General features: G+C 43.1%; 4 protein-coding genes across 7 annotated transcripts; 2 read left to right on the top strand and 2 right to left on the bottom strand.

The window, feature by feature from the left end:
- Positions 1 to 12,374: 12,374 nt before the first annotated feature.
- On the bottom strand, positions 12,375 to 13,055 carry ATP6V1E2 (ATPase H+ transporting V1 subunit E2). Its single transcript, XM_049870155.1, has one exon. The coding sequence runs from the start codon at positions 13,053 to 13,055 to the stop codon at positions 12,375 to 12,377; it is 681 nt and encodes a 226-aa protein (XP_049726112.1).
- Positions 13,056 to 35,080: 22,025 nt separating this feature from the next.
- On the top strand, positions 35,081 to 82,333 carry RHOQ (ras homolog family member Q). Its single transcript, XM_049870513.1, has 5 exons — positions 35,081 to 35,338; positions 35,920 to 35,978; positions 74,196 to 74,360; positions 74,847 to 74,942; positions 79,006 to 82,333. The coding sequence occupies exons 1-5, from the start codon at positions 35,197 to 35,199 to the stop codon at positions 79,159 to 79,161; spliced, it is 618 nt and encodes a 205-aa protein (XP_049726470.1). The 5' UTR covers positions 35,081 to 35,196; the 3' UTR covers positions 79,162 to 82,333.
- Positions 79,555 to 120,211, bottom strand: PIGF (phosphatidylinositol glycan anchor biosynthesis class F). 4 transcript variants are annotated; one of them, XR_007515559.1, is made up of 7 exons: positions 119,745 to 120,108; positions 117,732 to 117,980; positions 116,553 to 116,644; positions 114,666 to 114,782; positions 95,403 to 95,511; positions 88,983 to 89,077; positions 79,555 to 79,685 (listed from the first exon to the last, which is right to left on the bottom strand). XR_007515559.1 is itself a non-coding variant. In XM_049870512.1 (6 exons), the coding sequence occupies exons 2-6, from the start codon at positions 117,957 to 117,959 to the stop codon at positions 79,572 to 79,574; spliced, it is 660 nt and encodes a 219-aa protein (XP_049726469.1). In that variant the 5' UTR covers positions 117,960 to 117,980; positions 120,121 to 120,211; the 3' UTR covers positions 79,555 to 79,571. The 4 variants fall into 4 exon arrangements, 3 of the variants coding, with proteins under 3 accessions (XP_049726469.1, XP_049726467.1, XP_049726468.1); XM_049870512.1 differs by lacking the exons at positions 88,983 to 89,077; positions 119,745 to 120,108 and adding an exon at positions 120,121 to 120,211; XM_049870510.1 differs by lacking the exon at positions 88,983 to 89,077.
- Positions 120,212 to 120,371: 160 nt separating this feature from the next.
- On the top strand, positions 120,372 to 131,967 carry CRIPT (CXXC repeat containing interactor of PDZ3 domain). The gene is made up of 5 exons (XM_049870514.1): positions 120,372 to 120,478; positions 125,253 to 125,318; positions 126,409 to 126,463; positions 130,953 to 131,056; positions 131,328 to 131,967. The coding sequence occupies exons 1-5, from the start codon at positions 120,463 to 120,465 to the stop codon at positions 131,390 to 131,392; spliced, it is 306 nt and encodes a 101-aa protein (XP_049726471.1). The 5' UTR covers positions 120,372 to 120,462; the 3' UTR covers positions 131,393 to 131,967.
- The last annotated feature ends 12,212 nt before the right edge of the window (positions 131,968 to 144,179 follow it).

Genomic DNA, 144,179 nt, shown 5'->3' with positions numbered 1-144,179 from the left:
ATCATGGTAGCAGGATGGTAAAATTACACCTGATTTTTAAAACTTTTTTGAACTTCTATAATGTTTTTCAATTTCTCAAACAGTAATAAAAAATATTTTCATTGAGTCACTGGTTCAGTATTTATAAAAATCGCATGGACCACATGGGGATCTCTTTTACCCTTTGGGATGTTTTTTGTTTTATCTCATTTCATTGCCAAAACATCCTAATGAGAGGAGATATTTTCTCCCCTGATTCACCCATAAGAAAGTTAAGGCATCGAAGGCAAATGAGCTACTTGGGGTAAACTAGGAAATGAATGGCCACCCTGGAACCAGAACCTAGGCCTGCAATTTCCCACCCCAGGGCGCTGACCTATAAACCACCTCATTTCCTTATCTAAAGGGCTGCACTGCACTGCCTCCAGAATACAAATTGCTATTATTAAGACCCCAAACTCTGAGACCCTAGTATGGATTTTCTTCAGTGGGTGAGAACCTGGAGGCAGGAAGCATGCCCTATTTGTGGACAGCTCTTTCTCTTCAGCGTGGTAACGCCTAAGGCACCCTCCCAGCACTCCACGCATACACACGTGATACTCAAGTCTCTCAAAGCAGACTCCCTGGGAACTTGCCCTGGCTTTGGATGGAGAGAGAAGTCAGTAGATTTGTAGCTGATCCTCCCATACCCTATCCATGGCACAACCCTGCCCACAGCCTAGTAGGAGGAGCTGGGACCCCAGGCCAGCTGTGTGCCAAAGGCCACCAGCAAATCAGGCAGGCAGCAGTAAAACAAACCTGGAAAGGGGGATCCAAAGAGGCCTAGAGTCAGCTGGTGAAGCTGGCAGCAGGGAGTGTAGGCCAGGGAGCCTCAGGGAATTTGATCATCATGCCATAGTCTCTCGTTTAATAGAGATATGTCTTGTCCAGGATCACACAGCAGCCACAGAGAGTAGGGAATGAGCCCGCTGCGTAGCCAGTTGGCCAGGCCAAGATTCATGGAGCCATGCTGCATTCATTCCTTCAGGATATACTGAGGGCCTTCGCTGCATACAGACACTTCTGGTTCTTAGGGAGCCAGAGCCAATACCCCAACTTCCACCTCCTTAACTCTTGCTGGAGCCAGGCAACCCTCCTGGTTCAAGGTGGGGAAAATCAGGGGAGTCACAGGCAAGGGGGAGGCTATGCTTCCAGAGAAACAAACCTAAACTCCAAGGCACATGAAACAAACCAACAGACCTAGATTCCAGGGTGTGACCTAGTCTAAGGATTCCCAGAGCCCAGGGTGGGGGGTGGGGGATCCATGCCGACAGGAGTCAGGAAGATGTGGGACTGGAACTGGCCCAAAAAGATGAGCGTTCTTCAAAAGGCTAACAGAAAACCTAAAAGACTCTGCAGGTGTGGTAATGGCACAAGAAGTTAAGAGGGGGAGCTAAGCTTGGGGTTTCCCTGTCTCACTGGCAGGGGAGGGTTCCTGATAAGGGAAAGAGGAGCTGAGAGCGCTTGGATAGGGTGGTGTGCTTAACACTGGGACTCTTGAAGGATTTCTGTAAATAGTGCATTTAAGTGTTTGTTCCCACCTTGGAGCAGGAATGATGGAATAATTGAGTGTTAGCAGTTCCTGTTATTAAAGATAAAGGTGATGAAAGAGGCTATGATTGGTTATTTACAGGGACTTCTCAGGAAAAAAAAAAGCGTTACCTATAATGAGACCTATTGATTTGTCTGCTCAGGCTGATGACTGGGTATTAGTGTTCTATTTATGTGGGATCAGTGAGATTTCTTTAGAGCAAGGAAGAGTATTCGGGACCTAACAGAGAAGCTGGCACACAGTAAAATGAGGTCTCATCCCTCCGTGCTTACAAGTTGTCTTCATTATCCAGTACTGCTATAACAGAAATACCACAAGTGGATGGCTTTAACAAAGAGAAATTTATTCTCTCACAGCTTAGGAGGCTAGCAGTACAAATTCAGGGTGCCAGCTCTAGGGGAAGGCTTTCCCCCTAAGCTGATACTCAGGAAAGGTTCTTGTCATCAACCTTCTCCAGGCGAGGAGTTTCTCAGCACAGGGACTCCAGGTCCAAAGGATGTGTTACTCTCCTGGCTCTTGTTTCTTGATGGTATGAGGTCCCCACATCTCTCTGCTCAGTTCTCTCTTTCATATCTCAACAGAGATCAGTTTAAGACACAACCTAATCTTGTAGATTGAGTCCTGCCTCATTAACATAACTGCCTCTAATCCTGCCTCATTAAATTCATAGAGGTAGGATTTATAAAACAGGTAAATCACATCAAATGACAAAATGGTGGGCAATCACACAGTACTGGCAATCATGGCCTAGATAAGTTGACAGATATTTTGCAGGGACACTATTCAATCCATAACATTCCACCTTTTGGCCCCCCAAAATTCATGTCCTTGCCACATGTAAAACACATTCACCCCATCGTATCATAGCAAAAATCTTAAATCAACTCCAGGTTCAAATTTCAAAAATTCTTCTTCATCTGTGAAATCTAGAATACAAGTTATCTGCTTCCAAAGTACAATGGCAGAACAGGCACAAGGTAGGCGTTTCCATTACAAATGGGAGAAATTGGAGGGAAAGAAGGCATAACAGGTACCAAGCAAGTCAGCAAAGCACATTACATTAGCCCTCAAGGCTTGAAAGTAATCCTCAGTTCTCTGAGACCATTTAGACAATGGCCCTGTCCTCCAGCCTCTAGGTACTGGACACACTCCCCAATTCTGAGTGGAGGCTCCTTAGCCCTGGGCTTCAACTCAGCCTTCCAGACCCACTGGAACAGCAACTCTGCTCCCTCGGCTTTAGGCGGCCCCATCCTCCTAGTCCATCTGAGTGGCGACTCCACCCTTAGAAACTCCAGGGGCCATGGCTCCACCCTTTGAGACTGAGGCAGTTCAGCTTCCTGTGTTCCTTGTCTCTTTAGCTTCTGCTTCCTGCTTCCTTGGCCTCTCAGCCCCTCAGACCTCGCTGCCTGCGTCTGCCCAGATAGGACAAGTGTTCCAAAGCTCCGTAGCTCCACTGATAAGTACACGGAGGCATCCCGCTCCACCAGTAAACTTCAGCCAGAAGGCACTCAGCTCTCTTGGTCCATGGATTGGCAAGCCTAGCTCCACCAATAAGTGCCTGGAGGAACTAACACTGGGCTCACTAGATCGTTCCTACTCTGTCTCCACCCTATTTCCTGTTTTGTTTTGTTTTTTTTTTTTTGGCAGAGACTTCCTTGAACTAGATGACAAAAGAAACAGCCACCTGCTAGCCAGAATCGGCTGTAACAGGTCCTGCCCTCCATCTTGGCACTCTGGATGACTGTTAGCTCATTAACTGCCTCATGCATGGTAAATTCTCTGCCCGTGGGTAGAGAGCTAACATGCTAATGAACAAAAATGGCTAATTTTCCCCTATATGGAGAATCAAACCCAGGCCTTAGAAAATGCTTACTCATTCTAAAACCCTCCATGCCTGCATGGGTGGCATTTTGTATTCTGAAACTGATCCTACCTATATAAACCAGCCTCAACAACCTGCCTTTGAGGCAGTCTTAGAAGGCACTTAGCCCCAACTGTCTCCTTGCTTGGCCAAAAAATAATGTTGCCTTTCGTTCTCCCCAACTCAGTCTCTGTCTTTTTGGCACTGATGGAGTCACATCTAGCAGAATCAGAGTTCCTGGCAACAGCACCCCACTCAGCCAAGAAGCCTTCTGTGCAAAGGCACTCAGCTCTCTTGCTCCATGGGTCAGCTCCAGCGCTATCTATCTCACTCTGGTGTCCTAGTTCAGCTGTTGCTGTTTTCTGCTGTTGATTCTCTCTGTCTGCGCCGTGTCCAGTGTAACAGCGTTCCTCACTTCTTTCTGAGTCCTCACCAGAATTGTCTTTGACTCCCATAATTCCACCAACAGTCTCTTCAGGGCAATCTAGGCTTTTACTATTAGGCACAATAAAACTCTTCCAGCCTCTATCCATTCACGGTTTCAAAACAGCTTCCACATTTTAGGTATCTGTGAGAGCAGCACCCCACTCCTGGCACCAAGTTCTGTCTTAGTTATCTAGTGCTGCTATAACAGAAATACAACAGGTGGATGGCTTTAACAAAGAGAAATTTATTATCTTACAGTTTAGGAGGCTGAAGTCCAAATTCAGGGCGCCAGCTCTAGGGGAAAGCTTTTTCTCCATGTCTATTCTCCCTGGTGGCATAGTGGTTAAGTGCTATGGCTGCTAACCAAAGGATTGGCAGTTCAAATCTGCCAGGCGCTCCTTGGAAACTCTATGGGGCCAGTTCTACTCTGTCCTATAGGGTCGCTATTAGTCGGAATCAACTCGACAGCAACGGGTTTTTGTTTTTGTTTTTTCTGTTTTTTGTTTATTCTCAGAGAAGATCCTTGTCATCAATCTTCCTCAGCTGAGGAGCTTCTCAGCACAGTCTGAAGGATGCACTATTCTCCTGGCTCTTGTTTCTTGGTGGTATGAGGTCCCCATGTCTCTCTGCTCACTTCTTTCTTTTATATCTCAAAAGAGATGGGCTTTAGATACACCCTACTCTTGTAGATTTAGTCCTACCTCATTAATATAACTGCCTCTAATCCTGCCTCATTATCTTCATAGAGGTAGGATTTATAACACATAGGATAATCACATCAGATGACAAAATGGTGGGTAATCACACAATACTGGCAATCATGGCCTAGACAAGTTGATAAATTCTGGAGAGACACAATTCAATCCATAACACAAGTCCCCAATGGCTTCCCACTGTACTTAGAATAAATCCAAATTCCTTAAATACTTCCCACAAGACCCTGCATTATGAGGCTCCTGCACTTCTCCTCCATCTCTGCCCTCATTCAGTGAAGTCCCACTGGCCTCTTTTCTGCTCCTCAAACCAGCGGCACTTTTTATTCCTTGATGCCTTTAGCACTCGTGGTTACTTCTGCTTGGAAGACCCTCTCCTCCACTCCCCATCTCTACCTCTGAGTTTAGTAAGGTTGACTCCTGCTCATCCTTTAGGTGCACTTGAGAGTTAGAAAGCCACCCTACTTGATCAGTCCAAAGTCACTGCTCAGAGTCCTGACCCCTCCCACTTGTGCCTGCCCCTCCACCCCACCCACATTAGAATGTTCTTTTGTGAAAGCTAAGGCCTTCGCTGTTAACTGCAAGGGATGCCATATCTGGCATTTAATAATCATACAATAAATATTTGTGGAATATATGAATGAATGAATGAAGAGTCTGCTGTTTTGAATTTAACTGATTTAAAACCCAGGGCTCAAGTTCCAAACTAAATAATGGAGAAAAGATAAGAATCTTCAAATATTCCCTATTGTTCCCCTTCCACCAATTGAACCCCAACCCATCTGGCTTCCAGTCTCTCTCCTTTCCTTTCCTTCCCTCTCTTCCCTTTCCTTTCCCTTCCCCTCCACTCCTCTTCCTTCCCCTCACCTTACTCCCATTTCTGTCTTTTCCTCCCCTGCCCTCCCCTCCCCTCCCTTCTCCTCCCGTCTTCTCCTTTCCTTCTTTTGTTCACAGAGGTTTGTTAGCACTTGCCCTCTGCAAGCCCTGGGCTAGATACTGTGTGTGATGGGCCTACCTCCCTGTCCATTCTGCTTCCCAGTGTGCCTTAGTGTCTTTCTCTGGACCCCCTCAAATCACTTCGCTCATGTAGCCACCCACAGACGCCCCTTCTCTGTGCAGTCTTCGCTGTGGCTGAGCCCTGAAATCAGCACACACTGGGAAGGAGAAATGAAGGATTTTCCAAGGAGCCAGCTGTGGCTATGCGCTTGCTAACATATCTGTCCTGCTGGGGGCCAAAGTTCTGGGGGCTTCTATACAGTGAGCTTACAGCCCAGCCTTTTCAGGTTTTTAGTCTGTAGTCCCAGAAGCCTTAAATTAGCTGATTATGACCCCGGACAGCTTCGTTGGTTCCTCGGGCCTAAAGATTTAAATGAACAGTTGGTTCTTCAGTTCTACACCTTCCAGAATCTCCAGGACATAAATCCATCCAGGTTTGGCAGCAGTGGGAGGAGTCAAGCATCACCGTCTATGAGTAGATCTTGTGGCGATGAATGAGTGTGCTCGATTCCACCACCCCAAGGTAGTGTCGCAGGGTGTGGCAAGCTGGGCCAAGGGTCTGCCAGGACTGCCTCTTGGTGCTTGGGATCCCCTTTTGCTGTGTCACCAGAGAGAAGTGGCATAACCTGCCTCCTGGTTAAAGGAGAGCTGTCCTGTAGGGTAGAGACCACTGGGCGAGCTGCGAGGTTGTATAGGGGTGAAGGTGGGAGGAGACTGAGATCCTTCCCACTGCCATCACACAAGCGGGGCTTCAGAGAGGAGATGAAGAATTGAAGCAGATGCAGAAGGATACAGGAGCAGCAGAGGAGGGGGCGGACTTTAGCAATTTCCCCAGGGAGCCCAGCGAGGGACTGGAGTTGCTCCTCAGAGGAGTTAGGATTATGGTTGGACCTGGAGTAGATCTGCTGACCCACTTCTGGGCAGGGGGGGCTGTGAAGCCCTGTGGCATTTTCTGTTCTGCTGGTCCTGCCCCCCTGCCTTCTCTCAGGCCCTGCCACCTACTCGGTGCATCCCAACCGTCTCTGGCTCTCCAGGCAACTCAAGACTCAAAGGAAAATCTGCAGGATCGCTCTGCCGAGTTGCCCCTGCTGGCAGGACTCGTGGGACACAGGCCTCTGTGAGGGCAAGGCGTGTCTGTGGTAGTGTGCTGGTGGTGGTGGTGATGATCGATGTTCAGAAGCCCTCAGCTCTCCTGCAGCAGGGAGTGAGTCTGCAGAAGTCGCCTCAGCCTCCCCAGTGGCAGAGCCTCTGCCTCAGCAGAGAACAGCTTCCCTCGCACCTCAGAAGGAAGTGTTAATGAGGAGTGTGATGGGGAAGGGTTGGGCCGCCTGCGGTTGTAACAGCTTGCTCCTTTTGGCTCTGGAGGACTGACAGAGAGAGGAGCTTACACAAGGAACCCGCCTTCTTGAGGGTGGAGTGGTTAACACGACTAAGGAATGCAGGCAGCTTTGTGTCGGTCCAGGTGCCCAGTGCAAGCCTTTCCAAGGCAAAGACCCTAAAGGAGGCAGCGGTCAAGTGACCCACCCCAAAGATCAAGCCTGGTGTTGGGGGCTGAAAGTTTTAGGGCTAAAATCTGCCTCTCCTAGAGCTGGGACCCCTCAAGAGGACACAGACCAGGACCATCCCCCATAGAGCCCCCTACCGTTGCACCCAGGTTCAAAGCAAGGCCCTTCCCATTTATTTTCCAAGAAGGGAAGAGATGCAATCAGCCTCCAGGTATACCCAGGGGATAAGCAATCACTCAGATTGAAGGAACACAGGGAGCAAAGTCCTGGCTTGAGTTCAGACTCCTCCCATCCACAGCCCTTCCCCAGGAGCAGTAAGAGAAGGATTTTCTTGTCAGGAAGGATGCCAGGAATACAGTGCAGACACTCTTCCCTGACCCCATCTCACACACTGGCCCCTTTCTAAGGGCCAGAAGGGGGAGAGGCTCATGTCTCCCAACCAAATCCAGAGCCAGGCCAGAAAGAAGAATGCGACAACCATAAAGGTTTGTTGAGAACCTGCTATGTGCACACCTAATGTCAGGAAGTAAAATAACAAGATGGCAGGGATGCAAAGAAGAAGAAGGACAACCAGAGCTTGGCATGTGTCTAGGAAGATAAAAAAAAAAACATAAGACAAGTAGAAAAGGTAGCTAACAGTAAGCAAAGGCAAGCATGAGAAGCCCTGGTACCAGTCCCGCCCTGGGGGCTGTGGGAGTCAGGGCTTGGTTAACCATCTGGTGTTTTTTTGGCTGAGGTGATTCTGTGATGGGAGGAGACCGGAACTCACAGGACTGAGAGGCTGAAGAAGAGAAGGCTGGGGAGAAAAGACAGTATATTGCAGATACGAGAGAGAGAAGCTTGGGAAAACAGAGAGGTTTAAATAGAACGTTGGGGAAATTTTGCCCCCTAGGCATCATGTAAAGCTCTCCGCAACTTCCCAAAACAGGAGATGAAACCTACGTAACTGTCAGTTTCTTTGGTGTTTAGTTCACGTTGTTGTTGTTAAGCTCCAGGCTGCAAACCGAAAGGTCAGCAGTTTGAACCAATCAGCTGCTCCTGGGGAGAAAGATGTGGCTTCTGTAAAGATTTACAGCCTTGGAAACTCTATGGGACAGCTCTATTCTGTCCTAGAGGGTTGCTAGCAGTAGGAATTGACTCAACGGCAGTAGATTTTTGGTTGGGTTGTTGTGGGTTGCCATCAAGTTGCTGCCCATCATGATAACCCCAAGTATGCAGAGGAGAACTGCTCTTTAGAGTTTTTAGTGCTGTGATCTTTTGGGCACAGATCACCAAGGCTGTCTTCTGAGGCACCTCTGGGTGGATTCGAACCCTCAACCTTTCAGCTAGTAGTCAAGCACTTAACTGTTTGCACCACCCAGGTACTTTTGGACCCCAGTAATGGACTGAGCCAGGCTCAGAGGGCCAGAGCCTGGTAGGCCAAGGAGGTTCAGACACTCCTGGGTTACAGCGGGAAGTGAGGGCTGAGTTCCTGGAGGGGAGACAGCTGGGGGCTCAGTCATCTGGGAAGGCAGTATTCGCTGGCCCTGGAATGATGGCTAGGAGAGAAAGGAGAAGGATTTGAGGATAGGGGGACTCTTATGAAAAAAAAAATTGTAAGATGACGTGAAACTATGATGGAAAGCTTCAAGCTCTCCACAAGGGAAAGGATTTATGGGGAAAGGGGTAGGACATAGGTCATGGGTTCTAATTTCTTCCGGTCGGTGACAATGAATTTGACCCACCTCACAAAATAGTTGGATAAATTCTTCATCATCTTGGGCTTATGTACAACCAAAAACCTCATGGTATTTGGATCCTTGATTTGTAGGTTTAGGGTCATGGTTTTATGGGACATCCCAGTTAATTGGTCTAATAACATATTTGGTACTTCTATTTTACCTCCTACTTCATTGCATAGTCCCTGGCATCTTAAAAGCCTGCAAGCGGCCATCCAAGGCACAGCAATTGGTCTCTATTCGCCTCAAACAACAAAGGAACAAGGATAGTCAGGAATAGGAGGATATGGAATGTGTGGCTAATTGCTTCTGTGAACAATGCTTCCTTTGCCACAACACCAGAAGAACTAGGTGGTGCCCAGCTACCATTATTGAACACATCTATCAAAGGTTCCATAGAAGAATCTGGATCAAAAGGTGGGAAATGTAGAACAGAATTTCAAGTTCTCATAGACTCCAGACTTCCTGGAGCCATACAGGTTGGATAAGCCTCTGAAACTATTGTCCCGAGAAAATCTTTAAACCTTAAACCAAAAATATTCCTGAGGTCATCTTAAAATCAAGTAATAGTTTAGCTTAACTAGTAAAAAAGATCTGCCTTGAGCATTATGCTCTTTAAAGAACTATTTATATGGAATCAAGTGGATAACAGCAACTTGAAAGATGAGATAGAACATTCGGGGGGCGTGAATTTATATTCATGGAGAAGGAGCAACTCAGAAAAGGAGGATGAGAGTGGCTACGTAACTCAAAGAAAGTAATCAATGTCACTAAATGGTACATGTAGAAAGTGTGGAATTGGCGTTATGTTTTGCTGTGTATAGTTTCAACAACAACAAAATAAAATAAATTTTTTTTAATTCTTTATCATCTTGAGGTGATAAATAGCTTCCCAACAGTTCCCCTGCCTCTAGTCTTCCCTCTAGTCTTCCCTCTCCAATATATCTTCCACATACAATGAAACTAGAATAATCTTTTAAAGTCCAGCTTTGTTCATGCTTATTTAAAATCCCTCAATGAGCCCTCCCACCCACCTATCAGATTAAGTCTAAACTACTGACAGGGTACACAGCATCGTGTAATCAGGCTCCACCCATCTTTGTAGCCTCATCCACAGGCACTTCCCCTCCTACCTCGTACACCATCACACATCCTCTAACAGACCTCGGTTTTTCACACCCTTGGGCCTTTGCACATACTTTCCCCCTTGCCTGGAGCGCTTTTCCCAACTCATTTGCCACCAACCCCAGAAGCCTTCTGTGACCCTCTCTCCCTCTCACTATGTTCCCAGAGTATCTTGTATACAGAGCTATGACAGCACTTACCTTGTTGGATTAGAATGGCTGGTTTATATGTTATTAAAGGATAGGACCAGATCGTATTCTTTGCAGCCCAGCAACTAGCAGGGTGCCTAGCTCTTGGCATCCAGAAAGTGCTTGTTGGATGACTGAATTCACAACTCAAAAGGGCCCACACAGAAGATGCTCCTTGGGGAGTCTGCCCAGCTGACAAAGACTCCTCTTTCTCTGGGAACTGCACCCAGACACCAACTGGACAATGGGGGACATCTGACCCAAGTGGGCCAAATGGGTTCCCTCTTAGGAAAGTGGAACTGACTCCGAGAGTTTGATTCTAGAATTACAGCATATAAACTTTGGAATTGTGGAACATGAATCCAATTGAACTGAACAGTAGAGAAAGTCACTCCTTAAAGGAAATGAAGAAGGCACATAGAGGATTCCAGATGGCTTTCCAAGTCCCAATTCCAGCCCTTACCTGAGGTTGGGATAGATTCTTGCTCCCAGGCTCTGGGGACAGCCCTGATTACTAACAGCCTGTCCCTACTTAGTATTTTAGCTCCTCTTCTGATCCTAATAACCACACAGGCTAACCTTTTGCCCTTGGTAGAGTGAGTTGCTTGTGGATTTTTCACAAAACATTTATTTTGAGAAATAAACCACACTTGGGCATGGATTAGACTTCAAGTCTCACACACATGCAGAACCAGCTACAAAATGAAAATATGGTGACTTTGTTAAAAAAAAAAAAAAAAAAAAGGAGGCCTGGTGGCGCAGTGATTGAGTATTCTGCTGCTAACCAAAAAGTCGGTTGTTGGAATCCACCAGCCATTCCTCGGAAACCCGATGAGGCAGTTTAACTCTGTCCTATAGGGTCACTATGAGTCTGAATCGAATCAATGGCAACAGGTTTTGCTCAAAAAGCAGGGGGAAAAAAATGCAGCTAAAACTTTTCCCTTCTTCCGTAGTCACTCTCTGGACTTGTCGCAATATTTGGAAAAAAAAAAAAAATGTCTAAGTAAAGAAAACATTTGAGTTATTAGCATGAATTCTACTGTTCATCTTTACATTGTGCAATGCCCATACGCAGAGTCACTGAAATTACACAAGTTGCATTTAATTACCTTTCTCAGAGAGTGCCTCGTGCTGGCACTGAGTGGTCGGAGCAAGCACTCCCTCAGCCGTGGGGATACTTTGCATGGGAAACGCAGACTGTCAGAGGCACCTGAGGGCTCTATCTCAATATTTGGGTGGAGCCTGTTTGGACCTGACAGTGGCTGGGCTCCCCTTCTCACCAGCCCCCAAACCTGTGCTCAGGGAAGTTGAGCCAGGCATCGCCCCTTCTGTTGAGCTTGCTGCTCCAACACACAGCAGTCAGGAGCCCATTCTCCCCTCAGGGTTCTTAAATCACACAGGGATGTGCTCAGCACCTGGTGGGGGAGACTCACCCCTCCTCAGTCACCCACTGAACGTGCTGTGGCACTGCCAGCCTAGGGCAGAGATAGTGCCATCATGCCTGGCCCTAAAACAGAAGAGCACAAGGACCAGACCCTGATCCTCCAAGTATCACCAGGGGCAGAGGGCAAGGTATGGAGTGGCTGGCCCTGGGACACCAAGGGACGGGGAAGTGGGCAGCTGAGAACTCATTCAGGGGAGGTGGAGAGTCAGGGCCAGGTCTGAGCTGAGACTCCAAGCTTCTGGACTTGCTCCATTATCCCACTGGGCTTCACCTACAGAACGCACATTCAGAGATAAAATGGAGAATTTCAAGATGGTGACCACAGAGCATTAAACCCCAAGTGCCGGGCTCTTCTGTGGATGGAGCCTTGGGAAATTACACTGGTCCTGTGCCCGTAAAGCCAGCCCTGTACACAGAAGGAAGATCTCTAAACCTCATTAAGTAACCTAAGTGCAGGTACTAATGCTGAAACAAAGGAAGGAAGACACCTCACATGCGTACTGAAGAAACTAAAACGCCCAGACCCACCCCCAAGGACACCATTTGTGTCTCCCGCCCCAGGCTGAGCTAAAAGCAATCGTCTTTGTTCCCTTTATCCTAGACTGCAGAGCCGACCAGAAGTTGGAAGTAGGTTTCTGAGTATTAATCTGGGCTTTATTCCAAAATTAACACTTTATAATCTGTTAGCTACGCAAAGGGCGTTTTGTGAAGGAAGAGAGAACAACATTAGGACATAAAAGAAGTGGTGGAGACTACTAGTTTCCTTTGCCCAAATAACTTATACTTTCATGGTTTGGCACTTCACTGTGAGCTGCACTTCTCAGGGGCTTATGTAAAAAACTTCCTGTTAGCATTAGCTCCAAACAAGGCCTTTCGTATTTCTGGCATCCTTTGCTGGGCTAAGAGATCCAGCCGACTCTCCAGGGTGTTGGAGACCTTGATTTTCTGATTGCCGCTGTAGACCTCCAGGCCTCCAGCTGAGTTTGCAGGCAGGGACACCTCTTGGTCTACGTGGACCTCCACACCTTTTTGGGAGACCGCCATGTAATCTGGGATGGCTCTTTGCATGGCGGACTCTAGCAGAAGGACGTCCTGTGGCCTGCAGCGCACCAGCACCCGGGGCTCCAGCAGTCGCAACAGGCTTTGAAGCAGCAATTTATCCAGCAGCTCCTGGTAGATGGCCGGATCCGCCACAATCCTGCTGAGTCTCTGCCTGGCGTCGTTCAGCAAGTCCGAGATGAGGTCATCGCGGGCTCTCAGGACCTTCAGCCTCGCCTGATTCCTCACGGTGGACATCTGGATTTTCTTCTGCTGTTCTATCTGCTTCTCCTTCTTCTCGTAATACTCCATAATCTTCAGTCGCTGGGTCTGCACGAGCCGTCCTTTCTCGATGTTGAACTCTTCCTCAGCCTTGGCATCTATTTCTTCCGCCTTCTCGTTGGCTTCCTGTTCAATGAAAGCCATCATATGCTTAATCTGCTTCTGTACATCGACATCGCTCAGGGCCATGGCTGCCCTCAGGAAGGGAGAACGAGGAGGGCGAGCTGGAGGACCCTCCGGTCCAGGGATTGAGGACAAAGTTTCAGGAGTGTCCCTGGAGTTCTACTTCCTCAGCTGTGGAGCGCAGAAGGGGAAGAAAGAGTGTCAGAGCCTGAAGGGAAGGGTCCAAGACATGACCTATCCACCCCTCTTTCACAAATGAGGAAACTGAGGCACGAAGAGGGAAGGCAAGCTGACCAGGTCACATCCTGGCAGAACAGAGGCTTGAGCCCAGGTCACGGGTGTTTCATCCCTGCAATACTCACTGTCTTTTTGCCCTCAAATAATCATAAGGCAATTAGGCCAGACCTAGTACAGAAACTGTTTAGTCAGCAAGGGCCCAAGACTCAGATATCAGGGTGACAGAATGGAAATGCCAAGTTAATGCATGAATGGAATGCATAGGCACATTTCAGGGGTGGGAAGGGCTGAGGAGAGTCGTAAGTAACTCATGATCAGACAGGATTCAATCCAGGAAGGCTGCCTGGAGGTGGAGGGTTTTAAGAGCTCACAAATGACACAGAGGCAGAGAGTACTGGTAGGCAGAGAGTTGGGAGATGGGAGGGACTGCAGGTAGTCTTTTTACTGGGCAGCAGTTTCCAAACCTGGGTGTACATCTGAATCACCTGGGAGACCTTTAAGAAATAGAGATTTCCAGGCCTCATCCTAGACTTCCTGGATCAGAATCTGCCAGTGGAGTCTGGGAATTCATACATTAAAAAGGCTCCCAGGTAACCCTGCTGGTCCACAGCTTTGGGAGCCACTGTCAGTGGAAGCAGAGAGAGTGTGAAATCCAGGGAGACCCAGGTTAGGTGTGTGCAGGGGAAAAATATACCAGACAAACCCTCACCAGTCCACTCCAAGGGCCTGTCTCCGCTCTGGTGCCGGGAGTCTGCTAGCGGAATGTGGAATTTGGAACACACACTGGAACCTGGTCCTGTCTCATCCTTCTGTACTGATGACCCTCACAGTCTGACTAGGCAGCTTGAATCCAAAGAGCCAGGCTGTCACCAGGGAAGGCTGGCCAAGTCTGCCAAGAGGAGGCCAGGAGGGATTTCCTTGGCACACCCACCCTGGTCAGGGGCTGACCGTTGCGTGCTCAAAATCTCAATTATTTTGGCACTTGGTGAGCTTCAGCGCTGGGGTGGGCTTCCCTTAACTAAATCATCAGAAACGGATCTGTGTGTGAACTCAGGCCGCCAATTTATTTTAATTTGCTAATGAAAACTACAGCTGTCATGTTGGCGGATCCTGGCCTTCTTTCCCTGTGTGTGAGTCACAGGGGAAGCCAAAACTAAAGGTTGTTTAATGAGAAATCAGAGCAAGCAAAATTCACCAGACGGGCTTTAAGAGGGGCTGCCATGCTCCGCCCGTGGAACAGGGCCTCCTCTGCACACCCAGCAGGGCTTAAGTGGGCCTCACTGCTCCCATGGTGCAGCCTCTGGAGTCAGATTGCTGGCATTCACATCCTCGTTCCACCACTTACCATTCCTACGACTTTGACAAAGCAACTCAGCCCTGGAAGCCTCAGTTTTCTCATCTGTCAAATGGGAATAAGAACAGCATTCACATCATAGGACGATTGTGAGAATTAAAGGAAAGAAGTAGAGACTTAGCACAATGGTACCCAAACCAACCAAAGCTGCTGCCGTTGAGTCGATTCCGACTCATAGCAACCCTAGAGGACAGAGTAGAACTGCCCCCATAGGGTTTCCAAGGAGCGCCTGGTGGATTCAAACTGCTGACCATTTGGTTAGCAGCTGTAGCACTTAACCACTATGCCACCAGGTTTCCAGCACGATGTTAGGCAGAGTTAATCTTTTTTTTTTTTTAATAATTTTTATTGTGCTTTAAGTGAAAGTTTACAAATCAAGCCAGTCTCTCACACAAAAACCCATATACACCTTGCTACACACTCCCAATTACTCTCCCCCTAATGAGACAGCCCGCTCTCTCCCTCCACTCTCTCTTTTTGTGTCCCTTTCGCCAGCTTCTAACCCCCTCTCCCCTCTGGGGAGGAGATGCCAACACAGTCCTAAGTGTCCACCTGACCCAAGAAGCTCACTCCTTGCCAGCATCCCTTTCCAACCCACTGTCCAGTCCAACCCCTGTCTGAAGAGTTAGCTTCAGGAATGATTCCTGTCCTGGGCAAACAGAAGGTCTGGGGGCCGTGACCACTGGGGTCCTTCTAGTCTCAGTCAGACCATTAAGTCTGGTCTTTTTAAAAGAATCTGGGGTCTGTATCTTTTTTTTTTTTTTTATCCTACTGCTCTCCTGCTCCCTCAGGGGTTCTCTGCTGTGTTCCCTGTCGGGGCAGCCATCAGTTGTAGGTGGGCACCGTCTAGTTCTTCTGGCCTCAGGATGATGTAGTCTCTGAAGCACAGTTAATCTTGGTGCTTTGTATTTATTATTATTCCTAGTACAATTATTATTATCATTGTTACTGTCTCTTTTCCTCCAATTTTGGCCTCGTTCCTCATCACAGTCACCCTTTTTGTGGGGCCAAACAGAGCGCCTACAATCGATTTGATTTCCACTTACTTTACTAAATGGAAATACTGCAGCCTTGAGTTCTCATCCCTCTCTGTGCACACACCACCTCACCACCCCCACCCCCTACCCCCATGTCTAATCAGCTTCTTAGCGCCGGGGCTTTAAAGCAGCTGCTGGGTAGGGCAGAGTGAAACACTGGGATTGAGCAAGTGTCTGCAGGAATGTGGGTGCCCGTGAAATGTGTCTGGCACATGTAACCTCCAGTCTGTCTGGGTCGGGGATTAGGAGCACACATGGGCCTGTGACATGAGCAAAAAACAAAGTAAAGCAAAACAAGATATGTGAAACACATGTCTGCTGTTGTGAGAAGGCCCGGCCCTCCATTCCGATGATGCAGGCTTGAGCTATGCGTGGCATCCACGTGGCCTGCGTTTGAGGCTGGGGGCAGCATCGAGGGCTCTTGCAGCCAGCTTTGCCTCCCGTGAACTCCCCAATCCCAGGGTCACTCCATCGCCCCACCAAGCACCTGAGGCTTAGCCCCATCAAACAGCTTCTGTTCACACTTTTCTTTCAAATGCCTTCCTCTGCTGTCCACTCACCTGAACCCCGCCCAGACCCCCAGGCCCAGTTTAATCTCCACGACCTCCTTGACCTCTGGAGTGCTTCTCAAGGTAATGTCAGCATGGCCTGTTTCCCAGACACGATTCAGAGCGGGATTCACTGTCTTTCGTTATTTCTGCTTCCTCTAGGAAGTTCCATGTGAGGGCAAGAATCTCCTTCTTTAGCAGGGGGCTGGGTGAATGAAGGTTTACTAGTTTCCATCAAGTTGATTCCGATTCATGGGGACCCCATGTGTGTCAGAGTAGAACTGTGCTCCATAGGATTTTCAGTGGCTGATTTTTCAGAAGTAGATTGCCAGGCCTTTCTTCCAAGGCACCTCTGGGTGAATTCAAACTTCCAATCTTCCAGTTAACCATTTGCACCACCCAGGGACTCCAGATTAGGTCCTTGTTAAACATGGATTGGTTATATGAAGAGCTAGGGGGCGAGGGCAAAACTTTCTTCCTTTGCTTTATTATTATTATTTTCCTTATGGTGAAATATCCAGAAAAGTACATAGAACATAAATACAAGACTTAATGAATTATTGTGAGACAAACACTCTTGTAACTATCCCCCCAGATCAAGAAACAGAACGTTGCCAGCAGCCCAGAAGCGCCTCCGTAACAAGTTTCTCCATATGACCCTGGGAAAGGAGACATTTCAAAACTGATGATTTTGTATTCGTGGGCATAGGGATGCTTAGAGGAAGTGTGAGGTGGGAGCTCCCTCCCCCAGGCCTCGCCTGCCTTTGTGAGCCTGTGCACATGTACCAGCCTCCTAGGCTCAAATCCCTGCAGAATCCACAGCACCACGAGGAGGAGTCGGGAGTGCTTGGTGGGCACGATGTGTCTGTCAGCTTGGAGCCCTGCCCAGACCCTGAAGCAACTGTTCTTCATCCAGCTGGGATTTGCAGGCAAGTCTGCGGTCAGACATGTCTGGGTGTGGGCTCCCTGTTGTTGTCAGCTGCTGTCTTGTTGGCCCCCGACTCATGGTGACTCCACGCACAACGGGACCTGACTTCTGTGATCCATAGGGTTGTCACTGGTTGGTTTTAGGAAGTAGATCACCAGGCCCTTCGTCCTAGTCCATCTTAGTCTGGAAGCTCCGCTGAACCTTGTTCAGCATCGTAGCAACATGCAAGCCTCCACTGATACACGGGTGGTGGCTGCACATGAAGTACATCGGCCGGGAATCAAACATGTCCCCTGAATCGAAGGCAAGAATTCTACCACTGAATTGCCGCTGCCTCATGGGCTCTCTATCCCAAAAGGGAAGCAGCATCAACCTTGGGCATCAGGATTCACAGGGACCCCAGTGTGAGGAAGGGAAGGGCCTTCCCAGCGATTGGAGGACAGGGCATTTCATTGGATTTGAGGACCCCCTGACCATGAGGGGAGCTCTGGTGGCACAGTGGTTAAAAGCTTGGCTGCTAACCAAAAGGTTGGCAGTTTGAATCTACCAGCTGCTCCTTGGAAACCATATGGGGCAGTTCTCCTCTGTCCTATAGGGTTGCTATTATTTGGAAATGACTCAACAGCAAAGGGTTTGGTTTGGTTTTGACCATGAGGGATGGCAGCCAGAACACTGGGAGCCTTTTGTCACCAATGACGCTGTGTTCGTCTGAGGCAGACGCTAGACAAATGTGCAGTGTGCCTGGCTGGGTTTGGTTTTGGTGACCAGAAGAGTGTGGGGAGATCGATGGGACTTCATTAAACACTGCTGCAACTTGATTTATATGATTCAGACACATCCATTGAGCAAGCTCAGCTTTTGCCCATAGTCCATTCAGCCCTCTCCCTCACAACCATATTCCTGTTTGCCCTCCCACAAACCCCACCAAGCATTACTGCATGAAGGAGGTTGACTTAGCTGCCATGGGGAGACAGGAATAGAGTTGATAGGGCTTACCACAGAGGAAAACCTACCCCAAAGCTCTCTCTACCTCTCTCTTTCCCCAAAGTTCCTCTTGAACCAGCGGCCCATCCACTTCTCTCCCCTCTCTTCCTCCCAGTCTCCCAAACCCGCTCTGTGGTCCTGGGAACTCAGGTCCAGCTGCAAGCCAGTGCCCCACTCCGCAAAGCAGAGCCGCACAGCAGGTATGTTCATAGCCTTTGGGACCCATCAGAACCCACAAGACCCGCTAGTGGGCTGTGCAATCATTTAGTGGGTCATCACTGAATAAAAATACACAAAATGAAACAGCATACCCAGAAGTCACTGCAGGTAATAAGGTTAAGTTTTGTTTTGTCTAACTTTTATTTCGGGTATATGTACATGTATGAATATGTATTTTGGTTCACAATGAAAAAAATGTATCTGTTACTATGGCTGGCAGTACAAAAAATTTGGAAAATGCTGCCCTCCAAGTTAACTGAATCCAGCCTTCTTAGAAAGTGATCAAGCAGCCATCGATTGTGACACAAGCAGACCCGTTGGGAGGTCTCACTTACCCCCTCAACCCACTTATCCAAGTACCTACTCAATGAAAACAGGTCTCTTTTAAGGCGGGGATTGGGGCCGGTTGCAGGGGTCTGAGATGCTGGCTACTTGAAGTTCCAGCAGCCTGGTTTCAGGAGGACCACCCTGGACTTGGCATCAGAGGTTCAGATTCCAGTCATGATGTCACTCGTAGGCTGGGCTGTCTAGATAAAGGCTGGAAACCTGCCTGAATCCTTCTTGGATAAAGACACAAAGCCTCATTTATAAAATAAGGATGTTAATGAGGGATCCTGCCACCCTCACAGTGGAGGTGTGAAGGCCAAAAGACAGAAGGCTTGAACAAGCTTTGTAAAGTGCTAGGTGAATGTCAGATGTTCTCATTAACAAAACACTCCCCTGGCTGCAGGCTCCCAGCTGAGAACCACACGGCTTGGGTTTCCTGTAGGGAGGTGGGCCCAGGTCAGAGCCCGGAAGCCACCAAATGGGCTGAGGTGGGTGCATGGTCAGCTCGGAGACCTGAGGCCCTTCAGAGGGTGCTGAGTTCCCAAGCCTCCAGTTTCTAAGCCAAGGGCAGGGACAGCCCTGAGAGAGAGCGCAAATGTTCTGCCAGCTCAGGAGAACACAGGAGCCTGTCGGCTACAGCCTCAGCCTCAGGCGACCAACTCAGAGGCTGAGGTACTGACTTCTCTCCCTGTAGTGGTTCCTGCCTGGCCTCGTCTCTGCTGTGAGGCATAGTTCAACCCCTGACATAGGGAAGGTTCTGGTTTGCAAGGAAGAGAATGTATCCATCCAATTGTGTTCCTTACCGTGCTTAGAGGCTTCTACAATGAAAGCTTTGGGGAGAGGTAGTATTTCGGATTTCCTCTCTGCTCATCTTAGCACTTATCGTAGTCTAGTACATAAACCAAAACAAAGAAACAATTGCCATGAAGGTGATTCTGACTCATGATGACCCCTTGCGTGTCAGAGTAAAGCTGTGCTCCATAGGGTTCTCAAGGCTGTGACCTTTCAGAAGCAGGTCACCAGGTCTTTCTTCTGAAAGACACCTCTGGCACCTCTGGGTGGACTTAAACCTCCAACCTCTCAGCAAATAGCCAGGCGCTTAACTGTTTGCACCACCCAGAAACTCTGTCTGGTACACAAACCGAAACCAAACCAAACCCAATGCCAACTCATAGCTACCCTATAGGACAGAGTAGAACTGCCCCCATAGGGTTTCCAAGGAGCAGCTGGTGAATTCGAACTGCCGACCATTTGGTTATCAGCCAAACTCTTAATCACTGTGCCACCAGGGCACTATCTAGTACGCAGTAGTAGCTTAATCATATTACTTGTTGGGCCCATAGGTGAATGAATGGGTAGTAAGAAAATCTCTGTAGACTATCAACAACCTTTAGGGATTTGCAACCCTCTTTCAGAATATGGGGAAACCCTGGTGGCATAGTGGTTAAGAGCTACATTTGCTAACCAAAAGGTAGGCTGTTTGAATCCACCAGGTGCTCCTTGGAAACCCTATAGGCAGTTCTACTCTCTTCTATAGGGTTGCTATGAGATAGAATCGACTCCATGGCAATGGGTTTTTCAGAATAAGGAGAGAAGAATATGAAGATGGGAAAGGTGGTGCAGTGAGCTGCTCCATAGGGACACCTCCTCCTGTCCTGCTTACCTTACAGGAGAACTTACTGAATATAAATCTGAAAGCAAGACTCAGAAACTTGTATACCAATGCTCATTACAGCACTACTCACACTATCCAAAAGGTGGAAACAACCTAAATGCCCATCGACAGATGAAAGGACAAACAAAAGGTGGTACATACATACAACGGAATACTACAAAATCATAAAGAGAAATGAAGTCCTGATACATGCTACAGTATAAACGGAGCTTGAAGACATTATGTTGAGTGAAATAAATCAATGGCAAAAGGACAAATATTGTATGACCTCACTTATATAAAAAGACAAGAAAAGACAAAGGTATAGAGAACAATGTTTGTTATTGGTTATCAGAGCAGGGGGAAGGGGGAAAGGGGGGGTAAATGGTGATGAAAAATTGCACTGATTAAGGGTAGTGTTCCACAGTCATTTATTGCAATTGCTGTCAATAAGTTGTACACCTGTAAAAAGTTGAACTGGCAAAAGTTGTGTGATATATATATTTACAACAACGACAAAAAGAGGAGCTGCTGAGAGTGCTTATGTATAACCAAAAACCTCATGAGATTTGGCTCCTTGGTTTGGAGGTTTAAGGTCATGGTTTCATGGGCTATCCCATTTAATTGACCTAATAACACATTTAGTGCCTCTGTTCTACATCCTAACTTGTTGTTCAGTGCCTGGGGTCTTAGAAGCTTGCAAGTGGCCATCCAAAGCAAAACAATTGGTCTCTATTCACCTGGAGCAACAGGAAGAAGGAGAATCAGAACTAGGAGGAGGAAATGGAATGTGTGGTTAATTGCCTCCATGAACAACTGCCTCCTTTGCCATGAGACCAGAAGAACTAGATGGTGCCCAGCTACTATTACCGAACACTTTAATCGAAGATTCTATAGTAGAATCCTGATCAAAAGGGAGAAATGCAGAACAGACTTCAAATTCTTATGGACTACAGACTTTCTGGAGCCAGGGAGGCTGGAAGAATCCCTGAAACTATTGCCCTGAGAAAATCTTTAAACCTTAAACCAAAAATATCCCCTGGAGTCTTTTTAAAACCATAGTTTCACTTAACTAGTAAACGATGTCTGCCTTGAACATTACGCTCTTTCAAAATCTATCTACATGGAATAAAATTGTCAACAGCAACCCAAAAGATTAGATGGGAGCCTTAGGGGGGAGTGAGTTTATGTTAATAAGGGAGGAACAATTTAGAAAAAGCGAGTGAAAATGGTTGCACAACTAGAATGTAATCAATGTCCTGAATTGTACATGTGGAAACTGTTGAATTGGTGTATGTTTTGTTGTGTGTATTCTCAACAACAGCAAAATACTAAAGAAAAATTTAAAAAGAAAAAAGAACTTAATGAATGCAAGTAATCGAAATGAATTTGCCTAGGGTCCTCTGGCTAAGTCTCCCTTATTTTACTCAGAAGCTGACTTGAAGAGCCAGGGAGGAGCTAATCAGAGATGATGCTCAATGTAATTAATGACTGGTAGTCCATCAAAGAGATCACTTCAGTGGAAGCAGGGTCCCGAAGTTCCTCTGCTCTGCTGGACATTACCACTCAGAATGCCTGAAATCAGGAAGCCTGAGGGAGCTAGGGAAAGGCCTGGGGTAACTGGGGCACCAGGAGCTCAGTGAAGGGAGTGTTTATCAACTAACATGAAATTATCTGAATATTTTTAAAATCTGTTTGGCCACATCGTTGCAAGGGGGCTGAAGGTTATTCTGGCCGCTAGAGCACCTGATGAAACTCATGGCTTTAACTGAAGGTCTCATGAACCCAGACATAGCTACTCAGACTGACATGTCTCCAGAGGACAAATAGTCTCCTACCACTATATCTGAAGATGGAATACACAGAGTCATTATACCAAACAGAATTAGTCAATATTCAACCATTTCAAGAGGTGGCATATGATCAGGAACCGATGGTACTGAAGGAAGAAGTCCAAGCTTCTCTGAAGGTATTGGTGAAAAACAAGGCTCCAGGAATTGATGGACTGTCAACTGAGATGTTTCAACAAACAGATGCAGTGCTGGAGGTGCTCACTTGTCTATGCCAAGAAACATGGAAGACAGCTTCCTGGCCAACTGACTGGTAGAGATTCATATTTACACCTATTCCCAAGAAAGGTGATCCAACTGAAAGTGGAAATTATAGAACAATATCATTAATATCGCACACAAGCAAAATTTTGCTGAAGATCATTTAAAAACGGCTGCAGCAGTATATTGACAGGGAACTTCCAGAAATTCAGGCCGGTTTCAGAAGAGGACGTGGAACCAGAGATATCATTGCTGATGTCAGATGGATCCTGGCTGAAAGCAGAGAATACCAGGAGAATGTTTACCTGTGTTTTATTGATTATGCAAAGGCATTCGACTGTGAGGATCATAACAAAGTATGGATAACACTGGGAAGAATGGGAATTCCAGAACACTCAGTTGTGCTCTTGAGGAACCTTTACATAGATCAAGAGGGAGTTGTTCAGACAGAACAAGGGGATACCGATTGGTTTAAAGTCAGGAAAGGTGTGCAACAGAGTTGTATTCTTTCATCATACCTATTTAATCTGTATGCTGAACAAATAATAGGAGAAGCTGGACTACATGAAGAAGAACGGGGCATCAGGATTGGAGGAAGACTCATTAACAACCTGCATTATGCAGATGACACAACCTTGATTGCTGAAAGTGAAGAGGACTTGAAGCACTTACTAATGAAGATCAAAGACCACAGCCTTTAGTATGGATTACACCTCAACATAAAGAAAACAAAAATCCTCACAACTGGACCAATGAGCACCATCATGATAAACAGAGAAAAGATTGAAGTTGTCAAGGATTTCATTTTACTTGGATCCACAATCAACAGCTATGGAAGCAGCAGTCAAGAAATCAAAAGATGCATTGCATTGGGTAAACCTGCTGCAAAGGGCCTCTTCAAAGTGTTGAAAAGCAAAGATGTCACCCTGAAGACTAAGGTGCGCCGGACCCAGGCCATGGTATTTTCAATCACATCATATGCATGTGAAAGCTGGACAATGAATAAAGAAGACCGAAGAAGAGTTGACGCCTTTGAATTGTGGTGTTGGTGAAGAATATTGAATACACCATGGACTGACAAAAGAACAAACAAATCTGTCTTGGAAGAAGTGTGGCCAGAATGCTCCTTAGAGGCAAGGATGGCGAGACTGCGTCTTACATACTTTGGACATGTTGTCAGGAGGGTTGAGTCCCTGGAGAAGGACATCATGCTTGGCAGAGTACAGGGTCAGCGGAAAAGAGGAAGACCCTCAATGAGGTGGATTGACACAGTGGCTGCAACAATGAGCTCAAGCATAACAACGACTGTAAGGATGGCACAGGACGCAGTGTTTTGTTCTGTTGTGCATAGGGTCGCTATAAGTCGGAACCGACTCAACAGCACCTAACAACAACAACCACTATATCTAGAACCTTCTCTCCCTCCATGTCCAGGGATTCCCCTGGGTCCCTGGAGCTTGTGGGAGGCCAGGAAGGGTGCGTGTCAGTGTTGGCCCTGTGGGATAGGAGCACAGGGCTGAACAGAAAAGAGAGGAGGCTCAGACCTGAGCACCATGATGGGGTGGTTGGGGGGTGGGATGGTTAGGCACCCTTTCTCTGCCACAGCCCAGCTATATGCCAGCCTGAGAGCTGGCTCAGGCTAGGTCAGGCACCTATCTCTCAGGAACCACAAACTACCATCCTCCTCCCTTCCCCAGCTCTGGTTCAGAGGTCAAACAGCTTCTTTTTTAAGACTTTGAGCACATAGGTTTTCACTTTACCCCCTTTTCTTGGCTAGTAGGGCCGCCTGCCCTGCACCCCTCCAAGTGTTATTATAGATAATGCAATTGTCAATATGGTTGGGTCTATGTCTAGCATCTTGCTATTTGTTTTCTATTTGTCTCATCTACCTCTTTGTTCCTCTTTTCCTGCCTTCCTTTTGATTATTTGTTAATATTTCATTTTATCTCCAGTACTGAATTATTAGCCCTACATATTTTTAAAAAGTGGCTGGTAATATGCATCTTCAATTTATAAGTCTATCTTTAAATAACATCATACCACTTGATGTATAATGTAAGAATTTTTCAAGAATATCCTTCTATTTCTGCCTTCCCAACATTTGTGTTACTGTTGTCATAGATTTTGTTTCTACATATGTTAAAAACCATGCAATACATTGTTATTAGCATTTATGTATTTAAACAGTCAATTATATTTTCAAAAAAACTTTAGAAATGAGAAAAATATCTTTTATGTTTACCTATATGCTTACAATTTCTGGTGCTCTTCATTTCTTTGTATAGATCCAAGTTTCTATCTGCTATCATATTCTTCCTGTCTAAAGAACTCCCTTTAACATTTCTCGTCATGCAGGTATCTAGTTTAAAAAAAAAAACTTTAAGCTTTTTTTTGTCTGAAAAATATTTATTTCACCTTTACACTTCCGAAGGATATTTTTAGTTGGTTATAGAATTGTAGATTGATAATGTTTATTTGCTTTTCTTCCCTCTCAGCACTTAAAAAAAAAATACTATTCCATTGTACTCTGGTGAGCATTGTTTCTGGTGAGAGGTCTGCAGTACTTTCTGTCTTTGTTTTCTTGTATGTGATGTGTCTTTTTTTCTCTGCTTTAACATTTTTCTATTACTGTTTTTCAGCAATTTAACTGTAAAGTGACTTGGTGTGGTTTGCAGTTTTTTGAGCTTCTTGGGTTTGTAGGTTTATAATTTTCATTAAGTTTGAAAAAAGCGTGGTCATTATTTCTTTAAACCACACACTCCACTCGTTTTCTGAGGCTCCAACTATGTGTTTATGTCTTAGTTACCTAGTGCTGCTGTAACGCAAATACCACAAGTGGGGTGGCTTTAAAGAACAGAAGTTTATTTTCTCACAGTTCTAGAGGCTAAAAGTCCAAATCAGAGTCTAGGAAGTATTGATCACTTCCTTATTGGTAGCCCTGGGTATTCCTTGGTTCTATGCTTTATAGAGGATCCTCACATGACATCTGTCTTCCTCCTGTGGAGTGCATGTATGTCTCTGTTTATGCTGTTCTTCATATAACTCACAAGTGATCAGGATTTAGACCCACCCTGTCCTGGCATGTTGATTAAAAAAAAAAAAAAAAAAATTTTTTTTTTTTTATCCTGGCATGTTGATTACATTATATCAGGTTGTATTGTGGAGAGCGATTGCATTACATTAGATTATATTAGGGAAATTGATTACATTGCATTATATGCAAGGTGATCACATCCACAGAAATAGGGGTTAGGATTTCAACTTGTATCTTGGAGGGACACAATTCAATCCATAACAGTATTTTAAACTGTTTTATATTGCTTACACTCACTAGGCTCTGTGTTTTGTTGTTGTTTTAATCTTTTTTTTTTTTTTAAATCTCTGTGTTTTAGTTTGGATAGATTCTACTGCTATGTCTTCATGTTCACAGATCTTTTCTTCTAAACCTGCTGTTAAGTCTAAAGATTGAGTTTTCATTTTACTTACTGTATTTTTCAGCTCTAGAAGTCCTATTTGGTTCTTTTTTATCTTCCATTTCCTTCTTCACTATGTTCATATTTGCCTTTAAACTATAGTGCACATTCATAATTCCTTTTAAAGTCCTTGTCTGCTAATTCTATTATCTCCATAATTTCTGGGTTTGTTTCTATGAACTGATTTTTCTCCTGATTTGAGGTTACATTTCACTGCTTCTTTGAATATTTACTAATTTCTTATTGGATGCTTGACATTATGGTTTTATGTTTGTTGTTGTCCTTTAAAATTGTTGAAATCTATTTTGTCTGGCATTTAGTTTAATTGTGGATGAGTTTTTTGTTTTGTTTTTTAGTTGAGATAAAATTCACATTAGTGTTTTCTTTCCGAAGCTTGTTTTTAAACTTTATTGTGGGGATGTCTAGAGTAACCTTTCCTCTAGGGCTAGTGTAGCCATTCTACTAATACATAATCCTTCGGGGCTCTTTACTGAATTCTGTGGACATTCAACAAAGCTTCACACTGACTGGTTGAAATTCATATATTTCTTTACTCTGTGTGATCTCTGGGAATCAGTTATCTGACAGTTCCCTGGTAGTTCTTTGCCTGGCATTACGCAGTTTCACCTTACGCATGTGCAACTTAGCATTTAGCAACAACACTGGGGACCTTTGGAAGCTTTTTTTCCTGCTAAACGCCTTTCTCTCTGGTAGTCTGTCTTGAAAAGTCTTCTCTGCTGTCTCCTTAGCTGTCTCCTCAATTCAGTAAGGCCACTCTGCTCTGTTACACTGCAATTCAGAAAATACTTCCAGAAGAAATTGAGAATATCAGTAGGGTTCACTTCACTCGTTTCACTTTTTTCAGGAAGCACGGCTCTGTGCTACCTATTGTCTAGTGTCTGAAAACAGTGGTTTCACGTGCTTTATAAAATTCTCAAGTTGTTTAAAGTGTAAATGAAAGTCTAGTAGCAGTTACGTAGGTATGATGGAAGTCTCTACTCCCTCTTTGTGAAGCATCTTCAATGTAGAAGCACCTTCAATATGATGATCTGCTCCTCCAACACCCTCTCAGGAGGCTGGGCTGCAAGCAACAGAAGCTCTCTGTGGCTGATTAAATAGAAAAAGAGTCTTAAAAACATTCTGAGTAGCACACAGCTTTGCGGGAGGACTAGAGAAGCTCCACAAGTCTGTTTTTACAGGAATAGTGCCCAACTCGTGCCTCAGGAACCAATCTGATGAGAAAGCCACTTCTGGTGCCATTGCTACCACCAAGCTCTAGACAACCAGTGTGCAGAGCTGTTACTTCTGCACCAAGAAATAAATTATACTGATACTGTCACTACTGCCCGCCCTGGTGTGCCACTTCCTGTGTCGGGAATTGCGCTGCGCACCCACTGCTAAAGCTTCAGACTTCGAGAGGGTGTTCCCTGTATTTAACTCTAGTTACATTAACTCTTGCATCTGGTCAGGAAAGCAAATGTCTGTAATTTTCAGCTTCTATACAGGGTGACCTTTTCTTGCCACGAAGACTCAAAAAGTGAGAGATTCCTCAAACTCGTAATGTGGTTCTGACGTTTAGTGGCCAAAATGTCCACTATGGAGGAACCATAAGTGAGTGTTGGGTGATTTTCTGGAACTCTTAATATTGAAGCATGGAATAAAATCACTAATTGCATTTCTGCAAAAGAGACCAGTGATCCAACATCCTCTGGAGCTTATTAGAGGGGGCCACTCCCAGACCATATGAGTATTCTGAATGGGGTGATTGCATTCAAGTAACCTCTAGGGAAGTATGGCCTCCTAGTCCTTTCTCATAGTTCAGAAATGAGTGGTGATGCAATTAGTTATAACAACTGTTCTCCTGATCTCAGGTCGCAGTAGAAGATGGTTAGAGATGAAGATGGCAAAACATTATTTAGTATGCTTGAGCCAAATTCTCAGAGGCTGGGGCATAGCTTCTGAGTTTCTGGTATGTAATAAACTGGAAAAAGGGATATTGATGCGTTCTAACTAGAAGCAAAAGCCAAGTGAATCAATCTTGTAGGATTTATTAATCATTCTGATCATTAGGGACCACTGACCTAAAGGTCTTAAAACAGTTGCTTCAGTGTTTAAGCCATTAATACCTCAGCCAAAAAAAAAAAAAATTATGCAATGTATATTACATCCGGGTCCTAAGAGAAAATGACGTAGACAGGAGGTTTTAATGGTGGGAAGGAAAAGAGGGATAGGTGTGGCATAAGGTGTGATGTTATGAAGGTGGGCCAGGTGGAGGCTGGGAAGCAGAGAGCCCTGGGGAGGAAAGAGGCTGCAACAGGAAAATATGGGGTGTATGCAGAGGACAAAAGCATAACAGAAGTGTAGGGCAGCATCAGGGTAAAAGGACGATGATAATCATTTTACCTCTTTACCAATAATTCCTAAGATGGAGGTTCAGAGAGGGAGAAGAATATCTCCTAACACCCAAGAATTATGGATTCAGAGTGAACATGGACTCATGTATTGACAAACCAACTCACTGAAATTTAGAACAACTTATGGATTTGATTTGTATCCTTCTCACCTCCCTTTCCTCTTGACGTTTGCTTCTCTCCTGCAATTCTATATTTTTAGTTTAGCTTAAGGAGGCCTAGGAACTTTGGTGAACAATAATCCAGATGTAATGGATGTGGCTGGTTGACTCCCAGCATACTGTCCCCCCCACTTCTACACTCGCTGTGTAGGAATCATACAGTCTGGGTGGGAGTGAACCAAGGCTTTGAACAGGTTTGTTCTGGTTCGAACCTCTGCTGAGAATGTGTATTTCTAACAAGTTCCCAGGAAGTTATACCTGGGGATCTTGTTAAACTGTAGATTCAGATCCAGTATATCTGGGGTAGAAATACAAATTCTCAGCTGTGGTTTGAGTGGGAAAGAAAACTGGTTGAAGCCCTGGAATGAACCCCTGGCTCCTGAGGTGGACCCTGATAGGTCCAATCAGGATAGTTCCAACCCGTTGTCACAGTGATAGTTTCAGGGATGGGCTATAATCCAGGCCCAGGGCAACAACCAAGCAGACATTCTGCTGGCCACCATGATTATTTCAATGGTGAAGTAAGTTGACCTAGTCAGGGAAAGACCAAGACTTTTGTTCACTGAGTGGGGAACGAGAATCTTTCTTTCTCTCTGGGCAGTGTTGTATGTGGATGGTGATGTCTGGAGCTGGGACAGCCTGAGTAGGAATCTGGCCCAAGGAGAAGAGAAGAACTGAGAGAAGTGAAAGAATACAGCCTCACCCGTTTCTGGATTTTTCAATTACAGAAGTTCATATACCTCCTATACCTTGCTGAAGCTGGTTTGGGTTGACTTTTCTATTACTTGCAACCCAACGAATCCTGGCCACGACACCAAATGATCCTTTAAAGGCCATTTTTTTCCATTTCCGGGGTAGATACAAGGGAAGATCCACAGAATGACAAAAAGAAATGTCTTTTAGAAACTTGCTGTCCTGGAATTCTATGCTCAGCTTGATTTAGGCTGTTGGTTGCATAGGAAGGAACCAAAAGGAGATGGAGAGATTTAAGAAATGGAGAAGGACGTCCAGAGAAGTAGAGAGGACACAAAAGTAGAGATTAAAAACGAAAAATAGAGGAAGAGGGTTGATGAAATCATAGATGTAGAGACCTCAGCATCATCCTTGAATCCTTTTTCTCCTTTGCCTCCTCAACCCTCCCCACCTCTCTCTCTGCCTTCACTCTTATCCTCTCCAAACCCATTTTCTAGATCGCTCCCAGAGTGATCTTCTCAAACGACAGATCTAAACTTGTCCTTTTCCTACTCAAAAACCTGAGATGCCTTCTCAATGGAGAACATGGGAAATAACATGAGCTTTGGAGACGGATTTATTTGGGAACCTAGCCCTGCCACTTGCCAGGAAGTTTCTCAATCGCTCCGTATGTCCTCTTCCTCATCTATAGTGATAATGCTGTAACAGTCAGGATTCCTTTGGTTACCAGTGACAGAAAACTAGTCCAGATTTATTAGGCAAAAAAGAAAGGGTGGGGAGGAGCGTTTATTAAATCAAGTGACTAACTGAAGGAAGAACTAGAACCAGGAACTCACAAATGGCCTGTTTTCTCTCTGCCTTTAAGAAACAATCTTTCCATTTTTGCTTCTCTCTGCACTTTAGCTTCATTCCCGTGGATTGGCTAGTTCCACGTCACTGAAACATGAGTGGCCAACAACTTCCAGGCTCACATCTTCCAGTTCAGTTAGTAAAAGAGGGGAAACTTCTGTTTTGTGTCCCAAGGGTCAGAATTTTCAGCGAAAGCCTTTGATTGCTCCACACTGGATCAGGTACCCCCCCCCAAGGGCTAATCAACAGGGGTCAGGGGCAGAGTAAGAAATGGCAGCTTGCATTTGAACCACCTGATTATAAGTTAAGTTAGAAAGAACATTTAGCAGAAGCCATGGTGCTGTTCTGGACAGACAAAACAAATATTTTCTAACAATCTTAACTGGAATGGTTGCTTTGGGAATTAAATAAGACAACCGCCAGAGGTGAGCACCAGGTACTCAGCACAGAGCCTGGGGACAGTACACAGCGGAGGTTACACAAATTCTCCTTCCTTTCCTTCATTACACCCTCACTCCCAGGGCCACTGCTTGCCTAAAACCAAAAAACCCAAACCCACTGCCATTGAGTCTGTTCCAACTGATAGTGGCTCCATAGTGTTTCCAAGGCTGCAATCTCTACGAAGCAGACGGCCATGTTTTTCTCCCACGGAGCCACTGATGATTTTCAACTGCCTACCTTTTGGTTAACAGCCGATTGCTTAAACCACTGCACCACTAGGGCTGCTTGCCTAGACAGTGCCTTTGTCTTTTGCAAAGTACAAGAAAGCTGCTTCCTTCTGAGTGGATGCAGCCCTATGGTTAGAGGATTTAACGAACAGAAGTCACCTCTGTGATGACAAAAAAGGACCTTTACCTCCAACGAACACAGCCTTGAGTCAGGGTCAAGGCTTTGTGGGTAGCCTGTGGGCCAGATCTCTCCCCGCTGGCTCTCTCAGTCCCTTGCCTTTGTGCAGTGCACAGACTGCCCAGCCAGGCAGCGCTGCACACTCCTTAACATGACTTTCAGCGGTCCAAGAACTAGCTCTATGCATGGCTCCTAATTAAATACAAACCACTTCCTCTGTACCCCTCAAGCCCTGTACTCTGTCCACCCAAGATGGCTCACAATCCCCAGGATGTTGTGTACTGTTCATTTCACCTTGGCACATTTTGCACGTATGGGACGCTCTGCCTTTCTTACCACGTAACCTTTCAGCCTTTTAAGCCCCAGGCCAATGACAGCTCTTCTGCAAATCCTTCCTCGGCACACCCAGAGCTAAGTACTAACCACCTCTTCTGCCCTTCCAGAAGCCTGTTCTTTATTGCTTGCCACAGCACTGATCACATTATACAGTGATTCTCTGTTCGCTCATTAGTTCTTTCTGCCTCCCCATCCAGTGCTTGTGGCTTTCCAGCTCCCCGACCCCTGCTCAGGAATAAAGCCTGGCATAGTAGACCTCCATAAATGCTTGTTAAATGAAATACCGAATCAATCGATGGAGAAGAGGAAACAAGTAGAGGAAAGAAGGAAGAAGGCTGAGAGGAAATTCCACTGTTCTCACGCTGACCGGTGTCTGTTTCAACACACTCAGTTAAAACTAAAGAGGAAAACTCAGATTATATGAGATAACTTGAGACAAAGTAGCTCCCTGTCTCAAATCTCTCAAATTTGAGAACTGTTTTTTTCACAAGGGTACATTATCTCCTTTGCCATGGGAAAGTAGGCCTTGTTTGGTCCTTCCAGCCAAAGTTCCTGGGCTGACCTGGGGGCATTCAAGACAGTTTTTCTCTTCTCATCCCACATACGTGCCAGGTGTTATGAACTGAATTGCCCCCAAACATGTGTTGTAAATCCTAAACTCTACGCCTGTAGTTACAATCCCATTTGAGAACGAGTTGTTTTTGGTATGTTAATGAGGCAGAATTAGTGTAGGGTGTGCCTTGAGTTAATCTCTTTTGAGATATAAACCAAAAAAAAACCCAAGCCCATTGCGGTCGAGTCAATACTGACTCATATTGACCCTACAGGACAGAGTAGAACTGCCCCATAGAGTTTCCAAGAAGCACCTGGTGGATTCAAACTGCTGACCTTTTGGTTAGCAGCTGTAGCACTTAACCACTACGCCACTAGGGTTTCCTTTTGAGATATAAAGGAAATTAAATAAGCAAGCAAGTGAAACCGAGATGAGGAAGAGAGATGCCAAGCCACATAAAGATCGCCCAGGAGCAGGAGCTTAAAAGAGAGAAGGACCTTCCTCCAGAACCAACAGAGAGAGAAAGCCTTTCCCTAGAGCTGAAGTCTGGAATTTGGACTTCTAGCCTCCTAAACTGTGAGAAAATAAACTTCTGTTTAATAAAGCCACCCACTTGTGGTACTTCTGTTATAGCAGCACTAGATAACTAAAACACTGGGTTTGATTGGCCCCAGGGCTCTACATATTCCTGGCAGTCAGTTTTGGCATTTCTTGGGTTTATGGGCCAAAAGGATGAGGTCACCACCACCAATGACATCACTACTGCGTGATTCATCTGACATCAGTCCCACTTGGAGTGCTCCGACTTTCCCAGAGCTTCTCCTAAAGCAGCCAGAACCTCGTGTCTGTGGCCATTTTCAAGGTTCTGGAACTGATTCTCCAGCTCCCAGGGACCCTACTAAATGTGTGCCCCACAGAGAAGCAGTTTGGGAGCTGGGAACCCTAAGTCCTGAAGGGGAGACGACTTGGAGAAACCTTCACCTTCCAGTCTTGGGGCAGACCCAGGGCAGCCTTTGCCAGTGCCACCCCTCACAAAGGCCTTCTCATTGTCTCCAGTGACTTCTTCTTCCCCTGCCCCAAAGCACTTACCAGGATACCTCAGGACACATTTGGAAAGGCCTAAAAGTTCTTAAGGGCCTAGGTCTCAAGGATGAGACCTGATGTCATCCTTACAAATGAGCTGGCCTTTACAGATGAGGGAACTGAGGCCCAGAGAAAGGAGGTGACGTGCTCAAGGTCACACTGCAACTAGTGGTAGACCTGGGACCAAATTCAAGTCTCATGGCAGAGTGCACTTACAATATGTCCTTAACCTTGTCTGATAAATCCCTTCTTCAGAATACAGTCCCAGCAAATGCTGCTGGAACAAATGGTCCCATAGGCAGAAAAGAAGGCAAACCCTCTTCTTTTCTAATAGAAAATGGAAGAGACTGGCCTTGAGCCAAGATCTGTCTGACTTCAAGGCACTACAAACCAAAGCCAAACCCATTGCTGAGGAGTCCATTCTGACTCATAGAGACCCTGTAGGACAGAGTAGAACTGCCCCCTAGGGTTTCCAAGGCTGTGAACCTTACGGAAGCAGACTGCCACATCTTTCTGCTGTGGAGCAGCTGGTGGGTTCGAAAAGCCAAGCTTTGGGTTGGCAGCCTGGCGCTTTAACCACTGCACCACCAGGGTTTCTTCAAGGCACTATAAACAAACCAGATTCACGGCTGTCAAGTCAGATTCCGGCTCCTAGCGAGCCTAGGGCAGAGTAGAACTGCCCTATAGAGTTTCCAAGGAGCGCCTGGTGGATTCAAACTGCTGACCTTTTGATTAGCAACCGTAGCTCTTAACCACTAGGTCACCAGGGTTTTCTGAAGGCACTATATTGCCTTCCTAAACCTGTAATTAGACTCGACGGCACTGGGTTTTTTAAACCTGTAATTCAGTACATGCCAAGAACCTTCCAAGCTTGTTGCACAGTCCAAAGCAGCAGACAATGCAAATATCCACACTCCAGTGTGGAGGGAGAGGTCTGGTGAGATGCTCAGGGTGAACTAAGGAATTTCCAGCAATCTGTGTAGTCTTCCTGGGAGCGTGGAAATCAGATTAGGGGCCTGAGAGTTGGAGTCTAGGAAGAGACGGATGGGGATATAACAGTGTGCCTTTCCCAAGGTGTGCTTCAAGTCCGTGGACGCTGTTCCTAGCCTTAGGAATAACCACTTCACCTTTCCAGGTCTCAGTTTGCTCATCTACAGCCTAAGGGAGATGGTCCAGTAGACTTCTGCGCATTTTCTAATCTTGTGAATCAATGAAAGGAAGAGATTTCTCTCCAGGTAGCAGGGGGTGGGGGGGTGTGGTGCCGGCGTGGAGTCCAAGTCTTTCCCCCACACTGTGCCCAAAATCCAAAGAAGCACTGTTAGTCAGTGACGGTCTTGGCGAAAAGGGTGTTTTCTAGCTTTGCTCAGGCAGGGGTCGCCCCCTCAGTCACAGGTCTTCAGGGTATACAGGTTTGTCACGTCCCAGGAATCCAAACCTGACGCCTTCGAAGGACTGAAAGGGGGCCTCGAAAAATGTCGCCTCCAGGGGAAGCCCGGGTACATTTGCCATGTCTTAGAGCCAGCAGGGTCTGGGGGAAGGACCAGCAATGAGCCAGGAGTCCCCGCTTGCCCAGCTCAGGATCCGCCCCCTCCCGGAGGGTTTTTTTTTTTTTTTTAACCCTTTTGGCCTTTCTTCTTCCGTAATTTCTAGATCCATTGTGCACTGAATAGGCCGATAGGATAGATCCTGCCTTCCGGGTGGAGTTTAAATATATATGTATCATTTTGCATGACTCTTGCGTCATCGTTGGAGTCGTCGTGGTCCCTCCAGAGGCCTCCTCGTCTTCCCCAGCAGCCGGGCCTTTGGACGCTTCCGGGCGCTGCGGGCACTTTCGCGAGGAGCCCTGGGCTCCTCCCCAGCGAGTCTCTCTCGGCCCCCTCCCCCAGCCTCTCCCTCCTCCCCTCCCTCCTCCTCGGCTCCTCCTCCCCGCCCCCTCCCCGCTTCCCGGCGGGGTGTCAGGCTGGGGTGAGCCGGCAGGGCCCGGAGGCGGGCGGGGCGCGCTGGGCGGGGGCGCGCTGGGCGGGGGCGCCTCGGGCCGCCCTCCTCGGGGGCCGAGCGGGGAGGGGCCCCGGCCGGCCGGGGGCGGGGAGAGCCGCCTGGCCCCTCCCCTCCGCTGCCCTCCCCAAAGTTGCCGTCTCCCCCGGGGTCGGACGGTCTTATGATCCAGCGGATCCTCCGGGGGAGGCCGGGCCGGCGAGAGGGTGCGGGCGCCGAGCGGCGCGGGCAGCGGGCGGGCGCGGCGAGCGGCGCCGGGGCGGGGACCCAGGCAGCGACCGAGGCGGCGGCAGCGCCCCGGGCCCGCCGCCCCCTCCCCTCCGGCGGGGGGAACCGCTGCATGGGGCCGGGGGGGCGGCCCTGCTGTGCGGAGCGGCGGCGGCGGACCCCCCAGGCGGGCTGGGGCTGAGCCCGGGGCCGGGGCGGGGGCTCCGGGGGGACCATGCCCGGAGGCCGGCCGGCCGCAGCATGGCTCACGGGCCCGGCGCGCTTATGCTCAAGTGCGTGGTGGTCGGCGATGGGGCGGTGGGCAAGACGTGCCTGCTCATGAGCTATGCCAACGACGCCTTCCCGGAGGAGTACGTGCCCACCGTCTTCGACCACTACGCAGGTAAGCCCCAGAACTGCTGACTAAGGGGCTGCTCCCCGGCCGGGAACTTTGGAGCAACTTTGGCGGAGCCCCCTCGCTGTCTCCCCTGAAGCGCGCTCCCTGCCCCCTCCCCCGCCGCGCCCTCTGCCTCGCACCCGGCCCCACCCCCGCGGCTTTGCTTCCAGCCACCCCGCTGGCCTGCAGACCTGACTCCCCCTTCCTAGTCCTTCCCTCCATCCCCAGCCGTCCCCTGCTCCTCGCACTGCCCAAAGCCCTCGGCGCCCTGGGCCGGCCGCCTTGACCTTCCCACAGCCGCCTCCCCTGCTGCAGCAAGCCCCCGGGGAGACGCTTGGTGGGGCCCAGAGAGACGTGGCTACGGGACTTGGGAGGAGGGGGTGAGCAGCGGGGGGTTACATCGCACCCCGATCTCACGCCACTTCACTGTGAGCTGGGACCTAGGGAAGGGGAGAGTGACTTCTCCCGGGGAGCACCCTTGCACCTCCAACAGGGCTGGGAGAGGAGGGTCCCGGTGGGGATCGAAATTGTCCCACAGCCCAGGTCATTGTGAGTTTCTTTCCCCGCCCCCACTTCTGTCCTTGCAGTCAGCGTCACCGTGGGGGGCAAGCAGTACCTTCTGGGACTCTATGACACGGCCGGACAGGTGAGTGTCGTGGCCCCTGGCCTGCTGACAACGGTCTCCCTTCCCCAGTTCTGAGTGGCCGCGAAAGGCCTTTGGAAACTGAGGTGTCTGGGAGGGAGAGCGTGTCTGCTAGGGCCCCTCCTGGTCCAGCTCTTTATTTCTTTTTTTCAAGTCGCCAAATTAGAAAACAAAAACAAACCCAGACCAGCAGACCCCTGGGCTCTGAAAGTTTTCGCCCGTGTGTGCCTGTGTGCGGTTCTGTATGGCGCCTGGTATGTGGGTCCCAACTCCTGTTGCAAAGTGGCAGCAGCGGCCAATGTGAAGCGCCCTTATTTTTAGTTGCGGATGACCAGGTCTCCCCCTCGCAGCCGCTGTCTGCGCCCTCATTGGCGAGTGGTCTGCCTGCCCGAGGAACCTGATTGGTGGGAAATGGCATCATCTAATCTGATGGGAAGGCGTTCGGTCCTGGTTATGTTTATTACAACATCATTGCTCTCTGGGACTTGAGTCCCCGAAAACGTAATTTGTGGTGTTACCAGAGGACCACGGGGGAAAAAAGAGAAGAAACAACATCCAACCAGCCACTCCCTGGGGCGGGAGCAGGAGAAGAAGGGTTAAGAGTTCAGTGTGAATCTTGCGGGAAGAGCTTTTTTTCCCCACTAGGAGGCCAGGTGACTTTGTCTGGTTTTCTTTGGGAGAGACTGTGGTGCAGAAATGCGCGGTTCGTCCTGCAGCTCCTGACCAGGGTTTGCAAATCAGATAGAGCAGCTAGGCTTTGCTCCTAAGAGATTACGGTCTCTTTTCTGTCTTCCTGTCCCAGTTCCACCCGCTCCCCAGACCCACTTTTGCTCTGGGACTAAGGATTGTGTATAATGAAGTTTTGCAGAACCCAGCTCTGTGATTGGACTCGAAGACTCAGGCTCCACCTGTCATACAGACTGGAGAATGTTCGAGCAGCTGAGGGTTAGAGGGTGTTTTGGGGGGAAGTCCGGTACTATAGTTTCGTCATCTGTAAAGTGGGGCTTTCAAAATAATAATAATAAAAAAAGCGAGGCGCTCTCTGTGGGGAGATCCTGTGTACCAGACACTCAGCACTGAGTCGGCCTCACACTCGGTGCTCATTAAAACCAGCTGCTGTAGAGTCGAGACAGACTCCGTGGTCCTATTCCTTGTAGCTCGTCTAGATTTGGATTTCAGAATTGTAGGTCCAGATTAGAGTCTGTGTTGGATTCTGAAAGATGACTCGGGTTGCCTAGATGGTAATCCCTGGTGTCTAAATGGCTAAGTTAGAGAGTGCCTGACAATAGAGAAATAGCTGGCAGGGCCTGAAGCCACCCCATTCACCCAGATTCATCCAGGTCAGTGTAGCCGGTCTGTTTCCAGGGCCCATTCTGGTTGCCTGCCTTGTAGCTGTTATTTATTCTCTCTTCATCAGAAGGTATGGGGTGCAAGAGAAATGAGGCAGAACTCAACCAAACAAGACAAACTTTTAAGCAGTACAAGAGACTGAAATTATTGGTTGAAAGGAGGGAGGGTTTTAAAAATTATCTCTTAAGTTTAACTTCCCCCACAACCCTGCTTCCCTTATCTCTGTTGCTTGTGACAATGATTTTTTTTTTTTTAACCGTGAGCTCTATTCAACAGGGCATGTATATATGTCAGAACAGTTCTGTGTACATTCAAACCCAATCAAGATTTCTGAGCTCCTTCTACAGAGTAGGCACAGTGCAGCCACATGCAAATATGACCTTATTTACTCCGCAAAACAACCCTGTGAGATGGGCGGTGTCCCACTTTGAAAGGCTCAGAGAAGCTAGGTTGCTTGCCTGAGATCACACAGCTACTAAAGAGCAGGGATTGGGACTTGAGTCTGAATCTGCTCTGGTTTGACATGGTTATACTCATAGGAACTCATAGGAAGCTGTGGGAGGTGCTGAGATGCCTCCTGGGTTGACGGGATTGTTCGAGTGCCATGCTTTAACAGCCAATCTGAGTCGGGGGTGTACACCACCTCCCCAGAGGGGGGAACTTAGGTCCAGAGAGGGGAAGAACTTGCCCAAGGTCACCCAAAGCTGGGCACATTTACAAAACCAAGGCTTTCAAAGCTGGGCACATTTACAAAACCAGGGCTTTCAAAGCTGGGCCCATTTACAAAACCAGGACTTCCCATTGTCACCATAATTACTCTTTCCAGTGGAGGATTGTAAGGTATGTACCAGGCGGGATCAAGCTATCAGTAAAGTTCGAATATTATTACTTTTACCCAGGGGTGGGACACCTACTCTGTTGACCAAGATGTGTGTCAGGCCCCCTTGGCATTTCTTCCAGTGCCTTTTACTAGGTTGTACTAAGACTTTTGTTTTGGGGTCAAACTTAGTGATAGTTTATCTTTCAGCATTTAAGGGCTTATTGCTAATAAGCAATCTTAGCAAGGTAATCAGTGATGAGACCAAATGATGGGTGCCCACCCTGCTTCCAGCACTGTCCTAAATCCCCCTAGGGGGGGTATAAAAGAGTACATACATTTAAGATGGGAATCTGCCTCGGCTAACTATAGCATAAATAGAAATGCCTGGATTGGATGCCTATTCATGTGTTAGGTAGGGAATTACTGTGTTATAAGTGGTCATTAAGACCACATACTTCCAGGATTCAGTATCAAATTCATCCTATTCATCTTACGATAAAAAATTATGTGTACTAAATAGACAATAGATAAGTGGTAACTTTGGTGAAGGGTAAGACAGTACACAATTCTGGGGAAGCCAGCACAGCTTGTACAAGGCAAGGTCATGGAAGCTCGGTAGACACATCCAAACGCCCTGAGGGACTGAATTGCTGGGCTGGGGGCTGTGGGGACCATGGTCTTGGGGAACATCTAGTTCGACTGGCATAACATCGTTTATAAAGAAAATGTTCTACATTCTACCTTGGTGAGTAGCATCTGGGGTCTTAAAAGCCTGTGAGCCGGCCATCTAGGATACTCCACTGGTCTCATCTTTCAGGAACAAGGGAGAATGAAGAAAACTAAAGATACAAGGGAAAGAGTAGTCCGAAGGACTAATGGACCACATCTACCACGGCCTCCTCCAGACTGAGTCCGATACAACCAGAAAGTGCCCAGCTACCACCACTAACTGCTCTGACAGGGATCACAATACAGGGTCCCGGACAGAGCTGGAGAAAAATGTAGAACAGAATTCTAACTCACAAAAAAAGACCAGACTTACTGGCCTGACAGAGACAGGAGAAACCCTGAGAGTTTGGCTCCCTGGACACACTTCTAGCTCAGCAATGAAGTCACTCCTTAGGTTCACCGTTCAGCCAAAGATTAGACAGGCCCATAAAACAAAACGAGACTAAAGGGGGACACCAGCCCAGGGGCAAGTACAAGAAGGCAGGTGGGGTCAGGAAAGTTGATAATAGGGAACCCAAGGTTGAGAAGGGAGAGCGTTGAAGTGTCGTGGGTTTGTTAACCAATGTATAAAACAATGTGTACTAACTAATGGGAAACTAGTTTGTTCTGTAAACCTTCACCTAAAGTACAATTTAAAAAAAAAGCACAGTAGGGATAAAAGTACAAAAAAAACACTTCTGTGTGTATATATATATATATACATATATGTGTGTGCATATATAAAACCAAACTTGATGCCATCGAGCCCATTCTGACTCAGCAACACTATAGGACAGAGTGGAACTGCCCCATAGGGTTTCCAAGGGGTGGTTGGTAGAGTCAAACTGCCCACCTTTTGGTAAGCAGCCAAGCTCTTAACCACTGCACCACTGGAGCTTATACATATATATATATATATGTTTAAGCTTGGTGAGCATCAGAGAAAAACACATTGGCTTTGTAACAAACAGGCTTGTGTTCAGATCTGCACTTTGCTGTATTAGCTGCGTGATGCTTGTTATTTACCTTCTCTGTAACCTACTACAAACATGGATAATTAAAATGTATACTCAGGGTGAGTTGTAGGCTGGCTTAAATTGCTTAATTTGTAAAAGCAGCTGACATTGTCTTTTATGCGTAACCCAAAAAACCCCATTGCCACTATGCATTAAAAAAAAACATAACTTTTATGCATAGTAGGCATTAAGTATTATAAGAATAAGCAAAATCATAACTAGTATTATAAGAAATGATTGTACTCCATTATGGGCAGTTTTGTGAGAGGAAGGGGCCCTAGGTGGAAGAAGACAGCTATGCCTGAAGTTGATAGAAATTCTGCTAGAATGCTAGATCCTAGAGCCTTTTCAACAGAGGTGTGGAGCCAGCTTTGCGTTTTTATTTCCCACAGTAACCATCACTGGACACTGGTCACAGTCCAGTGCCTCCTGCTATAAATGCCTTATTGTGTGTCGGGTGGTTTTCTTTCTAACCAAAGCGTGCATCCCCAGCGATGAAAGAAGTAAGAATTGTGTGGAGAATTTAAGAAACAAGTGGGGTATAGAGGCTCCAGTTGGTTCGACTTTCCAAGGGTTGAGATGGGGAGAGGAGGAAGCTCATAGCACTGGAAAGCTATTGCTTTCCCTCCAAAATGTTCATGCAAGTGAGCCAGCTCATTTTGTTTGAATCATAGCAACAGTGCCTCCCTCTGGTTGGAACCTTGAAGCTACATACCTACCCTTGGCCACTTTTTTGACCCCCAAAACCAACTGAACTTATTGCCACCGAGTCAATTCTGACTCAAAATGATGCTATAGGACAGAGTAGAACTGCCCTATAGGGTTTCCAAGGAACGACTGGTGGATTCAAACCTCTGACCTTTTGGTTAGCAACTAGCAGCAGAACGCTTTAACCACTGTACCACTGGGCTCCTCTTTGACCCCAGTCAAGTTCAAGTTCAAAGCCAATTTACATACTTGGGAACCGACCATTTAGGTGATAGTTGTAGTAGATGACCTTTCCAGAGCAGGCTTCTTTCCACTTGACCTCTGCTGCTATTAGCAGAGAGAGAGAGAGAGACTATGAATGTGAATGTGTGTTGGGCCGTTCAGTTTCCGTCACAAGCTCTGCCTGGGGACATTCCTCAACATCCCTAGCACACTCACTAGCACTGCTGCCAAAGGGAAGCCCTCCCCTCTCTCGGCCAAACTCCCGGCTGGTCAAGGAGAAGCCATAACTTTTTGACTGCCAAGGATTTGGGAGTGGAAGGTGAAGGAGGTGTCTTCTTCCTCACTGGGGGCCTTGTGGAGAGGTCTAGCTTCCTGCTGGGCCTCAGTAGAGCTTCTTACTTCTGGTGTGGCTTTCCGAGCAGCAAACGCTCTGCAGCAGCTCCTTGTCTGTTCAGGAAGGGATTGGAGAGGCGAGATTTTCCCTCCTACCTCTGCACAGCTTAGAGTGAAGAGGAAGTGGGAAGAGCTCTCCCTCTCTGTCCAGACAAGCCAGTGGGGAGCTGCCTGGCAAGCTGCTCTCTAGCTGCAGGCTCCAGGCTGATCTCTTAATCCTTGGCAGGAAGGCAGAATTTGATACCCTGAAGAGGGAAGGACTGGAGCCCAGTTTATCCCAGGTCCCAAAATACCCACACTCAGGAGGATGTGTGTTGCGATAAGTTTGGGATCCCTAGAGTTCCCAGTTTAGCCACTATCTTAGTATGTGGCAACCCATACGTGTGCTCTTGGGTGTGCTGGTACTGTGTCTGTTGAACACATACGGTTCAGGGATGCGTGCGTGGAAGCTATAAATATCCTAATCTCTGGCGTGGCTGTATAAATGACAAGTGAGATCTGCTTCTCACTTGACAGAGCCCAGCAGCTGTGGCTGCCCTGCTAGCCCTCTGAGTGCCCCCAGGAGGCACTTCCCCTACGGGAGGGAATCTCCACTGGAGGCGGCCTCAGAATGCCTGCCTTCTGCATTCCATGGGGCAGCACCCAGGGGCCCAGCATAATGGGAAGGTGGGGGGAAAAGGTGAGGTTCAAGCTCCTGCTGTTCAGGACAGCATCCTCCCAGCACCCTCTGAGGGAGACTTTTCCCAGGTGAGGAAATTGGGAGTAAGTGCTTATGGGAACCAGACAGAGATGTGATTAGGCAAAGGTTTTCTTTACTTGGGAACATCCAAAAGGTGTAGGCAGTGCCCCCTCACGTTGCCCAGGCTCCAGGTCCCTGAGGGGCCCAGGGAGCAGAGTTAGGGAGGAGCTGCAGGGTTCCTTCTGGACATCAGTGCAACAGGTGAGATGCTGGCACTCAGCATCCTGGTTTCCCTTAGTAACCTACTGTAGATTTGTCGTCTGTGCGTTTTGCTAACCTTTTTAGAAGCTATTTATATCCAGCCTGCATGGCATCACACAGAAGTGCTGGTTTCCTCCTCTGTATTGGGAAGACGGATGGCCTGTGTTTACTCTAAAGCCCTCGCTGTTACTGAATGCCTTGAGTTCCTCTTTGCTGGACCCCGATGTGGGTTTGTGTCTGTGCCAGCTCAGACTTGGCCTGGCAGGTAGGGACCTTGGGGTGAGGGGTCCCCACCAGCTCTGCGGGTCTGGGGTGCTGGCACTGAAACACATTGATTTCTGTTGCACCTCAGATGTGCCCCATCCCTGTCGGAGCCTTTGATCCGTCTGGCTTCTCTGGCCTTTTTCTACTTCTGTTGTGATCCTCTTGAAGTTTGGTGACATCTTCCTACGCTCTTTAAACCAGAACTTTCCAACAGGCGTGTCAGGAACGGGTGTGACAGGTGTCCTGAGACCCTCTCAGCCCTGAGGGGGGGTGCAAGGGGGTAGTGTGCAGCCTCAAAGGGACTGAGCATACATGGTCATTTTCAGCATGTGCCATGATATGGAAAAGGTGAGAAGCAGTGCTTGAAAACACTGTGGGCCAGAGGCATCATGGAGAATTGGGTGTCTGCAGTCTTGTTGTGGAATTTGGGTTTTCAGGACATGAGGCTGAATGGTATTAAAGCAAAACAAAGCAGCTCCCTATGGGGTGTCACTTTCTAGCAGTGACACGTGTTGGCAGCAGTGGGTATTACCAAGAGGCCTCAGACACAGACTAGTAATACTGCAAAGAGGAAGAAAGAGAAGCTGTTACAAAGAACAAAACGGGTCTTTTTAAAAATTAAAATTCCTGACCCTCAGCTGAATTTCCTTTCACTCTGGGGGTCTTGGTTTTGCCCTAATTTGGCATACTTGGGTCAGGGAGTAGCTTTTTTTGGTCTCAGCAGTTTGTTGTTCCCCTTTTAGTGCCTGACAGGAAGCTGCTTTGCACGAAGAAGTGAGGGGAGACCCAGCCGGGGAGGCCTGCCTGGGGGCAGCAGGGTGACCGGTCGTTGGAGCTGTCTCACATCTCCCAGCTCCGGTCCGGGAGTTCTCTCAGACTTGCTGCCTCTTGCTCTCTCTGAGCTCCATGGGGACAGGAGACTGTGCCTACCTTTTTCTCTGCCACTTTTGACTCATAGTGACCCTACAGGACAGAGTAGACCTGCTCCATAGGGTTTCCAAGAAGTGGCTGGTGGGTTGACTGCCATTCTTTTGGTTAGCAGCTGAGCTCTTAACCACTGCACCGCAGGGGGCCCTTCCAGCACTCACAGCTTCCAGCACTCACATAGTGCCTGTGGCAGGCACTCAACAAATATTTCTTAAATTGAGTTGATTGTCATTTGGCTGTCAGCTAATTTCTGCTAAAAGGTTCATCAAAGACTCAAGTTACACCTGCTAAATAATAGCTTCAAGGACAGCCCTTTTCCTGGAAAACTTTGTTAATATACTAGAAGTCTCCAAGGCTCCAAGGAGTGACAGGTGCGTCAATATGCAGAAGGCCACCAGTGTTTCCCTGGACAGGGCCAGGGGCTCAGTGGTCACCAGTGAGCCTGCACCCCAACACCGTCAAGCTTAGGCCTTTGCGTCTTTCCTGAGATCTCCCAGAGAGCGAGTCTGTGGAGCTCTGGAGCTTGAGGAGGGGGCACAGCTTGGCAGTGGAATGAATGGGTTTTGGATTTTCCAGAGCTAACTTCAAACTCCAGCTCTACCTCTTTGTAGCTGTGAGACCACGGGCTGGCCAGCTCACCTCTGTGAACCTCTCTCTCACCTCTCTAAAATGGGGAGATAATTTCTACCTTGCAGGACAGCTGGAAGGATGAGAGACTATGTATAAAGTCACCCCACATGACCTGGTGTTTGGTGAGGGTAGCTGAGTGTGATGGCCAGGCCAGCGGTAGGGGCTGCTTCAGTTCAGCTGGTGTTGATTGACTGCTTGCTCTGTGTCTCAGCCTCCTGTGGGAGAAGAAAGAGGGGAATCAGACCAAGGGGAGGGTCACCTGCATAACTGGGAAGGTCCCAAATGGGAAGAGGTGGCAGGGATAGCGTTTTAGAAGATGTAGACTTGAAAGATGAGATGGAAGGCATCTGGTTACCAGTGTGGGCCCTCAAGTTGGACTGCCTTAAGCTCAATGACCCCAGCTCTGCTACTTCCCAGCAAGGGGTTTGACCTCCTGAAGCCTCCGTTTTCTTATCTGTAAAGTGGAGGTTATAAATAATAAAAAAGAAACGAACAAAAAAAACCCAAGTTGTCATCAAGGTGATTCCAACTCATGGTACTCCATGTGTGTCAGAGTAGAACTGTGCTCCACAGGGTTTTCAATGGCTGAGTTTTTAGAAGTAGATCGCCAAGCCTGTCTTCCGGGGTGCCTCTGGATAGACTCAAACCTTCAACCTCTTGGTTAGCAGCTGAGCACATTAACTGTCTACACCACCCAGGGTTGTCGAATTAAATCAGAGCCTCGCAGCTCCCAGATAGGGATTTCCTCAGCCTGGGAGGGGGGTGGGCCCGCCCAGGGTGTGTTCTGGATTCATTCCAGGGCTCGGGTTGGTCACCTCCAGTTTGAGGAGTCTAACCTCAGTCACTTACCGCCTGTGCCCCCACCCCACCCACTGTGTGCTAAACAATGATCTCATTTCTGTGTGTCGTGAGAGGTTGGGAGGTGTTGGACTAAATGAGGTCCCTGAGAGCTCGTCTGGCCAGGGAGGACAAGCATGGGGGTGTCCCAGATGTGCCTTTCTGTGGCCTTCAGATCCCTGCTATCAGTGTCAGCGTGTGGAGTACGGCTGATTACTAAATTACGGAGATTCTTCATCCAGTGACTGACAACTTAGTAATTAGAGAGATATTAATCTGGTGCTATGTTGCCTGTTGGTTTTAATAGAAAGAAAACAAAGTGGGGGAAGGGGCCCTTCTTGTGGTTGCTGTTTCTTTTCAAGGGGCTGGTGGGAGGAGTGAACTAGCCCCCCCTTCCGATCCCCAGGCCCGTCAACTCTGCCCCAGCTCAATGTAGTATTTGGGGCTTCATAACGACAAGCTCACTCGAATGGCATTTCTACCAAGTGCAAAGCCTGTAGCATCTGTTACCTTCTTGAGGTTTGTCACCTGCTCTGTGAGAAAGGAAATCAGTGGTGTTTGCTTCATTTTGCAGTTCAGGGAGTTTGAGTGACTGGCACCAGGCCACACAGCTGGTAGAAGACAGAACAGATTGTCCAATTCTAAGCCCTGTGTCCTTTATATTAAATTACTCAGACTAATCAGCCTGAGCACGTTAAGTGTCCCCTTTACTTCACATATATTCCATTGTTGGGTCTTTCACGTAAAAAGTGCACTCCAAGCCCATCGCTTTCTAGAGAGAAGAATGGTTGCGTCAGTGTCAGTAGATGGAACAAGCCCCCTCCTGGCCCCTGTGGGCTCCCTCTGCCCCGTTCTGCCTGCCAGCCTTGACTTGACACCTGCTTGCTGTTTGGGGGGCTGCCAGGCAGGGCAGCTTCAGCCTTCAAATCACGGGTAACTCTTCTGTCCCACAGGGGCTGCCCCAGGCCTTTCTTTTCTCCCTTTAGGAGTTTTCTCATTCAGGGGAAATCTGTCACTTCAGATCTCTGTCTGTCTTTTATCTGAGCATTCTCTGAGTGAACTCAAAGGCTTTCTGTGTAGCCACTGCTCGCTTTGTTTGCCTTCCCTGCCCACCATCTCTGCACGGGCTCCTGTATCCTCCCACCTGGTGGCTGTCAGGACTAAATGAGAACATTCAGTCAATCAGCCAGCAAACCTTCCCTGGGCACCTCCTCTAGGCTGGCACCTGGGCTGGGGCCAGGGGTTCGAAGACAGGTCTGGCACAGGCCCTGGCCCCAAATAGCTCACAGTTTCATGGAAGAGTTGGGTCAATCAATGAGTGATGGGAGGGGACCAGGCACCTGTTCCTTGGGGACCCAGAGGAGGCCGGGGTCTGTCCTTCCAAGGAGATGCACTGCTCACAAGAACAAACCCTAAAACTTGAGTAGGGTTCTCTGGGTTGTTTTTTTTAAGGCATGAGAAAGTGCTCAGGTTAGATTTTTTAAACGCATTCGATGCCCAACAAGGTTCTGAATTATCGTGTTGGTTCACAGAGTGTGGTCCTGGAGCCCATTGTGGCTCCTAGGAACTTGCTAGAAACGTAGCTTCCGGGTTATATCCTAGACCTATTGAATCAGAAAGTCTGAAATCTCTGCTTTAACAAGCCCTGTGGGTGATTATGACGCTGGCTAAAATTTGTGTACTTGGGCACATCCTCTCCCCAAGCCACCTTCCCTCCCACCCCATCACATACACCCACACCTTACCCACTGTCCCTGGAGTGCGGAGAACAACACACACCCATATACCTATCTTTTCAAGTCTTTACACATGACTGGAACTCTGCATATTTGTTGGAGTGAATTGAATCAGTCAGCCAGTGGAACAGCCTACCTAGCCTGGTGCAGATGGGGCCAAGGCACTATTCAGAGAAAACAGAAGCAGAATTTCCTAAGGCACCCTCGGTGACTCCATTAGTGTGCTGTGTAAACAGTAGGCTCCATGGGTTTTCCTCGATGAGGCCTAAGTGCCAAGCCCTTTTCTCTCTGCAGATTCTGAGGCTGGGCCAGGCTGTGCCCATGTAGCTGAGCTAGCTAGGACTCTGGGTGGTGACAAGCCCTGCCCCTGAGATGCGTGCTCTGCTACTTTAGTTCTGAAGCAATAGATGGGCGTTGACATCCTTTTTGTATTAAAACTTCCCAGGTCACAGGGAGCAGTTAGAGGAAGGTCTGGGTTGCTCAAACCACCCATCTGGGAAGTCATTGGTTCTCCTTCTCTGGCTGACCAAAGCTTGAAGTGTGTGAGTCCTCCATTCCCATTACCCACCCCCACCACCATTTTACAGATTTCTTTCTTTCCTTTTTTTTTCAAACTTGTTCCAGTATAGAAAAGCTATGTTCTTTCAAATGGCATAATGGGTCGGGATGTTAAATGAGTTGGCTCAAAGCCTGCCCCCTCTAGGAGCTGCCACTCAGAGCAAGCATTTAATTCTGATTGTCCAGTTCAATTAAAATTCCATTTATTCCAGCTTAGTGTTCAAAGGGCTGTTCCCCCCAACTAGCAGCTTCAGGGCTCACAATATCACCTTGAGGTGTTTCTGATGGCCTCCTTGGGTCTGGAGGGATGGGAAGGTGGCTAGATGAGAGAAGAGAGACAAAGGAGGCAGGTGGGTCCCCTGCTTCCTTCAGATAGGGACTTTGTCCAGCAGAAGAGAGCTTTGGGTCCTCATGCAGCTGCCAAAAGTGAGGCGTGCCTGCTGATGCTAAGGCAGCCTGTGACCCCTCCCCTGTGACTCCAGCCCTCTTGTGGTTGAATCCCTTCTTTGAATTTCTACTGAGCAAATTGTCTATAGGCTATAATCTAGCATTTGGTTTTATTCATGTGTAAATTCTTCCTTCCTGCCCAGATATCCAGAGGGGCTCTGCATGTGCCCCATAGCATTGGCATAGGGCTTGGGGGCCGCAGCAGGAACCAGGCATGTGTTAGACGTAGTGGAATCTGTTGGAAAGGTTATTAGGGAAAGAGCTTTGCCCATGAATTTGAAACACCTGCATTTTATCAGCTCATTTTCAAGGGGATGCTGATCTGTCTGGTCTTTGATATCAGGTTATAAGAGTTTGGTTAAAAAAAAAAAAAAAACTATCATGGCAAAATACATGTAACAAAAAATTTGCTATTTTAACCATCTGGAACAATTCAGTGACAGTAATCACTTTTATCATGTGCTGCAATCATCGCCACTATTTTATCAAAAGCTTTCACCGCCCCCAACGGTAACTCAGTTCCCCTTCAGCAATAACTCCGCATTTCTCTCTCCCGGCAGCGCCTGGTAACCGCGAATAAACTCTGGTCTCTGTGCATTTGCCTATTCTGGATATTCCAGATAAGTTGGTATCCATGTTAGTTGCTCTGGAGTCGATTCCAACTCATGGCGACCCCATGTGTGCAGAGTGGAACTGCCCCAGAGAGTTTTCAAGACGGTGAATTTTTGGGAGCATTTCGCCAGGCATGCCTTCCGAGGTGCCTCTGGGTGGGTTTGAACCGCCAGCCTTTCAGCTGGTAGTCTAGTGCTTGACGGTTTTGCAATACCCGGGGACTCCTTCAGACTCATACAGTATTGTTGTTTCGTGTCTGACTTATTTCACTCAACATAATGTTTTCAGAATTCACCCATGTTGTGTGTATCAGAACTTCATTTCTCTTTATGGCTGAATAATAATCCATTGTATGGATATCCACATTTTGTTTACCCTTTCACCTGTTGATGGGCCCTCGGGTTGTTTCCAACTTTTAGCTGTTGTGAATAATGCTGCAGTGAACACTGATGTATACAGGTGGTTGTTTTAATACATTGCCTGATTAAGCACAGCGGAACTCATTTCTTAACTCATGGCACCCATTAGCAGTAAGGTTGTCAGGTGTATTTGGATAAAATATTGGTCGCGAGTATGTGCTGTTCTCCAGACAGTCTAGATCTGTAGGAATCCTTTACTGTGTTTTATGGCACGTGTCCCTACCGAGCATCCTGTGGTCTTCTGCAAGGAGCCAAGGGAGGTAGGGAAGGGGCAGTGAGGGGACTGACTTGCTAAGTTATGTCTTGACTAGAAGGGGAGACCCAAATGTCCCCTGCTACCCTTTGGGGAGCTGTGACATCCTGCCACCTGAATGGGACCATGTGGAAGCTTCAGAGCTCAGGCAAGCTGGTGTTCTAAGGAAAATGTTTACTCAGAGAGATTCCTGGTGGACCAGTCTGCTTGCTATATAAACGTATTTCCTCCTCTTTCCTTCTTTTTTGTCAGATAGTCTCCTCTGGCTCTGGGAACTGAGTTCAGGGTTTCCAGGGAGAAAGTGCAGTCCTGGTAGTTGTGCACTTCTGGTGCTGCTCTAGCCCCTTTCTCAGTCAGGGCAGGGACTGGTCTTCCCTCTGTCCTTTCATTGTCTTGTTCTCTCTCTCTGCCTCTGTTCATAGTCTCCCCCCTTCACCCACCGCCTTATGTTTTTATTCATCAAATATATGAGTGTCTTGGGTGGGCGACACAGGTGAGGTGAGGTGAGGTAAGCTGAGGTGAGAAGAGGAGAGGAACTCAATGATCCATCACACAGGGCTTTTGCCCTGTGGAAGCTTAGAGTCAGTCTAGCAGGCAGAGAAGATGTATACAGATGACGAAATGTCAGTAGAAAATGGAATGTGCCTCGTGGAGGTAAAATGGTGAAGTGTGAGGCATGCCGTAAAGATGCCTGAATGCCTGGCTATTGCCCAGAGCCTCACAGGAAGGCAGGGCCTCAGGGGGCTTACTTAGACTCAGGAGCTGGATTTTTTCAGGGCACTCACAGATCATCAGGTCCTTGGGTCTGATTTGTGTAGCTCCTAAGAGATCGAGGTATAAATTAGGTTGCTGAAGGATTAATTTACTGTGTGGACCTGTTGGAAAAATGAACAAAAGACAGACTAAGAGCTCACAAAAGAAGAGCAAAAAGCCAATGAACACATGATATGCAAATAAAAACTTTTCTTCCACCTGTTGTTATAGATTGAATTGTGTCCCCCAGAAAGATAGGTTGAAGTCCTAACCCTTGGAACCTGTGAACATGACCTTGTTTGGAAGTAGTGTGTTTGGAAATAAGTGGTGTCTTATAAAAGAGAAGGAGAGACACAAAGAGACACACAGGGGAAAGACAGGCCTGCGGGGCTGCAGCTGTACTACAAGGAACTGCTAAGGAACGCCCAGGGCTACCAAAAACTGAAGAAAGGAACCTTCCCCTACAACCTTGGAAGGGACATGGTCTAGCATCCAGAGCTGTGAAACAATAAATTTATGTACTTATATGCCACCCAATTTGTAGTATTTTGTTGCAGCAACCCTGGGAACTAATACACCTATCAGATTGGACAAGATGGGGAAAAAATTGTTACCCAGAAGACTGGGAAGTGGATGCTGTATATACTATTGTTGGGAGTAAAAACTGATATGACCATTTTTTCAGGTTAATTTGGCAAAGAACCTTAAATTTGCGATTACACATTTCTATGAGCTTATGCCAAGGAAGCATTAAGAGTACACATAAAGATTTATATAAAACGATATCCTTCACAGCATTATTTATAATAGTGATAAATTATAAACACACTTGTATATAGTGAAAAGGGATTTGCTAAATCATAGTAGGGTGTGTAATATGCAGCCATTAAAAATTGTGCTTTCAACAAATATTTAAAGATATGTGAAAAGCCTAATGATGTGTTAAGTGTAGACAGCACGAATCAAAACTATATATAGCGTGATTACAACTTTGAAGGCTATGCATATGTATAATACGCAGGGAAATAAATCGGAAAAAAATAGTCAAAATGTAAAGCAGTGGCTCTAGGTGGTTATACTGAGTAATTAAAAAATTTTACTTCTTAATGCTTTATTTTGCTTTGCCCCAATTTTTTTAAAACATCATTTTTATTTGTGTCAGAGTTATATAGTTTAAGGAGTCAGCAGTTCTTTAAGGCCCTGCTATGAAGAAACAAAAAATCCTTTTCCAATTCCTTCACAGAAAAGACACTCCCTGGAGGTAACCACTTCCAACACTGAGCTGTATATTTTGGTAATGAGTATACTCTATCGACTTTACACCATGAATAATGGGGCTTTAGCTCTCTTTCACATATAGCACCCACTTCCCATCCACCCTTCTGTAGTAGCTATATTGTTATTTCAGTTTGACCAATGATCAGTGCTTATATTTTTATGATTGTTATCACACCTGAGCCATGTAGTGTACTATAATTACTTTTCCTTTCTTGCACCACTCTTTGTTTCTTTGGAGTTAATGATTATCTTGTTTCTTCCCTTGCTTAGTTTTCTCAGTATGTCTGGCTACTTCACCCCAACATCACCTTCTTAGGAAACATGTCAGGTGTTTCATCGATTTCTTCTTGTAGGCATCTGTTCTGGGCCTTTGGACCGGCTCCATTCTGGGCTGGTTGCCTCTTCTTAATTATTATTGGGATTCTCTTTGGCTCCATCTCTTGTATTAGATCCCTGTTTTCAGGACCTCATGTCTTTTTGGTTTATTCCCTCGTTCTGGTAGAATGTATATTTTACTAGTTCCTGAAGGGTGCAGTGTAGACAAATTTTTCGAGACTTACTATGAAAAGATTTTTATTTCCTTCATATCTGATTGACAGTTTGAAAATAGATTGGAAATCTTTTTTTTTTTTTTAATTTTAACAAATGTTAAGAACTCATGAAAAGGTTTATACACAAAAAGAAACAATCTGATGGTAATGAGGAAGGGGAGGGATGGGAGGGAAAAACACTGAATAGACAGTAGGTAAGTGGTAACTTTGGTGAAGGGTAAGACAGTACACAGTACTGGGGAGGCCAGTGCAGCTTGTCCAAGACAAGGTCATGGAAGCTCCATAGACACATCTAGACTCCCTGAGGGACCAAATTACTAGGTTGAGGGCTGTGGGAATCATGGTCTCGGGGAACATCTAGCTCAGTTGGCATAACAGTTTATAAAAGAAAATGTTCTACATTCCGCTTTGGTGAGTAGCATCTGGGATCTTGAAAGTTTGTGAGCACCCATCTAAGATATTCCACTGGTCTCACCCCGTCTGGAACAAGGGAGAATGAAGAAAACCCAAAACACAAGTGAAGATTAGTCCAAGGAACTAATGGACCACAAGTACCACAGCTTCCACCAAACTGAGTCCAGCACAACTAGATGGTGCCCAGCTACCACCGCCAACTACTCTCACAGGAATCACAATAGAGGGTCCTTGGTGGAGCTGGGGAAAAATGTAGGACAAAATTTTAACTCACCCCCTCCCCCCCCCAAAAAAAAGCCAGACTTACTGGTCTGACAGAGACTGGAGAAACACTGAAAGTATGAAGTGTGGCCCCCAAACACCCTTATAGCTCCGTAATGAAGTCATTCCTGAGGTTTACCCTTCAGCCAAATATTAGACAGGCCTATAAAACAAAATGAAACTAAATGGGCACACCAGCCCAGGGGCAAAGATGAGAAGACAGGATGGTACAGGAAAGCTGGAAATGGGGACCCAAGGTCGAGAAGGGGAGAGTGTTTACATGCTATGGGGTTGGCAACCAATACCACAAAATAATATGTGTATTAATTGTTTAATGTGAAACGAGTTTGCTCTGTAAACCTTCATCTAAAGTACAATAAAAAAAATTGAAAGAGATTTGGAGGCATTACTTCATTGTCTTTTAAATTCTGTTGATGCTGTTCAGAAGACCAGTGATAATTTGATCTTTGATCTGTTGTCGGGAACCTGTTTTTCCACTTGGGAAACTTTTAGGATCTGCTGTTTCACTCTCCTGAGATTTCAGTATCAGAGGCTTTAAGGTAGGTCTAAACTCTGGTGGCATAGTGGTTAAGAGCTACGGCTGGTAACCAAAAGGTCAGCAGTTCAAATCCACCAGGTGCTCCTTGGAAACTCTGTGGGGCAGTTCTACTCTGTCCTCAGGGTTGCTATGAGTCGGAATCAACTCGATGGCAACGGGTTTTGGTTTTTTGGTTTAACTGGGTACTGTGGGCCTTTTCAGTCTAGAAACTCATGCCTTTCAGTTCTGGGAAATTTTCTTGATTTATATCTTTGATTTCTTCACTTCTAGTAAATTTCTTCTGTTAAAGCAGGAACTCCCAGTATTTCAATGTTGGATTTCCTGGAATAGCCCTCTCATATTTTTATATTTGTCCTCTTGCTGTACTTTTGGGAGAGTTCCTCGATTTAGCCTTCTATCCTTTTTTTTCCCCTAATGTGATTCTATTTTTAATTTTTAAGAGCCTTTACCAAGTCTCTGGATGTTCCTGTTTTTCTTTACCATCTAGGTTTTGTTTTGTTTTGATGGGATATCTTCTTTAATTTCTCTGAGGATATTAATGATGGCTTTTTGAGGTTTCTCTCTTCCTGCATAGTCTCTCTTTTTTTCGTCTCTGTCTTTTAGAGGTGTTCCTCAAATGTCTAGCAGTATTTAAGAGTGGCACCAGAGAGTGCAGGAAGCTCTCTTTTTGGTCTCTGTTATTCCTGAAGTGTCAACTCATATTTACAAGAGAGTGGCATAAGAGTGCGTGGGAAGCTCTGTGCATGAGTGAGGCTGTGTTGATTCTGGCCTTCACTGTAGGTTAGGATTTCTCAGCCTCTGCAGTAGTGACATTTTGGGCTGGACAGTTCATTGTCGTGGTGGCTGTCCTGTGCACTGTAGGACGTTTAGCAGCATACTTGTCCTCTATACACTCAATGCCAGTAGTACCTGTCCCCTCCCCCCAAAAATATCTCCAGACATTGCCAAATATCCCCATGGGGCAACATTCCAACCTCCTACTCCCACCCAACCCTTACTCCCCTGTGAGACCCCTCCATTAGGGCCTTTTTATTGGGGGACCTGTAATGTCAGTAGGTTTTTGTCTTTTTTTCTTGGGTAGGTCATATTTCCCAGAACAGAATCTTCTACTGTCCTACCTGAGGGGTTTATGCTGGGCTGCCAGTGTTCTGGGAGCCAGCGGAGGAAGGGGAGTGGGGAAGGCCTCAACTTTCAGTTTGTACCCTGGACTTCAATTGGGCCTTGTGTCTTCCATCCAGAGAACCCTGTTTTACCCTTTCCACAGAATAAATAGCCTTGGTCTTTTGTCAGGATTGAGGAGAACATTACCACGATAAAGAAAAAGGGGGCTGGGGACTTAACTGCAGTTGCTGACCAAAAGGTTGGAGGTTTGAGTGCACCCAGAGGCACTCGAGAAGAAAGGCTGGTGATCTACTTCCAAAAAATCAGCCATTAAAAACCCCGTACAGCACAGTTTTACTGACACACATCGGGTTGCCATTAAGTCAGAATCAGCTCAAGGGCAACTGGGTTTTTTAAAACAGACTTTCAATCCATCATCTGGTTTGTGACTCCACCTTCAACTCCACTTCTAGAAGATACTCTGTCCCAATTCCCATGCCTTCAGGGGGTTTGTAGTGCAAAACCAGGTGGTTCTTAACTTTCCCTCTTGCTGGCTCAGGATTCAGATTCCCTGGGTCTGCTAAGTCAATTAATTCCCATTTGTCCTCTGCCTTCTAGCTTCTAAAATTTTATTGCTCTTTTCTCCTTTGCTGTTTGCTTTGTCCTTGCAACTTTATGCCTTTTTAAAAAATTACTCTATGTGTTAGACGATTTTTAGAGAGAGTGGAGATAAATGCGTGTGTTCGGTTGGCCAGTAGTTAACTGCAAGTCTCCCCCACCCTCCTTTTAAAATAATTTAGAAAACACAACTATTAAGAATAGAGTTATAGCGGTCAATTTTCTTTCAGTGTCTGCCATCCTGTATACCCTTCCTTAGCACCAAGGTGCCTGGGAAAATAACTTCATAACTCACTTGGGATTCAGGCCTCAGAGCAAAGAAACTTGAACGTTTTGGAGGAGATGTATATTTCATCTGGGTCCTAGAACTGCATGATCAACTTTTCCTTCTTATGTGACAGCATGGCTTTCTGGTGACAAGAATCTGTGTGTCTACCAAGTTCAGTAGCGTACCCCTGGGCAGAGCTGGGTGGACAATAACATCCTAATTACACAATTTCTACTTTGCCAGACTCTGTAGAGTCTGTATAGACCATGACTTTTCAGTTGACATTATTTTTCAGACAGGTCAAAGTATGTTGTATTAAGTTACAGCTTTTTCTAGTTACATCTCAGTCACCTTGATTAGAGTTGGGTGTTTTCAAGTGTCTCTGTCACCTCTTAGTAGAACCCACAAGGCAGGTGACTAATATTTATTATGTTTTTATTTGCATTAGTTTAATTCTCAAAATGTAGCCTAATCTCAGAATTATGATTATGTACTACTTACCCCATTAAAAAACTCATTGCCGTTGAGTTGATTCCGACTCATAGCGACCCTACAGGACAGAGTAGAACTGCCCCATAAGGTTTCCAAGGAGCAGCTGGCAGCTGAGCCCTTAACCACTGTGCCACCAAGGCTCCATGTACTACTGTAGTCCCCCTGTATATGTTAACTGTGCCTAAGTATCAATGGCATTGAGACGTGGGAAAAGGCACTTCCAGCTCTGGGGGCGGTGGAGGAGGCCTGGCCAGTCTTCATACAGGAGATGGCATGTGTGTGTAGGCTTGGGGTAGGGAGGGAGCTCAGGTGGGATAAGGCATTCCAGGTCAGGAGAAAAACTCAGAAAGAGGCACAGGAAGAGAAGAGCAGCCACTGTGCCTGTTGCCTACGGAGTAGGAGGTCATCAGGGAAGCTGTTAAAGATAAGGTTGGGAAAGGAGCTTGATGCCAACCCATGAGTAGCCTTGAATACAAGGCTAGAGACTTAGGACTTTCCAAAGGGCACGGTGGGGAGCCAGTGTAGACTCTGAAGATCAGTGCCATGATGAGGAGGGTTAATAGAGAAATAATGGGTAGTACTGATTTTCCAAAGGAGCCCTGGTGGCACAATGGTTAAGCCTTGGCTGTTAACTGAAAGATTGGCGATTCAAACCCACCAGCCACTCCGAGGGAGAAAAGACCTGGCAGCCTGCTCCCGTAAAGATTACAGCCTAGGAAACCCTATGGGGCAGTTCTACTCTGTCATGTTTTAGGGTCACTATAAGTTGGAGTGGACTCGACGCACACAACAATCACCGATTTTCTATGCAGCCTCGTCCAATCCTCTGAATTCCTGTGACCTCCTTTGGCACTTAGCACATATGTCTCTTATCATGATCTTATGTAAATCTTTGGACCCACTTACTTCATTTCATCATAACAGTGCCCTTATGAGGTAATATTATCAAGCCCTCCCTCTGCCTTTTTTTTTTTTAATGGAAGAAGAGACTGACTCAGAGAAATTGAAATGACTTTTACAAGGTCACATGGTCCATGAGCGGCAACACTTGACCTCGAACCAGGCCCTTGAACTCCAGGTCTAGAATCTGTTATTCTAGCAACTTCCTGTGCTGCCAGTGTCTTACTAGATTGCTTAACTAATAAGCCAGTGGCTCTTTCGAAGGGAGACTTCTGCTGTTTCACTTTCCAAGCCCCACATAACACAGACACGAGAAGAGAAGTTGCCATGAGGCCTGTAGACACCGATAGACTCACCCTGGTGTATGACACAGGGCGGGGCCCAGAGTCAGAGCCTGGCAGGTTCCCGTGTAACCTGACCAGACTATAGGGCCCGCACCTCTAAATTTGAAAAAACTATCCCCTCTGCCCACCCAGCTGCTCCAGTGATAGTTTTGCCCCCGCCTTGCCCAGCGCCCAGGGCTTTGCTGCTGACAAGCACTTGTCCCAACTCTATTTCCAAAGGTTTTCTGAGGATTCACAAAAAAAAAACACTGGAACAACAGTGTTTCTGGTGCTTTCCTTGTAAAGTCTTTTTGGTCAGTGTTGTTGGCAATTTCCTCTTCTGCCTGGAGTGTAGCCTCTCTTGGGTTTGTTTCACTGGCTCTCGTTGGGCTTCAGTAAATGCCATGTGTCTGCCTAGCCAGCTCTCTGTGGTGGGAGACCTGGTTCATGGACTGCCACATTCCTTGGAACACAAAGGATGCTGATGCACACCTGTGTCCAGGTAATATTTTACGGTACATCAGCCACTGAGCACGTCGTGCGGCAGCGTCCAACATGAGCCCGCGAGGACTCTGTGGCCACAGCACATTCCACGTGTGTATTGGTTACATTTCCCAGGTCTCATTAACTGTTGTTTTGAAAAAACGTATTTGAAGGATACTGGTTTAGCTGTTTCCTAGGTATTTTAAGAAAATACCTGACTTCAGCCCTCGCCTGCCATGGAAACGTGTGTAGTTATTAAACCAACGACACTTCTCCGTATGTTTTTCACAATGTCGATTTTACGCTCAGTCCTTGTTTTCCCCGATTTATTCCTCTGCCCCAAACCTGCTGAAACTGAACCAAGAAGGGGCAGTACCTGGGGGGCTGATAAAGTAGCAGCACCACGTATGCCCAGCACTGTTACACCTTTGCTCATTTGATCTTGCCAAGAGTTGAAGAGGAAGGTCTGCTAGTAGTCCATTTTCTAGGTGAAGGAAACAAGAAAGGTGAGGAACTTACCCAAGGCCACACAGGTTAGTAAGCCTGTGATTCAAAAGGCCTGTGTTCAAAACCCAGGATACATTGCCTGGTTAATAAAAGGGGGTAAACCAAAACCAAACCCCTTGTTGTCAAGTCAGTTCCGACTCACGGCAACCCTATAGGACAGAGTAGAACCGCCCCGTAGGGTTACTGAGGAGCAGCTGGTGGATTCAAGCTGCTGACCTTTTGGTTAGCAGCCAAGCTCTTAACTGCTGCACCACCAGGGCTCCAATAAGAGCGGGTACGGGGCCCTAAACTAGTTGTTAGGAGACCTGCATTCCTGCCTCACCTCTGTCTGACTGTCCATGTGACTTGGGACAATGGTGCCCTGAGCTTAGCCACCACTGCCCTGGAGGAGGGATGAGCCCCAGTTTCCCCATCAGTAAAGTGGGAGCTGCCTGCCCAGATAGCCTCGTGGTGAAGGTCCAGTGGGACGAGTGGGTGGGGTTAGTGTGAAAGCAGGAGCGAGGTCCTCTTCTCATAGCCACGAAGGTGAAAGAAGGCTGTAGTCATGTGATGAGGTTACTATAGTGGTGGGTCAGTGGTGAGATTCCCACTTGCCATGTGGGAGACCTGGGTTCGATTCTTGGCCACTGCACTTCATAAACAGCCACCATCTGTGTGTCTGCAGAGGTTTGTGCCTTAGCTATAATGCAGAACCAGTTCCAGTGAAGCGTCCACACCAAGACAGACTAGGAAGAAAGGCCTGGCAATCTACTTCTGAAAACCAGCCAAAGAAAACCCTCTGGATCACATGGACCAATCCCCAACTGATCACAGGATGACACAGGACTGGGCAGTTTTTAGTTCTGTTGAGCGTGGGGTCACCATGAGTTGGCAGCTGATTCCATATCAGGTAACACCACCAACAACAGCGTGATGAGGTTACTATTACGAGCTCTGAAATGCTGTGCCGGCATCCTCCTGTGGTACGGCAAGGCCAGAGCTGGAGGAGAAAAGATGAAGAAAGGAAATACAGGACTAGCTTTGACAGCCGAGGATATGAAACAGGCAGGAAGGAAGAGAAAACATGCTCAACAACTTGGAAACGTGTCGTGGTGATTAATGCAGGTCCCGGGGAATTGATGTTTTGGGCTCCAGGGACTCCCTGCAGGGCACTCTGCTGTGTGCAGCACCTCTGAATTCCAAAGATATCTGCATGAGTGTGTGTGCACATGTGTGTGGGCACCTGCCAGGTCACGGCTTTGCACACTTGGGGACCTGTGTGCATTTTTGTTAAAGGATCTGGTCTGCGAAAGGGCATTTGTGAACCACATCACGTCATCCTGAATTTGCCCACCTGCTGGCTGAGGAATCTTTCTCATTCTCAGGTGGCAGATTGCACTCTGTGTGTTGGGCCAGAGGAGTGTGGTTTATGTAGTCAGGTTCCAAATGAGGTGGTTCTCACGGTTTGGTGAACTCCGTGCAATTTGGCTGCCTCATCCGGACGTAGAGAAAACCAGCATTTCAGGCTTAATTAGATCGTATTTACTGGGGGCTTCTCTTTTTTTTTTTTTCTCTTGCTCCTAAGCTACTTCTGAGTGTATTAAGACCTGAGTAAGTGGGTGTGTCAATGAGAGACTTCTGTCAACATAAGCCTCTTCCCCAGCCCCAAAGGCGGAGAAGGGCAGTGTTAATACACAGCTGAGGAAACGTTTCCTCAGGGGTTGGTCCTTCCATAACTCCCAGCTCTGTATTGGCTGTACCCCCACCCCCTACCCCACAGTGTTTGGGAGGCCCAGGTGGCCTGCATCCACAGGGCCCAAGGGTCCTCTGTAGCCCAAGTTTTAAAAAGGGAGAGGGGGACACCGTGGTGCTTACATATATATGCCTCCCTCCAAATCCCTAGTCCCGGGGATAGAGCAGGCCTTTTGCCTGAGCAGTGGCATATACTGGTGGGGATACAAAACCACAGCCTTGACTGGGGTAGAGGGAGGCCCTGAACAGCCTTCATGAGCTACAGAGGTGGCAAGAACAGCCCTGGTAGCTGATCCATATATCCTACTAGAGAGGGATAGAGAGAGGAAGAAGAGGAGGAGGAGGAGGAGGAGAGGAAAGCGGGGAGGGAGGGAAGGAGGAGAGGAAAGGGGAGCTGCCTTGGACAGTCTTGGGAATACTTCATTCTGATTGGACTGCTTAGGTCGTGTGTCCATCCAAGAACCGGTGACTTTGGCCAGGAGGCGGGTGTGTGTTGGGGGTGGGGGGCAGTGCAGCTGATGATTGATGATTGGCGTAAGCCAAGGAGGGAATCTCCTTATAGTGTATGTGGAGTCAAGGTCCCCAGGGGCATGTATCTGGGTGGAGGAGGGGTGGGTCCTGAACTAAATCAGAGTTCTGGAAAGAAGGAGGAAATAGGAAAAGGGTACAGGGTAGACAGTCAGTGTCCTCCATACCTAGATAAAATGAATGTGAAGAGAATGAAACAAAGACAGTTGTGAAAAGCAGTATGAAGGATTAAACTGCTGAAAGTACCCCTCAGTCCGAGGTTCTCCTATTTGGAACTGACATGATTCAGGCAGCTGGGTTGGGCCATTGGTTGAGCTACAGAAAAATGTCCCTGATCACATGCTATTTGATTCTTGGCTAAAAGGAGCAAAGGCAACCTGAGAAATTCGCCTGTTACTGGAGAATTCAGACACGTGATCCACTAGAAAGCGCAGGAAGGGCTGCCCAGCATGGTGCAAGCCCTCGGGCCCTAGCTCATTTGACCTTTCTGACTTTACCTTCCCACACGCTCCCCACATTCATTCTGCAAGAATTTAGTAAGTGGCTATAGTTAGCCAGGCTTGGGAAAACAGACCCCTGCCTTCAGGGAGTCCTGTGGAGGGTACAGATAACAGGCAATTATTATTACAGTGTAAGAAACGGGATACCAGGAGAAGCCCAGGGTGCTATGGAAGTATGGTGTAGGGACACTTAGTCCAGATCGGGGATTCAGGGAAGATTCCTGAGTGAAGTGATTTCTAGACCTGACCCTGAAGGATGAGTAGGAGTTAGCCAGTTTGGAAAAGGGAGAGAGACTGATTTGGACTGTGTGTATAGTTGATGTGGTAAGCGCATTGGGGGCTTGTCTTAGTTGTCTAGTGCTGTTATAACAGAAATACCACAAGTGGATGGCTTTAACAAGGAGAAGTTTATTTTCTCACAGTAAAGTAGGCTAAAAGTCCAAATTCAGGGCATCAGCTCCAGGGGAAGCCTGTCTCTCTCTGTCAGCCTTCTCATCAGTCTTCCCCTGGACGAGGAGCTTCTCTGCACAGGGACCCTGGGTCCAAAGGACGTGCTCTGCTCCCGGCACTGCTTTCTTGGTGGTATAAGGTCCCCACTCTCTGCTGGCTTCCCTTTCCTTTAATCTCTTGTAAGATAAAAGGTGGTGCAGGCCACACTTCAGGTAAACTCCCTTTATATTGGATCAGGGATGTGACCTTAGTAAGGGTGTTACAATCCAATCCTAATCCTCTTTAACATAAAATTACAGTCACAAAATGGAGGACAACCACACGATACCAGGGGATCGTGGCCTTACTGAGTTGACACACATTTTTGGGGGGACACAGTTCAATGCATGACAGGGCTCATGGTGAGGGCTTGCAGGCTTCTGGGTTGAGTAGCCTGCTGGATGGTGATACCTTTTACTGAGATGGCAAATGCGGCAGGAGTTGCAGATTCGAAGGGGAAAGAGATGCATTTAGTTCAGAAATGTTGAATGTGCGATGTTTCTGGTTCACCAAAAGGAGGTGTCTGGTAAACAGCTGGGTATCTGTGGCTGGAACTCTGAGGCTGAGAGCTCTGCCAGACACACTGGTGCGATTGCCCACACGCCACCTCTGGAGTTTTCTTTCTAATGTGTTTCTCCACCCTTGGTCTTCCTTATCTCTGTAAAACATAGACTCTATCCAGCTGCACAAACCAGAACCCTGGATTATTCCAGAGACTTCCCTGACCTTTCCGTTTTACACCCAAACCATCACCCAAGCCTGGGACTACTTCCAGAGTCTCTCTGGAATCCATCCATTTCTCTCACTGTCAACTGCTGCCACTTGGTTCGAGCTACTATCTTCTGTCACCTCTCTCCTTTTACTCTTGTCCTGCTCTAATTCACTCTCAACAAAAGCAGCCTGAATTATCTTTTATTAAAAAAAAGAAAAAAATCAAGCTACATGGCTGCCTCGTCTCAATTCTTTCAGTGGCTTTCCACTGCAGGTAAGCCCTGATGATCTGGGCCGGCTACCTCTCCAGCTGCACTTAGTCCTGCTGGCCTTCTCCCAGGCCTTCAGTCTCAGTCAGGGCCTTCCTGCCTCAGGGCCTTTGCACACACTGTGCCTTCTGTACCTGGCTCCGTACACCATCCTCAGGCCTCAGGTTATACATTGCTTCCTTCCCTGAGAGGCCTTTTCTGACCACCCCGGCTGAAGCTGGTCTTCCTGGTTATTCTGTCTCCTGGTACCTGGCTCTTTCCTTTATGACATTCATCTCGATTTGCCTTTCTAGTCATTTTTGAACCGGTTTGTTAAACACCTATATCAGACACAACCCCCCGTTTTGTAACAAATGTTTGTTCTTTATGTATCCTCAAATGAAGTCTATAAGTAATATAGCCTCTGTGTGCACATAATTTTAAGGAGCCCTGGTAGTAGCACAGTAGCAAAGGGTCGGCAGTTCAAATCCACCAGGTGCTCCTTGGAAACTCTATGGGGCAGTTCTACTCTGTCCTATAGGGTCACTATGAGTCGGAATCGACTCGATGGCACTGGGTTACTGGGTCTGGTAGCACAGTGGTTAAGTGCTGGATTGCTAACTGAAAGAAAGGTTGGCAATTCAAACCCACCAGCCATTCCCTGGGAGAAAGATGTGGCAGTCTGCTTCTGTAAAGATTACAGCCGTGGAAACCCTGTGGGTCAGTTCTACGCGGCCCTATAGGGTTGCTATGAGTCGGAATTAACTTGCTGGCAACAGGTTTGTTTTTTTTGGTACACCTATTTAAAAAAAAATCAGTACAACAGCCTTGCAGTAATGCGAAGGAGAAATAAAAGGAAAATAATTTGTAATGAAGTTAGTACTTATTTCAGTATTCACTGCCTAAATTCTTAGGCCTGAGTGCTCCAGAAATCACAATGAAGCTATCAGATGCTTGCACCTGTAGGTAAATTACCCCGAATGCAACTGCTACTGATGTTGACTGTCCTAGTTGCGTCTTATTGGCCATTTGGATGCTAAGAACAGCGTTGCCAGTGGCATGTGACTTTCTCCAGTGGAAGCCACCGTTGTAATGCTTCAAATCAAATAGCTTTTTCTCCTCCTCCAATTTGCACTGTAGTTACTTTCCTAGAAACACGTTAAAGCTGGGCCAAAAATACTTTGTGCTTATATGTACAACAGAGTTAGGCCCAAGACTCAGGTAATTAGGAAAGGGTTTTTCACGTTATTGCACACCAAATGAGTCGGAATCAATTCGACGGCAGTGGGTTTTGGCACACCAAAACCAAAAAAAAAAAAGCCCAAACCTGTTGCCCTTGAGGTGATTCCGATTCTAGTGACCCTATACGACAGAGTAGAACTGCCCCATAGGGTTTCCAAGGAGCACCTGGAGGATGCCACCTGCTGACCTTTTGGTTAGCAGCTGAACTCTTAACCACTACGCCACCAGGGCTTCTTATTGAACACCAGTGGACCCAATAATCATGTGGGACCCAGGACTGTTTTTCATTGCACAGGTTATATAGCACCCTGGCTCCCACCCCTAAATGCCAGTAGAGTTCCCATTTCATTTTGACAACCGAAAACACCTCCCAGATTTCCAAAATGTCTGCCAGGGAGTAGTCCTGCCCCAGTTGGGAGCCTCTTGCCTCCTCCTCTGTTACACTGTCAACTCCGAGGGCAGGATCTACGTCTGTTTTCCCTAGTGCGTACACGGCATCCCAGTCGCCATTGATTCCGACTCTTGGTGACCTCATGTGTGTCAGAGTAAAACTGTGCTCCAGACTTTTTAATAGCTGATTTTTTTGGAAGTAGATTGGCAGGCCTTTCTCCCAAGGCTCCTCTGGATGGACTCAAACCTCCAGCCTTTCGGTTAGCAGCTGAGTGCATTAACCAGTTACAACACCCGGGGACTCCGCTTAGGCCTGCTGTTAGCTGATGTGGAATCTGCCCCATGCACAATGGGACTGGATTTTTGGAAGTAGATCACCAGGCCTGTCTTCCTATTCTTAGTCCGGAAGCTCCACTGAAACCTGTTCAACGTCATAGCAACACACAATCTACCACTGACGGATGAGTGGTGGCTGTGCGTGAGGGTGCGTTGGCCGGGAATTGAACCTGGGTCTCCCGCATGGAAGGCGAGAATTCTACCACTAAACTACCACTCCCTCAGTTGGCAGATATTTGCTGGAATGAACGCATGAACATTTCATCATCATGAAATTGGCATTGAAAGAGTTAGGAAAGGAGTCTGTGACATAGAAGCGTGCCCTGACGTTCACCATCTTTCTGTCAACTGGAGGCCAGCTGGCCTCTGTTTTAGTGAAAACTAAAAACGACACCAGTTGGTGTCACGTCGATTCTGACTCACGGTTGACCCCGTGTGTGTGATAACAGCTCCAGACAATGTAGAATTTATGCTCTAAACCCTTTACAGGGAGGCAGGTCGCCTCGCCATGCACGGAGGAAATAGCACGGTTCTGAAGTTGTGGTTTGTCTTTTTTTGGAAAGTCAGACTTGTCTGCTGAAGAGCTCAAAGCTCTTGACCAGCATTCTCATTTATCTTAACATTTGTGTGCTATATTTGGTCTCCCTCACAGATGGGGAGATGAAGCTCGCCTGAGGGCCATATTTAGCTAAGTCTTGATCCTCTTCCTTGTGGGGTCAGTTTAGATAAAGCAGAATCCTAAAACTTGATTTTTTATCCAGTAGTTCAAGCCTTCTCCCACGTTAAATCTGTTACTAGGGCTACTTACAAGGATTTCAAAAAAAGTTAATTTGAAGATGTTTGGCCATGTGACATGGCGCTCCCTGGTTCTGTCCCCGCATTTTAGAGATCAAGTGATGCCTGGCTCAGAATGACTCCGTTAGGTGAGGGCAGATCCGGCCTCCAGCGTGCTCTTTCTCAGCATCAGATTTAAGTTTTCCCTCTCTTCCAGCTAAGCTCTGTGGGAATTATGGTCAGTCAGGTGGCCAAAAGGGAGGCAGCAATGGACAGAAAGCCCAAGATCGGGTTTATATCTCCTCAATAATTGGTGCATTAATTGGGAAACTGACTTATTATAAATCATAATGTATGAAGATGACCGTTGCTGAAGGTCAGAAGCTAAACCTCCAATTTCAAGAATTTCTTTCCTAGGATGTTAATGAGGCCAGTGATGTGTAAATTCTGTTTGGTAACTGAAAAGAAAAACCCAAATATTTGAAAAGTTTTTGAAAAGCCTTTTGGGAACTTAGGGCACTCTCTCCCACCCCCCACACTCTTTCTCCGCCCCCACATTTCAGTAGGAGGGGATAGGGAAATGACCAAAAGATTCCAAAAGGGGACTAACCAACTTCCTTTAAAAACAAAGGTTTGGAGTGATGAAAAACTTTTGGAAATCGTGGCGGTTGTACGACATGGTGAATGAAATTAATGTCACTGAATTGTACAATTAAAAATGGTTAAAATTATAGAATTTTGTTGTTCCGTAAAACCTGCAAAAGCTAAAACCTGTGTAAGGCGGAATCTGTCAGAAAAAGAACACTCAAATATCTTCCACTAAAACGAGCGATAGAAAAGTGAGAAGACTGTAAGACTACACCTTGTCAAAGGTTGGAAACCCTGGTGGTGTAGTGGTTAAGTGCTACGGTTGCTAACCAAACGATCGGCAGTTCGAATCCGCCAGGCACTCCTTGAAAACTCTATGACGCAGTTCTGCTCTGTCCTATAGGGTCGCTATGAGTCAGAATCGACTGGACGGCACTGGGTTTGGTTTTGGTTTGTCAAAGGTGGAAAACTTGTGAGACCCAGAAAAACAAGGCAGCCCTGCTGAGTTCCGGCTCTCGCAGGTTTCACTGTATATATCTTAACCTCAATAAAATTTTTAAAAATATATATTAAAGAATTATTTTTAAGGATGTAAAAAGTGATGTTTTTATTTCACAAAGTTAAATATCAAATGAACTCCAAAGTGACAAAAGGACTAGACAAGGGAATGAGATTTCATAGACTATTATCGAGAATTATTGTAGCTTGTAGCAATGTGTGTGTTAGTTGTGTAGTGTTGCTATAACAGAAATACCACAAGTGGATGACTTTAATAAAGAGAAAGTTTTTCTCTCACAGTCTAGGAGGCTACAAGCCTGAATTCGGGGATTCAGCTCCAGGGGAAGGCTTTCTCTCCCCCCACCCCTGCCCCCAAGGTCCTTGTCATCAGTCTTCCCCTAGACTTGGAGCGCTCTGAGTTGGAATCAACTTGAGGGCTCTGGGTTTGGTTTTTGTTTATTTAAGTCCAAAGGATGTGCTATTCTCTTTTATATCTCAAAAGAGATTGATTTAAGACACAACCTAATCTCGTAGATGGAGTCCTGCCTCATTAACATAACTGCCTCTAATCCTGCCTCATTAACATCATGGAGGCAAGATTTACAACGCATGGGAAAATCACATCAGATGACAAAATGGTGGATAACCACACAATACCGGAAATCATGGCCTAGCCACGTTGACACACATTTTTGGGGGACACAATTCAATCCATAACAGCGTGTAATTTAGATTTATGGCAAAGAATGTTAAATCTTCAGAAGCCAGCTTTAGTGCATGTGTCCTCTTAGCTTCAGCAGGGTCACCCTTTGGGGTTCCAGTGTTTGGAGTGTGCCCTGCCTGGTACCTATTTTTGCATTCTCCCTAGAAAAACATGTTTCAGATGGAGATTGCTACTGTGTGCCTTGAAAGGGACATAGTTGCTCCTTCATATAGCACAAGACGAAAATTGTCAGGGGCATCTTTATTTAGTTGTCTTGCAATTTTGTATTTCTTTAAAAGTAGTCAGAAGCTGTTTTAGACTTTGGAAGTCTGGGGCTTGTCTAGTATAAGAATTATTCAGCTGTGGTCCCACTTTTTTCTCTTTCAGAGTGGTTGTAGAGGAAAACTCTTGTAGGTTTTGATAAGTTACTCTTTCCTAAATCAAAACAGCATACTGGAGTATTTGGGAGTGTAAAAATTTATAGCGCTTTATAGTCTTCAAAGCTTGTGTCACTGACATTCTTCCATTTGACAGACAGAGAAACAAAGGATCTGAGAAATGAGAGACTTGACCAGGCCACATTGCTAGTAGGTTGTATGTATCCATTCTGTAAAGCCCAACTCAGATGCTGACTCTTCTAGAAGTCTTAGTCACCCCAAAGAACCACGGCTGATTTTTACCACATTCTAACTTGTAATATAGTATTTGCATACATCTTGTCTCTTTTACTGTGAACTTCCTAAGAGCAGAGACTGGGTCTTATGCTGTTGTAGTCTACATAGCAGTAAGTTTTTGAATAACTGTTTTTGTTTCCTTTTTTAATTTTATTTTGTTGTTGCTGTTGAGAGCGTACACAGCAAAAGAGGCACCAATTCAACAGTTTCTACGTGTACAAATCAGAGACGTTGATTACATTCTTAGAGTTGCGCAACCTTTCCTATCCTCCTTTTCTGAGTTGGTCCTCCGTCATTAACATAGACTCACTATCCCCTAAGGTTCCTGTCTATGTCTTGAATTTCTGCTGTCACTTTGATCTGATATAGATAGTTCTTAAAAGAATATAATGCTCAATGCAGACATTTTTACTAGTTAAACTATTCTTTGGTTTTAACAAGACTTCAAGGAATATTTTGGGTTTAAGTTTTAAAGATTATCCCAGGGCAATAGTTTCAGGGGTTCAGCCAACCCTCATGGCCCCAGGAAACCTGGAGTCCGTGAGAATTTGAAATTCTGTTCTGCAGTTTCACCCTTCTTGGTCAGGACTCTGCTGTAGAATCTTTGATAAAAGTTGAACAACTATTTTTAAAAAACGAGGGTATTCATTCAGAATGGAAACAAGTTTTTGTGTGTTTGTTTTGTTTTTTATTAAGCATCTTGCTTGTATTTTAGACAGGGATTTTAAAGTGAAGCCACCTCTGAATGGTGGCCATAGAGTTTCAACACTAAAATCTTGACTTCCATAAGAAGCAGTCTTTCAAAAGATACAATATAATTTAATATTAAATATTAAATGCAAGAATTGGCAGAGAACATTCCTTATTTTAAAATTCATTCTAAAGTTGACCAATCTTAACTTATTTTTTAGAATAAAAATATGCAATAAATAAAAGCTGCAAAGTGAACTTGCTTTTTCACTCAGTTTTTTTTTTTTTTTTTTTTTGCTATTTTGAAATTGTGCTCTAGATGAAGGTTTACAGAGCAAATTAGTTTCTCATTAGACAATTAGTACACGTATTGTTTTGTGACTTTGGTTGCCAACCCCTCTACATGTCAACACCCTCCCCTTCTTGACCTCGGGTTTTGCATTCCATCTGTCCAGCTTTTCTGTCCCCTTCTGTTTTCTTGTCCTTGCCCCTGGGCTAGTGTGCCCATTTAATCTCATATACGTGGTTCAGCTATGTGTATTATTGTTTGTTTAATGGGCCTGTCTAATCTTTGGCTGAAGGGTGAACCTGAAAAGTGACTTCAATACTGAGTTGAAAGGGGGCTGGGGGCCACACGCTGAGGGTTTCTCCAGTCTCTGTCAGACCAGTAAGTCTGGACCTTTTTTGTGAGTTTGAATTTTGTTCTACATTTTTCTCAAGCTCTGTCCAGGACCTTAGTCCTCAGTTCTTTCTTGAGAATCAAAATCAGCACTTCTAAATGAAGTGATTGAAAAAGAGTGAATTTCCTAATAAGGCATAATTAAGGCAAATGGGACATGAATTGTTTCAATGAATCAAAGTAGTCCAAGGAAAATCATGACAATGTTGTCATTATTTAGGAAGAACAAGAAGTAAAACTGATTCACACATCAGAGGAGCTTGTTTCTCAGCACTGTGACAGCCTAGGCCGTCTTTAAAACAAGGGGACATCACAGGGAGTAGGAGCTGTTTTGTTTTGGGGGTGGTGGGCAATACATTTTTGAGGCCTAGAAAATAACCTGAAATCCGTCCATCCTCCACCTGAGTCTGTGCCTTAGACATTTTTTGGGTATTTCCCACCTGTCATAATTCTTCCTCCCTGGGGTCCCCCTTAGACCTGTTCCCACATCAGCACTGCAGTTTCGTCTTCTCTTCTACGTTGTGACTTTGAGGTCTTGAAAGCACTTCGTGAGGCGCATGGGCTCCCTTGAGCTTGTTGCCTCATTTTTACAGATGTTTACAGATAAACAGACATTTTTCCTTATACAGACATCTTACGAGAGAGCTTTGTAAACTTCTATAGAATGTGTTATTAATTCGATATTATATGAACCTTTTCCTTCCTTCGTTTCTCTGAGGGTTGCACTTAGCACCTTGGCACAAAGATTGTTGTTGTTAGTTGCTGTCAAGTTGGCCCCGACTCATGGCAACGTTACGTATAACAGAACGAAACATAAGAGGTGGCACATAGAAAGTGCTTAGAAATACTTCTTGGATTAAGTATTTATGCATTCACATATTCTAGCTTATAATCTTCATTCTCCCATTCTTGCATGTTACAGTGGCCCTGTTGTAATAGGCAAGCATATCAGTTTTTATATGTTTATGTCTTGAATTTCTCCCCAACTAAACTTTAAATTCCAGAGGGGAAAATTATTTCTTTTATTCATGTGTATGCATCCTTAGAAGCCACCACCTGCCTGTCAGTTTGTCTTACTGCAGTAGCTTGTGTGTTGCTGTGATGCTGGAAGCTATGCCACTGATATTTCAAATACCAGCAGGGTCACCCATGGCGGACAGGTTTCAGTAGAGCTTCCAGACTAAAACAGAGTAGAAAGAAAGAACTGGTGACCTACTTCCAAAAACTAGTCAGTGAAAACCCTGTGGATCACAACAACATTGACCCCAATAGTGCTGGAAGATGAGCCCTCTAGGTTGGACAAAGTCACTCTACAACAGACTCAAACATACCAACAATCATGAAGATGGTCAGGACCGGGCAGCGTGTTTCGTTCTGTTGTACATAGGGTTGCCACGAGTTGGCACTGACTCGATGGCAAATAACAACAATGATCCTTAGAACGCCTTCCACGTGAATGAACCAGTTGCCGTCGAGTGATTGCCAACTCGTGGCGACCCAATGTTTGTCAGAGTAGAACTGCACACCAGGGGATTCTCAATGGGTGGTTTTTCAGAAGTAGATCACCAGGCCTTTCTCCCAGGAGCCTCTGGGTGGATTCAAACCACCAGTCTTTCGGTTAGCAGCCAAGTGCTTTAACTGTTTTCAGCACCCAAGGACTCCTCCCATAGAGTACGCTCCCAGTAAACCTGTGTAGATTGAGTGCGATGACCAGTGTGTGAGCAGATACCAGCTAACAAAGCACTGCAGGAGCCTGACTGGCCCGTGTGGGTGGCTTTGTTTAAAATACATGGTTTTAGGATATGTATTTAATTAGACACATTTATCCTAAAACCATGTATTTTAAACAAAAATCAGTAAAGTAGGAGGAAGCACCCAGGTCCACGTGGAAGGGAAATTAGAGAAGTAGAGACGCTGTTGGTCACTGCTGGGTGGGCGATACTTCAAAAAGGCCGTGCCCGGCTGATGGCCATTTGCTACTTTTTCCTGTTGCAACTGAAGGTCTTGGGCTTCCTCTCAGAGCAATTTTTTCAAACTCATACTGTCCGCTGGTTCTTGTCAGGTGGTGAGTGAGTGAGATTTTTCAAGGGTTAAGGTTGTCATCATCACACAGATCACAGACTCGACTACAACAGAGAGGCTCAGTCACGAAGCTACCAGAACACCCATTGCCATTGAGTCAATTCCAACTCATAGCGACCCTATAGGGCAGGGCAGAACTGCCGCATAGGCTGTAAATCTTTACGGAGGCAGACTGCCACATCTTTCTCCCGTTAGAGTGGCTGGTGGGTTCGAACTGCCTACCATTCGGTTAGCAGCTGAGTGCTTAACCACTGCGCCACGAGGGCTCCTTACTAGGTTACTAAATAGAACACATTAAAAAAAAAAAAACCTGATACCTCTTAGGCAGTTACCGAGAAGTTAAAGATTTTTACTAAGCAGTCCTCCTGTTGACTGAACTTAATATCTTTTATGATGTTGCTATAAGACAATTATCTTTAACACATTTTCTCTACTTCCAAGAATGTCCCAATTACCATCAAATGTTTAACTACCTACCTTTTTTTTTTTTAGTACAACTAAAATATAATTCATTTGTTAATTAAGAGAACTCTAAGAGATTTGGCTCTGAGAAGTTCTGACTTTTAGAAGTGGCTATTTAAAAGTAAAGGCAGTGGTCCCATGTTTAACTTTCTTTGTGTGACCAAATTTCCAATATATAGATTGAGATGAAAGATTCTGCATGCTTTAACTTATTTATTCCCAAATTCAAAATTTCACACTGAGTTCACTCAAAATAGTGCACAGTGAGTACAGTTGTATACGATGTAGGGTACAATATGCAGCAAAACAAAACAGAAAATAAACCTGTTGCCATTGAGTTGATTCCAACTCATTGGGACCCTATAGTACAGAGAGTAGAACTGCCTCACAGGGTTTCCAAGGAGCAGCTGGTGGACTCAAACTTTCGACCTTTTGATTAGCATTGGAGCTCTTAACCACTGCACAGTATGCACCGGGGGTGATTTTTTTTTTTTTTTTTAATCTGGTATTATTAGATTTCTAATTACTCAGGCTGGATGGAAGAAGAAAGATCTGATTCTTATAATAACAGCCAACTATTTAGCTGGACATTACAGCCAGAAGTTCGTTTTAGGTAGTTTAAACTGCAGAAGTAACATTTCTTTCTAAAGAGTTCTAAACATTCTTGCTTTTATTGTTGTTTATAACCACAATTCTTCATATTTTCATTAGCCCAATAAAATGCGTAACTTAACTAATATCTAGAAATGATTGGTCTGGTTTTCTTTCCTTTGTGCCCATGTATCTCTCCTTGAAGAAAGTCAGTGTTCACCGTGGTTATAAAAGGAGTCTGTACAACGGGCTTATGTTCTGTAGAATATTTGGATTAATATTAGTACGTATTTCTAGAGACCTTTGCGTTCAATTACTTTTTATTTCTTATATAATAGCCCCTGGAGAAAAAGCCCCCAATTCCATTTTCCTTCTGAGATAAACTTGCTTGAAAAGTTAAAACTTCATTAAAATATCTAATTTGGCTTTCTTAAAAAAAAAAAAAAATCAATCTCTTCTGTTATATTTTAAATAGTCTTAAGGCGCTTGAGTTCCAAAATGACTAATTAGTACAGTAGTAATCTATCGTTCCCTTTTATTAATCTGAAAATTGTCCTGTCCTCCAGAGACCTCAGCTCGATTTGTGCGCTTGGACGCCAACGTAGAAAATTTGATTTCTCACTGAAATGGTGTCTCCTCTGTGGCTGGAGAGTGCTGCAGATTGAGGACTGGCGTGGGACCGAAGGGCTGTGCGTGGGTTTGCAGGGGAACTGGAGGAGAATTGTCTTCCCTGGAGACCAAGAATTTATGTTAAAGCATTGGAAGAGTTGTTTTCTGTGCCGGGCACTATGCTGAGTGCGGCAGTTGCATTACTTCCTTTATTCTCCCTAACCCACTGTCACAATATCCCCGTTTCTAATTCTGTGAAAATTGGAAATCTAAATATGGACTAGGAGTGATTTTGAATGAGAACGCCCATTCCCTGACCATGGCACATACCAGTTTGCCTGGAAGCAGAGTTGCTGGGGAGAGAGCGAAGGTTAAAACACTGTCCTTTCTTTCCTATGGACTTGCAGTTTGAAATAGACCAGAGAGTACAAAAAGCCTATTGAATGCACCCAGTCGTTAACACTCAACCGGATGTTAAAAACGCCTTATAATTTAGATAGCAGTCCTCTTAATAGTAACCGGCTGTGTTTAACATGTTTGACACCCACCTATTTGATGTCTTTATTAATAATTTTTAACATCAGAACATGGCTTTATTCAAAACCAGTTAGAGGCTTCCACTTCATTTTTTTTTTTTTTTTGGTAAAAAATACAGATTCCACTCCTGTCTGACCAAAAAAACCTGTTGGCGTCGAGTTGGTTGTGACTCATAGCGACCCTAAAGGACAGGGTAGGACTGTCCCACAGAGTTTCCAAGAAGCACCTGGTGGTCAGCAGCACCTGTGAAATCATTCCGTGGGCATGGCTCCAGGTTATCCGGTGTGCTTCTCAGAAGCATCACAGAAGAACCGAAGGGTTAGCCTCCCAGTTCAGGAGTGGAGACACTGAGATGCTTGAGTTGAGAGCTCTAATAAGAAGGACGTCAGGAGAAGGCCTGAAAGGGAAATTGTTCCCGAAGGGGAAATACTACAGCTGAAACTCTGAGTAAAAGATGTTTGTGATATTCCTTCAGTTCCATGTTCACACAGTTCTCGTAGGGAAACGGGTCATTTAAAAGAGAAGATGACTGAGGCCAAAAATAAAGTCTTCTTGAAACCAGCTGAGAATGTAAGCATTACAAAAACGCAGTCCTGACCATTCACTCACTAGAATATAAATAAGCAGAATTTTGTGTCATATAAAATAGACTCTGCACAACAAGGATGTTCACTGCCTTTTGGGGTAGATACTAAAACAACCATCAATGGTGTAGCCATTCTGTGAGTACAAAGCAGTAGTTTAAAATAACATGGAAGTCTAATACGTTCTGATGTGGAAAGATCTTACTTGGAAAGGAAGCTGTAGAACAAAATGTATTGTGTGGTCTCGTTCACGTATACGTGGAGGAATATGTATACTTGTAGGTGTCTGCATGCATAGAAAAAGAACTGGAAAGAAACACATGAAAGCATCTACATTTGAGGAAGGGAGTGGAAATTGGAGAGGAAGGGAATTTTTGTGGTTTTATTCTATATGTTTCTGTCTTTAAATTTATACACACACAATTCAGAAAACTGTATATACAGACAAAGCATAGATTTAAGGTCTCAGCATAGCTATATGGGACCCTGTTGGTGCAGTGTTTAAGCATTTGGCTGTTAACCAAAAGGTCAGCAGTTCGAATCCACCAGCCACTCCTTGGAGACCCTATGGGACAATTCTACTCTCTCCTATTGGGCTGCTATAAGTTGGCATTGACTTGCATATGGCAATGGGTTTGTTTTTTGGTTTATAGCTGTAGAGTGGTTAACAGCATAGACTCTGGAGTAAAAACTGCCAGGGTTTGAACCCCAGCTCCCCGCCTACTGTCTGTGCATTCTTTGACAAGTTATTTAACTTTGGTGCCTCAGTTTACTCTTTGGAAAATAGGGGTAATGGAACTTAGGTCATATAGTTGTTAGAACTAATTAAGTAATATATGGAAGAGCACAGAGACCAGCATCCAATACCAAGTAAATATCCAGTATATATTAGTTGTTATAAATTATTAGTTATTATAAATTATAGTAAGCATCTGGCTATAATCAATACTCTGTGTGAACTTCTTGGTTAAAAATATTTCCAGTGACAGCTTTAGCAAGCCATGCGTTTTCTCAAAGTTTCATTGTAGTTGTTAATGATATTTTCACATTTTTACCCCACTGGTATTCAGAATTTCAAAAGGAACGATAACGAAAACAATTATCTTGTTTTATATAGTGTGCTATACATTCAGCCTCTTTGACCATGTAGTCCTAGGCGTACGCCATTATTCCTTACATTATAGAAATGTAAGCTGTAAATAATGAGGTGTTTCTTTCTTCCATAGGAAGACTATGATCGCCTGAGGCCTTTGTCTTACCCTATGACTGACGTCTTCCTTATATGCTTCTCTGTGGTAAATCCAGCCTCATTTCAAAACGTGAAAGAGGAGTGGGTACCAGAACTGAAGGAATATGCACCAAATGTACCCTTTTTATTAATAGGAACTCAGGTATGTCTGCTTTGCTTTCACTCATTTAAGGATAATCTCTGTGGCCTATTTTAGGGGGGAGGGGATGCAATCAGACAAATGACACTAAAATTTAGCAAATAATACAAATATTTAAACTCAGTTGACTACTAGCCGAAAGGTTGGAGGTTTGAACCCACCCAGAAGCCCATAGGAAGACAGACCTGGTGATCTGCTTCTAAAAGGCCACAGCCTCTAAAACCCTATGGAGCAGTTCTACGCTGCACGGACGGGGTTGGTGTGAGTTGGAATTGACTGGACAACAACTTACAACAACAACAACATAGTAGTTTTGGAAAAAGTAGTGCCAAAAGAAAGCAACTAGATGAGTTGATTAAAAAAATTAAGCTTTTTTGTTTAATCTTCTTTTTTTTTTTGGATATGTGGGGGATTAAATGGGACTGTGTGCTTTGATTTATCTTTAAAGGTTTATAATATTATGGGACGTTATTGCCCTTTCTTAATTAGATTGATCTCCGAGATGACCCCAAAACTTTAGCAAGACTGAACGACATGAAAGAAAAACCTATATGTGTGGAACAAGGACAGAAACTAGCAAAAGAGGTAAATGGAAAAAAAAAAAAAATGGAACATCTACAGAATTTAGAAATAAACGTAAAAGCGTTAAGATGGTGATAGAAGCTTAACATTTGTTGTGCACTTAGCCAGGCCCTGTGCTGTGTGTTTTACACACGTTGCCTCATTTAATCCTTGCACTGACTGTGAGATCTATTTCCCCCATTTTCCAGAAGGGGAAAGGAAGTAACTTGCCCAAGGTCCCACAGGTAATAAATGGCAGAGCTGGATTTCAGGGCAAGGCCTACAAACTCTTGGGCCCAGACTGTTACATACTTGTGCTAGACGACTGTCTTCTCTTCCTAGTACTGCTGTGATACCAGTACCACACGTGGATGGCCTTAAAGAGCAGACATTGCTTTTTTTCACAGTTCTGGAAGCTCAAAGTCCAAATCAGGGTTGGTAGCCCCAGGTGTTCCTTGATTCTTTGGCGATCCTCGCATGACATAAATCTTCCCGTGTGTTTGCATGTGTCTATATCTAATCTGCTTTTTTTTTTAATTTTAATAACTCAGAAGTGATTAGATTTAATACCTACCCTATGATCTAAATGATATAACAAAGAGAACCCTATCTTTAAACAGAATTATATCCATAAGTATAGCTCATTTTGGGTGGACATGATTCAGTCCACAACAACTGCCAGTATTTTCCTAAAAAGTTACATAGAGAAAGAGGCATCAGAGAACAGTGCGGATACTTTAAGCCTTTCTTAGTCACATAAACATTTGCCCTATGCCAAATCAAGCCCTGTCTTCAGTTAAGGCTCACAGAGTGAAGACGTGGAACGACAGAGCATGCCAGTTTAAATCCGTGGTTGAAAACAAAGAATTATGGCTAGGTTTGAAAAGAAATGTGTTAAATTTTCTCCCAGTCCTTTTATGAAAGGAGGATAGAAAATACGAGCAATCTGAAAAACAGCATTCTACATAGCAGTGTTGTGTATAACCCATCGACTCGTTGGCACTGGGGGGTAGTGTTGTGTATAGTGCTTTTTAATTTGTATTCTCCCTTGCCCCAAAGCTAGCTTGACCTGTTTGCCTTTTTTCTCCATTTGGCGCTAACATTATTGGATTCTATTTTTTAAATGCTGTGACTTTAATAGGAGTTCTGTGGAAACAGAATCTAATGAGGTCTTTTTCAACATACTGTCAGGAGGCAGAAGAAAAAGCTTTGGAGGACAGTTTTTTCTAAAGCCAAAGATAAATGGCTTTACTAACAAACCACTTGGAAACCCTGGTGGCGTAGTGGTTAAGTGCTACAGCTGCTGACTGAAGGGTTGACAGTTTGAATCCGCCAGGCGCTCCTTGGAAACTCTATGGGGCAGTTCTACTCTGTCCTATAGGGTCGTTATGAGTTGGAATTGACTCAACAGCACTGGGTTTGGTTTGGTTTTGAACAAACCACTTGAGGAATTCCATATGTTCCAATCTGTAATTTTGGGGAGAGGGTTTCTAAATATGTCATAAAGGTAAAAGTCATACATGAAAATATTGGTGATTTAACTACAGAAAAGTTTAATACCCCTCAGATGCTTCGAATAAAATCAAAAGTCAAATAACAAATTTGTCATCTTTGGCAGAAACTATCCTTAGCATACAGGAACCTCTTGCATATGAGTTAATCAGAAAAAGACATACCCCAATAGAAAAATGGGCTAAAAGCACCAATGGAAAATTCACCCCCGAAAAAAAGATTCAGATTGCCATAGAAGATAGAAAATATGCCTAAAATCATTAGTAGCCACCTGTAAGTTCAGCTTTTTAACCTATAAAATTGGTAAACAATGAGAAATTAATTATAATATGTACTGTTAGCCAGGGTGTCAGGGATTGGACACACTACTGGACTGTGAGTGGTTGAGTAAAAGCAATCTTGATGGGCATTTTGGCAATATGCAAAATCCTTGAAATCATACACCCTTTTTGGTCAAGCCATTCCACATGTAGGCATTTATTTTCTAAGAAGATAACTTGAGATGACTTAAAGAGATGGCTGCAAGGCTGCTGCACTGTTTATAATGGCGAAAAAACCCCGCACCCGTTAAAAATGTATACTAACATATGTTTTGGGGTGTTCGTATTTATTATGTAGTTTAAAAACAGAAGTTGATGATAAGGCAGTGTGAGCTCATTTCTAGACCTGTCAGCAACATTTGGCGTAGCTGGTTCCTTCTTGAAACACTTTGTTCACTTCACTTCCCTGCATGCCCTTTCTGGTTTTCCTCCCCTTTCATTGCCTCTCCCCACCTCCTGTCTCCCTAAATGTCTCTGAATGTTGGAGGGCTCCAGGGATCAGTACTCAGCGACTTGGACGTCTTTTCTTCTATATTCACACTCCCCGCCTAGACCTACGTGAGCTCCATCAATCTTGTGTCTTGTACAGTCTACCACTGAAGATTCTTAAATTTCTATGTTCCGCCCAGGCCTCTGCCCTAAACTCTAGGCTTGATTATTCAACTGTTCATTCAACAAGTTCATCTGGGTGGCCAAGTATCTCAAAATTAACATGTCCAAAACAGAATTCTTAATTCTGTCCTCCTTTTTTAACCCATTGCCATTGAGTCGATTCTGACTCATAGCAACCCTGTAGGACAGAGTAGAACTGCCCCATAGAGTTCCCAAGGAGCAGCTGGTAGGTTGGAACTGCTGACCTTTTAGGCTCCAACTCAGGTCAAAAACCTTGAAATCATGCTTCGCCTTCTTCTTTGTTTCATACCATACTTTCAGTCCTTTAGAAAAATATATTGCTCGACCTTCAGAACATACCTAGAATCCAAATACTTCTCACCACGGCCTTTTCTGTCACCCTGCTCCAGGCCCCTCCATCTCTGGCCCAGTTACTAAATCAGCTTCTAACTCATCTCTGCTTGCGTGAGCCCCATCAGTGGCTTCCAGGTCACTTGGAGGAAGAGCCAAGTACTCACCGTGGCCGATAGGCCCTCCGTGATCTGGCCCCTGACACCTAGTCTCGCCTCACTCAGTGTACTTCGGCTGCACTGGCCTCTTTGCTACTCCCCCAAACTCTTGTACCCCAGGGTCTTTGTACTTTTGCTGCTACCTCTGCCTGGAATGTTCCTGCCTATGTAGACATTATTCATTTCAGGTCTCTGCTTTTCAGCGAGCTCCTGCCTGATCTCAGCCCTACTCTGTAACTATCCCCCTAGCTGAATTTCCCTCCAGACTACATATTACTTTATGGTACTCTACTCACTTACCTACCTGCCTATCTGTACTTATTAGTTCATGGTTGGTCTTCTCCTTCTCAAGTGTAAGTTTCTTGAGGGTAGGTGGAGACTTAGTTTTGCTCCCTGTATTCTCACATCTGGCAAAGATCAGTGGTCAGTAAATTAACTAATGAATGACAAGGTCCATTCTCAGAGTACAAGCCAAAGTCCTTGCAATGACCTTGAGGCTCCCCCACGGACCTCCTCTTGCCATTCCCCCACACTCAGTCTCTCCTGCCACTCTGGCTTCTTGACTGTTCCTTGAATGTCCCGTGCATGCTCCTGCATCAGGGTCTATGCACCAGTGATTCTCTCTGCCTGGAAACTCTTTGTCTAAGCATCCCTCATTGCTCAAACTTCATCTCCTTTAGAAGCCTTCCTCGACAAGCACTACCGTCATCCTCACCACTCCCTTCTCTCTCTCACTCGTCTCTTCTTCTCCGTAGCATTTACTACCATGTTACATATTCCCTTGTTTGCCTGTCTCTCCCCCAGTAGAATGGAAGCTCCACACAGCAGGGTCTTTGCTCCTTTGTTCACTGACATATCCTTGGTACCTAAAACAGTGCTTGGCATGTGGTGGGTACCCAATAAATATTTGACAGGTAATTTTTCATAGAAATAATCTGGAAGGGTATAAAATACTATTTTAACAGCTATCACTGGACATTATGAATTTGGATGATGACTTTATTCTTTTTTGCGTAATTTGTATATTTGCACACAAATTTATACTGTTTGTATAATTTTCCTACAATGGTATGTTTGTATCATATCAATTGTGTCAAGAGTTTTATATATTTGTGATTTTCTTCTTCTCCCCAGATAGGAGCATGCTGCTATGTAGAATGTTCAGCTTTAACCCAGAAGGGATTGAAGACTGTTTTTGACGAGGCAATCATAGCCATCTTAACTCCAAAGAAACACACAGTAAAAAAAAGAATTGGATCAAGATGTATAAACTGTTGTTTGATTACGTGAGAAATGTCTTTGGTGGCCAAGGAAACTGTCCGTTTCTCTCAGAAAGAATATGAAATGCTACAGCTTTACGCAGACCTCTTATAATGAAGCAGTTTAAAACTCGGAAAAAAAAAAAAATCTGCCCTCAGAATTCTGTAGAGTTCATTAAGAATGTTTCTTAAAGGTCCAAGAAGCAGCAAACAGCATCTGAAGCCACAATCTGTTATAAATACTTTATTTCAATAGAAGGTACGATCTCTCAGGGGTTTCATAGTTTAAAAAGCTACAATCACATCATGTTGTATCTACATTAAAAAAACAAACAAGAAAAAAAACAGCGCTGTAAATGGGACTGCTTGGCTTTGACCTATACATTTCTGCACAGTCTTTATGGAATCTGCACAAAGAAATATCTTCTCCTTTTGCTCCAATTAATTGTTCTTGTATGTAAGTTGCTTTCTATTCCAGTATATCCAGAGTGGTGAAACAGCAAGGCCAGCCACATAGCCAAAGGTCGCTCCAAGCGTGCAGGAGATGGGCCATACCTGAGGAGAGAATGTATGAGATCAAAAAAGAACAAGACGTTTTATTATTACTTGAGCACAAGTTAAGTGTAACCTAAATATTCCTATATTAAAACATAATATGCTTTCTTAAAGAATGCCAAGAGTGTGCTAAAGGTCATAACCGCATTTACCATGAACTCTAAAACTGTACACATTTTAGTAAACGTGCATTAGACTGTAACAAGGCTTCTGGCAATTTGTAGATGTAGTTTGATGCTCCCCAAACTGCATGAGATACATGCTAAAATTACAAATTAAAATTTCGGGTCAGACTTTGCCATAACTCTGGACTCAATTTAGCTCTCTGGACTAGCTGGTCATTTTTTTAAATTCCCACATTGGCTGTGTACATCAGATGATACATGAAGTGTGCATACTAACCAAACCACAAGACACTGTCTTTAAATTGTGTTAAAGAGAAAAGACCTAGCACTCCAGCATGTTACATGGAATTTATAGCAGGACAGCTGCTTCCGTAATAAAGCTAGTGTCACCTTTCAGATATAAATATTAGAAGTATAACAAGTTACACAGCTGTTCTAGAGTAGAAGTTAAGTGAAATGCTGACTTCCAAAAAGCCCCTTTCTGCAGCCATATAACAATTTACACTCTTGCAGCAAGCCAGAAGTAAATTATGTGGATTTATTTCTTCCACAAGCAGTGCATGTCGATCCCTAGGTGAAAGGCTCTGCTTTAAAAAACCTCAGAAACAAAGTTTGTGAAGCTTATCTGGTATACTGGAGCCGGGTTTAATCTTTCTCTGGGGTACAGGCCATTGAACTGTATCAAAAGTAGGTGAGCCTCAGAAATTACTAGGTCTCTTACCTAATGAAGCATTCTTGGGTCTCCTGTAGATCTACCTTATTCCAGATACCATGCACCAGACAAGAGTGTTACACAAAGTGTGAGCAAATGAATGCGGTTTTATCGAGAAGCATAATCAACCCGTGCTTTTTTCCCCCAGTTTTTCCTATGTTTAAACTTGCTGTTGCCTCAATGGTGATTTTTTTGTGTCTGTGGTGGGCTTCTGTTCATTTCCATGGCTTGAGCTTACAGCGGTTATCTATTGCACAGATTGGGTAATGGAACACTAAACTTTTATACTTGAAAATGACAGCCTTAAGTGCTCATAGCAGCCACAAATCTAGGATGTATTGTCTTGCTGTATGTCAGCTTTGTAGATTTTTTAAAAAATATAAGCATCATCTTCCTCATTGAAGAATGGAGAATCTACTGGATAACAGGCCAGAAGCCTTCTCGCTGAACAGGACATTGGATGTCTTCTTTCTCCCAAGAAGTGGTGGTCCATATTAAATCTCATGGCCTTATGTATGCTCAAATGGAATCTTGTGTAACTTTCCCATTTCTGTTTTTAGAGCGAATTGAAAGGAACTGTATCCATCAATTAGTATATTAGCTACGTTGTCCAGTACATGGTCTAAAGAAAGTAAGACAGTAAAGTATTACACATTTCCAACTTGCCTTTGGGGATTTGATGGAGATTTTTTTTTGGTCCTTCAAATTCACATTTCTGAAACCCTTCACACTTGGTTTACTAGCCAATGAAAGTTAAAACCTAGATTTGCCCTGCCCTAAGAGAAGTAGCCTGGGAATCTGCAGACGAGCTCTGGTGCCCCCCGTTTTTTGACTGGGCCTCCATTTTCTCATCTGTGAGATCTGGGAGGTAGAGTGCACCATCTCCAATGTCCCTCCCCTTTGTCAGCTCTAACCATTCCCCTCTTCCTTGTCAGCAATAATCATTGTTGGACGTTTACTTTTTCAGCTTCACGTTCTTCAGAAGGTAAAAACTACGTGTACAGATCACTAGTGCTCTAAGCAAAGATGACTGTGCCGGCTGAGCCCGAGGTGCCTTAGGTGCTCTGTGGACCTTGATGGGGTTTGGAGTTTCCCATTGCTTACTAAGAGCTCTTCCATTGCTTTGTTCCTTCTTCAGTATTTGTTTTTGCAATTTTCTTTCCTGCCACTTTAATTAAAAAAAACAAAAAAAAAAACAAAAACCAAAGACTTCTTTTCTGTTCATAAGCAGGTTATAGAAAAATTGCCTTATTTTCAGAAGCACTTCTGCATTAAAGGCTTAGGTTTCAATAGAAATTCAGACTCATCACTGAAATGACTAGTTCAAACTAGTGAAAAACCTGAGAAAGAAAATACTTCAAGATACTTGACCTGGCATGAGTTTTGCTAGTGAATGCAAACACATTGCTTCATGTAAGGTCATGTACGAGTGAACTTAAAAGAAATTTATAGTCGGTCATTTTTTGCATATAGAGAATGAGTTCTAAAGGTCTTAAAAATAATTTTAGGGTCTTCCTGAAGTCTTACTTAATACTTCGCTAACTTATACCCTTATTCTATCTCGAAATGTACATTTTAGGTTAGCCCGTGTTGAGTTGTCAAATTTCCATTAAGTGGAGCCTGAATTAATGGTTGTTATGAAGTATCTTAGTTATTTTAGACACTGCTTCCGTTTAATTTTTAATTATTAATTTTAAATACCAAATTAAATACTGGTTCGTTGGTTGTTGCTTTTACGTGATTGTTACTTTCACAGTGTCCCATCGTAACACGTGGGGTTACAAATAAAATAATATGCATAGTTTACTGTTTATGTAAAGTACTGCGCTTCTTACCTCAGTGGTTTTCATTGAACACCCGTATGCAAATATTTGGGAAAAAAACGTTCCTTCCCGTTTCTCCTGCTGTAAGCACCTGCCCTCCCTTAAAGACAGCACTGTCAGTGTGGAGGGAGACTAATTATCCCTCACGCACCCCAGCCAAATTCCAACTTGGGTTACTAAATTCTATTTTAATCACGTTGTAAATTCAGTTTGGCTCCTTCTCACTTTTCCCCAAACACACACATATCACATTCATGCACATTTTTTAAACAGCTGCCGTACTTCACCTCCAGTGAAATGCCAAAATTAAACGCTGATCAAAACATTTTGTCTAATGACGGGTTAAGACTTAGAGCACTTGCTTTTCAGTGTTATGTAAACCTCGAGAAATCCACACCACCAGCAAATAAAAACGTTGGACTGACTTCTGAGACCGTTTGCTAGTGACGGACCAGGCTTTGTACTTAGAAGAGTATCTGATTGATTTTCCTGAAATAAAACCAAACCAAAAACCAAACCCACTGCCATTGAGTCGATTCTGACTCACAGCAACCCTATAGGACAGGGTAGAACTGCCCCATAGAGTTTCCAAGGAGCGCCTGGTGGATTCGAACTGCCAACCTTTTGGTTAGTAGCCATAGCACTTAACCACTATGCCACCAGGGTTTCCTTCCTGAAATAAGCATTTCTTTATATGTGGACAATGTTACTGATTTTTGTAGACAAGGCAGGGAATGGCAAAAGGAGCAGTTGACGGGAGTTGCAGGAAGTTGCCCAGTAATAATCGTCCCTTGGAGTCCCTGAGTGGCGCAAACGATTAAGCGCTTCACTACTAAGCCAAAGCTTGGCAGCTCAAACCTACCCAGAGCATCTCAAAGACAGGCCTGGCCATCTGCTTCCAAAAAGTCAGTTCTGAAAATCCCATGGCACACAGTTCTGCTCTGCACACACAGGGTCGCCGTGTGTCAAAATCGACTTGACAGCAACTAAAAACAAGCAATTTCCTACTAAATTGCTGCAACAATTTACAACTACACCATGGCAACAGAATTCATATTGATTTGTCCAATAATCCGAGCTTAATCATGTATTTCTATAATTATGTTTTAAAGGTTTTTATTTAAAACTATTTTGTCTCCCATATAGAGATGTTTCTATGTAACGCATTCGTCATGCCACAAACAGGATTAAAAAAAATATGGTATCTGTTGAACAGACAATTCAGCTGCATCGTATAAACATTTCTCCAAATGAGGGTAATCTGAGATGGCTACATGTAATTATCTTGTTTTGTTTAGGGAAAATAGAAAACTTTAGAACAAAGACATTCACAAAAAAGGAGTCACAAGTATTTGCCACCAAAATGACAGTCTTCTTCCTTTTTATCCAGTTTTCCATAAACTTAAGTGTTTATTTAAATTACTAAATAGAAGAAACAATCCATGTTGCATACAAAATATATTACAATGCAAGTGCAAAGTTATTAAGATTACCGTTAAAAAGGAAAATCTATTTTAAAAAATAGCTATATCATGTGAGAAAAGTATCTTGCTTACAGTATTATAATTATCCTCCCCTTCTCTAAATCGATAACTTCTAATTATGTATTTTTCATCACATAAACCAAGAGACTCGTGTTCTCTTAGCCACTGTTCCACCAGGGCACCATAAAATAATTACAGTCAATACTAAAGAAGGCCTCACGTTACGCACCATAGGGTGTGGGACATGGTATCAACAAGAAGTTCGTTTTCTCTCAGAAATAAAGCTTTCACCTAATAAATCAAAAAATTCTTAATAAGACACAAACTTCGTATGCTTTCTGTTACACACTTCAATATTATTGCTAGTTGAAAAACACTTCAAAATTATACAAACTTGCTTCCACCTGAAGACCATGCTGCTGTCTTCTGACCAGGCGTTTCTAGAGCTCATTGGCGCTCTATACATTTTAGGAAAGGAAAATGGATCTGTGTAGCGCTTGACATTTTCCAAAGCAGTACAGAATCTGATTATGGACACTGATTTTGGTGTCAGACAGACTGGATTTGAGCCTTGGCTCTGCCATTTATGAAATGTGTGACCCTGGGCAAGTCACCTACCCTTTTTGTGCCTTGCTTTTCTCATCTGCAAAATGAGGACTGTAATAAGATCACCTCTCGGTGTTGTTCTAATGATTAAAAGTATCAGGCACATAGTATGAGTAACCAATTCATGTGAATTACAATAGATAGTGATTGTCTGGTCATATTCTGAATAGGCACAGATAAAATAAATTCCATTACAACCTAGACAGCTGGAAAGAAAGGCCTGGTGATCTACTTCCCAAAAATCTGTCACCGAAAACCTTAAGGGGCACAGTTCTACTGACACACATGGGGTTGCCATTAGTTGAGATCGATTGGATGCCAACTGGTTTTTTAAAGGTGCCCCTATTAAAAAAACGATAGATACACACACACACACACACACACTTATCCTGCCCAAATTTTCTCTAAGTACTCAAAAAACATTTTTAAAAAAAAGGAAAGAAAAAACCGTATCTAACTCATGTTTCCTTCTCGTCAAACGTGATCCTCATATACACAGTGGAACCTGTGACAGCAGGAACTCCACGGGGCTGCCTTGTTTTTCTGGGTCTCCAGAGTTTTCCACCTTGGACAGGGTGCAATCATACTGCTTTCTATCCCTTGTTTTAGTGGAAAATATTTGAGTTTTCTTTCTCTGACAGGTTTCTGCCTTACACAGGTTCTGGCTTTTGCGGGTTTGACTGCACAAAATTTTGCATATAATTTCAGGGGTTCACAGACCCTGTGAAGCCCATCTTTGGGCTCCTGGTTAAGAATCCCTGCACGCCCCATCACTGTGCCAGAACAAGCATTTTTATTAACTATTTTAATTTATAAAAAAAAAAAAAATTTTTTTATTTTAATTGGTCAAAGAGATAAAGTGCCCTTTTGCATTTCAGAATTTTTTTTTAATTTTTTATTGTGCTTTAAGTGAAAGTTCACAAATCAAGTCAGTCTCTCATACAAAAATTTATATACACCTTGCTACATACTCCTAGTTGCTCTCCCCCTAATGAGACAGCACACTCCTTCCCTCCACCCTGTATTCTTGTGTCCATTCAGCCAGCTTCTGTCCCCCTCTGCCCTCTCATCTCCCCTCCAGACAGGAGCTGCCCACAGTCTCACGTGTCTACTCGATCCAAGAAGCTCATTCTTCACCAGTATCATTTTCTATCCCATAGTCCAGTCCAATCCCTGTCTGAAGAGTTGGCTACGGGAATGGCTCCTGTCTTGGGCTAACAGAAAGTCTGGGGACCAAGACCTCCAGGGTCCTTCTAGTCTCAGTCAGACCATTACGTCTGGTCTTTTTACGAGAATTTGGGATCTGCATCTCACTGCTCTCCTGCTCCCTTAAGGGTTCTCTGTTGTGTTCCTTGTCAGGGCAGTCATTGGCTGTAATTGGTCACCATCTAGTTCTTCTGGTCTCAGGCTGATGTAGTCTCTGGTTTATGTGGCCCTTTCTGTCTCTTGCCCTCATAATTACCTTGTGTCTTTGGTGTTCTTCATTCTCCTTTGCTCCAAGTGGGTTGAGACCAATTGACGCATCTTAGATGGCTGCTTGCTAGCGTTTAAGACTCCAGACGCCACTCTCCAAAGTGGGATGCAGAATGTTTTCTTAATAGATTTTATTATGCCAATTGACTTTGATGTCTTGGGTTTCAGAATTTTAAGGATCATTTTCAACGATGTAGATGCTATTTGTTGTTATGTGAGTTGAGAGAAATATAATTTAAATATATTTTACTTGATCATAATATGCATACTATTCTTTAGGTTCCTTTAATATACATTAAATGCAAATAGATGGAAACCCTGGTGGCACAGTGGTTAACTGCTACGGCTGCTAACCAAAAGGTCGGCAGTTCGAATCCACCTGCCGCTCCTTGGAAACTGTATGGGGCAGTTCTACTCTGTCCTAAAGGGTCACTATGAGTTGGAATCGACTCGACGGCAACAGGTTTGGGTTTTTTTTTTTTTTTTTTGGTAGCGTCATCAAAATTATCTCCCCAAGTTTTTGATACTTCACATAGTAGCTACTTTGGCATATCAGTACTGGCTGTGGCAGTTCACTAGATACTGGAGGTTTCCTATAACCATGATCGTTTATTTGGAATTAGATAAGGATAATAATTTTTTGAAATCAGTTCAAAAAGTTTAAAAGTAATTATACAAAAATATTAAGCTACTTTCTAAAATGCTCCATGTTTTTTTGTGAGCTTTACTTAGCTTTCCTTGGAAGCAGCATGGGACAGTGGAGTTAGAATGATCTGAGTTGCTGGGCCAGTTCAACCCATGGCCATCTGACCCTGGCCAGGTCACTTAACATCTGAGCCTCAGTTTCTTAATCTGTAAAGCAGGGCCAATGGTACCTATTGTACTCAAAAGAACATAGGGTTGATGTATCAGATGAAGTAATATTTTGAAATTTGCCACGAAAGCTGTAAAGTACCACATACCAGTACTATTTTATACATTACATATTTTAACTTAAAAAAATTAAGTTTCTATATATAACACTAAGTATTTCTTAAGTAAGTGACACTGCTAGGTACCAATTAGAAGCAGCAGTGGGGAACAAATAAAACAGCCTGTGAGCAATGTTATCCTGTGCTCTTACTCACAGTGTAGTCATCTTGAATACACACTGTTCCTCACATAAAACGTCGCGGGACTGTAATGTTTAGAAAAGAAAAAGCCTAGCGGTTACACAACATACTGGCATTATGTTACCCATCTGTAGTCTCACTTCAGAAGTAGAAGAGAAATTGCCTGATTCTAGCCGTCATTTCTCATAAAATTTAACAAAGCAAATTAAGTGTAGATACTGGTGTTAAACTAGCCAGTGGTAGACATTTATGTAATTTAAAAAGTCTGAAATAAATTATTCCATTCATTCGTTTATTCAAAAAACTGTACTAGCACTGCTCTATACCAAGCAGTTAAGCTGCAAAATAAGATGAACTGATTTTGGACAAATTTTAGTATCATAAATTCTTAAAAATATGTGTCCTATAAAATATAGAAAATTACTTGTAATTTGCAAGGACATATATGCCATCATAGAGATCACAGGGAAAATGATGTCTCTACAGATCAGAATACCCAGAAACACTTAAAACAACTCACAACCATTAGGATTACTGGCTCTCTCCAGATAAAGGAGATAAAACCTAGGGAGTTAGTTCTCAACTTCTCACAAGCTACTTTTTAACATGCTTGTTATTTTCTGATATAGGAACACATGGGCAGTTGCATCTATTGGTCTGGATAAATTTTTCTAGCTGTAACTCTACATTGGTCCAACTATACTCTGACCCACTGTCCTATGACTAGCAGCACAGACTGAGGAATCCTGAGTTACCCGTGGAGAGGTGCTCAGTCTCCGGTCTGGGACTTGCAGTCAAAGTGACACTGCAGGGTCCTGACGACGATTCAGGTAAATGGGTTAAGCTGCCAGCGCTATTCGCCCTCACCTGAAAGGTCTGCTAGCGGCACACCAGCAACATGATCGCCCCCCAAGGAACCTGCCTTTCAAATCCAAAACCGTCTTCTCTGTAGTTAACACTTTTTTCTTTCTTTTTTGGGCCAGGCTTGAAACCCATAAATCATATTCATATAAATTAGTATTTTGTATACTGGTCTATCTAAAATGGTGTCACTGTTGTTGTTAGGTGCCACCCCGTCGATTCCGACTCACAGCAACCTTATGTACAGCAGAGTGAAACACTGCCCGGTGCTGCACCATCCTCACAATCGGTGCTGTGTCTGAACCTGTTGTCGCAGCCACTGTGTCAATCCATCACGTTGAGGGTCTTCCTCTGTTTCGCTGATTTTGCTGACCCTCTATTTTCCCACGCATGATGTCCTTTTCCAGGGGCTGGCACCTCCTGATAATATGTCCTTGCTTCTAATGAGCATTCTGGCTGTGCTTCTTCCAAGACAGATTTGTGAAATTAGCATAAGAAAATCCACTTAACAAAAAACATGTAACTCTTCAATTAATCTAAACCCATAAACTCAGTTTTAGCCCTCACTCCAGCATTATTTATAGAAACTCATTTAGTTGTAATTCTTACCATCTCTAGCTTCAGTTTCTGTAAGAACTATCTGTGGCACCTATCACTTTAAAAATGAACAGATTTTAACAGATAGTAAATTTTAACCTGCAATAACTGTAAAAAGCATTAAAAAAAAAGGGGTTCTTAAATATAAACAGTGCCTCATTTTTCTGGTATCTGGTAAAAGTACAAATGTTTTTAAACAATTTAAAATTGTTTTAAAGACCATCTCAGGAGTCTAAAATTCAGAAGTTTCCAATTTATTTGTTCAAAATATTTTATTATGGAATCAGTTTTGTTTTTTAACTTTATGCAAAATTTGTAATTGACTCTTATTTTTAGTTTAATTCATTTTGGATATATCCATTACTGTCGAGTCGATTCCAACTCACGGCAATCATATAGGACAGACTAGAACCACCCCGTAGGGTTTCCAAGGCTGTAACCTTTACAGAAGCAGACTGCCACATCTCTCTCCTGCAGAGCGGCTGGTGGGTTCGAACTACTGACCTTTTGGTTAGCAGCCAAGTACTTAACCACTGAGTCACCACGGCTCCAGGAGATAGTGGCAGTCAAGTCCAGAATTAGGGTTTTTTGTAGGTTTTCTAGGCACAAAAGCATTGCTTATGAGCTTTAAATACTCTCCTACAAATCTATTAAATTCTACAATCTAAAATACATATACCACCAGTGTTCATGGCACCAAAAAGAAATTCTTTTTTTTCTTTAAATTGTGATTTAGGTGAAAGTTTACATAGCAAATTAGTTTCTCAATAAACAGTTAATACACAAATTGTTTTGTGACATTGGTTGCCAACCTGAGCTGTTCGACACTCTCCCCTCCACCCCAGGTTCCCTGTTTCCATTCATCTGGTTTTCCTGGCCCTTCCTGCCTTCTCCTCTTTGCTTTTGGGCTGGTGTGCCCATTAGTCTCGTACACATAACAGAACTATGAAGCATGTCCCTCATGTGTGCTTTTCTTGCCCCTGTAGACCTGTCTTAAGCTTTGGCTGAGGAAGGGTGAACCTTAGGAGTAACTGCAATACTGAGTTAAAAGGGTATCCAGGAGCCATATTCTTGGGTTTCTCCAATCTTTGTCAGACCAGCAAGCCTGGTCTTTTTGGGGGGTGGAATTTGAATTTTGTTCTACATTATTCTCCCGCTCAGTATGGTACCCTCTATTGTGATCCCTGCCAGAGCAGTCACTGGTGGTAACCGGGCATCATCTAGTTGTTCTGGGCTCAGTCTGGTGGAGGCTGTGGTCCCTTAGTGGGAAGTTCTTATATGGGGAAAGAAATGTAATTATAAGTACTTAAGGTTTTCCAAAGAAATCTGAGCTGTGGACATTTTTCAAAAAGAAAAGCTATTATTTCGGAGTCTCCAGCAATGAAGAGAATCATGGCGTAGCGGGGCTCTGGTTTGAATCCTGACTTTTCCTCTTACCAGCTGTGTAATGCTGAGCAAGATGCTTAACTCTCCCCTACCTCTTTGGTTTTCTCTTTTGTAAAAATGGGAATAAAACTTAAACCCTGGGGGTGTAGTGGCTAAGAGTTCAGCTGCTAACCAAAAGTTCAGCAATTCGAATCCACCAGGCGCTCCTTGGAAACCCTATGGGGCAGTTCTACTCTGTCCTACAGAGTCACTATGATGTGGAATTCGCTCAATGGCAATGGGTTTGGTTTGGTTGGTTTTTGTACTACGGTTGTCAGGATTAAGTTAATTGTGTGACGATGCCAAACGCCATACCTGACACATAGATCTACAAATGTTACTTTCTTTTCCATTGCCATCTTCTGAAATGTCAGACAGGATTAAAATTATGTGAAATCCCAATATCAGAAATAGATGACTGCAACAGGAGTGCTGGGCAGAAAGAATAAAACAAGCTGAGACTGAATTTTTTTTTTTCTCTAACACATGAAAAGGACCCCTGTCAGCACAGTGGTTAAAGTGCTCAGCTACTAACTGAAGGTTGGCAGTTCAAACCCAACAGTTGCTCCCCAGGAGAAAGATGTGACAGTCTGCTTCTGTAAAGATTACAGCCTTTGGAAGCTATGAGTCGGAATCGACTTGACGGCACTGGGATGGGGCAGTTCTACTCTGTCCTGTAGGGTCGCTATGAGTTGGAAGCAACTCAGTGGCAATGGGCGTTCTGGTAGCTTGGTGATTAAGGCTCTCCAGTGTGAGGATCTGAAGCTCCTTTGCTCAGAGTAACCAACAACATTTCTTAACCTCTCACTAATTTTTTATAACATGAAATGCTAGCCCATGTTCTGATAAAGAATTAAGACCTTTTTCCAGATGAAAAGGTCATAGCTACCTGCTCTACAAAATTTTTGAGGAAATTAAATCTGAATCTAATTCTAAATTAATCTGAATCTAAATTCTTGTTATCAAAAAATTAAATTCTGGTCCTGCTAAGTATCTATTTACACAGAACATAAGCTCGGCACATGTAAGAGCTCAACAAATACTTACTGATTAGCTATTTAATTACAGCAGATAAAGAATCAAATTATAACGGACAAAAATTTTCCGTGGTTCAAATATTTGTGGTATCAGTATCTCTAACTATACTCTTTCCCTGGGAATGAAGAAGGCTGTCTGGGTTATGGGTGATTCAAACATTTATTTATTTATTTATTTGCTGATATTCAAAGGCAAATAATTAAGCTAGGGAGGAGAAGCACAGGTAACTTAATTTTTTTTTTTTTTTAAAAGATGACCAACAGTGTATTGTGTAGCCACATTACCGTATCCCTTCTCATCATATCCTCTTCTGCCTCCTACAAATACAAGGCTTCTTCCGACTATAAAGATGCCTTATAATCTTTGTGACAAGAAAATCTTTCTTTACTTTTCCTTACTTAAAATTCATATTGTTAAGTGAAAAAATCTTTCATTGATAAGAGCACATATTATCAATACGTCTTTCCAGTCATGTAGTGAAGAAATAATTAAAAAATATATAAATATGATTATAATTGTTCACCACAGCCTCACATCATTATAACCTAATGCTTATTCTCTGGAACTTTATACAAGGTCATATTTGAGTTCAAAGTAGAGAAAATTGAACTAAAACACGGAAAGGCTTTCGTGAGATTTTGTGTGGCTGCATGTGTATGTTTTTAAAGCAGGTATAATTGTTTATATTCTTGTTTCTCAGACTAGAATATAAATAAAACCAGGTCATGCTACAGAAAAGCTGGCTTTACCACCAAAAAAAAAAAAATACCCATTGTCGTTGAATCAATTCCAACTCATAAACCAACCCAGTGCCGTCAAGTCGATTCCGACTCATAGCGACCCTCTAGCAATAGCGACCCTATAAGGCAGAGTAGAACTGCCCCATAGCATTTCCACGGTGCGGCTGGTGGATTTGAACTGCGAACCTTTTGGTTAGCAGCTGAGCTCTTAACCACCGCGCCACCGGGGCTCCAGCTTTACCATAAACATATCAAATCTGTACTGGGCTAGAAGGAACAGAGAGCAGCAGGAATGTATGTTATGGTTTAGGCAATAACGTATATACAATATCAGCTCATGAAATTTTGCTGTAGAAAAACCTCCACTTTGAGAAAATGCCACATTCTCTTATCTGGTTTATTGCTTCTCTGGCGGGTACTGGCCGCATCCTGAGCTGCCATCAGTGTTTGTTCTGTGTAGTTAGAATTAGAATTATTAATCACTACCGACAAAAACACAAAACTCTGTGCCAAAAATAAAAAGTGGAAGAAAAAACAAGACACTTCATTGCTTTCATTTATTAGTAAGTAACTGCTAAAAAAAAATTTTTTTTAACTGCTAAAGGGGGGAGGGGCAGCTGATTAGTATGTGAATAAAATATTAATATTTTACCAATTTTATCATTCCTCACACAGTATATATTATAACTTAAAAGAATTACAGCAAATAAGGTGGTCATTAACCTGGAATATTCTAAGAAAGCAATCGCACAGTAAAGATAATAAATAACCAGTAATATTCCAGTTGAATGAAACATTGTTAATAAAGATCAATACTTGGCACATATTTAACTAGCTAGCTAGCTAATAATATATATTTTTAAAAGTCAATAAATCAAGTGGAGAGTTTACATTAATTTTAAAAATCTGACACCAGCTATTTGGATCCTGGTCATCCCTTACTATAAACAAGCACTGATGTAGAAAAATCAGCCCTTAGCTAAAAGCCTGAAACATCCAAAAATGAATAATGAGAATGTAAATAATTAAGACGTCTGTTTTCTAAGTGAACCTAAACCCAGGTTTTACAAAGCATGTCTGTTCTCCATAATTTAGTTTTTACTTTTGCATGGGCTTGTTGAGAGAAAACTTAATACATGTAAGATCTCTAACCTTTGCACTCGAAAATATTCCATCTCCATACAAACTGATATATGTTAATTATACATTATCTTAGCAACTCATTGGAGCTGATGGCCCCTGGGGCTTTATTTTTCAATACATTGTTATATTAGATTTAACTGTACATATCTAAAAGTAACAGATCTACTACAGGTTAAAACCAAGTTTTTCTACTTATACTTTTTAGTGATTTTGATTATCCTCCCACAAATTAGAAATTCCTGACGCTTTCCTGAATGACGTATAGATGACTTATTTAAGATGGCAACTCCAGTATCCATGAATCCCTGTCTCCCAGTGATTACTGAAATGGGCAAGGAAATAGAAAATAAGAAAGTCTTACTAGCACTAAAAACCATGAGAAGGTTCTCAGTGATGCCACATACTCCCAAACTCCAGGATTCCTATAACATATAAGAGGAGGGGAAACCCTGGTGGCATTGCGCTTAAGTGCTACGGCTGCTAACCAGAAGGTCAGCAGTTGGAATCCACCAGGCACTCCTTGGAAACTTTGAGGCAGTTCTACTCTGTCCTACAGGGTGGCTATAAGTTGGAATTGACTCGACGGCAATGGGTTTTATAAGAGGAGGAAGAACCAGCATGAAGAAAAGGCAAACCCACCAGACTGACTGCATATGAAAGAAGAATTCTCCCATCTAGGAAAGACGACATCTGACTAAAATGCTAAGAACAGACCTGACAGTAGGCAGTGGGGTGTGAGACACACAGTCTGGATCCCACGAGGGCCTTGGGCAAGTGACGTATGTTTCAAAAGTTTAACCTAGCCATTTATTACCTAGCGATTTACCCTGAGGAGAAAGTTGGACACATGTGCAAAGATGTATGTTGAAGGGTGATAACCACCATAATGTCTCTGATTCTGAAAAGTGGCAACGATCTAAATGTCCGTTCATTCAATTGGTCCAATGTGTTACTTTACCCAGGTAACAGAATATTACATATCCGTAAATTTTCACTGACATGACATGATCTCCGTAATACATTATTGTGGGGGGATGGGAAGCAGATTAAAAATAACATGTATATCATGAGCTTAATCATATTACATATTGAATTGTAGTTCTATATACACAGAGAGTTGCAAAAATTCTTACCAAAATATAAATGGAGGTTGCCTCTAGGTGGTTGGATGATGGATAATTTTTACTTTCTTCTTTATAATTATTAATATTGTTTAGGTTTTCTAAATAAATGTATATTATCTGCATAATCGGAAAAGAGGAGCCCTGGTGGCACAGTGGGTAAGTAAGTGCTCAGCTGTGAATCGAAAGGTTGGCAGTTTGAACCCACCAGCCACGCTGAGGGAGAAAGATGTGACAGTCTGCTTCCAAAAAGACTTACAGCCTTGGAAACCCTATGGCGCAGTTCTACTTTGTCCCGTGGGTCACTATGACTCAGAATTCAACTTGACGGCCAGGAGCTTTTTTTTTAAAATCAGAAAAAAAATGACCTTCACTTTAGAAAGTACATTAATAGAACAATGCCATTTTGGAGAAATTACTCTAATAATTGGAAAAATTCACAAGGATATTGGTTAAAAGCTGTGTATCATAGCACTGTGTGTAGTAGTAAGATATTGGCCATAACCTAGAGGATCACCACTAGTAAGTTTGTTAACTAAAATATGGAGTAGCTATGTAATGGCGTACTGTTGTTGTTTGGTGCTGTCAAGCCGATTCTGACTCACGGCAATCCTATCAGTATGCAGCAGAACTGCCCTGTAGGATTTTTGAGGCTGTGCTCATTTGGAAGCAGACTGCCAGGCTTTTCTTCCAAGGTGCATCTGGGTGGGTTCGAACCGCCAACCTATTGGCTAATAGTAGAGCGCTTAACCATTTGTGCCACATACTACAAAATCATTAAAAATTAAAGATATATGCATCACTGCCTAGCTCAGTGAGCTTGGGAATGTTACTTAACTGTTAGGTGTCAGTCTCCTCATCTGTAAAACGGTGACAGAAAGAATACTTATGGTGCTTTACCTAGTATGTCAGAGCTTTATCCTGTTGCGAGAGGAAAAGACAAACTTGATGTTTGTGAGCTCCTGCCAATACCACATATCCCTCTTTTAAAAGCTATAGGCTTTTAAAAAATATTTCAAGATTGACATCCGATTTGGCCATAATCAAGAAAACATGAATCTAAGACCACAATCGCAGTGAATATTAAAGTTGAAATTAGGGAATTCCTACAATTGCTAGCGTTTTTTTTTAAACTCCTAGAAATATTCACGAAGTAAGTTTGTTTATTCATCTATACATGTAGAAAAAGCAGTGCTAGAAGACAGAACCAGGGAAGACAGGAGATAAGAAAAATCATTTTATTCTCCACAGTGTCAGGCTGAGCCAGGAAACCTGTGGTGCTGGGAGATGGCCCAATAAAAAAGTCACTCGGATCACAGTGACAGAGGGAATTAGAATCGAACAATAATTTATACACATTATATGTAAAAAATTATATATGTGTACGAGTTGGCTTCACCAGTTTTACTATTAATACACAGATATTTAATTTGTTGCTTTAAGTTCTTGAAACCAACCTGCCATGGTCTTTCCCAGTCCAGTGGAATAGGAAACGCTCCGAGCCACGATCCCACGAAACTAGAAATTGTAGTGATCTGGAGGCTGTTCTCCCAAATAGACGTAACTCTGTAAAACAGAAGTGAATCGCTGGTGGTCTACGTCTCAGCTGCTGGGGAATCAAACTAGCAGTAGCACAAATTATCACTATATATATATATTTTAAACTGTTAAAATAAACATCTTAAATTGATGTGTGCTTACCATGAACTATTAACAACCGACAGATGAGAATATATAACTATGCTTTTCAGTTGGAAAGATACATATGCACATACATAGTAAAACAGGCAATACTGAGGAGCGCTTGCAACGCAAGTCTTCCTCCGACTCATATCATCACCTCCTCGTTCCTGTCCCCTGGAGGTGACCGCTATTACCAACTTACTACATGTTCTCCTGGAAACGGTCTACACAGGCACAAATACACACACATACATCGTTTGTGATGGATATGTACACATATGTATGTACATATATATATGTATATACCCTTCAAAATAAGACTCAAATGCATCATGCTATATACTCAATTTTGCTTTTTTGCCCCATGTTAACTATTAGTAGCATTCCATTATGTGAATGGAGAATTATCTACTCAACTAGCCCTTCTTATGGCACATTTAATTTAAACAAATTCAACTACATCGGGTGGAAAAGGGGTAGGAAACAAGAACAAAATATGTCAAAAGATGCTGTAATGTTGCCTACTATTCCCATTTAATAAGCGCACATCTTAGTGTGGAAAAGGTGGAAAGACAGAACTCTGCCATTTTCTTGGCAGGTCTTGGTTTCAGCCCGCCCTTCCCAGTGTAAAGTCTTAGCTGTGTTCCAGTCGAGTAAAAAACCACCACAATGCAGGAAAAAAACTAGTGGGGTTCAAATATTCAACGGCTTAAAATGCAGGGTTGTATTATTGTGAAGCTAACGAAAAGTAGGGAAGAAAAAGAGAAAACATTTGTTTTATTTGATTAGATGATAGCTTTCATCAGAGACAGGCCAAAATACACAGAATGGATAGTGAATTAAAGAAGTCTCAATCCTGTCTGGAGGGGAGATGAGAGGGCAGAGGGGTCAGGAGCTGGCCAAATGGACACGAAAATAGAGAGTGGAGGGAAGGAGTGTGCTGTCTCATTAGAGGGAGAGCAACTAGGAGTATATAGCAAGGTGTATATAAATTTTTGTATGAGAGACTGACTTGATTTGTAAACTTTCACTTAAAGCACAATAAAAATTAAAAAAGTCTCAAATGATCACAAGGCAGTTTTTAAAGCAATTCCCCTACCACTTGCCCATCTCACACCCTCCACCTACACAATTAAGAGCTTTTGCTTATTTCCATTGAGAACTAGGGCTGCAATGAAGCTGAGAGACAATCATCACGTATCTAAATTTGGTCACTCATTGGGCTTTACTTTTTTTTTTTAATATAACACATATATACAAAAGTTTCTTCAACTAGCATTCAGCAGCAAAGAGATCTGTTCCAATTTTGGAGGGAAAAAACTGGCTGAGTTGAACTAAAGAGAACTGTACTACACTATTTAGGCAATTTAAAGGATTGTCTAGGGTAACTTTTGACTCTGTGGCTGACAAATGTTGACTAGCTATCCCTCAACTAGCAATTTCTGTGTTGCAGTACGTAAAGAGATGTACCTAGAGACATGAAGGAGGCGTAGTAGAGGCTGAAAGCAGAGTTTACTTTCTGCTGGAAGAGTTTACTTTTTCTATTTTATGCAAGAGGAAGAAGCTTAGCTGAATTTGGAATAAAGGGTAGTGTTTGGCCCTGAGGAATTTGAGAAAGTTGCGCTGCAGACAAACAACGTAAGAAAGATGAGCTGAAGCTAACTGGAGGAACGGGATATGAGGCTGGAAGAGTAGGTTAGAGTTGGGACTTTTAAACTAACAGGATCATTTACATACATTATTCACTCATTTAAAGTATACAATTGAGTGATTTTTCGTATAGTCGGAGTCGTGCAACCATCACTACAAATATAATTTGACAACATTTTCCTTGCCCCCAGAGGAAACCCAGCACCCATGAGCAGTCACTCCCATTCCAATTCCCACCTCCGGCAGCCACTAGGAGCCCTGGTGGTTAAGAGTTTGCTGCTAATCAAACGGTCAGTTCAAATCCACCAGTCGCTCCTTGGAAACACTATGGGGCAGGTCTACTCTGTTCTATAGGGTCGCCATGAGTCAGAATTGACTCGATGGCAACTGGTTTGGCTTTTTTTTTTTTTGGTTTGGCAACCACTCATCTACCTTCTGCCTCTATGGATTTATCTATTCTTGATAATTCATATGAACTGAATCATACAATACCAGGTCTTCTGTGACTGGTTTCTTTCAATGCTTTCAAGCTTCCCCCATCCATACTGTAGCACCTAAAACTACTTTTTATTGCCAAATGACATTCCGTTTTAAGTATATGCCACATTTTATTTTTTTCATTCGCCAGTTGATGTTCCCACCTTTTGGCTATTATGAATAATGTTGCTATAAACATTTGTATATGAGTTTTTGTGTGAACATACGTTTTCGTTTTTCTTGGGTATATACTCAGGAGTGGAATCGTGGGTCATATGGTTAAGTCTATGCTTAACATTTTGAGAAACTGCCAGACTGTCTTCCAAAGTGGCTGCACCATTTTACATCCCGCTAGCGATGCATGAGAGTTCCGATTTCTCCACATCCTTTTATTATCTGACTTTTCTTATTATAGCCCTTCTAGTAGGTGTGAAAACCAAAAAGCCAAACCCGCTGCAGTCAAGTTGATTCTGACTCATAGCGACCCTACAGAACAGAGCAGAACTGCCTATAGGGTTTCCAAGGAGCCACTGGTGGATTTGAACTGCCGACCTTTTGGTTAGCAGCCATGTTCTTAACCACTATACTACTAGGGCTCCAGTGAGTATGAAGTGCTATCTTATTGTGAGAGATTTAGGGTTAGGATTTTAGAAAAGTTTTAAATGGCAAAGAAAGGGACATCTAAAGGATATAAATAAGATCACAGCTATGGTTCAATAAGATTTAAGTGTATGTACCATCTAACCTCCAAACTCCATGTGCCCTGGGCTAGGGGACAGACCTACGTCTTCACGTTTTCCATTGTTCCAGCACACTTGTAGCCCTCTCATATTTGTTCAAATATAAAGTAAAAACATCCAAGAGATTGTCCTCTATTTTGTTTGTTTGCCTTATCCAAGTGTTTATGATCCTATATATAAGAAATGTTCAGAAAATAGGACTAAGATCTACTTTAAAAAATACTAGAACTCTCTGCGACCTGTCTCTTTAAAAATAAAAAGTGATGCTTATCAAAATAATACATGTAAAAACCTTTAAAAGTCAAAGACTAGCAAGTGAAGGGAAGAAGAGGCAGTGTTTCGCAGGTCTAAGATTCTGACCTTCTAAAATGAGCACCAAGAAAAGCAACCAGAAATCTGTAACCTCAACTCTTCAAGAACTCTGAAAAGTAGGTGGGTTACAGACTCTAACCACACATTGAAAAAAAGAAAAAGATGATTTTTAAACAGCAGGAAAATTTCTTTACCTATTGTCCCCACCTCTCCCCCTCCCAGCACTGCAACCTGGCAGCTGCAGTGGAAGTGAACCACAGTTTGCACGTTCAAAAGAAGGGGCCCTGATCTCTGGCTCTGGAGTCTGTTCTGAGCTGTCTGGGAACTGCCTGAAGGACTGAACCCTCAGTCTGGCCTCAATCAGAGACCTCACAACATGAGGGAGCGACTGGTGAGCAAAGACTGAAGGATGTCCCTGCTGAGTTTCTTACAGAAATCAGCACTTTCTAAAGTACCCTGTATTCAGGGGATCTGAGAAAGCTAACACACTGTGATATTCCAATGTTCCAGCTTCAACAAAAAAAATCACAAGGCACACACACACACACAACCTGGAAATGATGGTCAAATCAAAAGAACAAGGCAAGGGAGAAAAACTGTCTCTACGGAAGCCGCAGTAATAGATCAGGTGACAACAAAGCAGGAGGACTCACACTTCTCAATTTTGAAATGTACAATAAAGCTACAGTAATCAAAACAGTCTAGTAATGATACAACAGACATATAGAGCAGTGAAAGAGAATTGAGAGTCCAGAAATAAACAAGGATGCTAAGTTCATTTAATGGGGAACGAATACTCTCTTCAATAAATAATGCTAGAAAAACCAAATTTCCACATACAGAAGAATGAAGCTGGACCCCTACCTCACGCCATATACAAAACGGGTCAACAACCTAATGAAATAACTAAAACCATAAAACTCTCAAAACAAAATGTAGTGGTAATGCTTCAAGACCTAGTTTTTGACAGTGGATTCTTAGATAGGACACCAAAAGCAAAAACCACAAAAGAAAAGATAGATAATTGGGCTTCATCAAAATTAAAAACTTTTGTGCATCAATGGACTTTATCATCGAAGAGACAACCTACAGAATGAAAGAAAATATCTGGGACTCCTATATGTGATAAAGGTTTAACATCCAGAATATATAAAGAACACCTATAACTCAACAACAAAAAGATAAACAACTAAATCAAAAGATGGGCAAAAGACCTGAGTAGACATTTCACCAAAGAAGAAATACAAACTGCCAATAAGTACAAGAAACGATGCAAATTAGAGAAAAGATGCAAAACAGGGACTAGGGAAATGCAATTAAAACCACAGTAAGACACCACTTCACTCCCACTAACCATACCTGTTGCTGTCGAGTCGATTCCAAATCATAGTGACCCTACAGGACAGAGTAGAACTGCCCCATAGAGTTTCCAAGGAGTGCCTGGTGGATTTGAACTGCTGACCTTTAGGTTAGCAGCCATAGCACTTAACCACTACGCCACCAGGGTTTCCACCCCCACTAGGAAGTCTGTTATGAGGGGAAAAAAACGAAATGTTGCTGAGTATGTGGAAAAATTGGAATCCTTATCCATTGTTGGTGAGATTATAAAATGGTGTCGGTGCTGTGCAAAACAGCTTGATGGTTCCTCAAAAAGTTAAACAGAATTACCATAGGACCCAGGAATTCGACCTCTAGGTTCATACACAAAATAACTGAAAGCTGGGATGCAAACAGATACTTGTACACCAATGACCAGCAGCACTATTCACAACAGTCAAAAGGGAAACAACCCAAGCGTCCATAAACAGGTAAGTGGATAAACAAAATGTTGTACATTCATACAATGGAATATTATTCAGTCATCAAGAAAAATGTTCTGATACATGCTACAACATGGGTGAACCTTGAAAACACTATGTTGAGTGAAATAAGTCAGACACAAAAGGACAAATATTGTTTGATCCCACTTACATGAAATATCTGGAATAGGCAAATGCTTAGACAACAAACTTTGTAAGTGGCTAACGAGTGGGGAGGAGGGGAAAAGGGGAGTTGTTGCTTAAGAAGCACTGAGTTCCTGTTTGTTGCTGTTGTTGTTAGGCGCCACTGAGCGGGTTCCAACACATACCCACACTCTGTACAACAGATCCAAACACTGCCCGGTTCTGTGCCATCCTCACAATCGTTGCTATGTTTGAACCTACTATAGCAGCCACTGTGTCACTTCATCTCGATAAGGGTCTTCCTCTTTTCTGCTGACTCTCTGCTTCACCAAGCATGACATCCTTCTCCAGAGACCGGGTCCCTCCTGATAACATGTCTAAAGTATGTGAGACGAAGTCTCACCATCCTTGCTTCTAAGGAGCATTCTGGTTGTACTTCTTCCACGATAGACTTGTTAGTTTTTCTGGCAGTCCCTGATACAGTCAATATTACTTGCCAACACCATATTTCAAAGGCATCAATTCTTCTTCATTCTTCCTTATTCATTGTCCAGCTTTTGTATGCATATAAGGCGAATGAAAATACCACGGCTTAGACCAGGCACAGTCCTCAGGATGACATCTTTGCTTTTTAATACTTTAAAGAGGTCTTTTGCAGCAGATCTGCCCAATGCAATAAATACATCATTTGATTTCTTGACTGCTGCTACCATGGTCATTGATTGAGGAACCAAGTAAAATGAAATTCTTGACAACTTCATTATTTTCTGTTAACCATGATGTTATTTATTGGTCCAGTTGGGAGGATTTTTGTTTTCTTTATGTTGAGGTGTGATCTATACTGAACGCCGTGGTCCTGGATCTTCATTAGTAAATGTGGAAATTCCAGAATATGTGCTCATGCAGAGCCTGTCCATACATAGACCAAGAGGCAGTCGGAACAGAACAAAGGGATACTTCATGGTTAAAGTCAGGAAAGGCGTGTGTCAGGGTTGTATCCTTTCACCATACTTATTCAATCTGTATGCTGAGCAAATAATCTGAGAAGCTGGACAATATGAAGAAGAATGTATCATCCAGGTTGGAAAAAGGCTCATTAACAACCTGCAATATGCAGATGACACAACTTTGCTTGCTGGAAGCATTTACTGATGGAGTTTCTGCTAAGGGTGATAAACAAATGTGGAAATTGAAAGTAGTGATGGTTGGACATAGCAGTGAATGTAATTAATGTCAAGGCCTTGTACACATAAAAAAATGGTTGAAATGGCAAATGCTTTGTTATACATCTTTTACCACAATAAAAAAGTCAAAGATTGGAATCTCCCCCTCCATCCCTCCCTGCTTGATTTCTGTTCCCAAGGGAGACACTGCATCTTCAATTCTTCACTGTTTGATCTATTTACCTCAAGTCTGAAAGTACATTAAAGAAGAAAATTGTTGCCCTAGATTCTGACTCATGATGACCCCATACATGCCAAGTAGAACTGTGTTCCATTGGGTTTTCAAGGCTGTGATCTTTGGAAGCAGCACTCTTTACCCATAAGCCTCTCACCTCCCATATACTTTCTTCCTCACTGTCCCCCCTTTCTCACTAGACATTAATCACACAGCAAACTGCAATTACATTTCCTTTCTTGTTAGAAACATAATTTTAACCTTTCCTTGAACATTAAAAACTGCCTCTTTCTTTCCCCCCCATTTACTTAGGTACCTGTAAGTTACCCTAAAACACAGTTTAAAAAACCAAACATTACCTCTAAAATTTTCTCCCTTTCTTCCTCTCTTTCCCTTTCCCTCTCTCCTGTCTCCCTCTTTCTTTTTCTGGAGACAGCTTTCCTGTTGCACACTGGATCCCCTGCTCTGTAGGCCTGCTGCACAGCTGCTGTCTGGTGATTTCCCTACACCATCATCTTGGGAATTCCCTTCGCCTCTCTCAGTGAGAGCTCGTGTTTCCTGGGTCCTAAGACTGCTTTCTTTCCTTCTTTCTTAACTTAAAAAAAAAGTCCCTCCTCCAAGAGATTCCTGAGACGGAGTTGCATGGAAAACAGATTTTTGGAGATGTTCATGTCTGAAAATGATTTTACTGTATGATATTGCAGAGTTGCTGGAAAACATTTGGCCTCAGGATCTTTAAGGCATTGTTCCACTGTCTTCTGGCTTCTACCTGAGAAGTTCAATGCCATTCTGACTCCCCAACTCTCTGTATGTAACATGTTTCCCCTTCTCTGAATCTTTCAGAATCATCTCTTCATTCCCGGTTATCTAAAATTTCATAAAAATGTGCCTTGGAGAGGGTGTCTTTTCACCCATTTTGCTGGAAATGCATGGGTCTTCTGAATCTAGACTCTCACGCCCTTCCATTACTGACATTTTCTATTATTTATAGACTTGCTTTTTTCACCATTAAGAAATTTTCTATATTTTCCCTACTCTTCTGCTGAAACTGTCATCTTGAACTAATTCTCTAATTTTGTTACCTTTTAATTCATTTACCGTATCTTTGCCTTTTTGTTCACCTAAAGGATTTTCTCAACTTTGTTTTCACTTCTGTTGAATTTTTTCTACCATACTTTTAATATCCAAGAGCTTTCTTGTTCTCTGAACATTCCTTTTGATTATCTCTTATTCCAAGGATGGAATACCTTTTATCTTTTAAAAAATACACACTTTCAGAAGTTATCTTCTGGTCTTTATATTGCCTTGTTTCCACTGAGTTTTGTTGTTGTTTTGATTTCTAGATTTCATTTTAGTGGTGTTCCTCAAATGTTTGCTGATTCTTTATTTCTCATTCTACTTAAAAGTGAAACACTACATATGAAATGTCCAGAGCAGGCAAATCTATAGACAGAAAGTGCATTAGTGGTTGCCTGAGGCTGGGGAATGGAGGGAAGGATGGGAATGGGGAGTGACTGCTAGTAAGTATGGAGTTTCTCTTGGGTGCGACGAAAATGTTCTAAAACTAGATTGTGGGGATGGTTAATCAACTCTGTGACTATACTAAAAACCACTGAATTGTATATTTTAAATGGGTAAATGTGATGGTATACAATTATATCTCAATAAAGCTATTACCAAAAAAAAAAGTGAGAACACTAATTGGACGCTCCCTGGGTGTGAGCAAGATTATTCAACTGGCAGGGGTAGGCTTCATTGTACCAGGGATTGAGTAGAGATCCAGCCTTTTCCTTAAAGGACCCCTATATGTCAGTATTTGTAGATATATCTCCTGTATCATTTTCTCCAGAAAGAAACAGTCCAGTATTCTGCCTAGATGGTATAAGTTTAACTGCCAGCGTTCTGAGCCACGCAGGGGAAAAGAGCCAGGGCTGAGATGGGACTCATTTTTAGTATGCAGAATTTCACTTAATCCTTAGTCCCTAAAGAGGTTAAACCAAGTAGGCTCTTGTACAATTAGACAGTCCTTTTAATGTACAAATTGACTACTTCCTTCATTTGGGGAAACGATCAGATCTTTAAATTATTTTTGTTCTTACGGTTGGGACACTAACTACTTTTACGTTGAGTCTCCTTTGTTCTCTAAATCTACCATATCTTCTCTGATTGCTTTATTCTCACCACTCACTCATTTTAATTAGCTCAAGCCTTTCTTCCATGCTAGAACATGATCTTCTGTCTGTTATGTCTCTTGATGCTTCGAATTTATGATCAGTAATGGGGCAGCTTAGATTCCCGAATTACCTCAGTCATCTCCTTCACCTCACTTTATTGTTCCATCATCTCATCTTTGAGCTATTTTACCGAAGTCATATAATTTTTCTATGGTAAACTGCATGGAGTTTATTTGTTTCTGTTTCTTGGGTAGTATTTTCTTCCAGGCTGATTGCTTGCTGAAAGTAAAGAGGGCTTGAAGCACTTACTGATGAAAATCAAAGACTACAACCTTCAGTATGGAATACACCTCAACATAAAGAAAACAAAAATCCTCACGACTGGATCAATAAGCAACATCACGATAAATGGAGAAAAGATTGAAGGGGTCAAGGGTTTCATTTTACATGGATCCACAACCAATGCCCACGGAAGCATCAGTCAAGAAATCAAACAATGCATTGCACTGGGCAAATCTGCTGCAAAAGACTAACCTAATCATTGTGGTCCCATTCCCTTTAGGAAGACCCAAGAAAAAGCAGTTGCTGTCATCTCACTATCAGCCTGAGGATAAGAACAAAGGAAATAAGTGAGAAGCCCAGCTAGTTCCCTATTTGCATCTAGAGCCACCCAGCCTCTGCTTGCTGTGTAAGCTAGTTTACCTAATATGCAAACCAATTTCAGCTGAAGGTTTCTGTTACTCACACATGAAGATACGAAGGACAGTATACAAAAGTAGATTATACACACATACACAGTTAAAGATGTGTCCAATAAATTAAGTTAAAAAACAAAACAAAAGCAAGTTATAAAACAGTAACTAGTATAACCATTTTTGTTTTAAAATTACATACATGTTATATGCATGGACAAATAAGAAGAACATACCAAATCTGCTGTAATGGCTGCCTTTTGCCTTTTGATAGGATTACTAAAATCTTTAACTTTTTATATTTTTCTAGAATTTGAATTCTTATGATATACACACATACACAGAGAGTAAGCGAGCCTTGGTGGTGCAGTAGTTAAGCACTCAGCTGCTAACCATAGGTTGGCAGCTTGAACCCACCAGCCGCTCCACAGGAGAAAGGTACAGCAGTCCACTTCCATAAAGATTAAAACCCAACCCAGTGCATAAATGATTAAATGATTACAGCCTTGGAAATCCTATGGGGCAGTTCTAATTCTGTCCTACAGGATCCCTAAGAGTCGGAATCAGCTCAGGGGCAATGGGTGTGTTGTTTTGGTTTTATACATAGTAATAAATGATCAAGGTAAAAGAAAATCAAACAGGCATATTCCTTTCTATTTATTACTTTATAGCAGCACTGATACTGATTTATTCTCATTTAAAGATTTCCATAATAAAATCATATGAGTTCTCTGGTGATTGGCGTCTTTTTTCAGTTAAGGAACGTGTGTCAATAGGGTTAAAAACAAAGTAAAGGGCTCACTACCCTACCGTGTATAAACTTAGAAAGTGGCTAAAGTTGTATTACAGATCAACCTTCATGACAATGAACTCCAAGTAACTGTTTTAGACTCTACAGAGATTCATTACATTAAACAGTAATTGAAATAAACAGACCATTTTGAGCACCTACTATGTGCCAGACATGGTATCAGGTACCCGATGGTGGTTTACAGTATACACTTGTGGCTTAGGCTTAGATAGGCTGTCAGGGAAATAGTGGTTGTCCAGATGTATCTGATCTTTTTAACTGTTGATGCTACATCTAAAAAAGAGACACTATTACTCTTCCTAGTGGCTAACGATATTTCACAGAACTCTGACATAAACACTCTGCCGTCGAGTCAACTCACGGCGACCCCATGTGTTGCACAGCAGAGTTGCGCTCCACAAGGCTGTGGCCTTTTGGAAGCAGACTGATAGGCCTTTCTTCCAAGGCACCTATGCGTGGGTCTAAATCACCAATATTTCGGTTGGTAGTAGACTGCATAGCTGTTTGCAAAACGTTCTCTTCCCCCACTGAATGAATATTCAAACCAATGCCTCGTTCCACACTAAATTTTTGTGCCCACATTCAATCTTTTTACCTGTTTTTTAATATGACTAAGCCCTTGGTCATTCACTATCTTTTCACTCCTAATGTTCACAGTGCTTTTTCTCAATATGAAATCCATTTCAATAAAAAGATGACAAAAAAGAGGCTTGTTGTCTTTGTCCACACAAATTGGTCTTACTCAGTGTCTTCACCTTGGCAAGGTCACCAGAATTTCAAAGCAAAACACAAGTAATTGTTTTTGTGCATATTTCATAGTATTACTGCAGAACCACCAGACCTTTGATTTTTTAAAACTGTGTTTTTGCATAAAAGTGAACATTTAAGAAAGTCCAACTCTAAGACTAAACAAGCTACCAAATCAATTATGTCTTAGTTCAAAGTTTGACATGTTTTATATCTAAATTCTTGATGTGAGATAAAAGCGCAAGGAAGAAACAGTACAGTGGAGACATGAAAACTTAAGTTCACCTCTCACGCTGACGTTCAAATAAACTTCATTCTAAACGAACTGAGAAAAGGTTACTCCTTCTCCATGGCCGTCTACAGGCTGCACATTTTAAGACTGTTACCTAAACAAAGAAGAGATTCTGAGACAAGCTGCAGTCAAAATCCAACTCGTTAACCCATTGGCGTAGAGTCGATTCCTACTCATAGTGACCCTACAGGGCAGAGTAGAACTGCCCAATGGGGTTTCCAAGGCTATAAATCTTCACAGAAGCAGGCTGCCATATTTTTCTCCGGAGAGGCTGGTGGGTTTGAACTGCTGACCTTTCAGTTAGTGGCTGAGTACTTAAGCACTGTGCTTGACATTTGTTAATCCACTTGACAAACATTTCTTGAGTGCCTACTACTTGATTTCATTCCTAATCTCACTAGGTTCTGATGATAACCCTGCAAAGTACATACTAGCATTATTACAACCACATTCTACACGAGGATCTGTGAGGCCGAGTAGCTTGTGCAAAATCACTTGGCCACTAAGTGGTGAAGTCGGGGCAAGAATCCGTTTTCTGACCCTCAGTTACTGGAGCCTTCTAACTTCTCTACAGTCAGGTGATCTGGATTCAAGCTCCAGCTCTACTGCTTACCATATGAGCTGTATGAGCTTGGAAAAAAATCACTTAACTTGTTGCCTTTTTATCTAGAAAATGGTAAACTACAAGTATCTCACCAGATTGCTGTGAGAATTAAATGCTATAACATATATATGAAAGTGCTTTAAAAACTAATTACACCTGAGGGAGCAGGGAAGCAATGGGATGCAGACCCCAAATTCTCCTAAGACCAGACTTAATGGTCTGACTGAGACTAGAAGGACCCCAGTGGTCATGTCTCCCAGACCTTCTGTTGGCCCAGGACAGGAACCATTCCCGAAGCCAACTCTTCTGACATGGATTGGACTGGACAATGGGTTGGAGAGGGATGCTGGTAAGGAGTGAGCTTCTTGGATCAGGTGGACAGTTGAGACTATGTTGGCATCTCCTCCCTGGAGGGGAGATGAGAGGGAGGAGGGGCTTAGAAGCTGGCAAAAAGGACAGGAAAAGAGAGAGTGGAGGGAGAGAGCAGGCTGTCTCATTAGGGGGAGAGTAATTGGGAGTGTGTAGGAAGGTGTATACGGGTTTTTGTGAGACTGACTTGATTTGTAACATTCCTATTCAGCACAATAAAAATTATAAAAAAAAAAAAACTATAATATTTTTGACTAGGTAGTACATTAATATGGTTCATTTCAAAAGATAACAAAGGATATTCATTGGGAAGTATCCCTCTCACCTTGTCGTCTAGCTTTTCAGATCCCCTCCCCAGAGACAATTAATGCTTTATCGGTTCCTTATATATCTTTACAGAGATACGTAGATATCTCTATTCCTCCCTGCCAACTTTTTACATTAATAGGAGCTTCCTATACACATTTGTTCACCTTATTCTCTTTCACTTAACAAATTCATAAAGAGTTGTTTTCTTAACACTCATAGTATTTCATGGTGTAGGTTAAACTTAACCCGGCTTTATTAAAGGACATTTAGGTTACTCTCAATGCTAAAATGAGTAACCTCACGCATTCAATGTTTTATAGATGTGCTAGATAAAATCCTGAAAGTGGAACTGCTGGGTCAAAGATGTGCATTATAATTTTACAGATATTACCAAACTGCCCTGGAGATTTGAGTCCACTTGCAAGCTCCTCAGAAGAAAGGCTTGGCAATCTATCTCTGAAAAAGCAGTCAGTGAAAACCCTACGGAGCACGGCTCGACTCTGACATATGTGGAGTCGCCACGAGTCAGAGCTGATTCAACGGCAGCTGGCTGGGCCCTTCGTAAAATCGGAACCAATTTACAATCCCATTAAAAAAAATCCCGTCAGCACCTGTTTTCTGAAGCCCTTGACAACACAGTGTATTACCAAATTTATGGTTCTTTTTCAGTCTGCTAGCTAGAAAATGGTATCTTCTCCCTGTAAGTTCAAGTTTCACATTTGTTATAGATCCTGCCGAGGAGGAATAATGTGCTAAAGGATATGAAAATAAGACAGCAGACTTATTCACCAAATTTCAGACTCAAAGGGCAAATTTTATAATACACGAGTTTTGTTGTTTTTACTCAGTAGAAAGTAATAGGTGTAACTGCAAGATATCATTTGGGTTAAAAGTAGAATTAGGCTTAAAACAGGTCCAGAAAAATATACGCATATTAAATTTACGATCCAATATTAAGACAAATTAGGAACAGCTTCTCTTTTTTTCTGGCATTTTGTTTATATTCTTTTTTTTTAATTGTTTTTGTTAATATACACAGCAAAACATACACCAGTTCCTGAGACTCTACATGTACAATTTAGCAACACTGATTACGGTTTTCAAGTTGTGCAACCATCCTCACCCTCCTTTTCTGAGCTGTTCCACCCTCATTAACATAAACCCACTTCCCCTAAGGTTTCTATCTAATCTTTCAAGTTTCTGTTGTCAATCTGATCCCATATAGATAGTCCTTAAAAGAGTGCAATGCTCAAGGCGGACCTTTTTCACTAGTTAAGCTAAACTACTGCTCGTTTTTTAAGATGACTTCAGGGGATATTTTTGGTTTAAACTTTAAAGATTATCTCAGGGGTCTCAACCCATCTGGATCAAAGGAGAATGAAGAACACTAAGGTCACACGATAACTATGAGTCCGAGACAGAAAAGGCCACATGAACTAGAGACTTACATCATCCTGAGACCAGAAGAACTAGATGGTGCCTGGCCACAACTGATGATTGCCCTGACAGGGAGCACAACAGAGAACCCCTGAGGGAGCAGGAGATCAGTGGGATGCGGACCCCAAATTCTCATAAAAAGACCAGACTTAATGGTCTCACTGAGACTAGTAGAATCCCGGTGGTCATGGTCCCCAAACCTTCTGTTGGCCCAGGATAGGAACCACTCCCAAAGACTACTCATCAGACATGGAAGGTACTGGACAATGGGCTGGAGAGAGATGCTGATGAAGAGTGAGCTACTTGTATCAGGTGGACACTTGAGACTGTGTTGGCAGCTCCTGTCTGGAGGCGGGATGGGAGGGTAGAGAGGGTTAGAAACTGACAAAAGGGTCACGAAAGGAGAGACTGGAAGAAGGGAGCAGGCTGACTCATTAGGGGGAGAGTAAATGGGAGTATGTAGTAAAGTATATATAAGCTTACATGTGACAGACTGACTTGATTTGTAAACTTTCACTTAAAGCACAATAAAAATTATTAAAAAAAAAAAAAAGATTATCTCAGGGCAATAGTTTCAGGGATTCTTCCAGCCTCCCTGGCTCCAAAAAGTCTATAGAGTCCATAAGAATTTGAAATTCTGTTCTGTATTTTCCCCCTTTCTATCAGGATTGTTCTATGGAATCTTTGATCAAAATGTTCAGTATTGGTAGCTGGGTACCATCCAGTTTTTCTGTTTCATGGCAAAGGAGGCAGCTGTTCATGGAGGAAATTAGCCACACACCCCATATCCTCGTATTCCTGGTTCTCCTTCTTCGTTGCTCCAGGTGAATAGAGAACAATCGTTGTGCCTTGGATGGCCACTTGAGAGCTTTTAAGACCCCAGACACGACACAGTGGACTAGAAGGTAGAACAGAAGCACTAAGCAGGTCATTAGGCCGATTAACTGGGATGTACCATGAAACCATGACCCTAAACCTCCAAAGCAAGAAACCAAACTCTTGAGGTTTTTGGTTATCCATAAGAAGCCTCAGCAGCTACTCTTTTTTTTTTTTGTCATTATTGTAAATGTATCTATCACACAACTTTTGACAATTCAACTTTTTACAGGCGTACAACTTATTGACAGCCATTACAATAACCGGCTGTGCGACCCCACCTTAATCGATGCAACTTTTCATCACTGTTAACCATTAACCCCCTCTTCTCTCTCTCCTGCCCCTGGCAACCACTGATAAACTTTGTCCTCTATACATTTGCCTTTTCTTGTCTTTTTATATATGCAAGGTCATACACTATTTGTCCTTTTGTACTGGCTTATTTCACTCAGCGTAACGTCTTCCAGCTCCATCCACACTGCAGTACGTACTAAGACTTCATTTCTCCTATTTTACTGGCTGAGTAGCATTCCACTGTATGTGTGTACCACATTTTGTTTATCCATTTATCTGCTGATGGTCATTGTAGCATTCCACTGTATGTGTGTACCACATTTTGTTTATCCATTTATCTGCTGATGGTCATTGTAGCATTCCACTGTATGTGTGTGCCACATTCTGTTTATCCATTTATCTGCTGATGGTCATTGTAGCATTCCACTGTATGTGTGTACCACATTTTGTTTATCCATTTATCTGCTGATGGTCATTTAGGTTGTTTCCACCTTTTGGCTATTGTGAATAGTGTTGCAATAAACACTGGTAAACACAAGACTGATTTTTTAAAAAGTTTAAAACATTAGTAATTTATATATACAGTCAGCTCTGCTGTAACGCTTCTTTGGAAAATGCAAATTTGTTCCAATTTAGCTGAGCTCTTAGGGAATAATTTGAGTGATTTCGTCTGTGAGAAATACCGGGTGAACGCAAAAAAACACCCAGCTGCACCAAGCCACAAAGGAATATATAACACACATATCCGTCAAATATCTACCAGCTAATCAAGATAGTTTGGTGCTAGTGTACGAACAGACATGGATCAGTGGAATAGAGAGCCCAGAAACAAATGTACAAATCTGTGGTAAACTGGTTTTCAACAAGGGCTTCAAGACCATTTCAATGGAGAAAGAATAGTCTTTTCAACAAATGGTGCTGGGACAACTGGACAGTCACACACAAAAGAATGAAGTTGGGCCCTCCTCTCACACCTTATACAAAAATTAACTCAAAATGGATCAAGGTCCTAAATTTAAGAGTTAAAACTATGAAACTCTTAAAAAATAAAACATATGGGTAAATCTTCACAACCACAAATCTGGCAACGATTTCTCAGATAAAACACTAAAAGCGTGAATAACAAAGAAAAAATAGCATCAGCTAGGAGATGGAAAAATGGAAACTCTTGTACACTGCTGGTGGAAACGTAAAATGATAAAGCCACTTTGGAAAACAGTCTTCTAGTTCCTTAAACAATTAAACATAGTTATCACACGACCCAGCAACTCCACTTCAAGGCATGTATTAAAAAAAAAACAAAAAACCATATATACTCAAGAGAAATGAAACAAACCTGTACACAAAGGTGTATAAAGGTATTATCCTTAATAGCCAAATGGTAGAAACAACCCAAATGTTCATCAACTGGTAAATGGCTAAACAAAATGTGGTATATCCATACAATGGAACATTATTTGGGCATAAAAAGGAATGAGGTACTGATACATGCCACAACACGGACGAACCTTAAAAACATGCCAAGTGAAAAACATCAGTCACAAAAGGTCATATATGATTCCAGTTATATGAAATGTTTAGAATAAGCAAAGCTATAGAGACAGGAAGTAGACTGCTTTTTGTCAGAAAGTGGTTCCTTAGGGCTGGAAAGTTTGAGCAAAAAGGCGGTGAGAGATAGGTTTCTTTCCAAGGCAATGAAAATGTCCTAAATTGGCTATGGTGATGGTTGTGCACATCTGTGAATATACTAAAAAATCACTGAATCGTATACTTCAAATGTAACAATTGTATGGTATATGAATTATATCTTAAGAAAGCTGTTTTTAAAAACCCAGCTGCTACCTCAGCTTACTGTGTGAGTTATGAAGAGGTGTCACCTCAGCTTACGGTGTGAGTTATGAATGGGTGTCACCTCAGCTGAACCATGTGGGTTATGAACAGGTGTCACCTCAGCTTAACTGTGTGGGTTACAAATGACACCCATTCATATCTGGTGTTAACCTTCCGTCAGATTTCTGACAACCCTCCTTTACCACCTCACAATAACTCACAAGAAGCCACCTTCCCCGCACCCACTTCTACAAGCAAACTTCTGGTCTTTTTAAGGGAGAGTGCCATATTTGCTGTAGTATTTATGTATTTCTTAACCATTTAACATGTATAAAATTTTTTACTATCTTTTATTAAATTCCTTTTTTTAAAAATGTGTCACTGATGAAGTTTTTGAATGTTTTCTGTATTCCCCAACCTCATCCTTCCCATAAGCCCTGTGGTTTTTATTGCCCAATTTTGCACGGTGTAGTGATTCTTAGGAATACGTACACCATGTCACAGCAGAGCTGACTGTAAAATCTCAGATAGCCACGTCGTCCCCAAATAAAGTATTAACACCATTATCAGACACAGAATTCAAAGCCGGATAAACCACCAATCCATACCAATACGGTACGGTGCAAACAGTTAGTGTTCTCAGCTGCTAACCGAAAGGTTGGAGGTTCAAGTTCGCCCAGAGGTGCCTCAGAAGAAAGGCCTAGTCATCTACTTCGGAAAATGAGCCACTGAAAACCCCACGGAGCACAGTTCTCCTGGCACACGTGGGGTCACCAGGAGTCAAGAGTTTGCTCCACGGCAACTGGTTTTATGTTTCAATAGACTTTCACTGCGAAAACATTTCAAACTAAAATGATAAAAGAAATTACTTCCATTTGGGAAAAAAGTTTTCAATTGTTGCACTTTTGTTTTCTAGAGCCTTTCTGAGTGTAAGACTTTTTCTGAAAGACTTCGTGATGGTTCTAAAGGGGAACAAACAGAACTGATTTCAGAAGCAAGGTGGTAATTTATGGAGCCAAGCTATCCAGGCTGCATCCTCTCTCCACTAGGGCTGATTTCTGCCAAAACCAAAAAGTCACTCAAAAAGGCCATCTTCATTTTCCCTTTCTCTGCTTGCTTTCACTCAAGCTGTCGCCCTAGCACAGAGTGCCTTTCCCTTCCCGGTAGTCTCACCAAATCTCACACTCACGAGCGTAGTCCTTACTAGGCTGCTCCGCCCTCCAGGGCCATCCTTCAGGGGTCTCCTACTGAGTCTTCCCACAGTACTTAATGTTTGGGTTACACAATTTTAGTCTTGTATTGTTTGCTCATTTCATTCTGTGTCCCTTCAACTTGCAAGTGCCTCGGGGAAAGAATTGTGGCTAATGTCGCCAAATCCACAAAGAGCTCCGCACAACACGGGGCACAGAGTAAGTGCTCTGGACGTTTTTATCATGTGATGACAAACAGGGCAAAAGTGTGGGCTGCAAATATCCTGCTCAGTTATGCCTCAACCATTTTTGCTGCACATCGTTTCAATGCCTTTCAAACAGCGAAAATTTTAACTTAGCTATGCTAAAAATACACGTGGCCACTAAGGAAAGAAAATTCTCTAAACCTTGGACTCTGATGTCTTACCATGAAAGAGGCTAAACAAGAAATTATAGTGGTTGCACAAAACATTTTTAGATTGTGGACCCCATGTCTACATTATAAGATGTAGAAGTAGAAATTACAGCAATTGTATCACAGTACAAAATTATCCCAGAGCAGTGGTTTCAAAGCTTTCTTTTGGCAGCAGAAATCTTTTTTGCAAACAAATGGCTACGTGTAACTTTACCATACAAAAGGGAAAAAAGCAGAGCTGACCTTGCTAAGGCAGAGGGAAGAGCCTATCGCTCTGCCCATCTGACTCCCTCTCAAATGCATGCCACCCCTTCCCGACCCTCAACTCTTAACTGAGGTGGCCTCTTACATCTGAGAACCATACAGTGCGGAGAAACACTCATGGAACAATCAGCAAGCTGCTATAGATGGAAAAATGTTTCATTCATTTTTTAAAATTTATTTCAAAGATCACTAAAATATAAAATTAAAACTTACCCATTTCTACTGAAAACTCTCAGCCATGCTTTGATGTTTGGTCCTAACAAGCACAGACAAGGCACAGTAGTAAAAGTAGACAAAATAACTGCAAATAAAAATGTTTCCAGTGCCAACCTAGGAAAAAAAAAAACTTTATTAATTTTTAAAAAATGTTAAAGGTATGCATACATTTGTACATACACACACCATCCTGCATAAATAGACTTAATATAAAAATATTTTCTTATACTTACAATGGTAACATAAAGCCCACCCAAATGATTACTGCAAATAATTTTACTCCTGAAATGGAAGCTATAAAACACAAGCTAGTGAGTATCTGGCTTTAATGATAGATTTCGGAAGTGTTAAATATCCCACGGTCCTTCCTGAGATTGTCCATGCAAGAAACCCCGTTTCTACCTAATAAACTTTCAATAGTCTCTGGACCTTACTCTATAACCAGTGAATCAACTCGAGCTTCCATCAGAACCACCTGAAGAGCTAAAGATCAGGGGCCCCACCCTTAAGAGCTTCTGACTGAGGCCTGTGAATTTACATCTATATAAAAGGCTGATGCTGCTGATTCAGGACTAGACTTTGAGAACAGCTGCTCTAAACATTCATTCTATTCTAAAATGGATGAGACAGAAACTATCGTTTCCCATTACGAAGGTCTTGCCCTCCCTTCTCTAGAAAAGGACAACCTGCTAGTGTGTGTATACATAACTATGTGTTATACAGATATACATAAAACCAAACCAAACCTATTGCCATTGAGTCAATTCTGACTCTAAGTAACTCTATAGGACAGAGAAGGATTGCCCCAAAGGGTTTTCCAAGGAGCGGTTGCTGGATTCTAGCTGCCAACCTTTTAGTTAGCAGCTGAGCTCTTAACCACTATGCCACCATGGCTCCATATATACATACACACACACATACATACATGTATACGTGTATACGTATGTATGTGTACACACACACACACATATAGCTATATGAAAACTCTGGAGGCGTAGTGGTTAAGAGATATGTCTGCTAACCAAAAGGTCGGCAGTTCAAATCCACCAGGTACTCCTTGGAAACTATGGGACAGTTCTACTCTGTCCTGTAGGGTCGCTATGAGTTGGAATCAACTTGATGGCAATGGGTTTGATTTTTTTGGTTCTATAGTTCTACACACACCTACATACAAAAAATATACACACACAAATATATATATATACACGTGTATGTATATATGTATGTGTATATGTATCACATCGCTCATTACATGGTGATCATTAATCACTGCCCTACTGTTTCACAAACTATATATAATGAACATTATAAAAGAAATATTCAGGAATTTGGATTTCATGAATTTAAAATTAGTTAGTTTTAAAAGAATGTCGAGTTAAATTTTACTTTTAAACTAGAGACATTGATTTATTAAGTAAATACATACAGAAATCTACGGTTTTTCCTTAAGAAAACAAGGTCTTTTCAAGTACTTCAGAATTACATTTACTAAGGGGTGATACGCTAAGAATTGCAGTTCCTAATTCTCAGAGTTTTATTATAAGAATTCTTGCATTCTTACTATAACTAGATTTTATGTATTATTATAGTACATTCCGTTCACGGTTCTAAGGCCACACAGCTATTATTCTGGAGCAGTTCCCCCCTACTACTCCACCTACAATTGGGTAATAGAGGCTTTTAATGAATTAAGTTATTCCACAATTTTTTTTTTTTTAAAAAGCGTTACACTGCTCAAAAAAAAGAGCAATAAAGCCGGTATCCTTCCTTGAGCCATTAATTAGACACGCCATGGCTTTCCTCCAGTCACCAGCAGAGTCAACACAGTGCTAGTAAAGGAGTGTTCAAAATAGAATTGCCCTAAAGTAAACATTTCAGACTTACTCTATTAGCGGCGCTCCATATAGAACAAATATTACATGAAAGCAGAAACAGGACATAAGAAAGTAGATGCAGCACTTCAAAAATCTGCCTACCTAAAAAAGAAAGGAATAATTTAAAGGCTCATCAGAACACCCAGAAGACAACAAATCCTTCCATTTTATCTACAGACACAAATCATTACCGTAATGTGTGAAACACCTGAATGCCCCTTGGATCTGAGGACCAAAGAGTCAAATCACACGTCCTGTGTGAAGTCAAGCACACAGCTGCAATACAGCTTTGTAGGAAGGGCTAAAAGGCGAGTACCACTCTCCTGTGTCCCGAACCCAACAAACACTAGAGTGAAAAAGGGGTTCTGTTTCTATGGCATATATTGAGCTTTGTATTTAATCAATATTTTTTGATAACAGAATGCAGGGATCCAAGAAAGCACAAAACACAGTCCTTATTACCAAAGAGCTGCAGAGACGATACATGAAATAGCTGCAAAATAAATATCAACTACAATAACTTATTTTATTTAAAAAAAAAAAAAACTTCCTAGGAAATTTTGCACCAAAAAAGCAAATTACTAAATAATCCCCCAAATCACATTCATGTTACTGTATGACCCACATGCAAAAAGACCTGCCTATCTGCAAATCAGTATGAGACCCGCTTATCTGGAGCTTAAATAAAGAAGATATAATTGTAAAACACACACATTGACCTTTTAGACTCATAAAGCAATACAAGTACCTTAAATTACCTAACACAGAGCTTACACATAGTATTGAATAATGTTAAGTGAGGACTTTATTAAATTGTCAACATGTCACACTGCAGTAAAGTAATTAATACTAAAGAAAATAAATTCTAACACCTGAAAACTTCACCACTGTTTAGTCAAGGAAGGCTGTGTTCAAAACAACAGAGCCACCATGGAGGCTCTTTTATAATTCCTGAGAACTCCATTAAGTGTCTTTCAGAAATGCAAAAATAAATGAAAATAAACTGCCCTAACTTCATAAATACTATCTATCAAACATTGTGGACAAACTTCTAGCAAGCAATTGGCCACTGATTTGAAAAAGAAACACCAGGTTAGTGAAAACTGAACTAATACTTTATTCTTCCATTAAAAAAAAAAACAACCCACTAGCCCCATTCAAAAACCAATTATGAAGGAATGAGCCTTACCTTGTGTGATAATGAGCTTCTTCTAGAGGGTGGATTTGGCTTCACTACCAAATAGAATACTAGATTGACGGCAGTTACAGAAACAGAACAGATGCACAGCCATGTCAAGTGGGTTTCCAATACTGAGAAGTCCTCCAAGAAGAGTGATGGAATGAAGGTGCTTAGGATAACTGAAAATATGCACAGGAGATGGGCATACAATAGTCTCCTGATGTCAGTATCTTTCATGGTGTTTTCTTCAGTGGCTATCTAGTGAAAAACAAATTAACGAAGTAAGAGCATATTCAATAACAAGTTCTTCCGTTGTCTCAAACGTTCCAACCCCTCATAATCAGCCATGAATTAAAGTCAATTTCTAGGCAATAATGTTTTTTTGCAAAAAATAGAAAGATGCATATGTGTTAACGCACAGGTAAATTTAACATTTTACCTTAGACCCTCTTACTGTGGTACTGATTCTTCCACCCAAACAGCTCTCAGAGCCTAAAAAGGACAAATTTACTAGTTTCTCAAATATTTGTAACTGGTTTCTGCAAAAGGGACATGTGCTAGGACCAATTAAGCAATTCATTTTACTTTTTTTGGCCAAAATCATGGAGATCAAAACTGCACAGATAAAATCATTTGGTTGGAAATATAACATATGCTGTCTAGAAACCCCATGAATACACTTTGGCCAAGTTGTTGTTGTTGTCTTCTACCACTCTGGATCCTTAGTCCAGCATCACAGTATTTACATCTTCTGGCAAATACACAGAAGCCCTGATGGCACAGTGGTTAAGAGCTTGGCTGCTAACCAAAAGGTCAACAGTTTGCATCTACTAGCCGCCCCTTGGAAACTCTCTGGGGCAGGCAGTTCCACTCTGTCCTACAGGGTCATCATGAGTCGGAATCGACTCAACGCCAACGGGTTACGCAAATACCAAGTGATACTAAGTGCACACTCAAATATTCAAATGATGGTGCCAAAGTAATCAAGGGAGTTCAAAGAGTGTTATGCTAAGGGACTCCAAAAACCAAAGCAGTTGCCATCCAGTCCATTTCAACTCATGGCGACCCCATGTGTTGCAGAGTAGAACTGTGCTCCATGTGGTTTTCGAGGTTGTGATAGTTTTCAAGCAGATCTTCTGAGGAGCCCCATGACTCAGGGACTCACTCCTAACGGATCCCATTTCTCCAGAGATACCAAAATGATAATGCCTCTTAGATGGCTGTTGAAAGAATGATGTTAACCCAAACCAAAAACCAAACCCAGTGCCGCTGAGTCAATTCTGACTCATAGGGACCCTATAGGACAGAGTAGAACTGCCCCATAGTTTCCAAGGAGTGCCTGGTGGATTCCAACTGCTGAACCTTTGGTTAGCAGCCATAGCGCTTAACCACTACACCACCAGGGTTTCCAAAGGATGATGTCACAGGTGCTATATTCCAATCAAAAGTAAAACATTAATGGAAGGAGGAAAAAAATGTACTTTTGGCACATACACATATACATACATACTGAGCGACCGTGAAAGAGCACGTGAGAGAATGATTGTCAAAGGCAAATATTTTACTGATAAGGAAACAAATTAAGATATGTTAAGAGACACATCCAAGGTCCTAAGCTCCCAAGTGCTAAAGCCACTCCAAAGCCTGGCCTCTTTATATCACACCAGGCATCGGGAAGAGATCGAAGGGGAAGATGAGACAAAACAGGTTTCTCACGGGTTCTAGCCTCAACAAACTGGGAAAGAAGGGCAATATTCAACAACAGATACCCCTTCGGGCACCATTCATCTCGGCCATTCTCAGAATGCCACCTGATATCAATGGATTTGGATCTAAGATAACGAGCAGTACCCATACTCCATGTTTGTTGAATGAATGCCCGAACGAGTAGGTAGAGGTTGCCCACAAACAAACGCAGGGGCCCTTCCTGAGAAACAAGCACTGTTAGGCCCTGGCGTGCCCGGGAAGACACCTAACAGGAGCCCCATGGGAAGGCCACCGCCCTGGCGCCGTCGGTTTCACCTGGCTCAGATCGACGGGTATTACAGCCGGTGAGAAGGCTCCTCTGAGCTGCTCCCAGAGAAGCCTTCCTGGGAATCGCGGGACGTCCATCTGCAGCCCCACCCCAAACTGGTCGATCAGGGCTCTGCCCAAGCTTCACCCGGCGGGATTACAGGTGGCAAAGAGCACAGGCGGTGGACACCAGAGAAAACAGGTACAGAGGCAAAAGTCGGATCCGAACCACAGTCGGTCCATCAGGGAAGCCCCTGGGGTCACGCCGGAATGGTGGCGCTCGAGCGGACGGTGGGGCACAGAGACTCGCGCCCACTGCGGCCGTTGCTGGGGGCTGCTCGCACCTCCGGGGGACGAGCGAGCCGGGGGCTCCAGCTGGGCTTACCTAACTCTCCCGCCCGCGGATGGGAAGGGGAGGCTGCCGCCACCCACCATCAGGTGCGACTCGCTGCCCTGACCCTCGCGCAGGCGCAAGGTCGTGGGGGCGGAACCCGAGCCCCAACAGCCAATCGCAAAGGAGAGGAGGCGGGCATATGGAGAAGCCCCGCCCACCGGCTCGCGTTTATTCCTCCCGCGGCTTTCCAGGTGTAGGATAGGCCGGAGCTCGGGGTTGAGAGGCCGGAAGTAGATCGACGTACCCGGAAGGAAAATCCTTTTCGGGTTGTAGTGTTGATGTTTGCGAGCTGCTGCTGCTATTGTTGTTAAGGGAACCGTCGTCTTCTGAAGGATGGTGTGCGAAAAATGTGAGTTAAGGGGCCGGTTCTGCGGGAGAAGGAGGCTAGCGAACCTAGGTGGACTTCCCGGGACCGTTGCCTTTCTTTTTCTTCTTCTCACAGGTCTCTTCATTCTAGTCTCTGTTCTGCTACCCTGCCCTTTGACCATTCACCCCCCTCTCCAGCTACCAAGCCAAACCCAATGCCGTCGAGTCGATTCCGACTCATAGCGACCCTGTAGGACAAAGTAGAACTGTCCCCTGGGGTTTCCAAGGAGCGCCTGGTGCATTCAAAATGCCGACCTTTTGGTTACCAGCCGAGCTCTTAACCGCTGCGCCACCAGGGCTCCAAGTGACCATATTCTACCAAAAATCACTGCTGCCATCGAGTCGATTCCGGTTCATAGCGACCCTATAGGACAGTAGAACTGCTTCCTCCAGCCCCGATCTCATCCCACATAGCTTCTTGACTGATTCCTTCACCTCATAGACACTCGGGTTTGGAATGGATCTTAAAAATCACATCTATAGTATCTTGTTGCCAGAGGTAGCAAATAAAAACACAGGATGTTCAGTTAAATGTAAATTTCAGATAAACCACGGATTATTTTTTTAGTATGAGTGTGTCACTTGGGTCTTGGCCATGTTTGTTGTCCCTTGCTATCTTTAGGACATACTTTACTAAAACTATTATTCATTGTTTATCTGAAATTCCAGTTTAACTAGGCAGGTGAGGGTGGAGAGACTTCATCTCAGTTACTTCGGACATTTTACCAGGAGGGGCCAATCCCTGGAGAAGGACATCATGCTTGGTAAAGTAGAGGTCATTGAAAAAAGAGGAAGACCCTCAACAAAATGGATTGACACAGTGACTACAACGGTGGGCTCAAACATACCTACTATTGTGAGGATGGCACAGGACTGGGCAATGTTTTATTCTGTTATATGTGGGGTCGCTATGAGTTGGAACAGACTCCAGGGGACCTAACAACATTTTTCTGTCAACCCTAAGTCACCCTCCCATCCAATGGTTTATATATTCTTTTCATGAATATCTACAGTATTGGGGCAGACAGGGATGGGAGAATCTCACCACCTCCAGAGCCGTTTACGTAGACATCGTTGGCTTTTAGAAAAGCCTACCTGCCTGTAGTTGCCACCCATTGATTCTAATGCAGACCCTTGAAATTTGTAGAAAACACCTCATGGCTTTTTAATCTTGTTGTTAGTTGCTGTCCATTCGATTGAGACTCATGGTGTTACTTCATAGTGTTGTCTTGGCTGTATCTTAATGGAAGCAGATCATCAAGTCTATTCTTCTGAGGTACCACTGGATGGGTTCAAACTGCCAACGTTTAGGTTAGCCTCTGAGAGCAAACCGTTTGTGCCCCCTACCCACTACCGTCGAGTCGATTCCGACTCATAGCGACCCTATAGGACAGAGTAGAACTGCCCATAGAGTTTCCAAGGAGCGCCTGGCGGATTTGAACTGCTCACCTCTTGGTTAGCAGCCGTAGCTCTTAACCACTATGCCACCAGGGTTTCCTTGTGCCGCGTAGGGACCTTTTTTTGATCTTCAAGCTGTTTATATTTAGCTTAAAAACAGCTGTCATATCCCCAAGTCTCATATCTTCTGGTTAAACATGTCTGGCTCTTTTCTCTCATTAAGCTTTTTTTAATTATAACTTCATTGAGATACAATCCACATAGCATACAATTCCCCCGCTTAAAGCGTACAATTCAGTGGTTTTTAGTATATTCACAGGATTGTGCAGCCCTCACCACGATGCATTTTAGACCATTTTCATCGCCTCAAAAAGCACATTAAACTTTTCACGTTGACATACTTTAACTGTTTTCCTTCCTGCACACAGCAGAGTTTGTTTGGCTGGTTTTTTGAGTGAATGTGACTTAATTATTTTCCAGTTATGCACCTGCCCTGACATCTTTTCTGTTCCATTGTGCACTTCTTAAATGTGTAAGTTTGGCCTTCCATGTAACTTGGGTTAATTTTGTGTAGTTTAACTTTTGAGAGGACAGGAGTTCTGTCTGGTTTTGTTTGTTATGCATAATACCCCTTAGTACTTTAAGTGCTTTGTCCCAGGAAAATTGAAAATACTGGGGAAACTGTGAGAGTTAATTTCTCAAGGTACACAGTAATTTTGGGAATCCAAGATCAGATGTGGTACTAAAATATACATATTTGATTCTGGGACATGATGTGTATCATAAAAGCTTGTTCCCTTTTTTCTTCTCTGCTGTTCTGTAAGTCTAGCCCTTTATTATATCTTTGGTCAAATACCTTCCTACCACCTAGACCATCTTGTTCCTTAAATGAAAATATACTCTCTCTATTGTATTTTTCTTATCTCCCAATACATCCACTCATTCTACTCTATAAATAAGCTCAGATCTCTCCCATACATAAAGCTGCACTCTCAAGTATCCACCTTAGCTCTCTCTTTCCATTCTCTGTAAAATTTTCAGAGACTTGGCTACATTCATTGCCTCCAGATTTTCACAGTTGCCTTTGAGCACCTTGCAAACTTACTTTCATCTTACCACATTTCTGAAAGGATTTTCAAAAGTTTGCCAGTGATCTGGTCACCAAGGTCAATGACCTTTTTTTCAGTCCTGCTTTACTTCTTTCTACGCTTCTTTAGCATTCTGCTCTTTAAGTTTTCTTATTTCTCCTTCCTCTCTTAAAGTAGATGTTCCCCAGTGGTCCATCTTTGATCTTCTTTTCTCTACTTTTTTTTTTTTTTCGCTTTTTCTTTGGAAGTGTTGGGCTTCAAGGAGTACCTCTATGCAGATGAGTGTTGAGTCCATGCTGGCAGCCCTCACTTCTCTCTTACCTGAGCACCAGCCGAACAGCTTTTTCTAAACAATACTGGGAAGCTTTACTTGGTTGTTATCTGGTAGTTTAATACTTCCAAGACTGAGTTCATCATCGCACTTCACAAATCTATACCTTACCTTCCATCATTTAGTGACATCATCATAATCGTCCCAGTCACCCATTCACAAAGCCTCAGTCCTTTCTTATTTATTCCCCCATCCGTTTGTAAACCTCCATCTGAACTGTTGCCATATCCTGTGTTTCACTTCCATACTATAGCTCAGATTTTCCCAAGCCCCTCCTTGCCTCCTCCAATACCCTAGTCAGATCCCTATCACTCTGACTTAGACCAGTATGATCTTCTCCCACCAGCCTCCTTCCCATCAAAGTACTCCCCCAACTTCTGGGTCCTTCTTTTTCTAAACCATCCTATATGCAAGTGAGAGCCACTGGGGGAAATTGGACAAATGAATCAGTTGGTACCACTAAAAATTTATGGATCCTAATCTCTCAGATATTTAATACTATTCATCAGTCTGTACTTCTTTAGTCAGCTCTCCCACCCCTTTCTCCTTAGTGACTATTCTAAACCTTCTAATTACTTTTAGCTTCACCCAGCCCTCATCTACTTTATGTTCTATTGACAATTATTTTCTTCCATCTATGAGAAAATTGAAGTTATCAGATGGAAATGTTCTCAACATCTCCCTTTTACTATTCTCATTCAGTACTTTTACTATCTTCCTTCCTGCTCACGTGTCTTCGTTCCCATTGTTCCCCACCTCTTCCCAGGCCCTTTATCTGTCAGTATCTCCTCGGGAATCTTTAATCAGCTGCCCTTCCATATTAAAAAGCTCAAGTCCTTCTCAGCCTAAAAAAATTAAACCTTGACTCTACCTTTCCTTCTTGCATTTTCTTGTCTTCCCTTTTCATTCATGAAACCTCTGTTTATTGTGCTGTGCTAAATGCTGGGCACTAGCACAGAAAGGTAGGGACCTAGTCTTCTCTGTTCTTATTCGTCATCGTGCCAGGACATGGCTTAGAGTAAGCCCAACAGATGCTTGCAGTGTGCCAAGTACATGTGTAGCCTATCATTTGTCTGTCTAAAAACCTATAGTAAATTCCCAGCATCCAGAGATTAAGGCTTGGGTTTCTATATTTGCCATTCAGGACCCTCCACAGAAAGGCCCAGCCTATCTTTCCAAGGTCATGTTCACTGACCCTCACCCTCCTTGCACTTTATGTGCCTGTGTGTACCCTGAGCTTTCCGTGCCTTTCCTCAGAGTGGCAACTGCATCTATATTTATAGCCTCGTTGCCACGTACTGAAACCTTTTCTGTAGGCTTCTCCATGGAGTTTCCCTAGCCTGAGTTCTCCTAGCTAAGTTTCTTTCTTCCCCCGTGGAATTTCTCTTAGTACTTTATTGTACTTTTTATTTTCTTGCTTATATTTTGGTTGAATGGTTCTTAATCTTTTTTGAGTCTCTGACCCCTTTGAGAATTTGATGAAAGATGGAAAAACGGATATACAAAAGTCATCTTGATCATAGATCTTCTAAGGCCCAACCTTGGAACCCAGGTTAAAAAAACTGCTGTTAGAGAAATCAGTGTACTACTATAAGCTCCTTGAAATCTAGAGTTTTTTCTAATTCATTGTTTTATTTTTCTCAGCACGTTGCATAGTGGTTTGTACACCATGGGTGCTTAGTAAGTATTTGTTGAATGAATGAGCTTGTTGAATTTATTTAAAGTGTACCTGTGCAGCAAAAGCCTGTTATAAGTCAACTTGTCATCTCACAAATTTTCCTGAGGGTCAGCTATCTGTTGCCCACAGTTAAAGTCTTGAGTCTGGGCTCACTGGTTCATACCCGGCACTCATGGGCTCCTCCTGTAGTATAACTGCTGATGCCATGTGTATTTATTAGTAAACCCTGATCCCGCTTCCTTTTTCTATCCTGTTAAAACAGGTGAAAAGAAACTTGGTACCGTTATCACTCCAGATACATGGAAAGATGGTGCAAGGAATACCACAGGTATTGTTTCTTTTAAAAAATAGAAATTGAATCAAATTCTTTGTGTCAGCGTTTTAGGTTTTGCATTATTCGTAAAATTAAATGTTGTGTATGTACCAACTATTTCCTGTATTAAACCCCAAGGATTTAATATCTTCTATATAAAAGTTCTCTCGGTTACATGGCAAAAAACTCCAAACCAAACCCACTGCTGTCTAGTTGACTCTGATTCCATGACCCCATACAGCTTCCAAGGCTGTAAGTATCTACGGAAACAGATGGCCACGTATTTCTCCCAGGGGGCTGGTGGTGGTTTCACACTGCTCATCTTTCAGTTAGTAGCCCAGCACTTTAACCACTGTGCCAGCAGGGTTCCTAATTTGGTAGATCCAAAACCAAAACCAAAACCAAACCCATTGCTGTCATTTCCTACCCAAAGCAACCTGATAGGACAAAGTAGAACTGTCCCATACTTTCCAAGAAGCGCCTGGTGGAATCGAACTGTTGACCTTTTGGTTAGCAGCCATAGCTCTTAACCACTCTGCCACCAGGGTTTCCATTTGATAGATAGGAGACAGTAAAAATTAGTCTGTATTTAATTCCCCCTTTCCTCAGCTGGTTTTTATATTCTTGAAAAAAATCCTTCAAACTCTTTTTACCTTCATAATCATTAAATACTTACACTGAACCTGTTTTCAAAGACAAAGACAACAAAAAAGAAAAAAAAAAAAAAAAAAACAGTTTCACTGTTTTCAAGGTCTATGGAGCCAAAGTCGTCATTTCTAGATTTTATGGTAAATGCAGTCCCATTCCTAAAGTAGTATTTTGAATCCTGAGCAGTAAAATAACTGTTTTATACAAGTTTTTATTGTTTCCCTAATAAACAGTTTTATTCTTTTAAAGTATTGTTTTGATAGAGACTATTAAATGAATAAAAAAAAATTTTTTTTTTTTTTTTTTGAATAGAGACTATTAAATGAAGATTTTGTTAAAATTTTGATGCATGCTTTTGTGTTGGTAAGAGGCCAAACAATCAACGCTTTGGCTAATTGTTTTTCATTATATACTGTATAGAAATAACCCACTAAAATACATGTGTATTTTGATACAGAAAGTGGTGGAAGAAAGCTGAACGAAAATAAAGCTCTGACTTCAAAAAAAGCAAGGTAAGTATAGAGCAGGCAACGATATTTCCACTTTTTTGCTAAGCAGAAACCCTGGTGCCATAGGGGTTAAGAGCTACAGCTGCTAACCAAAAGGTTGGCGGTTCAAATCCACCAGGCGCTCCTTGGAAACCCTATGAGGTGGTTCTACTCTGTCCTCTAGGGTCGCTATGAGTCAAAATCAAATCAATGGCAATGGGTTTGGCTTTCGGTTTTTTTACTATTAAGCCTACTGGAGTGGCTTTGGTGTTTATTATTCCACTGTGATGTAACAGAGTTAGCTAGTCCTTAGCATGCACAGCCAAGCTGTTATAATCTGCTGGGTTCACCCTGTTCCTCCTCATCATATCAAGATATGAAGATATTATTGCTAGTTTCTTGGTATAATTTTACCAAAACATGTCGCTTTTATTTTACCTAGTTTTTCAGTATCCTTAAGCGTTTGGCTGCTAATCAAAAGGTCGGCAGTTTGAATCCACCAGCTGCTCCTTGGAAACCCTGTGGAGCAGTTCTACTCTGTCCTATAGGGTCACTATGAGAATTGACTCGACGGCAATGGGTTCAAATCAAAGGCAGCAGGGAAATGTATAGAAAGATCTTAAGCTTTGGGGTCAGACCTCAACTTGAACCCCAGGAGGACCTGTCACTGTCTAGCTCTGTGGCCTTAAGCAAGTTAAGCCAGTTTCTTAGCCTTTCTGAACATCAGTTTCTTTCATCAGAGAATGGGGATAAAAATGTCTCCCATCTTAAAAATGATTTTTTACATCATGCTTTATTCTGTCCAGTCTTACAAATTCCATAAACCCTTCCAACTGTCCTATTATTTTCTCACTTCCTTTCACAGCAGAAGTTCTCAGATGCCTTATCTAGACACTTTCTTAAAGTCCTTAACTTCCATTTTCTCCTTCAGCCGCTTTAGTCAGGCATTCATCCTCACCACACCCCTGAAACTGTTCTTGTCAGGCTCACAAGTGCAATCCAAACTGGTGGCCACTTCTCTACTCTTATCTTGCTTCACCTCTTAACAACTCGTTCTTTCTTGAAACCCTTTGTTCTTTTGGCTTCTGGGATACCACACTCTCCTGGTTTTCCTCCCAGCTCACTGACTGCCCTTTCTTAGTTGAGTGGCTCAGGATTCATCCCTAGACTTCTTTTTTCTATTTATAATCTTACCTAAAGTGACTTTCTATAAACCAATGGTTTTAAATTGGAACTATATGTTAATGACTCCCAAGTTTATATCTCCCATCCTAACCTCTCCCCTGAGCTCCAGTTTGACTTAGCCAGTTTGATATCTAATAGGCAGCCTCTTTTTCCTTCAGCCTTTTCATTGCAGTGAGTGACATCACTGTCTAGTCTGCTTGGTCAAGCCTAAAAGCTAGAATTCCTCACTGATTCTTCTCTTTGCCTTACATCCCATGTCCATCAGCTAGTTCTTTAGGCTCTGCCTCCAAAACAGATACTGAATTCACTGCTTCTCTCCAACTCATTGCTACCATCTTACTCCAACTCACTGTTATTTCTTACTTGGATACTGTAATCACCTAACTATCCCCTGCTTTCTCTCTAGTCCTCGGCAGTTCAATCACCTCATAGTAACCAGAGTGATCCTCTTAAAAGGTCATGTAATTTCTCTGCTTAAAACCCTCCAGCAGTTTTCTTTTTCACGTAGAATCAAATCCAGACTCTCTACCGTGTTCTTAAGAGGTCATCCATGGAGTGATCTCTCCGCCTCTCTGAATTCCTACTGCACCACTCTCCTCCACGTTTGTCATACACCAACCACGTCAGATTTGCCAAGCCCACTCCCACTGAAGAGATTTGTGTGTGTTGCCTCCTCTGCCTGGAGCTCATGCCCCAGGGCTTATGTAGCTGGCTCCTTCTTGTCTCAGCTGAAATGTTGCCTCAGAGGGCCTCCCCTGACCAGCATTTACACAATTTCTTCCCTCCGTCCCTTCATCTCTGCCACAGTATGCTGTTTGGTTTTTTTTCTAGCATTTAACACTCTCTAAAAAGTTTGTCTTATTAGGGTGCTAGTTTGTTTTCTTGTCTATCTTCTAGAGTGTCAGCTTGATGAGGGCAGGGGCTTCGTCTATCATGTTCATCACTGGTATTTAGAACAGTAACGGCCATATGGTAGGCACTCAGTGTATACATATTTGCTGAATAAATACTTGTTTTATGATGTCCCGGGTATTAAAAAAAATAGTAATAATAAAAATAATAAAGCTTCTGCTATATACAGTGCCTGGCACCTAGTAGATGCTTATTAAACAATAGATATAAAACATGACGGCAGACTTAATCTTCAGTGCAGTATCACACTGTATTGTTGACTGACGTATTGATACCTTCTAAGACCATCCAGTTACTAAAAATAAGTTGTTATTTGTACATATTGTACTTCGAGTTCCTTTATATTCGCAAACTTACTTTGATATTATTAAATAGTAGCTATTATTTTGGGGTACTCTAAATACCTCACTGGGGAAAGTATACTACTGTATGACATGAAATCTAAGATAGCTTCATTGTAAAAACGGCGTGGTAGTGACATCTGACCTCCTCTAACTTCCCAAAGGAGGAACAGGAGTCAAGATCAACAGCCCAAGGCTGATTCCTATGAGGTGGAGGTCAGACATGCCTCCTCTCTCCACCGTCTTCACCAGTTCTGACACCAACCATCCCTTCCACTGCACTCTGCTTCTCTTCTGGGTTTAATAATTCATTGCAGTGGCCACACAGAACTCACAGAAAGTATTCACGGCTATGGTGTTTATCAGGGAAGTAACAATTACGATTCAGGCTCAGGAACACTCAGGAGACAGTTCTTCTGTCAGGACAGCCTTTTTTCAGCTGTGCTTGCAGGGACATCTCTCTCTGGCCCTAGGCCTCTGCCTTGCTCAGGCAGGTGTTATAAAGCTCTTTTTAGCCCCTACCAGGAAGACCCCAGAGGCACCCCAGGCACTCAGCTTTCTCACTCCGTGGACTGGAAAGCCCACTGTGTGGTCTCCTGCCACCACGTCTTGCCATCTTCAGGGTTACAGATTGCTCTTTCAGTCTCCTGGCTCCAGGAGCTTCTCAGCACAGGGATCTTGGTTCCAAAGGATACGCTCTCCACTCCTGTCTGTTTTTCCTTGGTGGTGGTAGAATCCTCTCCTTCCCACCTCTGGGATGGTTTACGTCAATCCCAGCAGGATGGCAAAACTGGCCAGTCCCCTTGGTGGGCCACAATTACCCTGTTCACATAGTCCCATCCAGTCACTTGGGTGGGAGTTAAAAGACGTGGCGAGAAAGGCCACACAAAAGTGATCCATCGTACCATAGTCGTTCATACGATGCGTCACTAGCTTAAGAAAAAAAAAAAAAAGCACCGCCAGTTAATTGTAGGAATTCAGTGATGGTAAAGTGTACATCTTAGAGCGATGAAATTCAGTTTTGAGAAAAAGTAATCTCCAAACACAGGTCCAAAAAAATCGAGCTTGTTGAAAGGAAGAACAGTGTCTATGTTATCTTCTGTTGTGGGAAGTGAAACCCCATTCGTTTTGGTTTGGAAAAATTAACCTTCGAAAATGGACTGCTGTACTGTACCCCAAGAGAAGAAGGCAGATCTAGAGCAGTGTTGGTATTCAGTAGACGAGCATTTACAAAGACTCATTTTGTAGTTAGGGAAGCAATTTCAGATCAGAGAGTTACCGCCAATTTAGGGGGAAATATTTTCTCTAAAGTTATTTTCCACGGCGGTCCCTCCAAGGTGGCATTTTTATATTGTAATAGCTCTTTTATCTGGAAAAATTGGGTCAGTTAATGAAAATGTCAGTTAACGTAGGAAATCACTAAAAGATACGCGTACCCCTTATTTTAAATTAAAGCACATAATTGCACATGCTTTCATCAGTCTTTTAGTATAAATGAGACAAGTCCTTTTGAGCATAAGTCTGCTATAAAAGAGTTTTACCACACTTTTCTCACAAATCGTAGCCGGAATATGTATTTCTAGTACCTTTAAAGTGGACGAAGAACTGATACTTGTACAGGTTTTCCACTTAGGATTTTTCCCCCGTTTCTACCAGTTGTCTTAGCCATACCTCATTCAGTAGCACTTGTCGTGATTCACATCCCTGTAGTCATCCTAAAGCGTTAAATGTAGTTTTTCTAGAAACAAGCACTCTTTATGACACTCACATTCCATCAGTTTCCATGCCATCTAATTACATCAGCCAAATCAAGTGACAGCTACAACTGGCATAAATAGGTTTGGAAATAAACGCAGCTGACTCTTCGTAGGCATACGGCATAGATGGAAGGAGCAGAGGGTTGCAGGGCACCGGAGAGCTCCCTGTCAGCTGGAAGAGGGCCGGGCCTGTCCGTTGTGGAGTTTGAGAAGGGGCACAGAGAACATCAGTTCATCCCGTGCCCGGGGTGACTGGGGCTATCGAAGAGAATTTCTATTCTATTATGTGTTTTTCTTTCTCTTTTCCAAACTCTCTAGATTCGATCCCTATGGAAAGAATAAGTTCTCCACTTGCAGAATCTGCAGAAGTTCTGTGCACCAGCCTGGCTCTCATTACTGTCAGGGCTGTGCCTACAAAAAGGGTACGTTGTCCTTAGTACCGTTTGCTCTCCTTGTCGCACTTGCTGCCTTTGGTGCTGATTTGAATAACATAGACAAGGAATAGCCTTGCATAAATCCTACTAGTCAACTCCATTTTTCTTCTAAGGCAAAATGAAACTTAGAACCTGTTCACAGTTAAAAAGACATATTTTCTGATGCTTTTAAATTAGATTTTGTGCTTCAGAATTGATTTAAATAAACCAAACCATTGATATCATGATTTGATTGCTGACATGTTTTCTTTTGTTTTAGGCATCTGTGCAATGTGTGGAAAAAAGGTCTTGGACACCAAAAACTACAAGCAAACGTCCGTCTAGACATACTGATGAGCTTTCTGGCTTTCTGCAGGGTTTTACTTTCTGAGTTGAACCTTAAAAGCATAACACAGATGTTCAAGTTACAAAATAACATGTTTTAAGAGGATGAAGTTTAAGCCAGGGCAATTGATCGTCTTCATTTTTTTTGCTCTCAAGAAGGAACAGCAAAGATGTAACTAGTCTTTGTCTTAAGTTGGTATTTTCCTCACAAGCATTTTTTTGAACTGGAATAAGTAGCAAATTTAATGAAAAAAAAGTTTCCCAGTTCTGTATGCACTTTTCATTTCGCATTATTCATATGATTCCTTTTTGTTTTTTTCCTGCTTTATTTTATTTATAAGTATTGCAAGAGTGAGAAGGAGATTGTTGACATTTTGCCCCGAACCTGGCATCTAGGCTTGTAATTCTTACCTTCTTTCTTTACTGGTTGCATAGTTCTTAAGATTGGCCATTCCTTAATTGCAGTTTCACAGGGTATTTAAATATTTGAAAACATTGTTGCTGAATGTTCCTTGGTAATCAGCCCAGACTCAAATCAGAGACAAGTTAGATTTGTGATTTTTTTTTTTTAATTTGTTCTTGAAATTAGAGAATGCCAGTTCCTTTCATATAAGAACAAGGAACACCCAATATGTCCAGATTCACACACAGGACTTCAGAAAAACACGTATACACACATTACCTGGAATTCAACTGTCGTGAAAGCCAGAAGAACAGAACAGTGTTTATCCACGATGAGATGTAGTAAAAATTAATTTTCATTGATTTCATTCATTTCCACACCTTGGGAAAACTCTTTGAAGCAGAAACCAAATTTTTTAAATCCTCCCTCCCCTCTCCACATACACACAAAGAAAACATAGCAAACATTTTGGCTCTTATTTGTTTAACACTGACTGCTGAAAAACGACTTTGAGGTTTCAGAGAAGAATTTTTCTCCTGCTGTCTGCAGAGGTTCAGGACTAGTGCTTTTGATACCTTATAGCCGACTCTGGGGGAGCAGAACGGTGCCCCCCAAGTGCAGTGTATAGAAACAGTGCTGTAAACCATGCGAGTAGGCCAGGTGATAATACACATGGTATGTGTTGCAGTTTTATTTGTTGAAAATTATTATAAAAATTAAAGTTTTACCTGTTTAATTTATATGCAAGGTTTTTTCCCCCCAGGATACATTGTTATTCATTCATATACGCCAAGATTATAAGGACAACGCAAAAATACAATAAATAACAGTAGTGATGAGGGCAGGAGGTATGTGCTCATGCTTTAATCAATTTGGGATTTTTAATTAAAAGCATAACACAAGGAGTCTGTAACAAGACCCCGTCAGAGAGTGTCCCAGATGCATTAAAAATTGGGCTGGTTGGCTTAGGGAAAAGTATGTTTTTTAGGTATCAGTGGGGATCTTGACTTCAGCAACTCACATTTCATACTCCTGCCTTGAATAGCCTGTTTCCATGAAGCAATCCAGTGGCCAGAGTCAGGTTCTTCTACAAAGATTTTTGTTAATATTATATCTCAGAACAGAATGTTAGTATTATAAATCTCCATATTGTCAAAACATTAATAATAATACGATAGTAATAACAAGACTGTCATAAATTGAGTAGTTGTGTCGTTAGGTGCCATTGAGTCAGATCCGACTCACAGCGGCCCAGTGTACAACAGAACAAAACACTTTCTGGTCCTGCAGTATCCTGACAATCATTGCTGTGCTTGAGTGCATCAATGCAGCCACTGTGCCAGTCTGTCTCACTGAGGGCCTTCTCTCTTTCGCTGACCCTCCGCCTTACCGAGCATGATGTCCCTCTCCAGGGACTGGTCCCTACTGATAACATGGCCAAGAAATAGTAATCAGATGTGAAGGGAAATCCCAAAACCAAGAAAACATGAACATAAAACAAATTATTTTCTAAAAGGAAGGCATAAAAACAAATCATAACAAAATGAGGGATTTAAGACCAAACATAGCTTCTATCAAAGTAAAATCAATGTAAAAATGATTAAATAACCTATTAAAAGAAAGACTTTCAGATTTATTAAAAAATAGAAACAAATACCAGTGGAACACTTATTAAGTAAATCTTATGTTTTTGTTGGAGTATGTAGCCTTCAAAATGATTCGAAAATTACATATACATACAGAAGTTTGTACATATAGAAAACATCTGGAAGCTATTAGTGTGTATGGAGTAGGGCTGGGGATTGGCAAGAGGGAGACTTCATGCCTTTACAGCCTGTGTCAACCACTGAATACCTTTTAGCTCCTAGTTCCCTCACAGGGGGTGGGGGCAGGAGGGAGGAAGGGGTACTATTAGTTTTTTTTTAGTATCCCAGAAATATTTTCTATATTTACATTTATGTAAATGTATATATTTGTTTTGGCATTTTTATTTGGGACAAAAAATACATTGTTCTGCTCCTGGCTTTTTTTAAAAACATTTTCCCATATGTCTAATAATATGCCTTATTATTTTCTCTCTCTCAATATATATGTTTTTCCCTTGAGCCATTTGAGAATATATTGCAGCCATCATGCCCTTTATTCTTTAATGCTACTACATGTGCACTTCGTAAGAGCAAGAATAGTATCTTACCTAACCGCAGTACAGTTGCCTCATTCAGGGATTTCACATTGATATGATAACGTTCATCTCATCTACAGTACATGTTCCAACTTACTTTGTCGTTGTTCTTCCTTTGGTGGTTCATTTTCGCAACTACAAGACTCAGTCTGCGATCACATGTTGTCATGGCTCTGAAATCTGGAACAGTTCCTCAGCCTTTCTTTGTCTTGCATAATGCTGATTGAAGAATACAGGCCAGCTAATGTATAGAATATCCCTCAGTTTGGATTTTTCTGATGTTTCCTCTTGGTTAGAATCGGGTTCTTGGGATAATGGGTTAGAAAAATGGATTAGAGTGTGGATTGGAGTGCTGTAAGCAATGTCTTCTTTTCCAGGCATCACATCCAGAGGCACGGAATGTCACTTTGTCGCTTGTTGGTAATGTTAATTTTGATCCCTTGAGTACGGTGTTGTCCATTTTCTCCACTGTGTAATTACTATTTTTCTCTTGCAAATTAGTGGGTACTTTGTGGGCAGAAACTTTGAGACCATGTGAATACTCTATTCCTCATCAAACCTTCCTCCCCTGTGTTTTGCATCCTGTGATAATTCGTTTCTGAATAAATTTTTACTAAGATATTTATAAAATTGTGGTTTTCTAACTCCAATATTTCTCTATACTTACTAGTTGTCATCTTACTGGAATGAAGAGTTTTCCTTTTATCCACCCAGGGTTGCTGTCCCTTTTCTGCCTTCTCGTCTTGATTTTGGGTAGGAGTTGCCCATTTGGCTTTGTATATTTGCTTGAGCTAAGAAGCACATTCTTCACATGTATTATTTTTTATTTTATAGACCTGTCTAAGCTTTCAAAAGTGGACTTCGAGAATAGTTTCACTTCTGGGTTAGCAGACCGCCCGAGAACCCTAGTTTCAAGGTTCTTCAGTCTGTCAGATCAGTAAGCCTGGTCTTTTTTTATGAATTATGCCCTACATTTTTTTCCCTGCTCTGTCTGGGATTCTGTCGTGACCCCTGTCAGAGCGGTCGTTGGTGGTAGCCAGGTGCCATTTAGTTCTTCTGGTGTCAGGCTGGTGGAGTCTCTGGTTCATGTGGCCCTTTAGTCCTTTGGGCGAATATATTCCTTGTGTCTTTGGTTTTCTTCATTCTCCCTTGCTCCAGATGGGATGGGACAAATAGATGTATCCTAGATGGCCTCTTGCAAGCCTTTAAGACTTCAGACACTACTCACGAAAGTGGGATGTACAATGTTTTCTTTATGAACTATGTTATGCTAATTTCAATAAATGGATGCAGTGCTGGAGGTGCTCACTTGTCTATGCCAAGAAATTTGAAAGATAGCTACCTGGCCAACTGACTGGAAGAGATCCATATGTGTGCCCATTCCAAAGGAAGGCGATCCAACAGAATGCAGAGATTATCAGAATATCATTAATACCACATGCAAGTAAAATTTTGCTGAAGATCATTCAAAAGCATTTGCAGCAGTACATTGATGGGGAACTGCCAGAGATTCAAGCCAGATTCAGGAGAGGTTGCAGAACGAGGGAAATCATTGCTGATGTCAGATGGATCTTGGCTGAAAGCAGAGAACACCAGAAAGATGTTTGCCCATGTTTTATTGACTATGCAAAGGCATTCAACTGTGTGGATCATAACAAATTATGGATAACATTGTGAAGAATGGGAATTCCAGAACACTTAGTTGTGCTTATGAGGAACCTATACATAGACGAAGAGGCAGTTGTTTGAACAGAACAAGGGAATACTGCATGGTTTAAAACCAAGAAAGGTATGCATCAGGGTTGCATCCTTTCACCATACCTATTCAACCTGTATGCTGAGCAGATAATCCAAGAATTGGACTATATGAAGAAGAATGTTGCATCAAGATTGGCGGAATTCTCATTCACAACCTGCGTTATGCAGATGACACAACCTTGCTTGCTGAAAGTGAAGAAGACTTGAAGCACTTACTAATGAAGATCAAGGACCACAGCCTTCAATATGGATCACACTTCAACATAAAGAGGACAAAAATCCTCACAACTGGGCCAATAGGCAACATCATAATAAGTGGAGAAAAGGTTGATGTTATCAAGGATTTCATTTTATTTGGATCCATAATCAACGCCAGGGATGCAGCAGTCAGAAAACCAAACAGCGTATTGCATTAGGCATATCTGCTGCAAAAGACTTCTTTAAAGTGTTGAAAAGTGAAGATGTCACCTTGAAGACTCAGGAGTGCCTGACCCAAGCCATGATATTTTCAGTTACCTTATATGCATGCGAAAGCTGGACAGTAAGTAAGAAAGACCAAAGAAAATTTGATGCCTTTGAGTTACGGTGTTGGTGAAGAATATTGAGTATACCACTACTGCCAGAAGAATGAACAAATCTTCCAAATTTCTTGGAAGAAATAAAGGCAGAGTGCTCCTTGGAATGAGGATGGTGAGACTTCAACTCATGTTATCTGGAGGGACCAGTCCCTGGAGAAGGACATCATGTTTGGTAAAGTGGAGGATCAGCACAAAAGAGGAAGACCCTCAACAATATCGATTTACACAGTGGCTGCAGCGATGGGCTCAAGCATAACAACAATAGTGAGGATGGCGTGGGACCATGCAGTGTTTCATTCTGTTGTACATAGGATCTCTGAGTCTGAACAGACTCGATGTCACCTGACCACAGCATTCCAGTTGACCTAGATGTCCCCTGAGACTATGGTCCTAGCCCCAGCTACTCAGTCTCTCTGAGTGTTTGAGTGTGTCTAGGAAATTTCTATGCTTTTGCTGTGTGCAGCTGTGCTGACTTTCCCTGTATTGTGTGTTGTCCATCCCTTCGCCATAGCTGACACTTGTCTACTATCTAGTTGGTGATTTCCCTTCCCCTTCCCTCCCCAGCCTCAGAACCATCAAATGGTTCTTTCTTTGTGTAAACTTTTTCTTGACGAACTGCTGACCTTTTGATTAGTAACCATAGCTCTTAAGTGCTGTGCCACCAGAGCTCCTATTTGTCATTGGTATAGAATACTTTTTTTCTGAACCATTTGAGAGTTAACTACAGAAATGATGCCTCTTTATCCAAGTTCTTAAGTGTGTATTTAAGAACAAGGACATTTTCTTATATAACCACGGCACAATTATCAAAGTCAAGAAATTAGTGTTAATGCAGTAAAATCCATTGCCATCAAGTCAGTTTTGATTCCTAGTGACCTAATAGGACAGAGTAGAGCTGCCCCATAGGGTTCCCAAGGAGCGACTGGTGGATTCGAACTGCCTACCTTTTGCTTAACAGCTGAGCTATTTTGTTTTTTTGCTCTTTGCATTAAAAAAATTTTTTTTATTGTGCTTTAGATGAAGGTTTACAGAACAAATTAGTTTCTCATTAAACAATACACATATTGTCTTGTGACATTGGTTGCCAACCCCGAAACGTGTCAACACTCTCCTCTTCTTGACCTTGGGTTCTCTATTACCAGCCTTCCTGTCCCCTCCCAACTTCTCATCCTTAGCTCTGGGCTGGTGTGCCCGTTTGGTCTTATTTTGTTTTATGGGCCTGTCTAATCTTTGGCTGAAGGGTGAACCTCAGGAGTGACTTCAGTACTGAGGACTGAGTTAAAAGGGTCTCCAGGAGCCATACTCTTGGGGTTTCTCGGTCTGTCATACCAGTAAGCCTGGTCTGTATTTGTAAGTTAAAAGTTTGTTCTGCATTTCTCTCCAGCTCTGTCCGGGACCCTCTATTGAGATCCCTGTCAGAGCAGCCAGTGGTCGTAGCAGGCACCATCTAGTTGTGCGGGACTCAGTCTGGTGGAGGCTGTGGTAGTTGTGGTCCATTAGTCCTCTGGACTAATTTTTCCCTTGTATCTTTGGTTTTCCTCATTCTCTCTTGCTCCAGATGGGTTGAGACCAGTGGAGTATCTTAGATGGCTGCTCACAAGCTTTTAAGACCCCAGACGCTACTCACTGAAGTAGGATGTAGAACATTTTTTTCATAAACTGTGTTATGCCAGTTGAGCTAGATGCCCTCTGAGGTAACAGCTGAGTCCTTAACCGCTGCATCACCAGGGCTCCAATAATGCAGTGCTAGTATCTAACCTTTCTCGGATTTCACTGATTGTTCCAGTGATGTCCTTTGGGGGAGGGAAAAAATCTAGGCCAGGATCAAATTCAGGACCACATATTACGTTTAACTGTCAGGTCTCTTTAGTCTCCTTTAATCTGGAATAATTCTTCAATCTGTCTATAATCTTCAAAAATCTGAAGGTCACAAAAAACATAGGCCAGTTATTTTATCAAATATCCCTTGAATTGGGTTTTACTGATACTTCTTCATGATTAGATTGGGTTTCTGCACTCTTGGCGGGAATACCACAGATGTGGTATTGGGCCCTTTTAAGTGCGTTGTGTTGCTCGTCCTGTGACGAGGGTGTTAGTTTTGATCACTTGTAAGTGATATCCACTAGGTTTCTCCACTGTAAAGTTTCTATTTTTTTTTTTTTCATTTTTCCTTTTGAGCGTTTTGTAGGGAGATGGTTTGCGACTGTAGACGTTCTGTTTCTCAGCAGACTTTCACACACTAATTTTTAGCAGCCAGGGATGTTTCATGGCCAAATTCATTGTTACTCTGATGCTTGCCAAATGGTAATTTTCCAGCTCTGTCGTTCCATCTACATTTATTAGTTGACATTCTACTGTGAGGGAAAGCTTTCTCTTTGTTTCCACTTATTTATTCTTTTACTTATTTATATTAGCATGGGCTTACAGGTGCCTCTGTTGTTCAATCTATTATTATTCGTTTTGATGTCAGATTGTCCCAGATTTGGCCAGTGGGAGGCCTTTCAAGCTGGCTCCTGGGCATTTTTAACATGTTCTTACCATTCTTTGTGCAATTCCTTCCTTTTTAGCACAAGCTATTCCAAATTTATCTTGTTTGTTTATGTTTTTTTTTTCCCTGCACCTTAACCCTGGAATCAGCCATTTCTCCCAATACCCTTAGTTTTAGTGGAGAACAGTTTTTAGAAACTAAGAGCCTGGGCCTCTTGGTTTGTCATTGCTGCAGACCCAACCTGTTGTCATCGAGCTGATTCCAACTCATAGCAACCTTAGGACAGAGTGGAAGTGCCCCATAGGGTTTGCAAGGAGCACCTGGTAGATTTGAACTGCCACCTTTTTGGTTAGCAGCTGTAGCTCTTAACCACTATGCCACCAGGGTTTCCTTCAACAGACAGAGCTAGGAAATAAATGTATATATTAGAAATCACAAATTTTACTAATCTCTCCAATTTCATTTCAATCCCACAGAGTTCTTCCTTGTCTTCAATTCTACATTTATATCTTTTTCCACAGTGAGAACCCTGACTCCATCATCATCAATATAATTTCTCATTTGCAGAACTCTGAATTGTTTTATATTGGGATATGCATTTTGTAATTAAAAGTAATTTTAACTAAAAAAAAAATCTGGGTAAACTCATAGGAGAGTTATACATGTGAATGTCATTTCATCAGTCTGTTCTAGAAAAGTGCTTGAAACTTGTGTACATTCGCTGCTCCCCAGATAAATTAGGCAAATGAGCTTTTTTCACTGAGCCAATATTACTGAACCTCTACTATGTTCTTATCCCTAAGCAGACTTCTGTGCTTGGTTCCAAATGTTTTCAAAAGCTAAAATTTAACAAGCAATCCATTAAAATTAATGTAAAATTATAAAAGTAAAATGTGACCAAAAAAATGTGACAATAGAATGACAAAAATACGCTGAAAGAACAGTGACTAAAGGGAGGGAGACCAGTTAAAATGCAACAATTCCAGAAAAAAAAAAAAAAGTAACTGCACGAAGGTGGCAACCCTGGTGGTGTAGTGATTAAGAGCTACGGCTGCTCACCGGAAGGTCGGCAGTTTAAATCCACCACATGCTCCTTGGAAACCCTATGGGGCAGCTCTAGTCTGTCCTATAGGGTCACTATGAGTCGAAATTGACAGCAATGGGTTTTGGTTTGGTGCACAAAGGTACTACTGGGAGAATGAAAATGAAGGGACAAATTTGAAAAACCTCAAAAAAGAAAAACTGACAGGACTCTGTGACTAAATATGGGAGAAATGAGGAGGTGAGTCAAAAAACACAAAATCAAACCCATTGCTGTTGAGTTGATTCCAACTCGTAGCAACCCTAAAGGTTTCCATTTCAATGTGATATAGTACGTCTCTCCACCAGATGGCAGTGATACTCTTTCTTAGTTTTTAGTTTTCTATTATGCTAAAAAACCCTGGCGGTGTAGTGGTTAAGAGCTACTGCTGCTAACCAAGAGGTCAGTAGTTCAAATCCACCAGGTGCTCCTTGGAAACTCTACGGGCAGTTCTACCCTGTCCCATAGGGTCGCTATAAGTCAGAATCAACTTCAGAGCAATGGGTTTGGTTTGGTGTTGGTTTATTATGCTAAAAGATTTCCAGTTTTAGCAACTTAACGATGAAGTACAAAAAAAAAAAAAAAACAGCAAACCCCGTGCCATCGAATTGATTCCGACTCATAGCGACTCTGTAGGACAGAGTGGAACTGCCCCATAGAGTTTCCAAGGAGCGCCTGGCAGATTTGAACTGCCGACCCTTTGGTTATCAGCCATAGCACTTAACCTCTATGCCACCAGGGTTTCCAAAGATGAAATAGATGGGCTTAATTTTCCAGCAGCATTGTGGCCATAATAGCCAGAGAAACTTATCATACAATAATAACAATTCTGGAAAATATATATAACCAAAATATAAATATAAAAATTACTTATATACACATACAGATGTATGTGGAGCCCTGGTGGTGCAGTGGTTAAGAGTTCGGCTGCTAACCAAAAGGTTGGCAGTTTAAATCCCCAGCCACTCCTTGGAAACCCGATGGGGCAGTTTTACTCCATCCTATAGGGTTGCTATGAGTCAGAATCAACTCAGTGGCAACGAGTTTGGTTTGGTTTTATAGATACATGTACACATATGATTATAGATATTATTAAACTGGCAGGAAAGTAATGCTAAATTCTCATAGGCCAGAAATGAAGGTAAGGAAAAATTCAAAGGAGCTTGCCTTAGGGAACATACGCCAGTCTTCAGGATTTAACACCACAGTTTGAATGGGCATCAGGTGCGTGGAGATCCAGAAGAGGAAGCCTGGGGCTTGAGCAAACCGGAAGTTAGATCAGAGATGTGTACATAAAGCGTGGAGTCCTGAAAGACAACACTTTGGGTGGATATACTGGAACACCTCCCCACATAGATATATTGGAAGGCAGTGAGGATGCTTTCGTATTTTGGCCTTAACTCTGGCAAGAACGAGGCTCTGGTGATGCAGTGGTTAAGAGCTCGGCTGCTAACCAAAGGTCAGCAGTTCAAATCCACCAGCAGCTCTTTGGTTAAAAATCTCCCCAGAGACTTCAGCTCAAAGATCCAGAGATGGAAAATACAACATAGAAATTGAAACGTGGAAGAGGAAAAGGGTCAGACATAACATCCAAAGTTCCAGGAGGAGCTAATCTCTCTGCTTTTGTATGTATTTGAGCTACTTCATAATAAAGTTTTTTTAAAACCAGACATGAAGTAGAAATCTTTAGATAAGGAAATGAGTTTGCAACTAACATCCTCTCTAAAGAAACTTTTAAAAGACATCTTTTGAGAAGAAAATGACTCCAAAAGGAAGATCTGAAATGCAAGAGTGGCAAGTCTCCCAAAATGGTAAATATGAGTGATTATATAAGACCATAATAACTAATTTGGGGGATTAATTAGAAAATTTATGACTTGGTTGGAAACACTGGTGGCATAGTGAGTAAGTCCTATGGCTGCTAACCAAAAGGTCAGCAGTTCGAATCCCCAGGCGCTCCTTGGAAACCCTGTGGGGCATTTCTGCTCTGTCCTATATGTAGGGCCGTTATGAGTCAGAATTGATGGGTTATGACTTGGTTAAGTTAAAAATACATTTTAAAAATTCTTAAATTGAGACAGAGTTAACTGTGCCAGTGGCTGAACAAAAGAGGTTTTAAAAGATTATCATCTAGAATTTGGTTAAACAGGAACCACACCCTATCATGAGACAGTTGGGTTAACTGTGCTGGTAGAACAAAAGAGCTTTTAAAAAGATTACCATCTAGCAGTTGGGTAAACAGAAACCCACCCTGTCAACATGAGATAGGAGTGGGGTAGCCTGTGAATTACTATCTCCTTCCTAGTGTCTTTCTAGTCCCCTCCTCCTTTGCAGGCTTCGTATGTGCAGAGGAGCAGAGTGTGACTGCTGTTTGACCTTCCTTAGCCCTCCGAAGATGGCGATGTAGTGCCGAAGATCAAGTGTGCCTGCACTATATCCCATAATAAGTGATGCCAAGGGCTGCCGAGAGGACTCCGTCTTGAATATCAGTGGGTTCCGTCTTAGATTCCAGATGCGGCATGCAACCTAATTAACATACACTTACCATCCTGAGAAGTACCTGCCCCTTGAAAGAAGCCCACTAAATATTCATTGCTCTGTTGTCTCCGCCAAACCCATAGAAGTCCTAGCCTTGCTTCCCTTTTTGAGTCAGTCTTTTGGAGAGGCTTAGATCCCCCCTGACTCCTTTTGCTTGACTCAAGCAAAATAAAGCTTGCTGAAGATAAAGTTTGTCTTTCACGTGTATTCTTACTTGGGAAAAGACAAGGGCCCTTTGTGTCAGATTGATAATTGGTAACAAGAAAAATAACTACTAAAGAATATAAATACAGTGGTAAATTTTCAAACCAGAGGTATGTCGGGGGGTGGGGGCTGAAATACGTGTATCTAGCTTAGTCACCTAGTGCTGCCATAACAGAAATACCACAAGTGGATGGCTTTAACAGACAGAAATTTATTTTCTCACAGTAAAGTAGGCTAAAAGTCCAAATTCAGGGCATCAGCTTCAGGGGAAGCCTTTCGCTCTGTTGGTTCTGGAGGAAGGTCCTTGTCCTTGGTCTTCTCCTAGTCCAGGAGCTTCTCAGGAGCAGGGACCCCATGTCCAAAGGATGCACTCTGCTCCTGGTGCTGCTTTCTTGGTGGAATGAGGTCCCTAACTTTCTGCTTGCTTCCTTTTCCTTTTATCTCTTGAGAGAGAGAAGGTGGTACAGGCTACACCCTGGGGAAGTTCCCTTTACTTTGGATCAGGGAGGTGACCTGAGTAAGGGTGGTGTTGCAATTCCACCCTAATCCTCTCAAAATAAAATTACAATCACAAAATGGAGGACAGCCACACAATACTGGGAATCATGGCCTAACCAAGTTGATACACATATTTTTGGGGGGACATAATTCAATCCATGACAACATATATATATCCAAAAGGTTTCAGTGAAGGAGTGGGAGAATATAGAAGAAGAAATAAAGGATCAAAGTAAGGTAGTGGAAGTAAATTGAACTGTATCTCAAATTACAATCAATGTGAATATACTACATTTTTTCCCCAGTTAAAGACATATGTCACATTGGATTAAAATATATATATATAGTTCCAGCTATATCCTTAATGTAACTTTCTAGTAAAAGGATGAGAAAAGTATATATACCAGGTAAATACTAGCCAGAAAAAGTTGATGTGGTCATATGAATATATACAGAATATATCTTAAAGTGAAAAGCATTATTGGAGATAAAGAAGATCATTGCACACATAAAAGTTTCAAGTTTCCAAGACTATAAAAATTTTTATATGCTCCCGATAACATAGTTTCAAAATATATAAAGCAAAAATTGATAACACTATTATAGTGGAAGATTTGACACACTTCTTGCAGTAATATAGCAAGCAGCCAAAACAAAAAAAAAAAATCAGTAATATTTGAGTAATACTATTATCTAAATTTGATCTAATGGTCATGTATAAAATATTGCCCCAACAAGTGAATAATGCATGTTGTTTTTAAGCGCACAAGGAACAGTTACAAAAGTAATCATGTACTAAGCCATAACATAGGTCTCAACAATTTTCAAAAAATTTGATATCCAAAAAAAACTTTCTGACCACAATAAAATTAAAATGGCAAGAATACAATGTAAAAAAAAAAATTTTTTTTTTGAGAAATTTAAAATACTCTTCTAGATAACCAGTGAATCAAAAAATCATAGTGGAAAATAGAAAATATTTAAGATCAAAGGATACTGAAAATATTTTATCAAAACTTGTGGGGGTACAGCTAAAGTGGAACTTAGAGGGCAATGT

The sequence above is a fragment of the Elephas maximus genome, chromosome 26 (genome assembly GCF_024166365.1).
Source record: "Elephas maximus indicus isolate mEleMax1 chromosome 26, mEleMax1 primary haplotype, whole genome shotgun sequence".
In the NCBI taxonomy this organism is placed as follows: domain Eukaryota; kingdom Metazoa; phylum Chordata; class Mammalia; order Proboscidea; family Elephantidae; genus Elephas; species Elephas maximus.
The sequence above is the reverse complement of the archived record's forward strand: the minus strand, read 5'-3'. Positions and strand labels throughout refer to the sequence as shown.

Bases quoted from the DNA above. Each gene is read 5' to 3' on its own strand.
- ATP6V1E2 (XM_049870155.1), bottom strand. From the start codon at position 13,055: ATGGCCCTGAGCGATGTCGATGTACAGAAGCAGATTAAGCATATGATG.
- RHOQ (XM_049870513.1), top strand. From the start codon at position 35,197: ATGGCTCACGGGCCCGGCGCGCTTATGCTCAAGTGCGTGGTGGTCGGC. The intron at 74,361-74,846 runs GTATGTCTGCTT...TTTCTTAATTAG, and splicing joins TTTTATTAATAGGAACTCAG to ATTGATCTCCGAGATGACCC. The intron at 74,943-79,005 runs GTAAATGGAAAA...TCTTCTCCCCAG, and splicing joins GACAGAAACTAGCAAAAGAG to ATAGGAGCATGCTGCTATGT.
- PIGF (XM_049870510.1), bottom strand. From the start codon at position 119,834: ATGGACGTCCCGCGATTCCCAGGAAGGCTTCTCTGGGAGCAGCTCAGA. The intron at 114,783-116,552 runs GTAAGTCTGAAA...TTTTTTTCCTAG, and splicing joins TATGGAGCGCCGCTAATAGA to GTTGGCACTGGAAACATTTT. The intron at 95,512-114,665 runs GTAAGTTTTAAT...TCTGTTTTACAG, and splicing joins AGAGTTTTCAGTAGAAATGG to AGTTACGTCTATTTGGGAGA.
- CRIPT (XM_049870514.1), top strand. The intron at 125,319-126,408 runs GTATTGTTTCTT...ATTTTGATACAG, and splicing joins TGGTGCAAGGAATACCACAG to AAAGTGGTGGAAGAAAGCTG. The intron at 131,057-131,327 runs GTACGTTGTCCT...CTTTTGTTTTAG, and splicing joins GGGCTGTGCCTACAAAAAGG to GCATCTGTGCAATGTGTGGA.